General features: G+C 44.5%; 5 protein-coding genes across 19 annotated transcripts; 2 read left to right on the top strand and 3 right to left on the bottom strand.

Moving 5' to 3' along the window:
* Positions 1-2,822: 2,822 nt before the first annotated feature.
* On the bottom strand, positions 2,823-42,568 carry prr36b (proline rich 36b). Of its 12 annotated transcripts, XM_052518938.1 has the most exons (8): positions 42,102-42,568; positions 22,246-22,962; positions 21,832-21,919; positions 7,840-8,066; positions 6,842-7,641; positions 6,698-6,769; positions 3,841-6,553; positions 2,823-3,409 (listed from the first exon to the last, which is right to left on the bottom strand). In XM_052518938.1, the coding sequence occupies exons 2-8, from the start codon at positions 22,865-22,867 to the stop codon at positions 3,354-3,356; spliced, it is 4,578 nt and encodes a 1,525-aa protein (XP_052374898.1). In that variant the 5' UTR covers positions 22,868-22,962; positions 42,102-42,568; the 3' UTR covers positions 2,823-3,353. The 12 variants fall into 12 exon arrangements, with proteins under 12 accessions (XP_052374898.1, XP_052374894.1, XP_052374895.1 ...); XM_052518934.1 differs by having other exon boundaries at positions 3,841-6,481; positions 6,554-7,641; XM_052518935.1 differs by having other exon boundaries at positions 3,841-6,481; positions 6,626-7,641.
* A 5,640-nt stretch (positions 42,569-48,208) lies between these two features.
* On the bottom strand, positions 48,209-55,805 carry LOC118384643 (mucolipin-1-like). Its single transcript, XM_052518943.1, has 14 exons — positions 55,586-55,805; positions 55,328-55,489; positions 54,987-55,143; positions 53,869-53,950; positions 53,518-53,614; positions 52,854-52,965; positions 52,590-52,696; positions 50,722-50,871; positions 50,490-50,591; positions 50,227-50,349; positions 49,886-50,092; positions 48,541-49,653; positions 48,411-48,494; positions 48,209-48,364 (listed from the first exon to the last, which is right to left on the bottom strand). Exons 1-12 carry the CDS (start codon positions 55,673-55,675, stop codon positions 49,441-49,443), a joined length of 1,602 nt encoding a protein of 533 aa, XP_052374903.1. The 5' UTR covers positions 55,676-55,805; the 3' UTR covers positions 48,209-48,364; positions 48,411-48,494; positions 48,541-49,440.
* An 8,413-nt stretch (positions 55,806-64,218) lies between these two features.
* LOC118384639 (trafficking protein particle complex subunit 5-like) lies at positions 64,219-66,604 on the bottom strand. Of its 4 annotated transcripts, none has more exons than XM_052518941.1 (4): positions 66,458-66,583; positions 66,000-66,152; positions 65,443-65,730; positions 64,219-65,321 (listed from the first exon to the last, which is right to left on the bottom strand). In XM_052518941.1, the coding sequence occupies exons 3-4, from the start codon at positions 65,710-65,712 to the stop codon at positions 65,025-65,027; spliced, it is 567 nt and encodes a 188-aa protein (XP_052374901.1). In that variant the 5' UTR covers positions 65,713-65,730; positions 66,000-66,152; positions 66,458-66,583; the 3' UTR covers positions 64,219-65,024. The 4 variants fall into 4 exon arrangements, with proteins under 4 accessions (XP_052374901.1, XP_035627229.1, XP_035627230.1 ...); XM_035771336.2 differs by having other exon boundaries at positions 65,443-65,715; positions 66,458-66,582; XM_035771337.2 differs by lacking the exon at positions 66,000-66,152 and having other exon boundaries at positions 66,458-66,604.
* A 515-nt stretch (positions 66,605-67,119) lies between these two features.
* On the top strand, positions 67,120-73,158 carry LOC118384622 (N-acetylmuramoyl-L-alanine amidase-like). Its single transcript, XM_035771306.2, has 5 exons — positions 67,120-67,298; positions 69,349-70,194; positions 70,413-70,623; positions 72,360-72,654; positions 73,074-73,158. Exons 1-5 carry the CDS (start codon positions 67,187-67,189, stop codon positions 73,086-73,088), a joined length of 1,479 nt encoding a protein of 492 aa, XP_035627199.1. The 5' UTR covers positions 67,120-67,186; the 3' UTR covers positions 73,089-73,158.
* An 833-nt stretch (positions 73,159-73,991) lies between these two features.
* Positions 73,992-93,149, top strand: LOC118384185 (protein Wiz-like). Its single transcript, XM_052518942.1, is given in 18 exon segments — positions 73,992-74,226; positions 74,803-74,998; positions 75,124-75,307; positions 75,633-75,708; positions 75,928-76,076; positions 76,175-77,791; positions 79,155-79,607; positions 79,779-80,153; positions 83,486-83,605; positions 85,331-85,686; positions 85,689-85,836; positions 85,952-86,395; positions 86,534-87,025; positions 87,159-87,701; positions 87,916-88,130; positions 88,896-89,187; positions 89,280-89,445; positions 89,774-93,149. Coding segments are annotated over 17 exon segments (6,132 nt in total). The 5' UTR covers positions 73,992-74,226; positions 74,803-74,872; the 3' UTR covers positions 90,150-93,149.
* Positions 93,150-123,621: the final 30,472 nt, after the last annotated feature.

Raw genomic sequence — 123,621 nt, 5'->3', positions numbered from 1 at the left:
CCCTCGTCCTCCTCCTCGCTGGTTTCCATGGCCTCATAGATGGTGCATAGCCCAGAGGATGGGGAGAGCATGACTGCAGGTGGACTCCTCGACTGCTGCTGCTGTTGTTTCTGTTGCTGTCTGAGCTGTTGTTTGAGCTGTTGCTCCAACTCTAGCTGCCACTGCAGCACCTGCCGGCGGTGTCTGTGCTCCTGCTGCTGCTGCTGGAGTTGGAGCTGGAGGAGCTCCCGACGCTGCCTTTCCAGCTGCATCTGCTGCTCCTGCCTCAGACACTCCTCCTCCAGCCACTGCCTCTTCTGCCTCTCCTGCTCCTGCCGCTCTCTCAAGTGCTTCTGGTGCTGCTCCAGCCTGCGCAGCTGGCCGTTGGCTACAGCTGCAGACTGGAGGGACCTGGAGGTGGTGTCAGTGGGTCTCCTGTTGCACTTCTGCTCTGCGATGTAGTGGTCGTTCATTACGAGATGAAGAGGAAGCTGGATGCGGTCCTCCTCCCGTAGGCCCACGGGTGGCTCTCTCTGCTTCTGTTGTGACTGGTGGGACTCTTCGGTCTCCGATTCGTCACTCTTGGGACCTCCTGCTAGACAGTCAAGATAACTTTGGATGTGCGTTAGAGACGCATGCACCAAAAAGGAGGGGTAGGACAGTATCCAGGGCCAGAGGATTCAAGGAGAAGAATCAAAAGGAGTGGAGGGAAGACGTAAAGCAAAACGAAGGATGTGCTGAGGGATTGACGTCTTTACACAAAGGAATAAAGCAAACACAAACAGAAACCTGTCTCGATCAGTTGAAAAAGGACAAATAAATGAAGTGTTTGACCACAGTTTACTATTCTGTTATATATTGGCTCATCTAAGTGTTATAACAAACCTACCAGTCGTTGTATTCTGTTATTTTTGGGTATACATTTGTGGTGTGGAAGGACATATCAAATTCTTACTGATCAGACCGTCACATCGAATCTTTGTGGTCTGGCTTCAAATGTCCCCGAGGGTAATAGCGACTGAGTAGTGGAAAACGAGTACAGAGGATGGCATGCATCCTAGACTCATCCTAAATCATCCCTTAACTTATTGGAACATGCAATGACTCATTAACACGACATCTGTCTGATTGGAGTACTTGCCAACATCTAGGACCTAATCTAATACATATTACATAACCCATCTACTATATAGACTATCAGTACTAGAGTCAAATGAGGTCTAGAGTTTGCTCTCAAATCATTTGGGAAAAAGGTTATGAAGATGACATTGAGTTGAGGTTGAACTACAATTGTTAAATTGTGGAGACACTTCATGGATTTATCAACAACTACAGTACATGTCTATACATTTAATATAATAGGACATTTCAGACAGTTCCTGACATGGAACAGGACATTAGCTAAACAGATGTAACAGCAGTGGCCAATCACATCTTAAATGTAATCGCTTTCCCATGTGTGTCTGGTAACCCCGGAAACCCAGAACTAAAATCTCACGTAATTGCGTCAGAGTTTAGGTCATTTACATCAATTTGCAACCCATTCATACAATGTAATAAAGTGGTGCGCAACATTTTTGGTAATCATTTTGACTTAAGTCTTTGCCCCCAAGATGCTGGCCTGAAACTCAGAACTATATGTAGCCATAATAAGGGATAAAGATCACATGACTAGGAGCAATTAATCTCCCCTGCCTCTATGATCTGGCATTTAACCACCATTAATCCAAATGTGAATTGACACATTAAAAAATGTCCCAGGGAAATATCCCCACATAAAGGCTAGATTGTGATAACATGAGCATTAACATGACAGACCTGACAAGCCAGGGACTAGACAAAGAAAATGGGGAACTAGGGATTAACCATTTTACTTAAGAACTAAATCATAAACTACTCTGATGAAAAGGTTTTTGACCAACCATATGGTTTCTTCATATGTGTGGGGTCACCAACATACACCTGACTGCTTTGAAACGCATTCTATCCCACATCAAAAATCAACTCAGCCAATACAAGGATGCCCCTGGGACCTGCTCGGCTAATTACCAAAACGTGTACCTCAACACTGACCATGCCTTACTCAAGGGTAGCCATGGTGTCCCAACAGACACGTACAGTACTATACATGCAACAGAGCGTTCCCAAAGCAACATCATGAGACACCTGTATGTTCATGATGGGCCTGTGCAAAATGCCACATCTGGCTTTTTTTTTGTTTCGTTTAGGAAGAATATAATGGTGCAGAAGGTAGGAGAGGAGGAACAAGGGATGCTCTGATTTCAGTACCGACAAACATAGGGATCCAAGGGCTTTCCTTGTCTGGGTTGAGCAGGATGGAGTCGGATCTCTCATCCACTTCAGCTTCTTCTTAAGACACATTCAGGTGGGTGTGGGGTAATGCCATTATGTGTGTGTGTGTGTTGGGTGGAGCATTCAGGAGGATACAGGCAGGTTTGAGCTTCACATCGCAGACGAAGAGGATGTGAAACCTTCAGGACATACAGTAAAGGGACCCAGGAGGAGGAGTCTTCCCTGGTGTCTGTTTGGGGACTACCACCTACCAAGGACATTTACAAATGTGGTGTTGGTCTGCGTTGAATCCATGGAGGTCAGAGAGAAACATATACATGCTGGAAAACAGGGTATGGGACACCAGGTGGATTGCCTCCTAACCAAAATTCCATTGAGCATCAACACCATTCCACAGATAAAACGTCACTTCCTGGTGGGAAGTGATTCCCATGATGAGGACAGTGATGTCATTTAAATACATAAAACTGACCTAGACAACAATTGAGACATGCTACGCTAATGGGAAATAACAAGAAACAGGAACAACATGCCTCGCAATGATGTTTAATGGAATTTTGAAAAACCTACTTAGCATGAACCATTCATTTATGAACATCCCTAGTGTATAATGGTTTAATCAGATACAATTTCAATGTTAGTACATGCAAGTTGAAATATCCAATATCACTAAAAGCGTTTCAGTGAGAAAAGCGTTTTCAGTGAGCATCAATTCTAAATGCAGAGGAATGCAGGTTTTTTTTCCCACAAATAGTTGTTTGTTGGTTCTGAAGCACAAATGATCAACTAAGAGAGGCATGAAGCATGACCACTTAAAACAGATGCCTCAAAACACACTGTACATGACAACGTTACTTGCCACGATAATCTATGCAGGGAGAGAGGCAAACTTCCTGCAGCGCAAATTAAAACTAGACAAACTTCAAATCAATCACTCTCATACAGGCCTTAAGAAAACTGTAAGGGGAGGAAAGCCATGTTAAATATCTAGCCTTTATTAGATACGAAAATGGTGTTGAAAGCAAAATGACAAACTTGTAAAAAAAGAGAGTAGGATATCTCTACGGTGCAGGATCAAATGGAGCGTGTACACAGGGGAGGGAGGACCAGGTTCCAACTAAACAAGTACAAAAAAATAATAATTGACATTTGTTTGGTAAAAACAGTAGGATAAATACACATGTAGGTAGAGTCCATTCTCCTTTTACTCCTCCTTTTCTTTTAAGAGCTTTGTCCCAACGGACCAGTCAGTCAATACCCCCTCAGGGGTTACGCAGTGTTACTTAAAAAGAACATTCTAATAGAAAATGGTAGCTAGTAGCTATTGTACATAAAGTAGTGCCATACATTCATAACCATAATAGTAGTATGAAAGAGGGAGGCTTCACTGATCTACAGTCTTTTTTGTTCCCCTTGCCTTTTGTTTCCTACCATCATTTGTTTGTTTTTCTAAACCATCTAACCCACCTGGAGAGAAAAACTAAGAACAACAAGGGGGAGGGGTGCGAGGGAGAAGGTGCATTCCAGGGGTAGGGACTTATACGTTACCTGCCAGAAAGCTATCAGTCTTATCGCATATAGCAGAGTAGTAGGGTGGCTGGCCCTCGCTGGCCTCCCCGGCATGCTGGGGCCCCAGGCGGAGGGTGTCCTCCAGGGTGTTGACCTCCAGGTCGTCAGCATCCATCTTCCCCCCCAGCATGTAGTGGTGCTGGTCCCCAGGCTGGCCCAGGGGCAGCAGGTCTACAGGGCCTCCCAGCAGCTCCTCTGACTGGGCGGCCGCTGCAGGCAGGGTCAGCTCCTTGATGAGGGAGGGGTCCTTGGCCTCCTCGGGCAACTGGTCCTCGTTCTCCAGGGAGAAGATGCCGGGACTCTTACCGCAGCTCTCGGCAGTGGAGTGGGCGTTGGAGTTGGACATGGTGCAGTCAAAGCCGTAAGACGCCACTGAGTTGGCAGACTGGGGCGTGCCGCCACCCCCGTCCTCCTCTCCTTCTCCGGCTGGCACCTCCACCACCTCCTCTTTCAGGGCAGGCAGGATGCAGGCGGACGGTGGGCTGTCGAACTCAGCACTGTCATCCATGGTGACGGGGACATCTGGGTCGTTGATCTGCATCTCACCCTCCATGTCGCTGGCCTCGTCTCCCGAGGTGGAGGGGGAGGAGGGGGCAGAGGCGGGGGCAGTAGGAGGGCCTGCTCCCAGGACCTCGTCAGCAGGGAGCGTCTCAGCCTCCTCCTCCTCGTCACCTCGCTCCAGATGGATGCCCAAGTCCTGCTCCAGGTCAGGTTGCACATTGGATGGCACAGGAGTCTGCTGCTTGTCAGAGCGTGACTCCACCCCAGAGCTGCTGTCATAGTCACGGAGCTCCTCGGGAGTGCTGGTTTCACTGCTGCTGTGGACGGCCAGGGCCGTGCCACTCAGGGTGCTGGACTGAGACATGCCCACAGCATGGGGCCCTGGGGGAGCAGAGGCCTCCACTGGGGCAGAGCTCTCCATCTCCTCAGGGACAGACTGAGGCTCTGAGGGCTGCTCTGACCGGAGCATCAGAGAGGGGGCGCTGAGATCCAACCAGGCCTGGGCAGAGGACTGGGTGGGCATCTCAGGGCCGTCAGCCCCGTGGTCAGACAGGGGGCTGGAGGCGGTGTGGGGGGAGGAGAGGTGGGGCTGGGCCCAGGGGTCAGTGAAGGGGTTTGTCTGACCCCAGGCTGAGGAAGGTGGGATGGGTGAACGGCTAAGGTTATCCAAGCGGTCCTCCTCTGTGTAGTCGTCCTCGTCTGCGTTCCCACAGCTCTCCAGTCCACTCTCCATCACCCCTTCGCTGGGCATCTCCACATCTTCATCATCCTCCTCCTCCTCATCCTCCTGCTGACACACCTTCCGGTGGTCCACTGCCCGCTCTGAGCTCAAGTCCATATCATCAACATCAACTCGCTCCTCCTCGATGGCCAGGGTCTCCACATCGGGGGAGCACATGAAGGCCCCTTCTCCCTCTGAGCCCTTGAGGCTGGAGTCTACCAGGGCGTCGGAGCTCTGGGTACCCTGCAGCAGGCCCGTGTGCTGGGTGCTGCTCATCTCTGACGACCCCTGCAGGCGGCTGCTCATACTGCTCACATCCTCAGAGTCCATCCCTGACAAGATGTCATCCCCATGCCAACTGGTGGCGCCACCAAAGCCTGCAGGCTTTGCCTCCTCAGAGGGCTGAGAGCTACTCATGTCAAACAGAGATGACGGCTTGCACACTTTCCTATCCTCTTCCTCATCTTCATCTTCCTCCTCCTCGATGGCCAGGGTCTCCACATCGAGGGAGCACATGAAGGTCCCTTCTCCCTCTGAGCCCTTGAGGCTGGAGTCTACCAGGGCGTCGGAGCTCTGGGTACCCTGCACCAGGCCCGTGTGCTGGGTGCTGCTCATCTCTGACGACCCCTGCAGGCGGCTGCTCATACTGCTCACATCCTCAGAGTCCATCCCTGACAAGATGTCATCCCCATGCCAACTGGTGGCGCCACCAAAGCCTGCAGGCTTTGCCTCCTCAGAGGGCTGAGAGCTACTCATGTCAAATAGTGATGTCGGCTTGCACACTTTCCTATCCTCTTCCTCATCTTCCTCCTCGTTGGCCAGGGTCTCCACATCGAGGGAGCACATGAAGGTCCCTTCTCCCTCTGAGCCCTTGAGGCTGGAGTCTACCAGGGCGTCGGAGCTCTGGGTACCCTGCAGCAGGCCCGTGTGCTGGGTGCTGCTCATCTCTGACGACCCCTGCAGGCGGCTGCTCATACTGCTCACATCCTCAGAGTCCATCCCTGACAAGATGTCATCCCCATGCCAACTGGTGGCGCCACCAAAGCCTGCAGGCTTTGCCTCCTCAGAGGGCTGAGAGCTACTCATGTCAAATAGTGATGTCGGCTTGCCCACCGTCCTCTCTTCTTCCTCATTGTCATCATTGTCATCATCTTCGTTGATCTCCTCATCTGCCTTCTCCACTGCCTCCTCCTGGTCCTGAGAGGGAGAGACCAGGACCCCTGAGGTGAACTCATCCATGGGCTGAGACATTATGCTGAATGCAGGAGGGGCTGAAGAGGAGGGCATGAGGAGGTCCTCCTGCTGCTCATCTGGCTGGACCTTCACCTCCTCCTGGACCGGGCTCTGTGGAGACATGGCAGACTGGTTCTGGGCCCAGGAGTCTGGCTGAACCTTCACCTCCTCCTGGACAGGGCTCTGTGGAGACATGGCAGACTGGTTCTGGGCCCAGGAGTCTGGCTGGACCTTCACCTCCTCCTGGACCGGGCTCTGTGGAGACATGGCAGACTGGTTCTGGGCCCAGGAGTCAGGCTGGACCTTCACCTCCTCCTGGACAGGGCTCTGTGGAGACATGGCAGACTGGTTCTGGGCCCAGGAGTCTGGCTGAACCTTCACCTCCTCCTGGACAGGGCTCTGTGGAGACATGGCAGACTGGTTCTGGGCCCAGGTGTCTGGCTGGACCTTCACCTCCTCCTTGACCGGGCTCCGTGGAGACATGACAGACTGGTTCTGGGCCCAGGGGTCTGGCTGGACCTTCACCTCCTCCTGGACCGGGCTCTGTGGAGACATGGCAGACTGGTTCTGGGCCCAGGAGTCTGGCTGGAAAATCACCTCCTCCTGGACTGGACTCTGTGGAGCCATGGCAGACTGGCTCTGGGACCTGGGTTCTGGCTGGACGTGCATGTCCAGCAGAGCAGAGGCATTCTGGGGCTCCCTGACCGGGGACATGGGCCCGGTGGGGGAGCATGGAGGAGACATGACCGTGGTGCCCAGGAGAGACACTGTGTCTGCTGGCTCTTCCAGGTGGACCAGGTCCAGCTGAGCTGACAGCTGAGAGATAAAGGCCTCTGGGGCCTCCTTTGGCTGGCTGGCCTGAGGGGGCACCGTCTCCTTCTCCTCTGGGACTGCAGCCACCACTGCTTCTTCCGAGGTTGCCATGGAGACTACAGCAGCCAAGGAAGCTGCAGCTATGGCAGCAGCAACAGCGGCGTCCTGGGTCTCACCAGTTTCAGTCGCGGGCTCTGCCGCCGTTGTGGGTTTGGGGCCACGCTTTACTGCCATGGGAGTGTTGCTGCCCACAGTCTTCTTAGGGGTGGAAGCCTTCCCTGCTGGCTTGGTACTAGGGGTCTTGGGGCCAGCACTGACATCCTTTGAAGGCGTAGGCTTGCTTGGCGTCTTCTTGGTGTCTGCGGCCTTGCTGCTGGCAGCCGGCTTCTTGGGGGTGGAGTCTGGCTTGGATGCGGAGGCTGATTTGGGAGTCTCAGGTTTGGTGGTCTTGGCTGGTGAGGTACGAGTGAGAGGAGCAGCTGCAGGCTTCTTGGTGGCTGATTTGGTAACATCTAGAGGAAATGTATAACACAAGCAGACATTTGTGAAGAGGAAAAGGACAAGGGTTGGAAACTTAATTATGATGAACAAATGATCTAATATTTAATAAAGATATATTTTGAAACATTTAATAACATGTAATGCTAGTAATAAAAAGCTAAAACCTTTGTAATTTTTTAAATTGAACCAAAACTGATGTCCCCTCTTACCTTTCTTGATGGGAGTCTTTGAGGGCTGTGATGTCGGGGTCCGTCCAGCTGAGGGTGTTGTAGAGACGGCTTTGGCAGAGGCTGGTCTGGGAGTGGTGGAGGTGGAGGTGGTTTTAGCCGTGGGGGTGCCAGGCTTGGCTGTGGATGTGGAGCTCTTGGCTGTGCTGGCTGTGGCTGGCCTGGCTGCAGCAGAGGCAGGGCGAGATCCTGGAGCAGCAGTGGCAGGCCTGAGGGACAACAGGAGAGCGGTGGGGTCAGAATCACTGAGCACGGCTTTCAAACCAGGGGGGTCACCTACCAGACACCATGAATCAGTATTTCTGTAGAGGTGATAAAATGTCGAAATGGAGACGTGACTGCGAGGGCTATTTATATAAATACAAATAAAGTGACACTAAATTAACACCAATGTTTAAACAGACTCATTTGCATCGTCAAGCGAACGTTAGGTCCCTTGAGTTCCACATGCTGGTAACCCCTGGGCCATAAATCACAGAGCAAGAGGCCCTGTCGACTGTATTCACAAGTCATTCTGTTACGTCACTTCTACAGCCCTGCCAGACACTAGACTTCCTCAGGAACACAACACAGAGGTCATAAACCAAGTGACGACAGAGAAAACACAACAAGAACACGAGAGGACGAAGAGGAGTCAACTTCCATTCACTCCTCATCCCTTCAATGCCTGGAGTGGCTGGCCCCGACAGGGCACTAATACAGTAACTCACCCAGTCAACCCAGTCGTCACAACACCCTGAGGCATCTGAAGCAGTGCAGCCTGGGAGATAAGTCACACCACACATACAGAGTGGAGCGCACCCCCCCACCCCGCTACATCCATCCCACCTCTCCTGACATGAGGGTAATGTGCACTCTGGTCAAGTAGCTTCCACGTCAGGCCAGTGCAAAGTAGCCGACATGCAGTGACACAGTCGTGAGATCTCGTTAGCCTACGCTGCACTGCACCACCGCCTCTAAATAAAGAACAGAGTTAACATCGGCGGCGGGGAGAGGGAAGATCGCTGGGGTCATGTTCATCTTTAATTCACACGGAGCACTGAAATAACTTGTTCAAATCCCTGTTGGAACTATGGATGGAGCTAAAAGCATATTTTGTTGTAGAGCAAACGCTGCCAGTTTTTACATGGCAAGGAAACCCAGAGTGCCACGCACACCCTGTCAAGTGTAGGCCTGATGGAACACACTGCCTGTCTGGTAACATCTAGCCTTGACATGATGTCCACTGGACACTAGTAATGGATTACAGCCATGCACAGCATGAGTTGTCATACATAGGTAGAGAATGAAGAGCGGTGAAGAGGGAGGGAAGCAGCTGATGACCCTGTACAGTATGAGTTGTCATACATAGGTAGAGAATGAAGAGCGGTAAAGAGGGGGGGAAGCAGCTGATGACCCTGTACAGTATGAGTTGTCATACATAGGTAGAGAATGAAGAGCGGTGAAGAGGGAGGGAAGCAGCTGATGACCCTGTACAGTATGAGTTGTCATACATAGGTAGAGAATGAAGAGCGGTGAAGAGGGAGGGAAGCAGCTGATGACCCTGTACAGTATGAGTTGTCATACATAGGTAGAGAATGAAGAGCGGTGAAGAGGGAGGGAAGCAGCTGATGATCCTGTTGTACCAAAACAAGAGACTGCCTGTTATTACTCTAAAGATGAGAGGGATTACAAGCTCATGTTAATGATATTGTTTGGTGTGGTGACGTCTAGACTAAGGCTTCTTATGAAGCATTAACAGCCTAGGTCATGGTACAAAAAGGCCATTGTTTCTATCCAGAGTTGCATCACAAAAACTGTCCCTTTTCTCTATTAGTATGCGTGATATAACCTAGTCCAGGAGAAGAGCTTTTTAATTGGCTGACCCCTGATTAACTACGAGTGAGCAGAACGTGACATTCACTGTGGTTTCCTCAGGTCTGACAGGTATCAATCTGTCAGGTCTAGCCGTAAGTGAGGACACACTAAAAAGAAAAGTAACGTGGTAAAATTCTAAGTTTAGGAGATTTGTAAATGTGTGTGCTGCCTTGAAAAAATGGAATTAAAGATTAGAAAATAGTTACAGGACGAATTGAATAGGAAGGTAGAGAGAATGCAGGAGAGATGATGACAGAGTATTTATCTTAATCTGTGTGACGAAAGGAATATGGCTAATCCAAAATGACAAGATGACTCCGTTTAGGTAGGGAAGCAAGGAAGATTAGCGGGCCATCGTCAAAGGCTGTCGGAGAGGGGGAGCGAGAGAAAGTGCTCATCCAATTACACGACATTAACCTTCTATCACTGCCGCTTCTCAAATAGGTGCGGTCACTGTTGTAGGAGCCAGTGTGGCCGTTATAGAATAATGGGGCATGGCCGAACAATAATGAAAAGACAGACAGGATGTGGTACAAAATTATTACATGCTTCTCGGCAGTTAGGCACAATGAAACGGCTCGACTGAGGCATTACAGTGCAATGATGCTTGAATTGTGAAGCTTTAAACATTTTTTAAAAAGTTCTCTAATTAAGATCACTGTCACCCAAATGACTGAGGCAGTGCTGGTCATGTTAGACTCGTGAGTCTAATGGCTTGCAATTGCACACAATGAAGGAAAATTGCTGTGCATTGTTTCTCAAACTTGCCGAAGGCCTTGCCATTAGGAACATCATCACACAATGGGGGTTAAAGAAAATGTAGAGAAAAAGCCTAGAAATTCACTGAAGCTTAAAAAATGAGCGCATAGACAATTAAAGTAGCCTGAGGTTCATAAAATATAACATTTTAGTTTCATTACGCATTCTGGAACGATGTGGAGCGTTGCGGTGATTAACATAAAAAGGTTGTGTGCCTTCGCGTGGCAAATCAAAGTGGGGCTACGATTAAGTCAATGAGATGCATAAGCAAGGCTAGTGCCTCCCCTGCAGCAGAGCTAACAGCAGAGAGCCAGCTACCATGGGGACGGACCTCCTCCCGGGGAGACAGCTGGCATATTAGAGGTGATGCCATTTTAATTCAGCAGAAAGGCTGGGAGGGACACTTTACCCTGGTTAAAAGGAGGGGATTCTACCTCCAGGACATCCACACAGGGCTTCAGATATATGGGAACACCACAGGAATCTCACTCTAACCCAGGAACAAAAGGTATCAGTCTTTCGCTTGCAATTTCCCAGAGAAATTCACCAGGTAGTTCGTTTCCTTGGAGCTAGAGAGACCCTTATACTGCCGCAGCAGCACTCAAGAGGGGCTTTGAGCGAAAGGAGAAGACATTACACAGGGTGCCGCCTTAACCTGATGAACCAGTTATAGCTGGCTTCTTGGTTGGTTCTGCTTGAAGGAAATAACATTTAAAAATAAATAAGATATCAAAAAGGACAGTCAACCTACTGAAGATGGAGCTGAGGTGTCGAGGAACAGTCAAATGGTTTCCATCTCCTAGCAGTAGAGGGACAAAGAGGAAACCAGTGAGAGAACAAAGAGCAGGTAGAGCCTGGTGTGTGGGTGACGATGCAGGTCCCTGTATAACAGAATAGGGATGTATCAGTGTGGTGAAGCAGAGGCCTATAGAACCACTGCTGTCCAGAGAGCACTCTGCAACATCCATCACGTCTGCCACACTTCCAGAGCATGAGCTCACACCCCCGTTGCCACCAGATCCTTTAAGTGATTAGGTCTGCTGCTGTACCTCCCATAAAACCATGGCTATGGGGGACTGCGTAACAGAGTGGTCTGCCTGTCACACCCACAGCTCAGCAAGAGAGGAGATTTACAGCCTGCACAACTGGCCTGCTTCATATTGTACACAACTGGCACAGCTATATCACACGTACACGACTGGCACAGCTATATCACACTGTACACGACTGGCACAGCTATATCACACGTACACGACTGGCACAGCTATATCACAATGTACACAACTGGCACAGCTATATCACACGTACACGACTGGCACAGCTATATCACACGGTACACGACTGGCACAGCTATATCACACGTACACGACTGGCACAGCTATATCACACTGTACACGACGGGCACAGCTATATCACACGTACACGACTGGCACAGCTATATCACACGGTACACGACTGGCACAGCTATATCACACGTACACGACTGGCACAGCTATATCACAATGTACACGACTGGCACAGCTATATCACACGTACACGACTGGCACAGCTATATCACACGGTACACGACTGGCACAGCTATATCACACGTACACGACTGGCACAGCTATATCACAATGTACACGACTGGCACAGCTATATCACACGTGCACGACTGGCACAGCTATATCACACGTACACGACTGGCACAGCTATATCACACGTACACGACTGGCACAGCTATATCACACGTACACGACTGGCACAGCTATATCACAATGTACACGACTGGCACAGCTATATCACACGTACACGACTGGCACAGCTATATCACACGGTACACGACTGGCACAGCTATATCACACGTACACGACTGGCACAGCTATATCACACGTACACGACTGGCACAGCTATATCACACTGTACACGACGGGCACAGCTGTATCACACGTACACGACTGGCACAGCTATATCACACGGTACACGACTGGCACAGCTGTATCACACGGTACACGACGGGCACAGCTGTATCACACGTACACGACTGGCACAGCTATCTCACACTGTACACGACGGGCACAGCTGTATCACACGTACACGACGGGCACAGCTGTATCACACGTACACGACTGGCACAGCTATATCACACGGTACACGACTGGCACAGCTGTATCACACGGTACACGACGGGCACAGCTGTATCACACGTACACGACTGGCACAGCTATATCACACTGTACACGACGGGCACAGCTGTATCACACGTACACGACTGGCACAGCTATATCACACGTACACGACTGGCACAGCTGTATCACACGTACACGACTGGCACAGCTATATCACACTGTACACGACTGGCACAGCTGTATCACACGTACACGACTGGCACAGCTATATCACACGTACACGACTGGCACAGCTATATCACACTGTACACGACGGGCACAGCTATATCACACTGTACACGACGGGCACAGCTGTATCACACGTACACGACTGGCACAGCTATATCACACGGTACACGACTGGCACAGCTGTATCACACGGTACACGACGGGCACAGCTATATCACATGTACACGACTGGCACAGCTATATCACACTGTACACTACTGGCACAGCTATATCACACTGTACACTACTGGCACAGCTATATTACACTGTACACGACTGGCACAGCTATATCACACGTACACGACTGGCACAGCTATATCACACTGTACACGACGGGCACAGCTATATCACACGTACACGACTGACACAGCTATATCACACGGTACACGACTGGCACAGCTATATCACATGTACACTACTGGCACAGCTATATCACACTGTACACGACTGGCACAGCTATATCACACTGTACACGACTGGCACAGCTATATCACACTGTACACGACTGGCACAGCTATATCACACGGTACACGACTGGCACAGCTATATCACATGTACACTACTGGCACAGCTATATCACACTGTACACGACTGGCACAGCTATATCACATGTACACTACTGGCACAGCTATATCACACTGTACACGACTGGCACAGCTATATCACACGTACACGACTGGCACAGCTATATCACACGTACACGACTGGCACAGCTATATCACACGTACACGACTGGCACAGCTATATCACACTGTACACTACTGGCACAGCTATATCACACGTACACGACTGGCACAGCTATATCACACGTACACGACTGGCACAGCTATATCACAATGTACACGACTGGCACAGCTATATCACACGTACACGACTGGCACAGCTATATCACACGGTACACGACTGGCACAGCTATATCACACGTACACGACTGGCACAGCTATATCACAATGTACACGACTGGCACAGCTATATCACACGTACACGACTGGCACAGCTATATCACACGTACACGACTGGCACAGCTATATCACACGTACACGACTGGCACAGCTATATCACACTATACACTACTGGCACAGCTATATCACACTGTACACGACTGGCACAGCTATATCACACTGTACACGACTGGCACAGCTATATCACATGTACATGACTGGCACAGCTATATCACACTGTACACGACTGGCACAGCTATATCACACGTACACGACTGGCACAGCTATATCACACGTACACGACTGGCACAGCTATATCACACGTACACGACTGGCACAGCTATATCACAATGTACACGACTGGCACAGCTATATCACACGTACACGACTGGCACAGCTATATCACACGGTACACGACTGGCACAGCTATATCACACGTACACGACTGGCACAGCTATATCACACTGTACACGACGGGCACAGCTATATCACACGTACACGACTGGCACAGCTATATCACACGGTACACGACTGGCACAGCTATATCACATGTACACGACTGGCACAGCTATATCACACTGTACACTACTGGCACAGCTATATCACACTGTACACTACTGGCACAGCTATATTACACTGTACACGACTGGCACAGCTATATCACACGTACACGACTGGCACAGCTATATCACACTGTACACGACGGGCACAGCTATATCACACGTACACGACTGGCACAGCTATATCACACGGTACACGACTGGCACAGCTATATTACACTGTACACTACTGGCACAGCTATATTACACTGTACACTACTGGCACAGCTATATCACACTGTACACTACTGGCACAGCTATATCACACTGTACACGACTGGCACAGCTATATTACACTGTACACTACTGGCACAGCTATATTACACTGTACACTACTGGCACAGCTATATCACACTGTACACTACTGGCACAGCTATATCACACGTACACAACTGGCACAGCTATATCACACTGTACACGACTGGCACAGCTATATCACACTGTACACTACTGGCACAGCTATATCACACTGTACACTACTGGCACAGCTATATCACACGTACACGACTGGCACAGCTATATCACACTGTACACTACTGGCACAGCTATATCACACTGTACACTACTGGCACAGCTATATCACACTGTACACTACTGGCACAGCTATATCACACTGTACACGACTGGCACAGCTATATTACACTGTACACGACTGTCAGCCTACTGCTCTATTACTGTTCAGTACAGCAGGACAAGTGAGAGAGAACCACCACCCCTGTCCTCTTCTCCTAGCCTTTCATGGCTTCCTCCAAATTCATAGACCACCACTGACGCTCCTTACTCAATATAGGCCCAACAATGCGCTGTTTATCTTATTTCACCTTTATTTAACCAGGTAGGCCAGTTGAGAACAAGATCTCCTGCGTTGCATATAATCGATGCGGTGCGCATTCGTGAAAAAGGACTGTCGTTGCTCCAACGTGTACCTAACCATAAACGCCTTTCTTAAAATCAATAAACAGAAGTATATATTTTTAAACCTGCATATTTAGCTAAAAGAAATCCAGGTTAGCAGGAAATATTAACCTGGTGAAATTGTGTCACTTCTCTTGCGTTCATTGCACGTAGAGTCAGTGTATATGCAACAGTCTGGGCCACCTGGCTCATTGCGAATTAATTTGCCAGAATTTTATGTCATTATGACATAACATTGAAGGTTGTACAATGTAACAGGAATATTTAGACTTATGGATGCCACCCGTTAGATAAAATATGGAACGGTTCCGTATTTCACTGAAAGAATAAACGTTTTGTTTTCGAACTGATAGTTTCTGGATTCGACCATATTAATGACCAAAGGCTCGTATTTCTGTGTTATTATGTTATAACTAAGTCTATGATTGATAGAGCAGTCTGACTGAGCGATGGTAGGCACCAGCAGGCACGTAAGCGTTCATTCAAAAAGCACTTCCATGCGTTTTGCCAGCAGCTCTTCTTAATGCTTCAAGCATTGCGCTGTTTATGACTTCAAGCCTATCAACTCCCGAGATTAGGCGGGTGTAACCGATGTGAAATGGCTAGCTAGTTAGCGGGGTGTGCGCTAATAGCGTTTCAAACGTCACTCGCTCTCAGACTTGGAGTAGGTGTTGGGTGGCTGTTGGCGATGTGTTCCTGGTTCGAGCCCAGGTAGCGGCGAGGAGAGGGATGGAAGCTATACTGGCAATGTTAAAATGCCTATAAGAACATCCAATAGTCAAAGGTATATGAAATACAAATGGTACAGAGAGAAATAGTCCTATAATTCCTATAATAACTACAACCTAAAACTTCTTACCTGGGAATATTGAAGACTCGTGTTAAAAGGAGCCACCAGCTTTCATATGTTCTCATGTTCTGAGCAAGGAACTTAAACACTAGCTTTCTTACATGGCACATATTGCACTTTTACTTTCTTCTCCAACACTTTGTTTTTGCATTATTTAAACCAAATTGAACATGTTTCATTATTTATTTGAGGATAAATTGATTTTATTAAGTTAAAATAAGTGTTCATTCAGTATTGTTTTAATTGTCATTATTACAAATAAATAAAAATAAATGTAAAACAACCCGGCAGATTAATCGGTATTGGCTTTTTTGGCCCTCCAATAATCGGTATCGGCGTTGAAAAAGCATAATTGGTCGACCTCTATTAAATGCCATCAAATAACATTGTATTTGTCAGTGTACCGCAGGCATAAAAGGTGCAGTGAAATGCTTGTGCTAGCTTCCTCAACAACGCAGTACATTAATCAATAACAGAGTCATGTCAAAAACAACAACAGAAGTAATAAATAATACCAGAAAACAATGGGAAAAAAACAAAAAAACACTCAAATAAGACTTTTTTTTTTTGTTATTCGACTACATGCACACATACAACGTGCTGATTAACATATACAGCATCCCAGCAATACAGGCCTGCACAGCATATACACAACACCAGCATACGCATACAAGCAAACCCACACCCAATGAGCAATGACGGGCGCTGCATGATGTCATCTCAACTATGACTCAAAAACACGCCTTCACACATACCTTCCCCCACACCACCCACTGTGTCCAACACTACATAATGACTTTCCAGGATGCACTAAATCAGACCCAGAGGTTTCCTGTCACAAGCTGTAGATCTAACATTATACAGGCAATCAGTATCAAACAGCAGACACACACAGAGAGTACAAACAGCCCTACAACAGTGTTGGCTTGAGCAAATGTGTGCACACCTCATCACACAGCCAAATTGGTACTGCAAAAACAATGGCACACATCGCGGCCAAATAGTGTTCACACCTCTACCACACCCACCAACCAGGAAGTAGTGACAGGTATTAAGTGCTACTGTAAAAGGAGAGGTGGAATACTGAGAAATCGTGTGCTGCTGCAGGCTATTCATTTCACACACATATTTTCAGCTGCCACCGACAAAGTCTGAGGTTGAACTTCAGAATAAATCTGAGATGTGTCACCAGCAGACTGGATCTAGTGTTTGGAGGGGTCAGAGCAGTGAGACTAAAATAGAACAAAAGGCGTAACAGTTTCAGGACAAACAGAATACAGACCGGACTTGCTAAATGTCAACGGAACCAAAACAAAACAGCCATGATGCGTAGAGCTGGTACAATTATTGTATAATTGTGTAACCGATAATTATAAGCAATATCCAGGAACAAAATAATCATCATAATCATCTTAATAACGTCATTTTAGGTGAAGGGGGATTCAACTTCATATCCCAAGTACACAGGGAGTGTACAAAACATCAAGAACACCTTCCTTTTGCCCTCAGAACAGCTTCAATTCGTCGGGTATGGACTAGAAAGTGTGGAAAGCTTTCCACAGGGATGCTGGCCTATGTTGACACCAGTGCTTCCCACAGTCTTGCCCATTCACCCTCTGAATGGAACACACACACAATCCATGGCTCAATCATATCAACACTTAAGAATCCATCTTTAACCTGTCTCCTCCCTTTCATCTACCCAGATTGAAAGGGAGGAGACGGGTGACCTCAATAAGGGATCATAGCTTTCACCTGGACAGTGTCATCGAAAGGTGTTCCTAATGTTTTGTACCCTATAGTTGACCCAATAGCAGTTTGTTATTTTTTACATGAATTGGGTAAAGTTGGTAGCTTAATCATTTTACGAGCAAAACGGCATGGTTGGGAGAGAAGTTCTATATACAGGAGTCCTGTCTATATTCATAGCTTTTAGAATGGACACCATGTTAATGCCTTTGAGCATTTCCTTTATCCATTCATGATGAGAATTTGGAATCTTGTACATAGCATTGTTTAAAAATCTGAACATTCTGTGAATTGCTATTGGTCAACATTGTACATGGGGAGCTATTACAGCTGCCATGGAACACAGGGTTATGTGAATGCATCATAATATGCATAAACTTCAATGTCCAAACTTTTCAAATACATTGGGGCAAAAAAAGTATTTAGTCAGCCACCAATTGTGCAAGTTCTCCCACTTAAAAAGCTGAGAGAGGCCTGTAATTTTTTTAAATCATAGGTACACTTCAACTATGACAGACAAAATGAAAAAAATGAGAAAATCACATTGTAGGATTTTTAATTAATTTATTTGCAAATTATGGTGGAAAATAAGTATTTGGTCACCTACAAACAAGCGAGATTTCTGACTCTCACAGACCTGTAACTTCTTCTTTAAGAGGCTCCTCTGTCCTCCACTCGTTACTTGTATTAATGGCACCTGTTTGAACTTGTTATCAGTATAAAAGACACCTGTCCACAACCTCAAACAGTCACACTCCAAACTCCACTATGGCCAAGACCAAAGAGCTGTCAAAGGACACCAGAAACAAAATTGTAGACCTGCACCAGGCTGGGAAGACTGAATCTCCAATAGGTAAGCAGCTTGGTTTGAAGAAATCAACTGTGGGAGCAATTATTAGAAATGGAAGACATACAAGAGCACTGATAATCTCCCTTGATCTGGGGCTCCACGCAAGATCTCACCCGTGGGGTCAAAATGATCACAAGAAGGGTGAGCAAAAATCCCAGAACCACACGGGGGGGACCTAGTGAATGACCTGCAGAGAGCTGGGACCAAAGTAACAAAGCCTACCATCAGTAACACACTACAGAGAGCTGGGACCAAAGTAACAAAGCCTACCATCACTAACACACTACGCCGCCAGGGACTCAAATCCTGCAGTGCCAGACGTACTGGCTTAAGCAGGGGGACACAAGTCCAGGCCCGTCTGAAGTTTGCTAGAGAGCATTTGGATTATCCAGAATAAGATTGGGAGAATGTCATATGGTCAGATGAAACCAAAATATAACTTTTTGGTTAAAAAAAAGGACAAAGAATGCTGAGTTGCATCCAAAGAACACCATACCTACTGTGAAGCATGGGGGTGGAAACATCATGCTTTGGGGTTGTTTTTCTGCAAAGGGACCAGGACGACTGATCCGTGTAAAGGAAAGAATGAATGGGGCCATGTATCGTGAGATTTTGAGTGAAAACCTCCTTCCATCAACAAGGGCATTGAAGATGAAACGTGGCTGGGTCTTTCAGCATGACAATGATCCCAAACACACCGCCCGGGCAACAAAGGAGTGGCTTCGTAAGAAGCATTTCAAGGTCTTGGAGTGAACTAGCCAGTCTCCAGATCTCAACCCCATAGACAATCTTTGGAGGGAGTTGAAAGTCTGTGTTGCCCAGCAACAGCCCCAAAACATCACTGCTCTAGAGGAGATCTGCATGGAGAAATGGGCCAAAATACCAGCAACAGTGTGTGAAAACCTTGTGAAGACAGAAAACGTTTGACCTCTGTCATTGCCAACAAAGGGTATATAACAAAGTATTGAGATGAACTTTTGTTATTGACCAAATACTTATTTTCCACCATAATTTACAAATACATTTTCTCTCATTTTGTCTGTCATAGTTGAAGTGTACCTATGATGAAAATTACAGGCCTCTCTCATATTTTTAAGTGGGAGAACTTGCACAATTGGTGGCTGACTAAATACTTTTTTGCCCCACTGTATATGGCTCTGTTAAAAAACATTTGTGAGATGGGAGTGTCACCAAAGCTGTGTCATATTCATTAAGTATCTCGTAGGACATTTTCAAAAATGCATCACAAGCGCAAAACATTTGTTCTATAAAAATCACAATTAAGACAACCATGGCCATTTGCATGACATTTAGCCTACCCCTTATTCTATAATTGTCACAGCCATAATGTGATTCAGTCAAATTAGATTTAGGTCATTTGTAGCTGTAGGATCGCAAAAAAAAAAAAACTATATTTGCTTTCCAATCTTTTCTGTCTGATAAGAAAGAAAATCTCCCGAGAGTGAACTTGAATTAATTGAGGGATAAAATTAGTATTGTGTGTGTGAGAGAGAGAGGGAGAGTCAGTGGTCTCAGTGAGCAGGGAGACAGGCGGTGTCTGATATGCCAGAACGTATCCACTCATACGCTCATCTGATACAGACATGCATTAAAAAGAGGGAGCAGGAAGGGAATAGAGATACATCTAATTACAGCAGAGATTTATGACCCTGTCACAGTCTGTTACCCCTCCAGTGCAGGCTGGCTGGGTACACAACGCTCACTGCACCCATCAGCCTCCATCTCCCTCAGCCATATGTTGCACAACGCTCACTGCACCCATCAGCCTCCATCTCCCTCAGCCATATGTTGCACAACGCTCACTGCATCCATCAGCCGCCACGCTATCTCCCTCAGCCATATGTTGCACAACGCTCACTGCATCCATCAGCCGCCACGCTATCTCCCTCAGCCATATGTTGCACAACGCAAAATGAACAGTTGTGTTCCGTAATGTATGGATTAAAGTTCTCACTTACCTCATAGTTTAACTTCACCAGAGATTGTCACACTCGCAAAAAAATACTAAATCGCTATCTGTTGACTAGTATGTACTCACTAGATCCTGTCAGATCGTTGGAGGGGGAACTATGAAAAGTAAGGAACTATGTAAGAGATCACAGTTCCCTTGGTACACAAACAACACAGAAGGGGAAAGGGGAGGTTGGGCAGGGGGAGTGAGGGCCTATTCAAAGAACAGCCAAACACCTTAGGACATCCCTGGTCATCCTCCCCTCTTCACAGACAAAAGGCTTGTTGAGCCACCTCGCCGCAGCCCATGACTCTCTGGAGTTCCTCCCTGGGGTTAAGGTCGTCTCTGCTGGAACGCCACACAGCGTGACTCAGGTACTGTCTGGGCCTAATCTGACCTGATTCTACTCACTGCCAAACAGAGGTCCAAAACAGCCTGGTCTGTCTCCTGGAGTTGGTTATTATTTATTCTGAGGGGTGCAGACTAATCTCTGGATGCGATTTGCAAACCCAAAACAGCGCTGCGAGACCTGGCTCAGAGTGACTGCTGGCCTACTTCTGAGGACTTCTTAAAGCCCCTCTCTGTGTAGGGACATTGTGCCTGTTCCTCCAGAGTGTTTTAACCAGTCCCTTTCAGTCTGCAACATTCCCAAATGAAGCAACTGGCTTCTCAGTCGCAACTGGAGCATTACGCTGAATTTATTAAAACAATGATTTACTGCTGTTGTAGTTGCACATGTATTGGGGCAGCAGGTAGCCTAGTGGTTAGAGCGTTGGACTAGTAACCGAAAGGTTGCAAGATCGAATCCCTGAGCTGACATGGTAAAAATCTGTCTTTCTGCCCCTGAAAAAGGCAGTTAATCCACTATTACTAGGCCATCATTGAGAATTTGTTCTTATCTGACTTGCCTAGTTAAAAAAATAAATAAATAAGAAAACAGTGAATTGAAGTCAGCATCAAACAAAAGGCTGCCCAGCTAGGTAGACAGTCAATCAGCTTTTGCCTGAAGTGAGGACCAATTACATACAATTGCTTCCTATGTTATCTACACACTCACAGTCTCTCCCCTGGGAGGGGCTACGAGCTCTATGCCAATGGTTGGCCTACCTGGTTGTCTTGGAAACAGGAGACCTATCAGGCTTGGGAGCGGCGGCAGTGCTGGGCTTGGTGGTAGCTGCAGAGACAGGCCGGGGGGCTGAGGAGATGAGATATGGGAAGGTGAGGAAGAGAGGGAATGACAAAGAGATAGATATACAACATGAGTAAGATTTTTTCATTTGAAAGACGCAGCCAATGATTTATGTCATAACATTTATTTCCTGAGGAACCAGGCCAATGTGTTTCTATGTTTGTTCTGGATGTGCAGTATGCCAACCTTCCCAATACAAAACAGTACAATGTCATACTTTGCCTCCGGGAAAATTTACATTTGCTGTGTACAGAAGACAATTGGCAATTTATGACAAATGCAAGGCTTCACGTAGCTTTCAGTGACTGAAAATGACTGGTCCTAAATGTTACCTGTGGGCTTCTTAGCAGCGGTGGTGGTGGCTTTGACACCATTAGTTGGCGCGGCAGGTGTCTTCTTTGCTGCTGTTGCTGTGGTGGCCTTCACCCCATTGGTGGCAGCAGGAGCCGATGCAGGGCGGGTGGTGCCCGCTGGCTTCTTCTCACCAACCTTGGCGGTGGTCTTAGTGGTAGGGGCAACTGCTGTGCCTACGGGCCTCTTGGGCGTGGTCTTCTCTGGGGCTCCAGTGGTGGTCTTCTTGGCCACTCCGTTGGCATGTGGCTTGGAAACCCCATTGGTCAGTCGGCTCTGAGCGGTGTTGGGTCGAGACCCTGGTCCGGCCGTCGTCTTAATTGTGGTGGTGGTCCCAGGCTTTGTCTTAGCAGCGGGGGCCTTGGTCTTGGCTTTTGGGTCTGCTGCAGCCTTGCTGTTTCCCGTCTTGGTGGGGGCCACCTGGGCTGGCTCTGGATGAGGCTCACCCTGCCCCATCTCTCCCTGCTGGCCAACTCCCTCCGTCTGAGGTGCCGGCGCAGCCTGGTCAGGCTCCTCTCCCATCACAACTGGCTCGTTTACCGGATCGGCGTCCAGTGCTTCCATTGGCTCCATCGCTGCCGTGGCAACCCCATCCGGTTTCATCTCCCCTCAGTCCTGGCTGTCCGTCTCTGCAGAGGAGGGCTGGAGAGCTTGAGACTGAAGATGGTGACTGCTCTCAGGTGATGGTGGAGTCTGATCTGGCAAAGAGAAGAGAAGAGAATACAAGACATGCATGACACTGAGCCTTCATATCAGCAGACAGGCCACAGAGGGATCAGATAAAGGCTTTCCTACAGACAGATATACAGACAAACACTACATACGGCGCATGCAGAAATATTGTTTTGAAAGTAGAGCAAATGTGTTTAAGGTCAATGATCCTAACAAATTAGGAGCAGACAGAACAGGATGTGCCATTCTGCAGAGAGCTTCATTGCTAAACATCCGTAAAGAGTCAGTAGTCTGACAGGACAGGAGGCTTGGCTCCACGGTGAAGTAACACTGAGGTAGAGGAAGTGGCTTGGCCTGAGGAGCGTGGGAACAGGGGATACAGTCTGCAAAGCTTGGAACGACTGTGTGGAACGAGTGCGCTGCTCGGACTCTAGAAGGCCTCTCTACTTCCACTCAGCCCCTCTCTCCCCCATACCCAGATACTGCTGCTCCCCCTCCTTTCTAGTGGAGAGAGTCTATACTGTCAGCTTCCTGGAACCACTCCCCACACAGTCCCCCTTTCTCTCTGCTCTCATCCCTTACTCATCCTCTAAAACTAAATACGTTACTGTGCCTTCCTTCGTTCCCCTGCCAAACCTCCCATTTTCTCCAAGCCTTTTCCTCAACTTCCCCCACTCTTTCTACCTCTCTATTCTCTGTTTGCATTCGCACAGATGGTCTGAGCAGCTGAGCAAGGCCAGAGGGGAAGAGAGAGAGAGAGGGAGAAGGAGAGAGGAAAAGCCCTGGGGAGAAAATCCATACCACGCACGCACGCACACACACACACACACACACACACACACACACACACACACACACACACACACACACACACACACACACACACACACACACACACACACACACACACACACACACACACACACACACACACACACACACACACACAGGGCAATCAACTTAATTGAGTGACACAGCAGTCACATTTGGAGTGAGGTGTGTGTGTGTTGGATGCAAGTGAAAGCAACAGCAACCGTGTTTCACACATTTACATGTTAAGCTCAGTCCAACAGAGACGCTCTGTTCAAGAACCAGGTCCTCACACCATGCCGCTCTGCCAAAAACAGAGCTCTACACTAACATCAGACGCCTGCCCTGACTACAACCCTTCAAAAAGAAAAACAACAACAAAACCTAACTCCAGATTGACACCAGGGACTCTCACACGTCGATAGCCCTGACAACTCAACTAGAAAAAAATCAAGTCAAATCCAATCGGTGCCTTTCTCTCTCTACCTCCCCTTCCTGTGTTCTGAACGGTTCTATTCCTGCAGTTGCTGAACAGCCAGACAGCTTGACTGTGCTTTTCCCAGCTCTGCTCTGTTGTGGTGATAAATCTCCAGCCCTCAGCCAGAGGAACACTGCTCTGCTCTTTTTCCTCCAGTTGGGAAATTACACAGCTCTAGTCTAAGGCCCTCGCCCCGTCGACATCACCCTATGTAGTAAGGAACATACAACTACGCCCAATGATACATGTGTTGGCACTGGCAATATTTTGACTGACTTTGGACAACCCTGCAATGTTGTAGTTGTCTTTGTTGAAATATTGTTTGATTGTCTTTGCAGTCATATGCTTGATTAGAGATGGATAGCGTTAGGATTACCTGTGTAAAACATCTCAAGCTGATTCTCCACAGATGGTAGTGTGTTAGATATACTTTGTTCATTGGAGTGGGATATCAGAAGCTGTCGGCTGCTAAACGGCTAGAGGATGTGGGTTGCAGCCTAGATGGAAGATGACAAGGGTCAACCAGCTGCATCACAACCCCAAGGACGCTCGCCACCCCCCAAGAGGAGAGGAACAACTTCCTGTCCATGTTGTCTGGAGAACTCATTGTTATTTAGGGAAGCAATAAAGAGAGGAAGATGAGTCCAGACATATGTTGTTACTGTCATGTAGAGTTGCATGTTTTTATTTATACATTGTTAGCTTAGGTTCAGAAAGATAAATAAGTTAGCGTTTTTAAAATGTCCCTTGGACAGTGATGGTTTTGATATCTTCCCAAACAGCTGCTCCATCTTATCAAACTGCATCCCACATAACATTCTGTACAAGCCTCACCAATGAGCAACACAGATACAGGGAACAAAGAACACACACACAGGTCATGAAATATACACACACACACACACACACACACACACACACACACACACACACACACACACACACACACACACACACACACACACACACACACACACACACACACACACACACACACACACACACATACACATACACATACACAAGGGCAGGGGTTCACTGTCATGTCAGGGAGACACCAAACAATAGGATGACACACACACCTTTATCTCATTATTGTTAATCAATCATAGACAAGACGCTTAATGCACTTCAGCAGCTGACCATAGAACACCAGCTGGGCAAAGTATGATCATCCTCCAAGAGCCATATTCATGCCTCTGTGTGTCTCACAGACACCGCAGACACTTACAGGCCTATACTGTATATACTGATATCTGGCAGGCCTCCAACAGCACTGGGAGATCCCAGCTTTTCGGATTGCCTAGACACACAAGCTTGAGAGGAGTCCTCAAATGTATTATTTAATGAGGCAAGTCAGTTAAGGACAAATTCTTATTTACAATGACAGCCTACACTGGCCAAACCCGGATGACGCTGGGCCAATTGTGCGCCACCCTATGGGACTCCCAATCACAGTCGATAATCAGGTCATGAGTATATTCTAACGGTAATCGCCACTTTGACCTTTTAAAAAACTGTGCAGAGTCTCAGTGTGTACACCTATTAGAGGTCGACCGATTAATCGGAAGGTACTTTTGGACACCGATTTTAAAAATATTTTTAACACCTTTATTTAATCTTTATTTAACTAGGCAAGTCAGTTAAGAACACATTCTTATTTTCAATGACGGCCTCGGAACAGTGGGTTAACTGCCTCGTTCAGAGGCAGAACGACAGATTATTTACCTTGTCAGCTCAGGGATTCAATCTGGCAACCTTAACCAGGTGAAATTGTGTCACTTATATGCAACAGTTTGGGCCGCTTGATTTGCCAGAATGTTACGTAATTATGACATAACATTGAAGGATGTACAATAACGGGAATATTTAGACTTATGGATGCCACCCCTTAGATAAAATACGGAACGGTTCCGTATTTCACTGAAAGAATAAACGTCTTGTTTTCGATATGATAGTTTCCGGATTTGACCATATTAATGACCTAAGGCTCGTATTTCTGTGTGTTATCATGTTATAACTAAGTCTATGATTTGATAGAGCCGTCTGACTGAGCGATGGTAGGCACCAGCAGGCTCGTAAGCATTCATTCAAACAGCACTTTCGTGTGTTTGCCAGCAGCTGTTTATGACTTCAAGCCGATCAACTCCCGGAATTCGGCTGGTGTAACCGACGTGAAATGGCTTGCTAGTTAGCAGGGTGCGCGCTAATAGCGTTTCAAACACCACTCGCTCTGAGACTTGGAGTGGTTGTTCCCCAAAAGCCGCGGCTTTTGTGGAGAGATGGGTAACGATGCTTCGAGGGTGGCTGTTGTCGATGTGTTCCTAGTTCGAACCCAGGTAGCAGCGAGGAGAGGGATGGAAGCTATACTGTTACCCTGGCAATACTAAAGTGCCTATAAGAACATCCAATAGTCAAAGGTATATTAAATACAAATGGTATAGTGAGAAATAGTCCTATAATAACTACAACCTAAAACTTCTTACCTGGGAATATTGAACCACCAGCTTTCATATGTTCTCATGTTCTGAGCAAGGAACTTAAACATTAGCTTTCTTACATGGCACATAATGCACTTTTACTTTCTTCTCCAACACTTTGTTTTTGCATTATTTAAACCAAATAACATAAAATTGCCATTATTACAAATAAACAAAAGAAATCGGCAGATTAATCGGTAGCAGGTTTTTTTTTGGTCCTCCAATAATCGGTATCGGCGTTGAAAAATCATAATCGGTCGACCTCTAACACCTATACAAGCTTTTGCATGTGTATGGCTGTGTTTTGGGGCATTAGGTCAATTTGTTTGATAAAACACAAATCGACAAAAACCTATTGGCGTAAATGATACATGTTCAATTCCCAATGAATGTTCCCAGCAGGAGTGGGTGGGCTAAACGCTAACTTAATGTCGTCTCTCCTGGTGGCCTGTGTGTGCATGTCTAATCAGGGCCTCCCTTTGCCAGGAACAAGAGCCTGGCTACTGAAAATCACAGCGGTCAACGGCACTTATGAATAGCTAGCAATGGCAACCGCCACCACTTTCCTAGTACACTGCTGTGTGTACATACATTCTGTGTGCCTGCATGTCCCCCAGGGTCAGCTGTAAATAGCTGTCAATGGGAGGATTGTAGCGGAAGGAAGCCGGGGCAAGCGAACAGGAGATCAGTTTAGTGTGCTTCTCCTAACGCTCCCGTAACCTTCCCTTAATGCCTAGCGATAGAATTGATAACCGTGGCACCAGAGAGAGGATTCAAGAGTTAACGGTCGGGAGTCTGGTTTGAAGAGGCCTCTGAACCCATCAACACACATTCATCACCACATGCTGCCAACACTGGGATCCGGTGTCTTTACTCCTCGGCCAGTGTTAAGACGCCCTGGTGCCTGTGTTGACAGAACATCTCTCAGTTTAATGTTGAGACTGTGTGGCGTCTTCATCTAGAAACCACTGCTCTTATTCAACACTGCTGAGATAAGTTCCACAAGGTTTCTGTTAAGTGAACATTAATGTTTGAGGCACCACACACTGGCATAGGGCCAGAGGTAAACTCTAAAACAGAAACCCTGCAGCATTCCACTAGTCCTCTGAGGGAGGACAAGCATACACACCAGACATGGTGCGTTGAGGACCAGAAAACATGAAACATTTTGTTGAATGATGTAGCACTGAGTCTTACAAGCAAGTCTGGAGAATTTAGACTGTAGCAGGTGAAACCAGAATGGGTGGTACTACCAGTCTTACACAGACAAGATACACAAAGAATAAAAGGTTAGACCCATGGCAACAACTTCTTTTGGGGTTGGTGCAGATGGTTCTGATACAAAAGAAGAGAAGAGAAGGGAAACAGAGGAGTGCTAGAGGGCGCTACCGAGGGCCCAAAACAGAAACTAACAGCAACGCCTCCAAAAGCGAAAGTTCCCCCCCATTAATACGCTCCATCATGTATCATCTCAGAGGGAAATCTTGGCACTAAACCCTGAACAGCTGCTGTGCATTACTAATATCATCATTCATTTCAAAGTACAATTAATACATTGTGGAACATGACAAATCTGCAAGTGTGATTAAATGTCATTCAGGAACTTACAATAGATCACACCCAAAAACACATGCTTTCCAAGGCTTCAAGAGAATGCACGATCATCATCATCATCATCATCATCATTATAAAAGCATTATATTACACCATACTCATCATCATAGTCCCTTTCAGCGACTACTGCACACACCAGTTCATCTCTCCACTCAATTAGCTTTCCCTGCATGGTACCGTCCCCCTCTCTGCTTTAATAGAAACCATTATACACTTCTGTAGCCTTGGGGCAGCTATCTAAACAGAACCCAAGAGACTGAGGGACTGATTGTTGCTGTGCGCTGCCCAGCTAAGAAAGGGGAGCCAGGGTGGTACAAAAGACGCATGACACCGTCCCAGCTGAGTCAGTGCGCTGCCTTCATCACCCTGACACTAATCGCAGCTCGCACATTCCCAAACAGGCCCGGCCAAAGGTCAGGAAGCCGCCCCTGCCCCACACACAAACAAACCACTCCAAACAAAGTTGACTCCTCTTCACGGAATTCCTTCCCTGGACACGGTGGGAGACAAGAAGGGATTGTGAGGCCCTTCTCGGGCGGTGACGTCAGGACATGCCCGACAAATGAGGCTATGGACACTTAACTCCCCAGACAGGATCCAAATCAGCTGCTTTCTGCTCTATCTCCTGGGCTATAGCCTACAATGCACCATGGTTTCAACCTTATGATTTCCATTGACAACTCAATGGTCTTGGTAACAGACAATGGACCAAGTAAACTCAGTTCAGGAATATGATTTTCTCTTGTTCACTGGTCTGCTGCCTGTGTCAGTCAAGGCAACATCTTGTGTGACAGACACCTGAATCACAAAACCATGTGATGTGACAGACTGTAATCCCTGTGCTCTAAAGAAGTTCAGTAGGAGCCAAAAGCAGGTTTAGAGTCTGTACCGCCATGGCACGACTGGTAGAGACTTCAAGTGAGAGAAGGGTACTATCTACCAGAGGTCGACCGATTATGAGTTTTCACCGCCGATACCGATTATTGGAGGACCCCGAAAAAAAGCCGATACCGATTCATTTGTATTTATTTTTTTGTAATAATGACAATTACAACAATACTGAATGAACACTTATTTTAACTTAATAGAATACATCAATAAAATCAATTTAGCCTCAAATAAATAATGAAGCATGTTCAATTTGGTTTAAAAAATGCAAAAACAAAGTGTTGGAGAAGAAAGTAAAAGTGCAATATGTGCCATGTAAGAAAGCTAACGTTTAAGTTCCTTGCTCAGAACATGAGAACATATGAGTCTCAGAGCGAGTGATGTTTGAAATGCTATTAGCGCGCTAACTTGCTAACTAGCAAGCCATTTCACGTCGGTTACACCAGCCGAATTCCGGGAGATGATCGGCTTGAAGTCATAAACAGCTGCTAGCAAACACACGAAAGTGCTGTTTGAATGAATGCTTACGAGCCTGCTGGTGCCTACCATCGCTCAGTCAGACTGCTCTATCAAATCATAGACTTAGTTATAACATGATAACACACAGAAATATGAGCCTTAGGTCATTAATATGGTCAAATCCGGAAACTATCATCTCGAAAACAAGACGTTTATTCTTTCAGTGAAATACGGAACTATTCCGTATTGCAACAGCTGGCACCCATAAGTCTAAATATTGCTGTTACATCGCACAACCTTCAATGTTATGTCATAATTACTTAAAATTCTGGCAAATTAGGGGGCCCAAACTGTTGCATATACACTGACTCTGCATGCAATGAACGCAAGAGAAGTGACACAATTTCACCTGGTTAATATTGCCTGCTAACCTGGATTTCTTTTAGCTAAATATGCAGGTTTAAAAAATGTATACTTCTGTGTATTGATTGTAAGAAAGGCATTGATGTTTATGGTTAGGTACACATTGAAGCAACGATATGCACCGCATCGATTATATGCAACGCAGGACACGCTAGATAAACTAGTAATATCATCAACCATGTGTACCGTAATTTCCGGACTATAAGCCGCTACATTTTCCCACGTTTTGAACCTTGCGGTTTAATTTATGGATTTTTCCCGCTTTCACAGGATTCATGCCGCCAAAAAACCGAGCACCGTCACATAATGTGACGAAAATCGAGCGCGCTCAAACTTCCCATCATTCTGATTACGGTAGTCATTTTGTCACCCTCATCATGGCAAAGACACGGAGAAATGCATATGATGCAGCTTTCAAGTTGAAGGCTATCGATCTGGCTGTTGAAAAAGGAAATAGAGCTGTTGCACGGGAGCGAGTCGATGATAAGACGTTGGAAACAGCAGCGTGAGGAACTGACTCAGTGCAAAAAGACAACAAAAGCTTTCAGAGGGAAGAAAAGCAGATGGCCCGAACTAGAAAATGAGCTTGAAGACTGGGTCAACACACAGAGAGCAGACGGCCGAGGTGTTTCAACTGTGCAGATCCGACTGAAAGCCAAAACAATCGCCACCGCAATGAAGTTTGAGGATTTTAGAGGTGGACCAGCATGTTGTCTAAGATTTATGAGACGTAAAAGCCTGTCCATCAGGGTACGGACGAGTCTGTGTCAGCAGCTCCCTCCCGACTACGAGGAAAAAGTTTCAAACTTCTGCAAATTCAATGATGCAAAGATAGAGGAGCATTCCATCGGCCCGCACGACATCATAAATATGGATCAGGTTCCTCTGACGTTTTACCTGCCTCTCACTCGGTCCGTCAACAGGAAAGGCGAATCATCAGTCACGCTGAAAACAACTGGGCATGAAAAAAGGCACTTCACCTGTGTTCTGAGCTGCACGGCATCGGGAGAAAAGCTTCCACCGATGTTGATTTTTAAACGCATGACGATGCCAAAAGAAACATTCCAGAGAGGAATTGTTATGAAAGTCAACAAGAAAGGATGGATGACGGAAGGCCTAATGCATGAATGGCATACGGAGTGTTACGGCAAGCGACCGGGAGGATTCTTTCACAAGAACAAGGCATTGCTCGTGTTGGACAGCATGAGGGCCCACATAACAGATTCTGTGAAAGAAGCCATCAAGAGGACAAACTCAATTCCAGCTGTGATTCCTGGGGGCACAACAAAGTATTTGCAGCCACTCGACATCCGTGTAAATTGTGCATTTAAGATGGTGCTCCGTGTTCAGTGGGAGTCTTGGATGACAAGTGGGGAGAAATCCTTCACTAAAACGGGCCGCATGCGAAGAGCCACTTATGGTCAAGTCTGCCAGTGGGTCCTGACAGCGTGGTGCATTGTCAAAAAATCCACTATCATCAACGGGTTTCGAAAGGCTGGACTGCTGCGTGTTGTTGAGGGCAGTTCAGCTGGGAATTTGTCTCCGGATGAAAGTGACGAGAGCGGCAATGAAAACGATCCAACATTGGATTAAGCAATTCTGAGGCTATTCAACTCCGACACCGGAGGAGATGACTTCAGTGGTTTCAGTGCACAGGAAGAGGAAGATAGCAACCAATGACTTTCTTGGTAGGCTACTGTTTAATTTTAGTTACAAGCCGTGTTTCGTTAAAGCCTACTTATTTTTGTTACAAGCCGTGTTTCGTTTAAAGGCTGTGTAAAGTTCATTTGTTTCAATGTACCGGTAGGCACCTACGGCTTATAAACATGTGGTCCTTCTGTAGCTCAGTTGGTAGAGCATGGCGCATGTAACGCCAGGGTAGTGGGTTCGATTCCCGGGACCACCCATACGTAGAATGTATGCACACATGACTGTAAGTCGCTTTGGATAAAAGCGTCTGCTAAATGGCATATATTATTATATATTATGTGCGGCTTATTTATGTACAAAATACATGTTTGTTTTTTTATCAGTTGGTGCGGTTTATATTCAGGTGCGCTTAATAGTCCAGAAATTACGGTAGTTAACTAGTGATTATGATTGATTTATTGATTGTTTTTTTATAAGATAAGTGTAATGCTAGCTAGCAACTTACCTTGGCTTACTGCATTCGCGTAACAGGCAGGCTCCTCGTGGAGTGCAATGAGAGGCATGTGGTTAGAGAGTTGGACTAGTTAACTGTAAGGTTGCAAGATTGAATCCCTGAGCTGACAAGGTAAAAAATCTGTCGTTCTGCCCCTGAACAAGGCAGTTAACCCACCGTTCCTAGGCCGTCATTGAAAATAAGAATGCGTTCTTAACTGGCTTGCCTAGTTAAATAAAGAATAAATAAAAGGTGTAAAAAATATATATATTTTTTTTACATCGGCGTCCAAAAATACCGATTTCCGATTGTTATGAAAACTTGAAATCGGCCCTAATTACTTGGCCATTCCGATTAATCGGTCGACCTCTACTATCTACATCACATACCTTCGCTCCCGGACCCATCCGGTGAATATGCTGATCCCAAACACACACACACTACCCCCACTTTACCAGCATGCGTCACCCATCTCCCAGCCTCAGGAGACTCGGCCCCCTGGGGACAGAGAGATTAACACATGACAGAGCTTGTTAACCCTGAACAAAGAGATTTGCTAATCCTGTACGATCAGGCCGACTGTCCTCCAGCGCCGGGCCAGAGACTACCCACAGAGACAGAGAGCGCCCAGGACAGAGGCCTAGTGTGTCCCAGAAACCAAACAAAAAGACCTGGCTCCATCACAACAATGGAGAGACGGAGCCGACAACAAACAAGGTCCCAACAGCGCACAGTCTACCTACAGTAGACCACTGAGAGGAACAGCGGGGTGATGGTGATCTTGACCATGCCGATATTGATCGTGAGGGAGAAAGTGAGGATGTGGGCTACTCAGATTGTGAGAAGCGTCAGTGCATTAGAGAGGCAGACAGGGACCTGTTCTACTAATGGGGTCCCTTGCCTGGGGGTTACCCACCAGTGAGGCTGGTGTGGAGGGACTGAAGGAGAGGGTAATGTGTAACTTGAAGAGCAGGTCCTTCTCCATAATGGGCAATGTGCCCACTGACAGACTCCACTCAGGGGGTAAATGACATTAGGCCAGATAGAGCCAGCTGGTGGGTTGGATCGATAACACCAGACAGGATGGAGAGGAACAGGGCAGGCATCTGGACGGGACAGCAAATCATACCCTTGAGGCTCCAGCTCTCTAGCAGCCACTAACTACTGGAACTGACTCTGGCCATAAGAGGATTATGTCCTCCTCTTTGTAGCAGAGCAGGCACGTTCCAGATGGAATCTGATCCCTCGCAGGTTGTCAACACCACCAGGGCTAACCAGGGCTTATCATCAAAATAACAGCTAGGCTAACACCACATAAAACTCTACCTAGTCGTTACCCAGAAATTTACATGGTATTTGGGGCTTGGGTCAAAGGGCTTCTTAAATAGAAATTACAGGACAATAGCATTTCAAATGACTCAAAACACCTGACAAATCCCCCATTTCAACTCTCATAACTGTAGCCATATTTCTGTCATCGGGAACTTTAGGCACCCATGTCATGCCAGACTGGCTCATGGTGTAGACAGGCTGCCACAGCACTGACATAATGCTGAATGAATTGGGCAGAACAAAATGAAACACAACTGACAGTAAACAGGTGGAAACCATGGCAACACTTACAGTGCATTCGGAAAGTATTCAGACCCCTTTACTTCTTCCACATTTTGTTACGTTACAGCCTTATTCTAAAATTGATTAAATAGTCCCCCCCCCCTCATCAATCTACACACAATACCCCATAGTGACAAAACGAAAACAGTTTAAGAAATGTTTGCAAATTACAAATAAAAAACAGAAATACCTTATTTACACAAGTATTTAGACCCTCTGTTATAAGACTCGAAATTGAGCTCAGGAGCATCCTGTTTCCATTGATCATCCTTAAGATGTTTCTACAACTTTGAGTCCACCTGTGGTAAATGTAATTGACTGGACATGATTTGGAATGGCACACCTGTCTATATTAGGTCAGAGCAAAAACCAAGCAGGTCGAAGGAATTGTCCGTAGAGCTCCGAGACGGGATTGTGTTGAGGCACAGATTTGCAGAAGGGTACCAAAAAATGTCTGAAGCACAACAGTGGCCTCAATCATTCTTAAATAATTTCTTTCACTTACTTGCTGTGCTGTTTCATTGTTCATTTGTTCAGTCGTTTCATTCTCAACCAGGATTTCGATGGAACGGCGTTTGGGTCATTGCGTGTCGAAAAGGTAACACTATTTGACGTGTCAAATAAGCTTGTTGACCTATCAGGACCTGGATATGACTGCACGTCACATAATAATTTAACGGGTTCATTAATTGTTTACGTAGTTATTACACTATCACTCGTATTTCATATGTCACAACGATTCATCGATACATATGCTATGATGCTGGTAAAGTTGTCTCGCGCACCTACAGTGCTTGCATAAAAAAAGATAGCTAGCTCATGAATGCAAACAATGTTTTTACCCAAAAACATAGCAAAACGACAATCTGGTTCAGTAGCTATATAGTTAGCTAGCTGTATAGCTAGGTATCAGTCTACCCAGAGAATATTAGCGTCGTAGCTCTTATTGTGGGACTCTGAAATAACTGAATTGAGCCACATTCATTGTCAGCCTGTGTATTGAACACTATTCCCGAGGAAAAACAATACTGCGTGGATGTTTGAGTCTGATAACTCTGAGGGGGACGTTGGGAAAAAAATATCTTGGGTATTGAGTAGACTAATACCCCATTTCATTGATTCCCAATCCTGAGGTAAAGCTGTACAGTGCAATATGAATGTCAATACACACAATAGGCTGACTGGGGAGGTGATTTCTCACAGTCCTGCGATAAGAGACCATGCTAATATTTGCGTAAACTCTTCACAGTTGTGTTCTGTGGGTGTCACCGAATAGACGGATAACCCATTTCATTGATTCACATCCCAACTTTGTTTAACATTATGTAGTCTAAATATGGCATGATTCCCCCAATTGTAACCTTATGCATCACTTTCAAAAGAGGTACTTTTATTTTGAAGGCAAACTGCAAAATCCACTATTGTGCCTAATCATTATTGTGGCTTGCTTCACAATACATAACCTTTTCCGGTCAAGCCTCACTAGCCAGATGAAGCTAGCTGGCTGTTTGTAACCCTGTTGCCCAAAGCTAACATTAAGTAGCTGGCTAGCTATTTATTTTCATGAACTGAAGTTCAATTTGAATAGGTGAACAACAAGTGGCTACCTAGCGAATACTTACAAGGATTCCTAAATCATTGCTAAGAACAATGAAAATGACTGCAGTTTCTACTGGTCATTGTTTTCAGGCTGGTTGTATTGGTGCTAGGTACCAAGCTAAAGCTAGCTACCCCAGAAGTTGCGGTCGAACAAATAATGCTTTATTACCAACGCGGTATTGTAAACAATCGTTCATGGCCGGTATTTGCAGACTTTTTTGTACAGCTTTGACAGTGCTACTGATAGTAGTGGTGACGCTTGGCTTACACCTGCAAATTCAGAACACACAACCTTCTATAATAGAACTGTGTTATTTGACGTGTATCTTTTTTGATACGCAAAGACCCAAATGGCGTTCCATAGTATGTTGTGACGCTATTACTGTGCAACTCCGATAGGACAACATCTGAATAATAGCGCACTTGGTAGTATGTACTAGAGGTCGACCGATTAATCGGAATGGCCGATTAATTAGGGACGATTTCAAGTTTTCATAACAATCGGAAATCTGTATTTTTGGAGGCCGATTTTGCCGTTTTTTACATTATTTACAGAGGCAAGTCAGTTAAGAACACATTCTTATTTTCAATGACGGCCTAGGAACAGTGGGCTATCAAATCAAAATCAAAATGTATTTGTCACATACACATGGTTAGCAGATGTTAATGCGAGTGTAGAGAAATGCTTGTGCTTCTAGTTCCGACAATGCAGTGATAACCAACAAGTAATCTAACTAACAATTCCAAAACTACTGTCTTATACACAGTGTAAGGGGATAAAGAATATGTACATAAGGATATATGAATGAGTGATGGTACAGGGCAGCATACAGTAGATGGTATCGAGTACAGTATATACATATGAGATGAGTATGTAGACAAAGTAAACAAAGTGGCATAGTTAAAGTGGCTAGTGATACATGTATTACATAAGGATGCAGTCGATGATATAGAGTACAGTATATACGTATTATGCATATGAGATGAATAATGTAGGGTAAGTAACATTATATAAGGTAGCATTGTTTAAAGTGGCTAGTGATATATTTACATCATTTCCCATCAATTCCCATTATTAAAGTGGCTGGAGTTGGGTCACTGTCAATGACAGTGTGTTGGCAGCAGCCACTCAATGTTAGTGGTGGCTGTTTAACAGTCTGATGGCCTTGAGATAGAAGCTGTTTTTCAGTCTCTCGGTCCCAGCTTTGATGCACTTGTACTGACCTCGCATTCTGGATGATAGCGGGGTGAACAGGCAGTGGCTCGGGTGGTTGATGTCCTTGATGATCTTTATGGCCTTCCTGTAACATCGGGTGGTGTAAGTGTCCTGGAGGGCAGGTAGTTTGCCCCCGGAGTGTTGTGCAGACCTCACTACCCTCTGGAGAGCCTTACGGTTGAGGGCGGAGCAGTTGCCGTACCAGGCGGTGATACAGCCCGCCAGGATGCTCTCGATTGTGCATCTGTAGAAGGTTGTGAGTGCTTTTGGTGACAAGCCGAATTTCTTCAGCCTCCTGAGGTTGAAGAGGCGCTGCTGCGCCTTCTTCACGACGCTGTCAGTGTGAGTGGACCAATTCAGTTTGTCTGTGATGTGTATGCCGAGGAACTTAAAACTTGCTACCCTCTCCACTACTGTTCCATCGATGTGGATAGGGGGGTGTTCCCTCTGCTGTTTCCTGAAGTCCACAATCATCTCCTTAGTTTTGTTGACGTTGAGTGTGAGGTTATTTTCCTGGTTAACTGCCTTGTTCAGGGGCAGAACGACAGATTTTGACCTTGTCAGCTCAGGGATTCAATCTTGCAACCTTACGGTTAACTAGTCCAACACTCTAACCACCTGCCTCATGAGGAGCCTGCCTGTTACGCGAATGCAGTAAGAAGCCAAGGTAAGTTGCTAGCTAGCATTAAACTTATCTTGTAAAAAACAATCAATCAATCATAATCACTAGTTATAACTACACATGGTTGATGATATTACTAGTTTATCTAGCGTGTCCTGTGTTGCATATAATCGATGCGGTGCGCATTCACGAAAAAGGACTGTTGTTGCTCCAACGTGTACCTAACCAGAAACATCAAGGCCTTTCTTAAAATCAATACACAGAAGTATATATTTTTAAACCTGCATATTTAGCTAAAATAAATCCAGGTTAGCAGGCAATATTAACCAGGTGAAATTGTGTCACTTCTCTTGCGTTCATTGCATATAGAGTCAGAGTATATGCAACAGTTTGGGCCGCCTGGCTCTTTACGAACTAATTTGCCAGAATTTTACGTAATTATGACATAACATTGAAGGTTGTGCAATGTAACAGGAATATTTAGACTTATGGATGCCACCCGTTAGATAAAATATTTCTGTTTGTTATTATGTTATAATTAAGTCTATGATTTGATAGAGCAGTCTGACTGAGCGATGGTAGACACCACCAGCAGGCTCGTAAGCGTTCATTCAAACAGCACTTTTGTGTGTTTTGCCAGCAGCTCTTCGGAATGCTTGAAGCATTACGCTGTTTATGACTTCAAGCCTATCAACTCCCAAGATTAGGCAGGTGTAACCGATGTGAAATGGCTAGCTAGTTAGCGGGGGGCACGCTAATAGCGTTTCAAACGTCACTCACTCTGAGACTTGGAGTAGGTGTTCCCCTTGCTCTACACGGGTAACGCTGCTTCGAGGGTGGCTGTTGTCGATGTGTTCCTGGTTCGAGCCCAGGTAGGAGCGAGGAGAGGGATGGAAGCTATACTGTTACACTGGCAATACTAAAGTGCCTATAAGAACATCCAACAGTCAAAGGTATATGAAATACAAATGGTATAGAGAGAAATAGTCCTATAATTCCTATAATAACTACAACCTAAAACTTCTTACCTGGGAATATTGAAGACTCATGTTAAAAGGAACCACCAGCTTTGATATGTTCTCATGTTCTGAGCAAGGAACTTACACGTTAGCTTCCTTACATGGCACATATTGCACTTTTACTTTCTTCTCCAACACTTTGTTTTTGTATTATTTAAACCAAATTGAACATGTTTCATTATTTATTTGAGTCTAAATTGATTTTATTGATGTATTATATTAAGTTAAAATAAGTGTTCATTCAGTATTGTTGTAATAGTCATTATTACAAATAAAAAAATTTTTAAAGAATCTGACGATTTATCGGTATCGGCTTTGTTTTTGGGGTCCTCCAATAATCGGTATCGGCGTTGAAAAATCATAATCGGTCGACTTCTAGTATGTACCGGTGCTCAACCAGAGGGTGAAAGCCAACATCACGCTCGACAGAGAACTGTTAATTGTCAAAGGCAATGAATTGCATTATCCTGGCTTTAATGGATTTCGCCTTTGAGTTTACTCTTTCAAATGACTGCTCGATCCACACAGCATACATTGTGAGCTAGGTTGTTAGGAATTCTGTGTTGCACGTGTAGTGCAAAATGTTATGTGGCTTCATAATGTCATGTACCTAGGTTATATAGGTATGCACGTCAGCTTTGACATCCGTTTTGCACATCGGCGTTAAACTTTACATCGGGCCGATACCGATGTTGCCATTTTTATCTAATTAGATTTACTTATATATATCGTTCATCCCTACTAGAAACCAGCAAGCCTTTAGTTTCTGACAGCATTAAAGATCATTTCTATGTTGAGTAGACGTTAAGACCATATCGCAGCCAGTCAGCAACCACAGCAATCCAGGCAAAATTGTGAAAGTGGTGAGGGAGGCATAGCAACAGTGTTCTGAACCATGTCCATTATCCAGCCTCCCACTGGAAGAATTCAGAGCCTCAACACAGAAAATGAATTACTGCAGCTGCTGGCATATATACCCTCAAAACTGCGCAGCAACTGTCAGGACTGACAACTGTGATACCACTGAGGCAGCTATCTTGGCTGGACCAATGTCCGTAGCAGAATTATCAGGCCTTTATCTGGAAAGTACACATTACAGTAATGACGACCATGGCAAACAATGGAGTGACACTACAGAAACCACTACTACAGTCCCAGGTCTGTGGTTAAAATAATCTCACGACTGCAGGCCAGTTGCCAGCTCTGACTTTACTCATAAGCGATGGTGACAGAAAGTGCCAAAGGTCATACAGTTCAACCCACTGAGCAATAAAAGTAGTAGAGACAGCATCCAAGATGGCCGAGTCATGGACCGTCTATATCCGAGTTGCATCCAGTTTAATCTGACTTCTATATGGGGCCGTCTATGGGAATTGTCTTTCTGGGCCGGACATCAGATAAACTGCAGTACCGAAGCAAGACTGTAGGCGCAGTCGAAAGTGTGCTTCCAGACCAGAACCCTGGGCCTTGGTTCAGCCTGAGAGGGATCTGGTGAGTAGGGGACCAGTCCAGGGCAGGCAGAGGACACACCAATTTGAATATGTACAGTTTGGGGACGTCACTGAATCAACCTATTTAGCCTACTACACCTGAGGGCAAGCAGAGGCACAAATTACTGTAGGCATCTCCCTGACAGCCCATGGCATAGGTCAGAGGAAGGGCAGAGCAAAGAGAACTGTAGGTCATCAAATCACTCCAGAATGCTATGGTATGAATTCCGCATGGAATTGCATCTCTTCTGATTGTAGACATCTAAGCTCTTATTTGGCCAACTGTTTCGGAAGGCTTACTAAAACATGTGCATGGCATTAAAGGAGAGACTTAAAATAGGTGTGACAGACAATGTAATAACCAAAATGCCTGCGGAGACATGAGTGGAGGAGGAATCCATTTTCAGCCTATTGTGAAAGTGAAGTGGCAAGGGGAATTTGGTACCAAATGTCACAATGCTGGCACATTGGTTGTTTTGCTAAAACAAGATAAAGGATATTGAACCCGAAATCTGTCTTATCATTCGATTCATAGACATGACAGATACATTTTTTTAAATGTAACAAGCCAGCAGCACTTGGGTAAAACAGGATCTACATTTAATTTCAAATTAATGCATTATGCCCATGTCTGAGCGTGTCTCTATCCCACTGCCTCATTCACTTGCTTGCTTTGTGAGTCAGCCATCGCTCATTAATGCACCAGAGGGTTGACTAGCATGTTGGAGCCTCTCTAAGCCAGACAAGTGCTCGCAATCACCCTGAGATGCAATTTATTCCTGAGTGGCATCAATACCTCATGACAGATCATTGCAGAATATTGACCTACCCATGCCCACTACCCCACCCTATAAGGCTCATTGTCATCCGAACATCAGGGGCAGCGGTTAGGCCCGTGGGCCATCTATAATGATTAGTTCTAAATGTATATGGTAGCTGCACGTTGAGGGTTTTGGAGACTAACATTATTCACCATTGTTCTTTTGGAGAGAGGAGTGTGGTCTGGTTGCATAGCATTAACACAAGCAAAAAACAGCTCGGAGTTCATAGCCTGAAGCCACAATGTTTGCCTATATGATAGAGTTTGAACAAATTGTGTTTTGTTGCATTGAGATTACAGTACTTGTAATGTCTCACGTTCTAATAATCATAAGAATTGGGTGAGTCGTCAAAGACTTCTCAACCTAATAAAGAATAGCACTTAAGCCATTCTACAAAAGTAGCCGATGCTATGTTCTCTGACTAATGCAAAAGACTAACAGAATTAGCCTAAATTGCCCAACATTTCGCCTAGGGCAAAGAACGAAGCCGTTCTCACTAGAGACCACTTGGCCGCACAGAACAATAGGCGTCAGCCATGGAGGATGAGAGAAGAAAAGTTGATATAATGAAGTGAATACGACGAATTGCTTTTGAGAAGGCAAATCATCCAAATGAATACACACAGATCCCTACCTAAAAGGAAGGCTGTTATTTTAGCCAGTTCATTCGTCGGTTAGCTAAATAGCTGGTGATCAATTTCAGCCATCGCACAGGGCTGCCACCGCCCCATCACCCCCTCCCGATTGCAATCGAATTCCGAATCTAAAACATCCTCTTTATTGCTTGAGCAGCTCACTGGCAGAAGGAAAATGCAACGATTCACTTGCTCCTATTCTCGTTTTTGTGCGATCCAACATACTCGCGTGGATAGTTCAGTTAGCAAGTAACCTATTTAGTTAGCTAGCATTTCAACAAAGCTTATTTGTATGGCGCCGTTTCCAATTCAAGTTGACGTTTATGTCATGAATCTTGCCCTCGAGGCATAACTGAGCGATTTCCGCTAGGTGAGCCAGCTGCAAAGTCATAATTGGCTTTACATGAAACAATCACGAAAACAAAAGTGTGCTTTTTGGTCTTAATTTATGGTTGGGACATTAGAGTTATCAGTGTGGTTAAGGTTAGGTTTCAAATTAGATTGTTTGACTGTGGTTGTGCCAGCTAGTGACCACTCTGCAGACCTGCCTCCAGAACAAGATTTCATGACGAAAAACGCTAACCTACCTTTGCAATAGGAAATCGTGAATTGGACTTGCAATGTCGACAAAGACATTCACCCACTATCTATATGATTATTAACCCATTGTTAACACATTATTAACCCACTCTAACTATCAAAATCGTAATATAAAAATTGTATATTTTAAGAAACGAAAAACATTTGTTAAACCATCACATCGTAACTTGCATTTGATATTTTCTGTGATTTAAGTGTAAATGTAGGTACACAGCTAACTAGCATGCTAACGCTCAACCAGTCTCTAGACTTACCAACGCAGTGTTGCTAGCTATAGCTTGATCTCCAGCTACGCCCAGTGTTTGACAATATCCTCCGACTCCTTTCAGAATCCTCGAATACAAAGTGTAACAAATTGGAAAATGAGACCGAACGAGATGAAAAACAGGCCAAAGTACAGCAGCCAGATTACCAAGAAACTTCTGTCGACCGCCGATTTCAGAAGTGATGCACGTCCCTTCCAAAGAAAGGAAAAGCGATTTGCAGTCCACGCAGACAATCTCTACTGGCCGGGACGGATGGACAGGCGGAGAGGGTTTTACCACGGCATTGCGCGCGGGGGTGAAATTGAAAGGGATGAATAGCCAAGTAACTCGACTTTCTCCAGCTCACAACCAATCACTACCCCGGCTGAGATTTATTCAAATGAGGAATGATGTCATCTCTCAAGGCACCCTACTTTCTTTCTTCCCATCCTTCCCAAATTGCACCGGTTGTCTCCCCCTTCCCGTATCCCTCCACCAGTTTTCCCGCGTCCCCTCCCTCCATGCCGGCTCCACGCTCGTCCTGCACACACCTCCTGCAGTTTCTTTTCTTTTCAACGGTGCATTCTCTCCACACAATGGTGGCATGTTAGGATTCTCCGTTGCTTCTGGACCACTGGATCCTGAGATTTCATCCACAAAGGGTACCACAGCATAGTCTGTCATATTTTTATTTTCTTTAGGTCTACTGCCATTTTAGCATGAAACAAACATCTTTATTGGTTCTACAAGGACTAAAATTGTCCTGCTGCACATACATAATGAATATTGATTGACACCTTTTATCCATAAACACTATCTTCACAAAGATATTAATAACACTAGGTTTATTGCAGTGGCACATTCTTTATTGTAAGGACAAGATATCTAATCTGTTGCAGACAAGCCCCCACACAGACGAGACCAAACATGTTTGACCTGTCAAAGAAGAGGCTGCCACTAAAATCACCAGTGCATAAAGATACACAATTGTATGTCAGATTGTAACAGAGTCAGAGACATGGCGGAATCGAAGGAGACAGAAACAAGATGCAGAGGGAATAGAAACAGAGGAAGGTTGAAGGAGCTGCCGCTGTCTGTAGTGTTTTTCCTCCAGACACAATTGTCTCCCTTTACTGATTGTGGGCGTTTTTTCATAGGCTTTGTCTGTGTGTGCCGCTCCTGTCTTCACACCAGACTTCTGAGACAGTCTCGGTGGGCATGCTGCCTGTCCGTCTACACTGCTGTTGTTCAGCTCTCCCAGTGAAGCCAGAGTTGTCCACATGAGCCAGGCTTTTGTGCCAGGGTCTGCGCTGGCTAGGCAGCATTGTGCTTCACATTCTGTCCCCTTCAGCTCTCACCCTATGGAATTCATCATAACACACACACACACACACACACACACACACACACACACACACACACACACACACACACACACACACACACACACACACACACACACACACACACACACACACACACTTCCCCAGGATGTTTACCTCGGTGAACAGTTTGCTCAATGGTGCGCTGACCTGTGTGGTAGTGTTATGGTTACACTGTCACTAGGCAATGTAAAGTAGCCTTGTGCTGCTACGCCTTTGTTGATATGCTAAGATTGATATCGCTTGTTTTGTATTCTATCATGCAATAACCCCAACTCCTGACAGCTCTTCTCGCACTTCTCTCTCAAAATGATCAGCAAAGGTAAACCCTCTGGCCCACACCTACACAATTAGTTACACGGCCTTGACTAACATGACATTCAATAAACAGACACACACACACACAAACACAAACCAGTCAAACAGACCAAAGCAGACAGTAGAAATGTAGTGAAGGAAATGTATTGTGAGGGAAGCAGAGAAGTAGAAACATAGAAAAAACACTAAACAGAGGTACTCCACACACTCAAGAACTACCACACAAAGTAAAGAGAGGGAGAGAAAAAACAGAGAAAGGCAAGGAAAAGAGGGTGGGAGTCTGGGGGTCCTATACTAGGTTCGACCTGCCAGAGATGGACGTATTGGCTTGGTGAAACAGGCACAACAAAGAGAGGAAGTTTTTTCCCCACACAGGCTGTGGTGCGCTGCAGTGGAGACAGGAAGGGGCAGGGCAGTGTACTCGCCACCTAGTTCCCCTGTTATTTATCTCATTGTTGTTTCCCCTTGGCCAGCAGGCCAGCTGGGGCAACGCAGCACAAAAGAACTGGCGCACACTCAGCCAAGCCTCTGGATGTTGTTGTGCTAACTTTGACAAGGAATACACACTAACACCTGCGAACAGACACACACACAAGCTTGAATGCTGTAATACAGACTGTTCTCATATCAGTCAAATCACACAAAGGAGGAAGCAGGTATTGTGCAAAAAAAAAGAAGAAAGGGAGACACCCATCTTATCAGACATAGTCAATATCCTTGAAGGAAATTCACAGACACGTGTTTCTGGTCGAGAAATGGACTTAGAATATCTAGGACGTAAACATTACAACACGGCACACAGTACATGGTAGCCTGTTCATCATTACATGCTATTGACGTAGCACGCGCTCCAGCAGGTGTATCTCACTGATCATCCCTAAAGCCAAAACCTCATTTGGCCGCCTTTCCTTCCAGTTCTCTGCTGCCTGCGACTGGAACGAATTGCAAAAATCACTGAAGTTGGAGACTTTTATCTCCCTCACCAACTTTAAACATCTGCTATCTGAGCAGCTAACCGATCGCTGCAGCTGTACATAGTACATCGGTATATAGCCCACCCAATTTACCTACCTCATCCCCATACTGTTTTTATTTGATTTACTTTTCTGCTCTTTTGCACACCAGTATCTCTACCTGCACATGTTCATCTGATCATTTATCACTCCAGTGTTAATCTGCTAAATTGTAATTATTCACTCCTATGGCCACTTTATTGCCTACCTCCAAATGCCTTTTGCACACCATGTATATAGATTCTTTTTTTCTACTATGTTATTGACTTGTTTACTGTTTATTGTTTACTCCATGTGTAACTCTGTGTTGTTGTCTGTTTACACTGCTATGCTTTATCTTGGCCAGGTCGCAGTTGCAAATGAGAACTTGTTCTCAACTAGCCTACCTGGGTTAAATAAAGGCGAAATCAAATAAATACATGAAAATGCCTCTGAATACCATGTTCACAAGTTAGCACACGCCAGCAGTGCACCTGCTTCTGTTCTGTGTGAGCATGGGCTCCCAGGAGAACAGAACGTGCCAACACGGCATTACATTAACATGTTGCGTACCAACACACTTGAAGAACATGTAACAGAAAATCAGCACTGACTATATACTGACGACTACAGTCAATTATAACCTAATCTCACTGCGACATGCTGACTTAAACGTTTATGTTAAAACAAAATGTCATAATAGAACATTTCAGATAAACAAAAATTGCTGTATCATACAACTGTATTATGCACACAGCCTAGTAAAATCCACAACTCATGTTATCACCTAGTTTCACACTAAAATAGAGGAGGCCTCGTGTCTCATGCAGCTAGCATTAGAGGACTTTCTGTTTAATTGGTATTGTTACTCTGAAACCTGATGATGTCCAGGCAGGCCAGTTTCTGGTTGATGGGTTAGTGGGAGTGCTTCCCAGCCCTTTCTGGCTGCATCCTGCTGTTAATAATGCATGCTGCTACTAAGGGAATCAGACAGGGGCTCCTCTCCACTATACCACTCAGACGAAGCTACATAAGCACTGACTGTGCAGATCTCCGCACTGATCTTCCCTCCCCATCTTGACGTGTATTTTTTAATTATGTGCATTTATCTAGACTCACGTCAGCCATGTTATGTCCTTTCACCAGTGTCCTGGCGTGTAGTAAATGTTGGCCCCTTAAAAACAAGCTACTTTAAACTATTTACCTCTCATCCCCTTTGTTTCTGTTTTCTCTCCCTTCTTTATGGCCTAAGACAGCTATTGATTTCCTTTGACTGGCTGACTGGTAGAGGTTATGTAGAGTCAGACAAGAGGCTAGTTTCTCCCTCTAGTGGTGCCATCATACCACCACAGTCACAGGGGCACTGTACTGGGCAGGCAGTGGCATGAGAAGCGATGATGATCTGATCAAGTACAATTCACCATGAATCAATATACATAGAAAACGGTCTTAAAAGCAAGTTTGTCACATTACACTTCATAACAGGTCAAATCAAATTTTATTGGTCACATACACATGGTTAGCAGATGTTATTGGTCACATACACATGGTTAGCAGATGTTAATGTGAGTGTAGCAAAATGCTTGTGCTTCTAGTTCTGACAGTGCAGCAATATCTAACAAGTAATCCAACAATTTCACAACTATCTTATACACACAAGTGTAAAGGGATGAATAAGAATATGTACATATAAATATATGGATGAGCGATGGCCGTGCAGCTTAGGCAAGATGCAGTAGATGGTATAGAGTACAGTATATACATATGAGATGAGTAATGTAGGGTATGTAAAACATTATTAAAGTGTGTAAACATTATTAAAGTGGCATTGTTTAAAGTGACTAGTGATACATTTATTACATCCAATTATTAGAGATTTGAGTCTGTATTGTTGGCAACAGCCACTCAATATTAGTGATGGCTGTTTAACAGTCTGATGGCCTTGAGATTGAAAAAACAGCTTCTGTCTTTCGGTTCCAGCTTTGATGCACCTGTACTGACCTCGCTTTCTGGATGACAGCGGGGTAAACAGGCAGTGGCTCGGGTGGTTGTTGTCCTTGATGATCTTTTTGGCCATCCTGTGACATCGGGTGGTGTAGGTGTTCTGGAGGGCAGGTAGTTTGCCCCCGGTGATGTGTTGTGCAGACCTCACTACCCTCTGGAGAGCAATGTGGTTGAGGGCGGAGCGGTTGCCGTACCAGGCGGTGATACAGCCCGACAGGATGCTCTCGATTGTGCATCTGTAAAAGTTTGCGAGTGTTTTTGGTGACAAGCCAAATTTCTTCAGCTTCCTGAGGTTGAAGAGGTTCTATTGCGCCTTCACCACACTGTCTGTGTGGGTGGGCCATTTCAGCTTGTCCATGATGTGTACGCCGAGGAACTTAAAACTTTCCACCTTCTCCACTACTGTCCCATCGATGTGGATAGGGGGCTGCTCCCTTTGCTGGTTCCTGAAGTCCACACTCATCTCGTTTGTTTTGTTGCCGTTGAGTGTGAGGTTATTTTCCTGACACCACACTCCGAGGGCCCTCACCTTCTCGCTGTAGGCAGTCTCGTCATTGCTGGCGATCAAGCCTATCACTGTAGTGTCATCTGCAAACTTGATGATCGAGTTGGAGGCGTCATGGGTGAACAGGGAGTACAGGAGAGGGCTCAGAACGCACCCTTGTGGGGCCCCAGTGTTGAGGATCAGAGGGGTGGAGATGTTTCCTACCCGCACCACCTGGGGGCAGCCCGTCAAGTGCAGGACCCAGTTGCACAGGGCGGGGTCGAAACCCAGTGTCTCGAGCTTAATGACGAGTTTGGAGGGTACTATGGCCTTAAATGCTGAGCTGTAGTCGATGAACAGCATTCTTACATAGGTATTCCTCTTTTCCAGATGGGTTAGGGCAGTGTGCAGTGTGATTGCGTCACCTGTGGACCTATTGGGGCGGTAAGCAAATTGGAGTGGGTCTAGGGTATCAGGTAGGGTGGAGGTGATATGATCCTTGACTCATCTCTCAAAGCACTTCATGATGACAGAAGTGATTTAGCTCAGTTACCTTAGATTTCTTGGGAACAGGAACTATGGTGGCCCTCTTGAAGCATGTGGGCACAGCAGACTGGGATAGGGATTGATTGAATATGTCGAGCACTGAGGTCGAGCACTCAACCGGTATAATTAACAAAAGGAAATGGTTGTTCTGCCTCAGTGACCATGAAGAGGACTAAATGTAAAATGTCCTTGACGAGAGAGCAGAAAAACAGTAACATGGACCACATCACCAGAAAATAGGACTTCAGCTTGGTAGAAGTAAAAGAGCATGCTTTTCAATAGTTTTAATTGGAGGTGGTTTACTGGCAATAGACAGAAAGGAATGCAATGTACTGAATGAAAAGTGCATGAAACGAGAACGGCTCGAGAACGGCTTTTAAAAAAAGTAACAAAAAAATATGTACAAGCGAGACGCTCATCCAAAATGTAGACGTTGAGCAATTTGGCCATACTAAAATTATTAGTGATTATTAGTGACATGCAGCACAGTGGCGCAGCATGTCACGACTCATCGTATATGCATACCTGATCATTGTATATGCATACCTGATCATTCATTGTATATGCATACCTGATCATTGTATATGCATACCTGATCATTGTATATGCATACCTGATCATTGTATATGCATACCTGATCATTGTATATGCATACCTGATCATTGTATATGCATACCTGATCATTCATTGTATATGCATACCTGATCATTGTATATGCATACCTGATCATTGTATATGCATACCTGATCATTTCAAGCAAGATAAAATGTACTAAGTAAAAACATTCAAAGAATGGAGAAAAAATTTACATTTCTGGTCACCAACACATACTTGAATAAATATTTTTTGGAAAACATGTAATGGAAGAACAACTTCACCAGAAACAGTGCACTCTGGGTAGGCATCAATGATTTCTCTATTTGTCCAACTCTTCCCTTCCTTTTGATCGCTTACAAATCTTCATACATATTGATGACTAACTATGGCTGCAGGTCCTGTCCTTGAACATGTCGTCATCCCATCCAGAGGAGGAGAAGGGAATAAAGGACCAAAGAGTGAGTAGCCTTCCCTAAAAATACAGTACATAACGGTGTGCACGTTTAAGCCTGTCTGTTTGTGTGCGTCTCTGTCATAAACATAATTCAGAGGACAATCATAACGTTCAGGGCCCCCAGGCACAGTAAAGCACAATTAAACCATTGCCGTCCTTCAGTCATAGGGTCATAGGGTCATGCAGACCCAATTCAACAAAGGCTTATCAACAATATAAATCAAAACTGCAGCATAAATACAACTCATATTAAGTAAAACATTCAGATATACAGTATGTTGTGCAAAATCAGTTCTCTCTGAAAGGACAGCTAGCTATATTGCTGTATTACAGTCATGAATTAGCTAGCAGAATGTGCTAGCCATATGAATGTAACTTGTTAGCTATAAAAACCCAATGAATTGGCGTGTTAAATATTAATGTGCAATCTACAACAGTTAGTAACATACTGTACCAGTCTGAATTTAAATGCACCGACGTGGCACATCCTACAGAGGACAGTGTAGTCTAAGGTCATATCACCTAGAAGACATCCTCCCACTGGTGGATGTGAAATGGAGAATTGAACAATTTATGTCAATGGAATTGAGATTACAAAAACATCAAACCCTGAATCACACACACACACACACACACACACACACACACACACACACACACACCAGCAGAGGAATGAACAGGAGGATGCCTCTGGGCCACTGAACTTTCCAGAGCAAGGTGTATCAGTACACTCTGCTATGAAAGCATGCAGGTCTGTGATGTGCATCGGCTCCTGGGTTTGGGCCTGTAGAGAGACAGAGTGCTTTGATAAAACTACTGTAAAGAATCCTCTTCCATCCTACTTCCTGTACATTGCACCCTTTTTCCCCATATGGCACTCATCAACACTCAATCTTTTATTGTAGTGTCACTAAATCATCTGTCCTGCATTTCCCCATTCACTCATTCCACCTGCCAACCCTCATCCTCCCCTTCTATCAGTCCCCTCATCCTTCATTCCTCCCCTCCCACAGTACCAGGATGGCATCGTAGGCTCCAGTGATGAGAGCAATGAAGAGGGAGAGCACCATGTAGATGAAGAGGGAGATGAAGGTGTAGAGGTAGACCTGGCTGAACACCCACACCAGCGTGCCACTCTTCTGCATCTCAGCAAACGTCACAAACATATCGTCCCCGTTGATCAGAGAAAACAGGCACTCTGAGACCATGGACAGAGAGCGGAACTGCGGGGACAGAGAGGTTGAGTTGGTGTATTAGAACACATTTATTTTTCACAGTTTTAGCAATTTGTGATATTTTTATTATTCATTAAGAATACACAAATACATGTGTGTGCATCCTGTCCATGATCAAATACCTTGGTATGGTAAGGACCCAGCACGATCCAGCCACAGAAGCAATAACCCAGGTATATGGCAGCTACACAGAGGCAGAAGCGGATTACATGAGGGAAGGCAGCCCGCAGCGTCACAATCAGGATCTGAGAATGAGGAAAAGAGAAAATGTAAGACTGATTTACACATGGAAAAAGAAAAAGAGGCGGCAAGTGACGCAAAATCTCCTCAGAAAGCCATTCAACTTAAATGTCAATGTGTGCATTTTTTTGTGTGACTCACTCACATTGTACTTCTGGAAGTAACTAAGGTAGCGGAGGACTCCCACCCACACCAGCAGAGTGGAGGTACCGAGCAAAATCCCACACACATCATACAATGACATGTTCTGAAGGACAGAGTCAATTAAATAATTTGTATTAATAATTATATTATTTGCTGTCTAATTCTAACAGTGGGGTGACTGGTGGAGGCCTGGAAAGATATGAAACTAAAAGCAATGCATTGTTCTGTATTACCTTGGACTCTATGCCAATCTTGATGAAGCTGCCGGTGATGGTGAGCAGGTCACTGCTGATGAGCAGGATGAACCAGCCATTAATGAACTCCATCCTGTCTGCCCAGCACACACTGTGATTCAGTCTGTGTCTGAAGAACTGGACATACTCCTGTCAGAAACACACAGAGACGGGACAGACAGATGAACAGAATATACCAGCGGTTCCCAAACTAGGTCGCCTGATATGGCCTTGCTGTCCCCAGTCCACCTGGTCGTGCTACAGTTTCAACTGTTCTGCCTGTGGCTAAGGAACCTTGACCTGTTCACCGTACGTGTTACCTTGTTCCAGATCTGCTGTTTTCGACTCTCTCGCTCTACCACACCTGCTGTCTCTAACTCAGAATGATCAGCTATGAAAAGCCAACTGACATTTACTCCGGAGGTGCTGACCTGTTGCACAACCACTGTGATTATTATTATTTGACCCTGCTGGTCATCTATGAACATTTTAACAACTTGGCCATGTACTGTTATAATCTCCACCTGGCACAGCCAGAAGAGGACTGGCCAGCCCTCAGAGCCTGGTTCCCCTCTAGGTTTCTTCCTAGGTTCCGGCCTTTCTTGGGATTTTTTCAACCGTGCTTCTACAACGGCATTGCTTGCCGTTTGTGGTTTTAGGCTGGGTTTCTGTATAGCACTTTGTGACATTGGCTAATGTAAAAAGGGCTTCATAAATACATTTGATTGATTGATATGAAAATGGGGTCGCAAGTTGACCTACTCATTCCAGGGTTTTTCTTTATTTTTACTATTTTCTACATTGTATAATAATAATGACGACATCAAAACTATGAAATAACACATATGGAATCATGTAGTAACCAAAAATGTGTTTTTTTTAAGTGTTAGACAAATCAGAATATCTTTTATATTTGAAATTCTTCAAAGTAGCAAGCCTTTGCCTTGACAGTTTTGAACACTCTTGGCCTTCTCTCAAGCAGCTTCATTAGGTAGTCACCTGGAATGCATTTCAATGAACAGGTGTGCATTGTTAAAAGTTAATTTGTGGAATTTCTTTCCTTCTTAATGCGTTTGAGCCAATCAGTTGTGTGGTGACAAGGTAGGGTGGTACACAGAAGATAGCCCTATTTGGTAAAAGACCAAGTCCATATTATGGCAAGAACAGCTCAACTACACAAAGAGAAACAGTCTATCATTACTTTAAGACATGAAGGTCAGTCAATGCGGAAAACGTCAAGAACTTTGAAAGTTTCTTCAAGTGCAGTCGCATAAACCATCAAGCACTATGATGAAACTGGCTCTCATGATGAAAGCCACAGGAAAAGACAGAGTTATCCCTGCTGCAGATGATAAATTCATTTGAGTTAACTGCACCTCAAAAATCGCAGCCCAAATAAATGCTTCACAGAACTCAAGTAAGAGACATCTCTGAACATTTGATGTTGAGGTGACTCCGTGAAATCAGGCCTTCATGGTCGAATTGCTGCAAAGAAACCACTACTGAAGGACATGAAAAAGAAGAAGTGACTTGCTTGGGCCAATAAACAAGCAATGGTGGAAATATGTCCTTTGGTCTGAGGAGTACAAATTTGAGATTTTTGGTTCCAGCTGTGTCTTTGTGAGACGCAGAGTAGGTGAACGGATGATCTCCACATGTGTGGTTCCAACCGTGAAGCATGGAGGTGGTGGTGTGGGGGTGCTTTGCTGGGGACACTGTGATTAATTTAGAATTCAAGGCAAACTTAACCAGCATGACTCCATAGCATTCTGCAGCGATGTGCCATCCCATTGTTGCATTTATATTTTTATTCAAATAATTACAATGTAACAACGTTTTAGACTTTTGGGGCTCAGCCTTGGTCTTACATGTTGTAGGATGACTCCTCTAAGGCTGGAGCGACCACACAGCAGCAGGGACAGCAGACACACTATGGCCACCAGCAAGTCAAAAGCCTCCCGTGCATAGTTCTCCGCTATTGGAGGAAGAAGAGAGAAGGGGTGTTTGAATTAATTAAGCTAGGGAGTGAAGGGAAGGAAGAGGCAAACAGCTACTAAGGAACAGCAGGAAAGAAGTGAATCAATCTCAAGCTTTACCTCCCCATCAAAAATGTCAGTACCCCCCCATCCCACGCTCTCTCACCATTATCCCCCACACGTTGGGGTCTTTGCACTTCTTGATGGAGGCATGGTTGAGCAGGCTGATCTTCACTCTGCCGCTGTGAGCCTTGTTATCCAGGACAACCTGACAGCAACCACAATACACACACTAAACGTAGCTACAACACAAACCCTGGCTTTATAACAGCTAAGATACAGTGGGCTGTCTAAGATACAGTGGGCTGTATGGGGCAGCAGTGCTTCCCATAGGAATTTTTTCAGCAGAGGTGGCAAAGTTGGGCGAAGGGGTGTGGCGTACTAGTGGGCATGGCCAATGGCGTGGTTTTAGAGGCCCTCCTCTTGGCTGCGGAGACAATTTTGCTGTTTTAAAGCTAATTTCCTCCAATTCTACATATTTCGCCATGGTTTATGCTGTGTTCTTATGCCATCGGAGTGACTCAAATTATAACAAAATCAGGGGGAGCCACATGCCATGACTGCCTAGTTTCTTTTTGGTGATTGTTAGTTCTCAAAGATGATCTTATTTTTAAATATATTGCGCCGTTATATATATTCTACATACATGATATCTGTATTTACACGCTTATGTTGACACTTAAAACATGTGTGGCGGCCACAATTGAAATGCATACAGGGGAAACTGGGCTGTTCAGGGGAAATTGGTAGGTAATTTCACCATAATAGCAAAGGTGTAGCAGTCAGGAATCCCATTGTTGATGATGGTCTGGATGTTTATTGCCTTCAGCTGGAACTGAATGGTCACATTGATCAGCCTGGAGACCAAGAAGAAGAAGACGAGAGACAAGATCCAGTAAGAGGAATGCATGTAATCTCAATAGAGAAGTGATATTACCCAGTAATGTTCCATGTTGATATGTAATGCTGAAACAACTCGAGTTACATAAGCATTACCATAAGCAATATATTAACATAAGGACTGACAAAATTACAAAAATGGGATTCAAAACCCTATGAGAAATTGCATGCAAGAATAAAAGGGGGAGAGGGAGCCCATTGTGTGTCTCACTTGTGAAACTGGAGAATGAAGTTCTTGTAGTCACTGTAATCAGGAGGAGGGGGGTCTGGTAGTGAGTCTACACCAATGCAATCTGAAAAAGACAGAAGGATGGAATAAAAGCAAGTTGAGAGGGAGTAGGAACAAAAACAGAAATCCAGAAGATTTATTTCCAGAACCATATACACGGAGTATACCAAACATTAGGAACAACTTCCTAATATTGTGATGCACCCCCCCCCCCCCCCCACCAGCTGTGTCACGTTGGCTGGATGTCCTTTGGGTGGTGGACCATTCTTGATACACACGGTAAACTGTTGAGCATGAAAAACCCAGCAGCGTTGCAGTTCTTGACACAAACCGGTGTGCTTGGCATCTACTACCATACCCCGTTCAAAGGCACTTCAATCTTTTGTCTTGCCCATTCACCCTCTGAATGGTACACATACACAATCCATTTATCCTCCCCTTCATCTACACTGCTTGAAGTGGATTAAACAAGTAACATCAATAAGAGATCATAGCTTCACCTGGATTCCCCCAGTCAGTCTGTCATGGAAAGAGCTGGTCTTCCTAATATTTTCTACACCCAGTGTACATTTGACACTTGCAAGTATTCTGTTATTCACTTTTTTTCCAAAGCCAATGGAAAATACTTTCACAACTTCAACATTTTGAAATACTAGGTTATCTTAACTACTTCTGTTTAGTTGCCAACCTTGACTCAACCGCTTTTGATAACATTTCAAACAATGGTCCGTTGCCAAAACACATAAAAAACAGTGTGCTAACTAACTAGCTTTGTGAAATCAGCAGGTGAATCGAATAGAAGACGTCCATTTGGCCAGCTTTCTATTATTTTGCTGATGTTAGTGGAAATAGCACTTATATGGTTAATGCTTTTATGGACAGGATCTATTCTCAGCACTGAAAGTAGGGCACGGTTAGAGGGCAAATCTTGCCATATGTGGAGCTTTGACTCACTAACAGTTACTTCCTAACGGGCCAAAGACAATTGGCAGTGGATTTTAAAAAAACAAGACCGACAGATTGATATGAAATACCTGGAGGGGGAATTTGATAGATAAATTAATGAACAGGGGAAAAAAAGGAGAATGCGGCCAGGGTACCGGTGATAACTTCGGGGTCGATGTCAAAGGTGTCGTTGATGGGGTCGATGATGCCCCTCTTGTAGTACCGCTGGCACAGAGAGAGGGCACTCCCATTCACAGCCTCACCCCACACATATGCATACCGCCCTAGTGATGTCTGTGGTAGAGCCAGGAACTGAGGAAAAGAAAATAGAAAGGATGATGAATGGAATAGGTAACATACAGTTATACTAATAGCAAGACAAGGAAGACAAAATATTATTTAAAAACACAAGGCTTTACATAGAACACAATGAGAGGGTTGAGAAGTCACTCATCTGCAGGTCTCCATTTAGTGTTGCGTACTGAGATACTAGTACCTGATCTACAGCATAATAAATATGGCTATAGAGTTCACTCTGTGTGTGGATTGCCATTGAAGAGCCATCCCGGTAGTCTTTAAGGAAAAGGTGTTTGAAGGATGCTGTGTTCTCTTCCTTGAATGTCACCACCATCTGGTTACTCAAGCCAAACAGGACTAACTAGAGAAGGGAGTGACAGGGGATTAAAAGTTAAAACAATGAAAATCAACAGAAGCCCATCATGAATACCAATTCTTCAGTTCAGTAAAGGCTAACCTGTACAGTGACAATGAGGATCTTGAGCAACTGCAGAACCAGTTTAAAGGGCTTGCGGTCCTTGGCGTGGTACTTGTCACAGGGGCTCATGAAAAAGTACTTGAGCTTCCTCCGCAGTGCCTCCTCCTCCTGTTGCCTGAGCTCTGAGCCTACCAGACCGGTGACCCGGGGGTTCTTGCCACTGAGGTCATCGGACCTGTAGCTGCTCACAGGCGAGAACAGCTCACAGGCGAGAAGCAGCTCACTGCTGCTACTTACATACAACATAGGGAAGGCCTATTTGAAAAGAGCACTCATAAGCTTGATATTGCTGCTGAAAAAGAGGAAGTGGGAAAGCGATGTGGTATAATTTTACTATAATTATGTAATTCAAGCATGCATTGGATCAGTAGGTATGATACAGCCCATTCAATAAGAAAGTAGAGACCCCTTGACTTTTCCCACATTGTTTTGTTAGCCTTATTCTAAAATTGATTAAATTGTTTTTTCCCCCTCAATCTACCCAAAATAACCCATATTGACAAAGCAAACACATTTTGTAAATGTTTTATTTTTTTTAAAATCCCATTTACATAAGTATTCCTCTATTCCAATTTAAGAATGATGGAGGCTATGGTGGTGTTCTTGGGGACCTTCAATGCTGCAGAAATGTTTTGGTACCCTTCCCCAGATCTATGCCTCGACACAAACCTGTCACGAGCTGTATGGACGATTCCTTCAGCCTGATTGCTTGATTTTTGCTCTGACATGAACTGCCAACTGTGGGACCATATATATATACTGGTGTGTCAAATCAATTTCATTTACCACAGGTGGACTCCGATCAAGTTGGAGAAGCAGGTCAAGGATGACCAATGGAAACAGGATGCACCTGAGCTCAATTTAAGTCTCATAGCAAAGGGTTTGAATAGTTATATATATAAGGTATCCATTTTTTTATAAACTGAAATACCTGTATTGGTTAATCTGACTAGTCTCATCACTGATTTGGGGCTATTTATTTCGGCATTTTCAGGGTTTTCAGGGCCCCGGGCAGCCGAGCGGAAATGGAGGAAAACTCGCCTCCCTGCGGACATGGCATCCTTTCACTCCCTCCTCTCTACATTTTCCTCCTCCGTCTCTGCTGCTAAAGCCATTTTCTACCACTCTAAATTCCAAGCATCTGCCTCTAACCCTAGGAAGCTCTTTGCCACCTTCTCCTCCCTCCTGAATCCTCCCCCCCCCTCCTCCTCCCTCTCTGCAGATGACTTCGTCAACCATTTTGAAAAGAAGGTCGACGACATCCGATCCTCGTTTGCTGAGTCAAACGGCACCGCTGGTTCTGCTCACACTGCCCTACCCTGTGCTCTGACCTCTTTCTCCCCTCTCTCTCCAGATGAAATCTCGCGTCTTGTGACGGCCGGCCGCCCAACAACCTGCCCGCTTGACCCTATCCCCTCCTCTCTTCTTCAGACCATTTCCGGAGACCTTCTCCCTTACCTCACCTCGCTCATCAACTCATCCCTGACCGCTGGCTACGTCCCTTCCGTCTTCAAGAGAGCGAGAGTTGCACCCCTTCTGAAAAAACCTACACTCGATCCCTCCGATGTCAACAACTACAGACCAGTATCCCTTCTTTCTTTTCTCTCCAAAACTCTTGAACGTGCCGTCCTTGGCCAGCTCTCCCGCTATCTCTCTCTGAATGACCTTCTTGATCCAAATCAGTCAGGTTTCAAGACTAGTCATTCAACTGAGACTGCTCTTCTCTGTATCACGGAGGCGCTCCGCACTGCTAAAGCTAACTCTCTCTCCTCTGCTCTCATCCTTCTAGACCTATCGGCTGCCTTCGATACTGTGAACCATCAGATCCTCCTCTCCACCCTCTCCGAGTTGGGCATCTCCGGCGCGGCCCACGCTTGGATTGCGTCCTACCTGACAGGTCGCTCCTACCAGGTGGCGTGGCGAGAATCTGTCTCCTCACCACGCGCTCTCACCACTGGTGTCCCCCAGGGCTCTGTTCTAGGCCCTCTCCTATTCTCGCTATACACCAAGTCACTTGGCTGTCATAACCTCACATGGTCTCTCCTATCATTGCTATGCAGACGACACACAATTAATCTTCTCCTTTCCCCCTTCTGATGACCAGGTGGCGAATCGCATCTCTGCATGTCTGGCAGACATATCAGTGTGGATGACGGATCACCACCTCAAGCTGAACCTCGGCAAGACGGAGCTGCTCTTCCTCCCGGGAAGGACTGCCCGTTCCATGATCTCGCCATCACGGTTGACAACTCCATTGTGGCCTCCTCCCAGAGCGCTAAGAACCTTGGCGTGATCCTGGACAACACCCTGTCGTTCTCAACTAACAGCAAGGCGGTGGCCCGTTCCTGTAGGTTCATGCTCTACAACATCCGCAGAGTACGACCCTGCCTCACACAGGAAGCGGCGCAGGTCCTAATCCAGGCACTTGTCATCTCCCGTCTGGATTACTGCAACTCGCTGTTGGCTGGGCTCCCTACCTGTGCCATTAAACCCCTACAACTCATCCAGAACGCCGCAGCCCGTCTGGTGTTCAACCTTCCCAAGTTCTCTCACGTCACCCCGCTCCTCCGCTCTCTCCACTGGCTTCCAGTTGAAGCTCGCATCCGCTACAAGACCATGGTGCTTGCCTACGGAGCTGTGAGGGGAACGGCACCTCAGTACCTCCAGGCTCTGATCAGGCCCTACACCCAAACAAGGGCACTGCGTTCATCCACCTCTGGCCTGCTCGCCTCCCTACCACTGAGGAAGTACAGTTCCCGCTCAGCCCAGTCAAAACTGTTCGCTGCTCTGGCCCCCAATGGTGGAACAAACTCCCTCACGACGCCAGGACAGCGGAGTCAATCACCACCTTCCGGAGACACCTGAAACCCCACCTCTTTAAGGAATACCTAGGATAGGATAAGTAATCCTTCTCACCCCCCTTTAAGATTTAGATGCACTATTGTAAAGTGACTGTTCTACTGGATGTCATAAGGTGAATGCACCAATTTGTAAGTCGCTCTGGATAAGAGCGTCTGCTAAATGACTTAAATGTAAATGTAATGTAGTTGTCTAATGTTGGTTAGGCATGTTAACCTGTTTTCCTGAATCTCTATGATCAATTAAAAAAATTGAGTGTACTTTTAACAGAGCTGAGATATACCTCAAAGTGCATTCACCCAATTACTTCCAGCCTTACACCTATCAAGTTGTTTCAGATCTACACAAGTGCCTAGGGAGGAGGGGGTAGGGTTTTCTCTGGACAGGAAAGGGCCCAATTATACTGTAGGTGTGTTGTAACTTGTCAAATAATGACATTAACATACACTGAGCATGAAAAACATTAGGAACACCTGCTCTTTCCATGACAGACTGACCAGGTGAAAGTTATGATCCATTATTGATGTCACCTGTTAACTCTACTTCAAATCAGTGTAGATGGGCTACCCAGACCCCTCTTTTTACACTGCTGCTACTCTCTGTTTATAATCTATGCATAGTCACTTTAACTCTACCTGCATGTACATATTACCTTAACTAGCCCAAATAACCGGTGCCCCCGCACATTGACTCTGTACCGTTACCCCCTGTATATAGCAACGCTTGTTATTTTACTGCAGCTGTTTAACTATGTTACTTTTATTTTCAATTTACTTAACACTTATTTTTTCTTAACTTCTTAAAGCATTGTTGGTTAAGGGCTTGTAAGTAAGCATTTCACTCAAAGGCGTTCACTCAAAGGCGTTGTCTCCTCACCTACATCTCAAATCAAATTGTATTTGTCACATATGCCAAATACAGGTTAAAGAAGGATTTTTAAGCCTTGAGACATGGATTTTATTTGTGACATTCATGTGCAAGACAAAAGATTTAAGTGCCTTTGAACAGGGTATGGTAGTAGATGCCAGGTGCACTGGTTGAGTGTCAAGAACTGCAAAGCTGCTGGGTTTTTCCACGCTCAACAGTTTCCCGTGTGCATCAAAAAATGGTCCACCACCCAAAGGACATCCACTCACCTTGACACAACTGTGGGAAGCATTGGAGTCAAAATGTTCGAGCATCCCTGTAGAGTCCATGCCCAAACGAACTGGGACTGTTCTGAGGGCAGAAGCAGGTGCAACTGAATATGAGGATCATAATGTTCCTAATGTTTTGTACACTCAGTATATACTGCTAAGAATTAGAAAGTAGGGTGACTCTCCTAGCAGGTCTGGAACCCAGGTCTCCATTACCAATGACGAATGCCCTAACCACTGTCCCAATAATGATATCTCTTAGGCATGTGCTTAATGGGCCAGTATAGTTAGGCCAATAGGCCCTGTCCAGAAAAAACCCTAACCCCTCCTTCATCTAGCATTTATATAGATGAAACAACTTGATAGGCTTAAGCAATAGGGCGACTGCAATTTGAAGTAAATATCACCTTTGTTAAAAAGTACACAAGAAAAAAACTATTTTATTGATCATAGTGATTCAGGAATATCATTAAAACAGTTTAACATGCCCCACCAACATTAAATCTCTGTAAATTATCAGCCGATGTCCTGACAACTGATACAGAAATGTTCTTGCAACGTTCCCATGACACCCGTCTAGAACATTAACTTATGATCTGACAACATTTCAAAAAAATTTTTTTAACCTTTATTTAACCAGGCAAGTCAGTTAAGAACATATTCTTATTTTCAATGACGGCCTGGGAACAGTGGGTTAACTGCCTGTTCAGGGGCAGAACGACAGATTTGTACCTTGTCAGCTCGGGGGTTTGAACTCGCAACCTTCCTGTTACTAGTCCAACGCTCTAACCACTAGGCTACGCTGCCGCAACCATGTTCTGTGTATGTTTGGGGGGGAATAAAAATAAATAATAAAATAAAAATTGATGGAATATTCTCCTAACCTTCAAAAAACTGGACACAGTTATTTGTTTAACTAGGCAAGTCAGTTAAGAACACATTTTTATTTGACAATGACAGCCTACCCCGGCCAAACACTGACAACGCTGGGCCAATTGTGCACCGCCCTATGGGACTCCCGATCACCGCCGGTTGTGATACAGGCCGGGATCGAACCAAGGTCTGTAGTGACGCCTCTAGCCCTGAGATGCAGTGCCTTAGAATGCTGCGCCACTCGGGAGCCCAATGTTTATGGAACGTTTCAAGAACATTAATATCTCAAATTCTGGAGAGCATGGCAACCAAGTTATATTTGACATTAAGGGGGATGGTCTCTTGGAATCATTCCTTGCACATCACGGGAACATTCCTATGAAAAAGTTAGTTCATGAACTAAAGAGACTTAACTTCTCTAAAGTTGTGGGAACGTTTGTTTGCTGGGGCGGTCCAAGGCTCTGACAGAGCCCTGAAGCTCCTTCTAAAAGCAAATAGGACTTGCAAGGGACAGGGTTTTGGAGACATGGAACTTCATTTCCATATCAACAAAGAATTTTCCAAAAACAAAAAAGTTCAATTAATACATCTTTATAGGGTTCCCACTCTGCCATATTTCCATGTTAAAGTGCTTGTTTTCGACTGAGGTAAAGTTGGTTTTATATTCAGACAGCCGACGGACAGCCGGCGGACAGCCGGCGGACAGCCGGCGGAAGGTCAACAGAAGTACAGAAGTAAAAATCAATAACTAATTCACCAATTGTCACAGAATCATCAAACTAGGTATGATTTATTCTATAAATGTCTAGCATACTTTTACAACTTCTGTTTTTAGTAAAAATTCCAGTTTTGATTTGATATAGGGCATGTGGTCAAAGTTCTAACGAGTCTATTATACCCTATTAGAAGGGGCCTGGCATAAAATTCTGCATCTTCAGTCATATTAAATTAAATTACAGGAAGAAACTACAGGATGAAGGGGTCAGGCCTTACTAACAAAGAAGACAGGTGGATGGATCAAGAGGACCAAGACAACCAAGAGGATCAACATGGACAATCCACAGTGGAGATACTGTAAGGAAGACTAAGAGTGAACCATAACATACACTACCGTTACATTTTTGGGGGTCACTTAGACATTTCCTTGTTTTTGAAAGAAAAGCTCATTCACTTTTTTGTCCATTAAAATAACATCAAATTGATCAGAAATACAATGTAGACATTGTTAATGTTGTAAATTACTATTGTAGCTGGAAACGGCTGATTGTTAATGGAATATCTACATAGGCATACAGCAGCCAATTATCAGCAACCATCACTCCTGTGTTCCAATGGCACGTTGTGTTAGCTAATTGTTCATTAGAAAACGCTTTTGCAATTATGTTAGCACAGCTGAAAAATGTTGTCCTGGTTAAAGAAGCAACAAAACTGGCCTTCTTTAGACTAGTTTATCTGGAGCATCAGCATTTGTGGATTCGATTACAGGCTCAAAATTTCCAGAAACAAAGAACTTTCTTCTGAAACTCGTCAGTCTATTCTTGGTCTGAGAAATGAAGGCTATTCCATGTGAGAAATTGCCAAGAAACTAGAGATCTCATACAACGCTGTGTACTACTCCCTTCACAGAACAGTGCAAATTTGCCCTAACCAGAAAAGAAAGCGGAGTGGGAGGCTCAGGTGCAAAACTGAGCAAGAGGACAAGTACATTTGAGTGTCTAGTTTGAGAAACAGATGCCTCACAAGTCCTCAACTGGCAGCTTCATTAAATAGTACCCGCAAACAGTGAAGAGGCGACTCCAGGATGCTGGCCTTCTAGTTGCAAAAATCTTCTTTCCCAGTTTCATCAACAGTTTTAAATTCACGCTGTTCCTGATGCAAAAGGGGTTGTACCTAATAAAGTGACCACTGAATCTATAGACTTTCCAGAATGTGTTCTGGGAATTACCAGGGTATTAAACTGTTGAACAGTTGAATCTATTACCTCAGGAGATGGTGCCATTCAGCTTGTCTGGGGATGACAAAGAACGACTTCAACAAAGCCATAATAGAAAATAATTGAAGGGGCCTCTTTGCTGTTAAATTAGAGACGTATAAATAAATGACTGTTGTGTCTTGTAACTACTTTAAAATGTGGAACTGTTGCACTAAAAATACAAACATTGATTTGGCATACAATTTAAGATTGTAAACATTGTACAACTTTATGTAAACATTGTCTAACTTTATACAGAACAAATTGCACTTGAAATGAACATTTCTTTAAAGTTATTGCAAATAAATGCATATTTTCACTTTTCTGCGACAATCACTGAATTAGTTATTGATTTCTTCATATTTAAAATGCAATATTTGAGAATGTATGTATTTCTATCAAATCTGGAATTTCTACTCAAAGCAAAGGTTGTAAAAGTACACTAGACATTTACAGAATAAATCATACCTAGTTTGATGATTGTCAAAATCAGTGAAAACGTTATTGATTTATGTAGCGTTAGCTTAAACGGCATTTTATAGATGTTATGTATGCCAATTTTACCTCGGTTTGTTTACGGAATTCGGAGGCGACTACCTGTGCTAATTAGCTATCTGCGTCTCCCAACACCTGTGCGGGAACAAGGACGCCACAAACGTGTTGAAACTGAAAAATACTGCTGGTTGAAACTGTTAAAACAGTGTACAGTAAGTGTATATTTTGCATTTGTGAAATTATTTTCGTGATATGAAAGTAGAAAGCTTAATGTTTCCAGAACCGTATCGCAATTGAGGATCGATTCACGTTAAAATTGATTATTTGGCTGTCAGACTCAATTCTCCTCTGAAAATAACATTTAATGACGTTATATTCTTGGGCTATGTATGATACAGCAATGGAAGCATTATTGATATACAATTAGCCTATTATGATCATATTGCGATGCCGGGCACTCAGATGACATGCAGCCTTCTCATTTAACACTATACAACAAATACATTATCCTAATGAAAATAGTTGTTTTATACACCTTTCGGTTTACCAAACTCGGTCCTCGGGACCCCAAGGGGTGCAGCTGACTCAAATCATCAACTAAACATCAAGCTTTAATAATTTTGTAGTGTTAGGGCAAAAACCAAAACGTACACCCCTTGTGGTCCCGAGGACCGAGTTTGGTATATGCTGGTTAACTTAAAAAAATAGGTTTAGAGTGATACATTGAAGTACATGACCAACCTGTACCGTCTTGGATGCAGTTACAGTTCGATGATGCCATGGCGATGCTTTGCAGGACATTCATGAATTCCTACGAATAATACAATTTAAGAAATGATCTTTTAGGACTGTGTCAGAAAGCTAAACATTGAGGAAACAAATTACAAGAGAATAGGTACGCTGCGCTCTCCAGACAATCACAAAGCCGCAGCTTCCAATGTTCACATGACAATCACCATGTGACATGTCTGGAAAATGGTCATTGGTCTCAAAATATCAAATTCGTGATAGCGTTTGTCAACCCCCATTAGCCCCAACCATTGCATTGATAGTTAAATGTCACTAATTTCTTAAAGCTACACTCCGGCACACCCACCGTACGGAGCAAATGTACGTCACACTATGTCCAAAAACGTACAAGAAATTTAGAGAAAGCGTTTGCTTAATGACTAAAATGTAAATGTTAAGTACAAATTGTTGAACGTATCAAACGTTCAAACAAATTGAACACACCCCTGGATTCATCGATTTTCCTCATGATCACCGGATCTTTAGAATTACTCAGCAAGTCTTTTAATATCAGTTAATTGCTCAAATGCTTACACACGGTGATAAACGGTAAACGTATTTCAAACATGTCTAGATATAAACAAATAAAGGTGTAAAATAAAACTACACCTACAAACCCCTGAGTCATTACATTTTTGCCAACATAATGTTCTGTGGAAAGGACCACTGATAACTTTCACATTTTGAATAATAGCTTAAAATGTAATTTGTTTCGGGAACACAATGACAGTCTTTAATTTCACCACGTTGAACTCAGTTGGAGGGTAAACCATTGCACATATTGGTGTAATATACTGCAGTCCATATTTTCAATGTGTTGGTCCTTTGTGTGATTCAGAAATGTCTTGAGATATCAAAAACAAGAGATGATGTCCTATGCAGTCATAAGAGATGGTTTAAGATACACTGTCAGTGAGAATGTCAAAGTCATTAGATAAGGGTTGACTGACTGAGGAGATTCACAAGAAACATTGACCTTTATAAATGTCTCATATGAACTCTCCTTGGACCAAATAAATATAATAGCTCAGAATTGGGATTAACATTCTAATCATTCATTCATATTTACTCTCATGTGGTGATATAGACATCCTGTTTCACTTCTCAATATACTGTATATTCACAACTCAACTACTCCTATGCAGACTTGTCAACAGACAGACCACTCACCCACTCAGTCCATATCTCACATTACTGGCTCGTTCACACGGCAGAGCATATTGAGACCTAGTGAGAATGATGATCAACTTCATCATTCTCTTATTCTAGCATGTGTACACCAACACTCTCTCATCTATCTGCCATCCAGGGCCTTGTCTCTGGCTATCACAGCTTCATCAAACTTGATCATGAGCGTGGTGCCCTTGTGCCAGTGGGCTGTGACCTTGGCAGGGAAGCCACTGTGTGTGAGAATGGCCTCTACGATGCCAGCGGTGAATGCAGCACAGTTTAGTGTGCTGTTCTCCTTGGGCACAGAGATGTAAGCGTTGATCAGTGGCTCCTTCTCTATGATGTAGTAGGTCTTGTCGTCATCGTTGGCCTGCTCCAGCTTGTCTGCCTCCTTACCGAACATGGCTTTCCATACTGACACCTATATGAAGCAAATGGAATATTATAGACATGTACTTATGCATGGGCATAATGACAAGTGTTACACCTTATCAGACTGTTACATATGAACTTACCTACCTTGAGCCCATGCAAGCACATACCTTGACGAAGAGCAGTATGTTAAGCACCTTGGTCTCCCTCTTCCCATTCTTCTCCCTCAGCACCAGTACGTCCAGCATACTGGCGCCAACGCTCTGACCCAGGTCTGCCAAGCGTTGCTGGAGCTCGGACACAGAGTACACGCGGCTCTGGCAATACTGCACCATCTCAGAGAAGAGCAGTGCAAAGGCACTCACACTGACTTCAGTCTTGGGACGGGTTAGAGGCCGTTCCAGGATGTTTGACTTTCCTCTCGTGAACCGAGTGTCCATTTTCTGAAAGAGAATGATCTGTAAATAGAAGTAAAATAGCCTGAAGTGATAATATGCTAGCCCTCTCAATTCCAAATCAACCCCTCACCACTACCCTAGGCAGGCGAAGATCTGAGAGGATTAGCTATAGATAGATAACTGGCAACACTTTCAACTAGCCTAGAGGGCAGGATCTTCAACCACAATGTTTACATATCCTTCTTAACAAGTTAGTATTTTAGTAGGTTATTATTATTATTATTTTTTAGATCTTAACAAGTGCCTTAGGGCGGAAGTATGGCTCACACCTCTAGAATTCGTCACAGCTCGCTGTGTAGTCACGTGCCTCGCGCATAAATCAGGTGAAAGGAGTAAGGCCTATGGGGGTTGTTTTGGGATTCAGGTAGCCGCGCCTCAAGAGGGCCAGCTTCGGCGCATGCGCGGGCTGCGGAAATCTTTACCTGCAGTACATATGCAGAGATTAGTCAACGACGATTCCGTGAATTAGGAGGAGCTAACTGCATTGGAAAAACAACAGTGACTGATAGCGCAGATGAAAGGGGCAGATAAAGTATATTGGATGCTAGCATAACTAGCCAGCTAATGTAGCTGCTAGCTAGTGATAATTTAGCTAGCTAAAATTGGCACGCAAGCTAGCGAACTCACTCCACGACAAAACAGCCAAAAGTCATTCACACTGTAAACAAGCTAAACATATTTATTTAGTTAATTAATTATTCTTATATAAGGACCTAAAACCCCTTACCGTCTTTCAATGTTTTCAGCCTGCTGCCGTGTTGGTGACTTCCTGTTCTGGTCACGTGTCTTGTTCTAGTAAAGCACTGATCTATCATCAGCAGTGCATGTGCTCATTGACATTTAGCGGTTGCCACATGTGTAATCTAAATGACATGCCTTGAAAAAGTTTTTAAAAATGCAAGATGTCCTAATTTCAATTGCATGGTTTAAATAAATATTCCGGTAAAATTATGCATGTGAATTTCCTTTGAGTTCTTGCTGTGTATTTTCAGGGCCATTTGGAAAAGAAACAAGAACATGCTTGCCTTCTCATGCGTCACAGACCTTTCAATGATTAAATAGAGACTGTTACCTAAACACAACACACAATGTGATGCTGCTGTACAGTAGTTTTAAACAGAATATTGTTTAATATTGAGATATTATGAAACAACAGTCTATGCAAAGTACTTGAGGAGAAGGGGGAAAAATAAATTGCCGACCTAAAGGTTGTAATAGTGACAGTGGTTTAATGCAATAAGGTAAACATTTAAATTCAGAAAGACCTTGAGCCAGAAGGACAAACACACATGTCCACACACACTTACCTAACAGTTGCAAATTTCCCACACCATGTCCCTCAATAAATAGCTCAAATTCATCAGCACCGTATCTGTTTGTACAGTGGTTGCATAATTCACTTGATGCCTTTGCCTTCCTATAAATGTTTCAATGTAGGCGATGCCATGCATAATACATGTCAGGGGCACAGGGCGTCGAAGACTCAATGATTTCTCCAATGGAACCGCACTGGAAATGGTGTCTGACCCTTCTTGTGGTCTTGGTCAGTGCTCACACTGATACCAAAGGTAACTCAATCTGTTTGTGTTCACTTTTCTCCTATTTATTTAAAGGTCGTGACCAGTTAAACTCTTTTCGAGAGAGAGCAAGAAAGTTAGCATGGAAATGCATTACAGCTACTTAGAGGAAGACCCTTTCTTTCTAAAATGATCTGCCGAAATTGTTGCAACCCCTATTACTAGCCTGTTCAACCTCTCTTTCGACTCATCTGAGTTTCCCAAAGATTGGAAAGCAGCTGCGGTCATCCCCCTCTTCAAAGGGGACACTATTGACCCAAACTGCTACAGACCTATATCTATCCTACCCTGCCGTTCTAAGCTCTTCGAAAGCCAAGTCAACAAACAGATTACCGACCATTTCGAATCTCACCATACCTTCTCCGCTATGCAATCTGGTTTCAGAGCTGGTCATGGGTGCACCTCAGCCACGCTCAATATCCTAAACGATATCTTAAATGCCATCGATAAGAAACAATACTGTGCAGGTGTATTCATTGACCTGGCCAAGGATTTTGACTCTGTCAATCACCACATCCTCATCGGCAGACTCGATAGCCTTGGTTTCTCAAATGATTGCCTCGCCTGGTTCACCAACTACTTCTCTGATAGAGTTAATTGTGTCAAATCGGAGGGTCTGTTGTCCGGGCCTCTGGCAGTCTCTATGGGGGTGCCACAGGGTTCAATTCTTGGACCGACTCTCTTCTCTGTATACATCAATGATATCGCTCTTGCTGCTGGTGAGTCTCTGATCCACTTCTACACAGACGACACCATTCTGTATACTTCTGGCCCTTCTTTGGACACTGTGTTAACAGAGCTTCAATGCCATACAACTCTCCTTCGTGGCCTCCAATTGCTCTTAAATACAAGTAAAACTAAATGCATGTTCTTCAACCGATCGCTGCCTGCACCTGCCCGCCCATGCAACCTCACTACTCTGGACGGTTCTGACCTAGAATATGTAGACAACTACAAATACCTAGGTGTCTGGTTAGACTGTAAACTCTCCTTCCAGACTCACATCAAACATCTCCAATCCAAAGTTAAATCTAGAATTGGCTTCCTATTTCGCAACAAAGCATCCTTCACTCATGCTGCCAAACATACCCTTGTAAAACTGACCATCCTACCGATCCTCGACTTCGGCGATGTCATTTACAAAATAGCCTCCAATACCCTACTCAATAAATTGGATGTAGTCTATCACAGTGCCATCCGTTTTGTCACCAAAGCCCCATATACTACCCACCACTGCGACCTGGACACTATCGTTGGCTGGCCCTCGCTTCATATTCGTCGCCAAACCACTGGCTCCAGGTCATCTACAAGACCCTGCTAGGTAAAGTCCCCCCTTATCTCAGCTTGCTGGTCACCATAGCAGCACCCAACCGTAGCACGCGCTCCAGCAGGTATATCTCTCTGTTCACCCCCAAAACCAATTCTTCCTTTGGCCGCCTCTCCTTCCAGTTCTCTGCTGCCAATTACTGGAACGAACTACAAAAATCTCTGAAACTGGAAACACTTATCTCCCTCACTAGCTTTAAGCACCAGCTGTCAGAGCAGTTCACAGATTACTGCCCCTGTACATAGCCCATGTATAATTTAGCCCAAACAACTACCTCTCCCCCTACTGTATTTTTATTTTATTTTGCTCCTTTGCACCCCATTATATTTATCTCTACTTTGCACATTCTTCCACCGCAAATCTACCATTCCAGTGTTTTAATTGCTATATTGTATTTACTTCACCACCATGGTCTATTTATTGCCTTTACCTCCCTTATCTCACCTCATTTTCTCACATTGTATATAGACTTATTTTTCTACTGTATTATTGACTGTATGTTTGTTTTACTCCATGTGTTGTTGTATGTGTCGAACTGCTTTGCTTTATCTTGGCCAGGTCACAATTGTAAATGAGAACTTGTTCTCAACTTGCATACCTGGTTAAATAAAGGTGAAATAAATAAAGTTGCAAGAAAATGCTATTTTATGCAATATAGGGTGCATTACATGCTGAATATTATCAAATGCAAACGAGTGTGTTTTCTGATTTCAGTCACGTCCTCCCAGCATATGGACGACTTCATCAGAGTGTTGGAGCAGGTAGAAGACAGTAACCCTGGACTGGAGCCTGTAAATGTGTTGAGAGGCCTGCGCAGGGCAGCCGGTCTCAGAGATGAGTTCATGCAGCACTTCTTGGGCACTATCAGGGAGGACAGCACCTCAGAGGCACCAGTCATGGACTCCAATCTCTCAGATTTCATTGTCAGGGCTATGCGCCACAAGGTGACAGAGAGAGGTAGAGAGGAAGGGGTTGTCCTTACTGCTGATGGCACCACGGTTGCTATGAGCCCAGTCCTCCTGGGTATTGAAGTTGGGCTAGTGTCTAAGACGAGGTGTCAGGTCCGTGGCCTGTACCCCCTCACTTTGGCTAGGAACTTGGGTCTGTCCTTCCAGCGCTTCCACAGCTCTCTCCTCTCCCAACGCCTGGGCCCTGATGGCTGCTGGGATGACGTGACCTCGCCTCAGGTCTTCACCCTCTCCGACAAGCCCTCCCTCGCCACCGATGCCCTGGTTAACGGCGGTATGGATGGTGTGATTCTGGGGATTGAGGTCTCAGCTCAGTCCCAGCGTCTTCTCAAGTTGAGCAGCCTACTGAGGAGGTACTACTGTCATCGTCTTGAGGGGGAAGGACTGGATGCTGCTCCTCGTCTGATCAGCCACCTACGCAGGGAGAACTTCAGAGAACTGGCCAGCCCCCCCCTCCTGCAGAGGCAAGTGGTGAGATCCCTTGTCCTTCAGAGGAGACTGATCGACCACTCCACGATGTTGGCACAGGAAAAGGAAGAGCTGACAGCTGTGGTGAGGGAAGGAATAAAGGAGTTTGTCCACAGATACATGGGTAAGTAATCCCCACTGCAGAGGGAGACAGTGGAGATACAGAGGGTTACTCTAGTGCAGGGAAAGCTAAAAAGGACAGGTAAACATTTATTGGAATAATTTTGACTTTGATCCAAGAAAGCACAAATGGTAACAATAATTGAGACATGGTGTTATTGTTGAAAAAAGGAGTGGATAAACATGTTAACTCAATCTCTCTCTGGATTGCTCTACCTCTAGACTGTCCAGCTATTATCCCACGGTGTCAGTGGGGGGCTGCACCATACCGGGGCACCCCCACCCCCCTGTCACTCCCCCTCTCGTCCATGTACATCCACCACACCTACCAGCCTGGCCAGCCTTGTCTCACCTTTCAGCAGTGTTCTGCAGACATGAGGTCCATGCAACGCTTTCACCAGGATGACCGGGGCTGGGACGATATTGGATACAGGTATGTGTAGTACACAGGTCTTAGGATATAGTGCCTTCAGAAAGTATTCATGCCCCTTGACTTATTACACATTTAGTTGTGTTACAGCCTGAATTCAAAAGGAATGAAATAAATAAAACAATCTCACCCATCTACACACAATACCCCATAATGACAAAGTGAAAATGTTTTTATAGAAATGTTTGCAAATGTTTTAAAAATTAAATACAAATATATCTAATTTCAATAAGTATTCACACCCTTGAGTCAATACATGTTAGAATCACCTTTGGCAGTGATTACAACTGTGAGTCTTTCTGGGTAAGTCTCTAAGTGTAAGGACCGACTCCGGAGATGAGAAGCAGGTACAGGGATTCAACATTTAATCAGGAAACAGACAAAGACCAAGACAAGAACAGCGTCAGCACACGGGTACAAAACGACAAATGACAATTAATGCTGAAGCAGGGAACAGAGCAGGGAACCAGACAGATATAGGGGAGGTAATGACAGAGGTGATTGAGTCCAGGTTAGTCCAATAATCGCTTATGCACGTGACAGGGGGAAGACAGGTGTCGATAATGATGGTGGCAGGAGTGCATAATGCTGGGGAGCCTTGTGCCTTTGAGCGCCAGGGAGGGGGAGCAGGCGTGACACTAAGAGCTTTGCACATCTGGATTGTACAATATTTGCACTTTAAAACATTGTTTTTATCTTCAAGCTCTGTCAAGTTGGTTGTTGACCATTGCTAGACAGACATTTTAAAGTAATGACAGATTTTCAAGCCAATTTAACTCAAAACTGTAACTAGGTCACTCAGGACCATTCAGTGTCGTCTTGGTAAGCAACTTGAGTTTATATTTGGCCTTGTGTTTTAGGTTATTGTCCAGCTGAATGGTGAATTTGTCTCCCAGTGTCTCAGTAGTCTCTCAGGAGACTGAACCAGGTTTTCCTCTAGGATCTATTCCATTATTTTTCATCCTAAAAAAAATCCTCAGTCCTTGGCAATGACCAGCATACCCATAACATGATGCAGCCACCGACCATGCTTGAAAATATGAAGAGTGTTACTTAGTAATGTGTTGAGTTGGATTTGCCCCAAACATAACACTTTGTTTTCAGGACATAAAGTTTATTTTTTCCCACGTTTTTGGCAGCCTTATTGCAAACAGGATTGTCAGCGATTAGGTGAATGGATAAGGCGGAGTCAGGCGCAGGACACAGGTATGAGTAATAATAAGATAATTTACTCAAAAATTAAGCTCTGTTCCAACAAGGAAAAACACAAATATCCAGAGCACAAAATAACGAAACCAAATGACAATGACAATCACGTGTAACAGTATAACTTTAGACCGTCCCCTCGCCCATACCCGGGCGCGAACCAGGGACCCTCTGCACACATCAACAACAGTCACCCGCGAAGCATCGTTACCCATCGCTCCACAAAAGCCGCGGCCCTTGCAGAGCAAGGGGAACCACTACTTCAAGGTGTCTGAGCAAGTGACGTCACCGATTGAAACGCTATTTAGCGAGCACCGCTAACTAAGCTAGCCGTTTCACATCCGTTACATATGTAATGTGTCAAGTTTGAGTATACATGATGTGTGTGTGTGTGTGTGTGTGTGTCGCTCTCATAATTAGAGGTTAGAAATTAGCTGTCCAATTCTGGGAATTGTTGTTTACCAAGCAAAATGTCACTTGATGATGAATCACTCATGATGAATGACTCATCCCTTGCCGATGTTTGCCTCCAGCTTTGTGGCAGGCTCTGACGGGTACCTCTATGAGGGGCGTGGGTGGCACTGGCAAGGGGCCCACACTAAGGGCTACAACTCCAAGGGCTATGGGGTGTCATTCATCGGTGACTACACCTCCAGCTTGCCATCAGAGCAGACCATGGAGCTGGTGAGAGATCGTCTGGCATCCTGTGCTGTGGGAGGTGGGCGACTGGTCGGCAACTTCACCCTATATGGCCACAGACAGCTGGTTAAGACTTCCTGTCCTGGAGACGCCTTCTACTCAGAGATCACAGGCTGGGAGCACTTTGGGGTAAGAGAGTGTGTACAGATGTAGGATCTTAATTTGATCACCCTGTTGGAGGATAACTTTCCTGCAATGCAGGACATTTAAAACGTGGAGTGTATTTGAGGTTTAAAAATGCTTCTGAAGTTTGCAGTTTCCACTTTGAAATTTCAGACTTGATTTTTCATTGCAAAAAATGTATCAACCTCTAAAATAATTTATATGAATTATAATCCACATAATAATTCACATTTCCTGTTGCTGCTCGATTATTTTCCTGCTGTAGCAAACTGACTCAAATTAAGAGCCTACATCTGTGTGTACATGTATATGTGGGGGATATTAGGCAGTTATTAAAAATGAATAGGCCTATGTGTTTTTGTTATTTCATGTCTACTGGTCTTATCTCTCCACAAACTTCCTTTCATTCTTTCCATTTTCCCCAGGAGGTTCAAAACTGAAGATAATGTGAAAAGTGGAGTGATTAATCTTGACCAGTATCAGAGAATAAATATTTAATTTCTAAAATGGCTCCAGTGTTTGCCTTTTTTTAATCAACATATGTTATATATGACTTTCTGATAGTTGCTCTGATAGAGCTGATCTGAATAGGTCAGGAAATTATGTTGTCAGTTTTGCGTCAGCACCAATCAATCAATTGACAGCTTTTATTGCTTTTTCATTGCGTACACCTGGTCATCTTGGTGAGACACCCGCAGGGAGTTGTACAGCGGCACCTGGAGCAATTAGGATTAAGTGCCTTGTTCAAGGGCACAGCAACAGATTATTTCACCTTTCGGTGCTGGTATTTGAACCAGCAACCTCTTACTGGACCAACGCTCTAACCCTGCCCCTTTGGGCGTAATACACAATTTGATGCAGTTTGTGATGTGAGAAATTCTATAATTCAGTAAATGGGCTGAAAGCTAGGTCTTCATAAATCTACGTAGTCATAGGTTTAGTACATAATCTGATTGTTGGTCACAGGCAGCTCACTAGTGTCACCTACTGTAAAAAAAAAATAATAATAATAAATGTAAAAGACATGAACAAGGCTTTTCACATTTTAGTACACTATTTGTGATATTGTTCTGTTTATCAATGTTGAATCATAAATACTAAAAAATACTAGTGTGTAAAATCACACACACACATTTTACCATTGCACTTTTCCAGTGCAACGCAATCAACTTGAATTTGACCGCAGAGGTTGAATTTGAACGTTTGCTCCAAACTCTTTTCTGCTGTCTATCACTGCATCAAGCTATCCGTGGTCAAGCTATCTGCATTATACCGTATTGTCAGTGTAGTGGCGCATGCAAATTGGAACATGGATATGAGAGGGATAGCCTGACCTCAGTTCTAAATCGACGTCACTCACGTAGCCGTGGCGTGCCTGCAGGCAAATAACATGGAGTCGAGTGTGTGGTCTCTGCAAGCGGGTTCATGGAAAAAATGTAGCACCGATGTGACAAAAATATAGCAACACTCTACATGCATTCATGGACTGAGGATATTCGTAGCTTTGTTCTATATAAAGCATGGAGAACGGTGCGTAAAACAACTCCTTTCCTCAGACCACAAGCCAGGCCATTTTCCGTGAGTACTTAATAACGGGCGTTATAACATTATAAACATTTTTTGCACATATTTATATAATGCTTGCTACATCCATCCACAATGCCCTTGCAGGTAGATATCATTTTTTCCCATCTTGATGTGTTAGCTACTTACATTTGCGTTTATTTTTTAGCTAACAAGCGAGACAGGGCCTGAATAAAAGTATACTTTTGTACGTGGCCATTTGGGAAATCTGTTATATCCTCACAATATCACCAGACATTGTGAAAATGGGTCAGACATTCCCAAATTTGCAGTGGGCTGAACCTGTGACGCCACTGCGCGATGCTTGTTACCATCTCTTGCGTTTACGATTTGTCGAATTCATCAAGGTCTTGGTGTGATATTGTGGCTCATTGACAATGCAGCATTTGAAGCAGAAAGTCAAGTGGCCAACCCAGACCCCCAAATGAGCGGCATGATTTTCCAATGACTTTAAATTGGGTGTTTTGTGTGCATCAGAACACCTTTTCTGGAGTGCTGCTTATCTCTCTGTTATGACAGTATTACGGAAGTGTACCCCTTGTGTGTGTTGTTTTGTGTATATAAAAACAGTGGAAGAGAACACCACACAATGTAGACTGTAGTGGTCAGCAGTGGAACACCATACTGTGCTCTTGGGACCATGGAGCTAGAGGGGGATTCTCTTTCCCCCAGGGATTCCTTCACCTCAGTGAGCAGCTATGGGCCACCACCCTCATTCTCAGCACAGGACACCGTAACCCACAACTTCCTAAATCAGACCTTACAGGTAAAGAGAATCCTATCATGGTCGACCACCACATACATAAGTGAAAATCACAGACTTCAGAATCAATGTCAGTTGCATTCAGAATGCTGTCTCTTGCTGTGAGATTGTGTCAATATCATCAACAGGTTTCAGACGAGCTCATCTTCAGTGGGAGCCCATGGTCCAGTGGTGACAATGGGGACTTTGAGAGGACCGGAGGCCCCTTATCCCAGGTGGAATCAGGGAGGAGTGCACAGAGGAGCATCAGGTCCTCAGCCTTTCCCTCCTCCCTGACCTGGGACTCTGACTCTGAGAAAGAGACACTAGACGGTAGCTATCACCCTTGTTTATTACTGAGCTTTGTATGAACACAATATGAATCATACTATTTCATTTTTAAGTGTGTTCCGTTAATGTCGGTAGTGCATTAACGGAAATGTGATGCTATCAGTTAAACTTGTTGCTATCACACTCAGCTATATTTGTTGTCACTTCCAGAATGTTTGAATGTTCCTCCGTCTGCTTGTAGTCAGAACTGTCTCTCTTACTAGGAATAACTACTGTAAATCTTTGCCTGTGAATTTACCTGTGGGTGGCCGACATGTGAAGTGATGTTCCTGTTGTTGTCTGTTTTGTGGGTTGCGCTGTCTGTCAGAGGAGGAGCTACAGCATTTTTCTAACCCTCACGGTCTGGCCGCTCACAGCCCAGGATCCCTCTCCTCTGGACACAGGTGAGATGGAGGAATAGAAGGGCAACCAGCAGGAAGATAGTTATGTGTGATAGGACACGACACCACAAGGCAGACAGACAGTAAGCAGAGCGGTCAAATAAAGTGACAATCGGACACACTAACAGGTTAGGCGGACACATGGTCAGATAGACAGATAGGGACTCATTGCTCTTTCTGACCCACTCATACAACTGTCTCCCTCTGTATAATTTTGTCCAGACCTGAAAGTGAGGATGACCAAGCACCTGAACAACTACCGCACTTACCCACTGAGACAAACCTACTCAGCCCTGTGGAGGAGCGGGACCAAGACAAGCCTAACACACACAGAGAGGAGCCAAAGAAGGCCCAATCCAGTTCAAAAGAATGTAAGCATGATGGGGAGCAAGGGAAAACACTAAATAAAACAGTTTATTTTCTAAATAACTTATTTTCTAATATCCTTTTGTCTCTTGACCATCCACAGTGGTAGATGACAGTGTCTGGGATATATCGGAGAAAGCTGAAGTGTTTCAGTCCAAAGTGACATCAAAGGAGGGGTGCAAAATTGAGGAGGAGGGAGAGGAAGAGGAACCGACAGGGAAGGACAAGGAACCTGAGCGGGATGTGTACACCTTTCCTGGAGACTCAGACACAGAGAGCCCCCCACCAGCACCCTGGGCACACTGCACCTTCATCCAGCGTCGGAAGAAGAAAAGGGCCCTGCTCAGGCCCTTCTCTGGCCAGGGCTCCTGGGAACTCACATCAACAGGAGCTGGTAAGAAGGCAAGGGGTGCTTCCTCAAGAGCAAAGAGCTTGGTGCCAGTGAAGGTGAGTGGAGGGGCCTATGACTTTAAGGAGGACTTGGAAAAGGCAACAGAGGAACTGGAGAAGGTAGAAGAGGAAAAGGGTGGTGAAGAAGGAGGAGGAGAGGGAGAGCTTAGTGAAGAGATTTTCACCTGTGTGGAATGTAGCATTTACTTCAAGAAGCAGGTCTACCTGCAGGATCACATGCAAGAGCACAGTCCTAGCAGGCCGGGGACTGGCAGGAGGGAGCGCGGAGTGAAGGGCGCGCGATTTCGGTGCCTGGAGTGTGGATGGAACCTGTCAAACAGGCTGGCTCTGGCGGACCACAACAGACGACACCAGGAGTCTCGTCAAAAGATCCTGGAGGAGATTGGGAAGCTGAGTGACAGTGGGAAAGGAGAGACTACGCAAGGTGAACCGAGCAAGGTGACCAAACCTGCAAGCCCAGTCCTAGAACCATTTGTAGCTCTAGTCACGACTCCAGCTCCAGCTCCATTCACAGAGCCAGATCCAGTTCCAGTCCGGGCCCCAGTCAAAGCTAGAGCCAAAACTCCAGTCAAAGCAAAGGTCAAAGGCCCAGCCAATCGTCGCTATCTCTGCCTCAAGTGTGACTTCAGTACACGCACCTCACAGGCATTGGCCAACCACGCCAAGACCCACAACAGAAAACCTACTGGTCTGCAGCGAGCCTCTCCGCGCTTTCAGCCAAAGCTCACTCCTATGGAGCCGCCTGTGTCACCTGGATCTGCCTCTGGCCTGACCTCCATCTCTCTCACTTGTGATCAGTGTGCCTTCCAGGCCTCCAGTCAAACTGCCCTGAAGGAGCACCAACGCGTGGCTCACCCTGCGCAGACCTCCATCTGTGGGGAAGGGCCTGAAGAGATGAACCGTCCAGGGTCCAGAATTGATGCTTCCTCTCCACCATGTTCTGATACGCTTTCTAAGCCTGTCTCTCCACCAGAGGGCCAAAGCCAGTCAAAGGCCAGTAAGTCTTCTTCCTCTAGTTGGATCTCTGCTATGGAGGACAGTGACACACTGTCCCAACCATCAAACACTGCTACAGCTCCCCAGCGTAGAGAGTTAGCCTTTAAGACCATCAGGAACAAGAGGGCAAATCGGAGAGGGAAGGTGGGGACAGAACTCCTCTGGCCAAATCCCAGACTGGACAGTGGGCCACCTGAGACCGATGATGCACAAAGCCAGGGCCAGAGCCCTGACCTGGCAACCGATATGAACCAAAAAGAGACTGAATCACTTGTTGGATCCAAACCGCTCACCAGGGCTCGATCCCTCCGAGGTGAGACTAAGCTGCAGAACCTATCCCTTCACGCCTTCTCAAATACAGATGAAAGAAGCCAATACCTAAGACTTTCTTTAGAGTCTCACCTATTGCACTGCTCTCATGCTAATTCTAAAACAAACCTTTCAGCATTAATGGTCTGATATACTAGAGCAGTGGTTCCCAACTCCAGTCCTTGTGTACCCCCAACAGTACACTTTTTGTTGTTGTAGCCCCGAACAAAAAACACCTTGTAAGGGCCTGATGATTAATTGACATGTTGAATCAAGTGTGCTTGTCTGGGGCTCCAATACTGTTTGAGGTACTTGTGGACTGGAGTTGGGAACCACTGCACTAGAGAATGGCCACACTATATGTATATGCATAAGCAAAAAATATTATACTGTCCAGAATATTTTGATTTCCTGAGGCTACTCTGAATTCCAATTCAATATTTTCTCTTTTTATTTTAATCTTGGACATGCACAATTAGGTAACCTGTGACATTTGTCCTTCGATATTGAAATTATATTCACCTAGAATGCATATCTTATGCTTCATGCATGTGTACTTTTGGACAGTGTTATCAAATAACATCACAAGCCTGCAGATCAGTCACTGGGTTGGCCGTAACTGAAAATGCCCAGCAGTCCCTGCCTGGCCCATAACTGAACCTGGGTTGCCCGTTGCTTCCCCTCCATGCCCTGTGGAGGTGCCTGCCACGGCCATGCAGCTGAAACTCATTTTCTTAGCCAGCCTGCGGGGGGCAGCAGAGTGCCTGGGGCTGACTGAGGGCCAGCAGGCCCAGCTAAGACACACACTGTCCCCTGTCCTCAATGAGCCCAAACGCTTTGACCCCCAAACTCTCCTCTCTTACCTTGGCCATTGGGAGGGAGGCAAGGCGATGGGTGAGTGACAGGCTGAGTTGTGAAGTAGCCACCTGGCATGCAGTGATGCATGGCTCCCCTCACCAAATACAATATAGTCAGCCTTATCTTCCTTGCGTTCTCCCCTAATCAATATAAAGGCTCAGTTGCTAGGTGAGTAGATGTCTGTTTCTAATTTCACCTCATTGCATCTTATCACTGTGTTCTTCATGTTACGTCTGTTTGAATGGCCTCTGTAGTGTTTGTTCCATCGCTGTGTCTCTGTATATGATGCCTATTCTTGATGTGCCATTATAGCACGTAGTAAATTGATGTGATATAAAGTTAGCTCATCTGCTGTTGAAGATTGATTGAGGCAGTTACTGACACAGCAAAAATCCAGCGGCACATTGACTCTCCGGGACTGGGATTGAACACTTCTCTATTATAATACTGTGTACTAAATTACTGTCTCAGCTCAGCCTCATACTATATCCCTTTCCTTCCTGCGCTAGATGACTCCCTTCTAAAACAACAGAGCCTCACAGCCTCATGCTCTACAGAAAGGAAGCCCGTGAAGGAAGAGGAAGTGGACGGGGAGCCAAAGGTTGCTTTTGAAAAGAAGAGTAACAAGGTTTTTTCTGATGAAGATGATGATGACAACGATGATGAGGACAACGATGATCATGACGAAGAAGAGGAAGAGGAAAATATCCGGCGTTTCCTAGCGGAGGGCATATCAGCTGAGGATTATGAGGAGATTGATGAGGAGACGGGGACCCTGAAGAGCGTGGAGAGGAAATGCCCCTACTGCCCTGATCGCTTCCACAACGGCATTGGGCTGGCCAATCACGTCAGGGGCCACCTCAACCGAGTGGGCGTCAGCTACAATGTGCGCCACTTCATATCCCCCGAGGAGGTCAATGCCATTGAGAAGAAGTTCTCCTACCAGAAGAAGAAGAAAAAGGGTATCAGGAATATTTTTTATTACATGTCTGGTGTATAATGCAATTATATTTGTAATAAACTATAATGTAACAAAGGAACAAAGTAAAGTATCAGTCAGGGTAGAGGATGTGTACAACTTCCAAGTCAGCCTGTAAACTGCTAACGTTTTATGTGCCCTTCTCTCTCTTCAGTTGCCAACTTTGACCCGGATACGTTCAGTGTGATGCGCTGTGAGTTCTGCAATGCTGGCTTTGACACCCGGGCTGGCCTGTCCAGCCACGCCAGGGCACACCTGCGGGACTTTGGGATTACTAACTGGGAGGTGACTGTCTCGCCCATCCATATCCTCCGGGAGCTCTTCTCCAGCCGCCCAGACCTGGTCCTCCCCACAGCCCCCCCACGCAGCCCAGCCTCAGACGAGGAGGAGGAAGACCTGGAGACGGAGGAGGAAGAACCAGGGGGAGGGGAGGGGAGTGAAGAGGCAACAGGTGCTACAGTCTCCATCCTATTGCCATCGTCGCCTTCTCAGCCTTGGGAGAAAGACCACAGCGTTGGTGAGCCTGAAGGTGTGTGTGTACCTGGTGTGTATACTGTAGGATGCCTTTTTGAGCTGGCGTGGTGGTTTATGAATACAACACACTGTGGACTGACTGTGTTATAGGTTGTTGGTAGATTACATGATGGTTGATCAGCGTGAATAAGACTTCCAAAGAAATGTCTCAGTGCTAAATGTGGTAACTCAATGGTAACTACAGTGGCAATGCAATGCACAAGGGATATTGAGTGATGAAAACCATTCTGTGCAATAGTTTTGCAACTATTTTGTATTATGGAACTACTCTCCTGATGTAGGACTTTGTCTGTTGATGTTGTAACATCAGTCCCTAGTTGTGAGACTTGTGTGATGTAGCAGATTTCAAGTCTTTGATGAACTGCAGTATTTGGGACAAAGTGTTACTGTAAATCAAGCATATTAGAGGGAGAGACTCAGATGCCCATGGTTGATGTGGTGCTCAGTGCGTTTGTCCCAGCCTCTGCTCGATTGGTCACGCCTTAGTTTAGCGGTGCATGTGTATGGGGGGCAAAATGGCTGCTTCCACCTCCCTGCAGACACAAACAATAGCGGAAAAACTGTCTGGCTTTAGCTGCTGGGAGTCCGATGCACCACAGCTACTGACCGGTGAGTACCACGCACCGTGCCCTTTAAACATTAATCGGCTTCATTGTTACACGTCGCGTCGTAACCCGTATTGTTTGCTATATGTCAAAATTGTCTCTAGACACATTAGCCGTCAAAAAAAATAAATCATATGAGACCATTTAAAATCACTGTCGCGCACTAAAGGTGAGATAGACAAAGTCAAGGCATTGGCTAGAAATGTGTCATTCTTGTCGTTGTTCGAGTTGCTTGTATCACTGTAGCTACGCGCGCAGGAATGTGTTTTGCGACATTTGATGCGGACTGTCATTTTCTGTGTGATATATTTTGTGCGTCTCGGATGACGTTCACTATTTCCAATACTGCAGGATTTCTAAAATTACCTACAGTTCCCAAATCCTCGCCATTTTACTTTCCTTTGATTTCTTGAATGTGGTCGCTCTGGTGTCATTCTTTATGAATGCATTGCCTCATGCTTATAATACAGGAATAACGGACTACAAATCTGTAGTCATATCAAAACTTATTTAGATTTTAAAATACGTTTAAGTGTCACTTTATTAAGTGTCAGGTTACCTGATGTTACTGTAGGCCTACTACTGCTATATAATGACAACTAAAGTCCGGATTTTGTAACTTTGTTACTTTTAATAGTTTTATTAAACCATGGTATCATTTTGCTGCAGTGATCACATTTTTGATGCTGCAAATAAAGCGAGAAAAATAAAAGGTGTCATTTGCTCTGCGAGCACCCTGAGACGAGATCAACTGACAAGCGCAGAGCCGCCCACCAGACAAAAAGCATTGTCTACTCACGTCGCTTATGATTTACCGTTTTGTCGCAGAAAATGGTAGTTTTGTCCCTGAAATACACCATCGCAATGAAAGGCATGTGTCTGTTACGAAATGTACAACAGCAGGAAAACGAACAGTGTTTTGCCATTACAATAGGTCTACACACTTGGAAGAAGTGATTTATTAGACAGACTATGTCTGAAGCCCAATAGAGCGCTGCAAATTGCAGTTACTTTAATGAATATCGTATTATTATTATTATTATTATTATTAGCTACTCCATTGTAAAGATTTGATGTATTTTTTTGTTATTCATACAGAAACATAATTCATTGTATTATTTAAAAACTATTCAATTTGCTGATTTGGTTATTACAGCCACACCCATTGCTGACAGGTGTATAAAACCGAGCACACAGCCATGCAATCCCCCTACAAACATTGGCATTAGAATGGCCTTACTGAAGAGCGCAGTGACTTTCAATGTGGCACCGTCATAGGATGCCACCTTTCCAACCAGTCAGTTCGTCAAATTTCTGCCCTGCTAGAGCTGCCCCGGTCAACTGTAAGTGCTGTTATTGTGAAGTGGACACGTCTAGGAGCAACAACAGCTCAGCCGCGAAGTGGTAGGCCACACAAGCTCACAGAAATGGGCTGCCAAATGCTGAAGCGTGTAGCGCATAAAACATGTCTGTCCTCGGTTGCAACTCTCACTACCAGGTTCCATACTGCCGATGAAGCAATGTCAGCACAATAACTGTTCGTCGGGAGCTTCATGAAATGGGTTTCCATGGCCCAGCACACAAGCCTAAGATCACAATACAGTATAATGTCAATCATTGGCTGGAGTGGTGTAAAGCTCGCCGCCATTGGACTCGGGAGCAGTGTAAACGCGTTCTCTGGAGTGATGAAACACGCTTCACCATCTGGCAGTCCGACGGACGAATCTGGCTTTGGCGGATGCCAGGAGAACGCTACCTGCCCCAGTGCATAGTGCCAACTGTACAGTTTGGTGGAGGAGGAATAATGGTCTGGGGCTGTTTTTCATGGTTCGTGCTAGGCCCCTTAGTTCCAGTAAAGGTAAATCTTAACGCTACACCATACAATGACATTCTAGACGATTCTGTGCTTCCAACTTTGTGGCAACAGTTTGGGTAAGGACCTTTTCTGTTTCAGCATGACAATTTCACCTTTATTTACTCCCATGCACAAAGCGAGGTCCATACAGAAATGGTTTGTCGAGATCGGTGTCGGAAGAACTTGACTGGCGCCTGCACAGAGCCCTGACCTCAACTCCATCGAGTGTAACCGATCTGAAATTGGCTAGCTAGTTAGCTGGGTGCGTGCTAATAGCGTTTCAATCAGTGATGTCACTTGCTCTGAAACCTTGAAGTAGTTGTTCCCCTTGCTCTGCAAGGGCCGCGGCTTTTGTGGAACAATGGGTAACGATGCTTTGTGGGTGCCAGTTGTTGATGTGTGCAGAGGGTCCCTGGTTCGAGCCTAGATAGGGGCGAGGAGAGGGACGGAAGCTATACTGTTACACGAGCACCTTTGGGATGAATTGGAACACCGACTGTGAGCCAGGCCTAATTGCCCAACATCAGTGCCCGACCTCACAACTGCTCTTGTGGCTCAATGTAACCAAGTCCCCGCAGCAATGTTCCAACATCTCGTGGAAACCTTCCCAGAAGAGTGGAGGCTGTTATAGCTGTAAAGGGGGAACCAACTCCATATTAATGCCCATGATTTTGGAATGAGATGTTCGACGAGCAGGTGTCCACATACTTTTGGTCATGATGTGTATTTTCATGCATTACCAGTTACCAAAATGAATACTTATGTAATTTTCCTGGTGACATTAGGCTCCGTGTTTAATTCACATCCTCCCAGGTTAATGACTCTTTAATGAATGACTCATTAATTTTGTTGTGTAATGTGTTTCAGGCGGGGAGGAGGAAGAGCAGATGCCAGCACTGGACAGCTTGACCTCCAGCCCAGGGAGGAAGGGTCTCTTTTCCCTGGACCCAGAGAGCCCCTCCCCGAGTGATGAAGCTGACATCAAAGGTGAGACTGAACAACATGGGGCAAGAGGAGATGAGACATAAAGGTCCCCAGGGATCTGGAGGCTTTGTTAGGTGGCAGATAGACGTGGCTGAGGTTACCACAGCCCCTAGCTAAGAATTCTCAATTCCACGATATGTACATCACGTCACAATGGAGTTGAGTGGCGATTCGTTTTGTCGGAGTGTACCTACATCGAGTCGATATCAGACAATAAAAATTGCCATTCTTTAATGCGTACCTTGTACCTATGTTTGTCCTTTGTAAAGGCAATCTTATATTTGGGTGCTGAATTCCGTAGTTTATGATTAAAACTTAATTCTATATCCTTATTCGGACAGGATTCATTTTATTGGGGGAGGTTGGGTAATGTAATTATGTGCACAAACACAAAACACAATTTCTGTCATTTTAGTTCGGTCCGAATTTGCCATGCCAGTCAGTTTTACATGGCAGGAGAGTAACAATTCCAGCCAGAATAACCTAATGTTCCTCTGATAATGCTAGTCCTGTGCGTAACGACGTCCCTGTGTTTTTCGAGACATTACAAGAGTTGAACAAACTTTTGTTTATAGGCTACGTTTTGTGCCAATGAACTGAAAGTCGAACATCACCAAATGTGTCAGTTTAATTAAATGTGCAATAAAAAAATATTGTGTCTAGGCTTATTTCATTCAACTGTGGCTGTTGATGTAGGCAATAGATTCCCCACTGAGCTAAACCTTTTTGGAATTGGCAAGTTCACTTTCTCATCCATAGACGCATCTCAAGTGCAAGAGCACTGTTCAACAGCTCACATCAGCAGGATGGGAGGCCTTGTCATTAGGACAGTCTACCGTCAATCCCTAACATAATGATTATGATCACACTTCTGCAATTTAAACGCTTTGGGGACACCTTCACATTTGGCCGCCAAGCATGAGTTATCAGTGTGGCCTTTATCGGCTAGACATGGTGTTCACATATCTTCACGCTTAGAATAAAACCCTCCAGGCTTCCGTCATAAGAGTCAATTGAATGAAAACAAATGAAGAATTAAAGGCGGCAGTTTGTAAAAACTTATACCGTGCGAATTGTCCTCTGGAATAATTCAAATGCCGGTGTATTAATTACATAACCAGCGTCTCTGCTAATACTAGTCCCGTCTGAATAGGGCTATAATGTGACCTTTGTCAAATTGTGCTGCATAATTCACTGGTTTCCAATGGAGTATGAAGTTAGTAACTTCAAACATGCACTGCCACTCGATACTTAAAACATATATAATTTGAATGAACACTTACTGTGTACCTGTGCTTGTCCAGATTGTCATACAGCTGTCAGAGGGAGTTGTATCTGTAGTTCTTGATGAAAATTGCATTCTATGCATCTCCTGCCAAAACAAAAATAATCGTCCTTTAATGACGGGGCTGTTCCTTCTTCATTAGCAAACAACGGTGTAGGTCACTTAAAATGCTGTTTGTATCAAAAACTACAGGTTGCAGCAAACTCATTGCCACTCAACTCCATTATATCATGGAGTTGAGATTTCTCAGCTGCACAGCCTCCTGCTCTTTTTGTCACCGTCCGTTAATTGAAGTGCTATAAATGATGTAATAATACATACACCAGTGCTGAACTATGACTGAAAAAAATGTGCAAAGGGACCTTTTTCCATATTCTGTGTATTTTGCTGTGTGCTGGTCAGATGCATCTCTTCCCCTCTCACTGTTGTCCTCTCTATTATAGTGTCCAACCTGTTAAAGTGTGAGGTGTGCAGTGCCCCCTTCGAGACGAGGCGGGGCCTATCTAGTCACGCCCGTTCCCACCTGCGCCAGCTGGGCATCGGCATGTCGGAGAGTAGCGGGGCACCCATCGACCTCCTCTACCAGATCACCAAGGAGCGTGGTCTGGATGGGCACTTCCCCCTCCCCTCCCCCGCCCCCCCATTGCCAAGAAGCCCCTTCACGTCCTGCCAACCCCACGGAAAGAAGAGAGATATCAAGACACCGACATGGACGAGAAACCCATCCCTCTCTCTATCCCCTCCCCCGTGGCCTCCCCTCCCCCCTCACTCATCAGGGCCTGCTCCCCTTCTCCTGTGGTGAGGAAGGCCCCCATCTCCTCCCTGCTGCCTGTGTCCTCCCCCATGCGCTGTCAGGACCATAAGCCTGGAGTGGTGAAGAGAACCACCTCTAACCTCTCTGCCAAACCCTTCTGGGCTCCACAGGAGACTGATGCCCCACTCAACCTCAGTAAGTGTGTCAGTGCCCTCTCTCTGGTCCTTCAACCCCAACTGATTAATGCGGAGGTTGTAAAGGTGTCTGAAGTAAAACATTTCCTCATACCCCCTTTTCCTCATCTGTGCAGCATTGGAGGTAGACCCCAACAAGGACATAGTGTGCCAGCTGTGTGGCGCCTGGTTCGAGACACGGAAGGGCCTGTCCAGCCATGCCCGAGCCCACCTGCGTCACTTTGGGGTGGAGTACTCGGAGTCCAAAGGTTCCCCCATAGACCTCCTCAACCAGCTCATTCACACTGATGACTTCAAGCACAGAGCCAGCGCCCTGCAGCCTGAGGGGCCCCAGGGGCTCAGGGGCCTCACAGCCAGCCTCTCCTCCCCCAAACGCTCCCTCCTCACCACCTCCTCTACACCTCTCCTCTACAAGGTCACTACGATGGGGGGCGGATCTGGGTCCAAAGCTACCTCTTCCTCAGCTTCCTCAATGTTTGGCCCGCCCTCCAAACGTCCCAAGTCCTCCAAATTACAGGTCTTCCGTTTGAGTGGCGGGGAACTCACGCCCATCCCCCACAGTGAGTGTCTGTCATATGATGGAAACTAAACTCATTCTCCATTCAATGCAATACAGCATCAGTGACTTGTTGAGGCACAGTTTCTTGAGGTGCTTATTTTAAGTTGATCTTAATCTCTACTCTCCATCTCTCCTGCAGGTGAACCAGTGAAGGAGATCGGCTGTGAGTTCTGTGGGGAGTACTTTGAAAACCGTAAAGGCCTCTCCAGTCACGCGCGTTCCCACCTGCGCCAGATGGGCATCACAGAGTGGACAGTCAATGGTTCCCCCATAGACACCCTGCGAGAGCTGATCACACGTCGAGGTCTACCATGCGCCCTGCCCCTTAAGCCCCTAAAATCTCCCCCCCCATCCCCCGGACCCCCTCGCTCCCCCTTGTCCTCCCCTGCCTCGCCCAGCCTCCTGAGTCGCCTCCCTTTTGCCTTCGCCCACCCTCCCAGCCACCAGTCCACGGTGCGTAAGATGGGCTCAGCTCCACCGGCCTCCCCTAGCCTGATAGTCAAGCTGAAGCCTGAGCCTATGCAGCTGGAAGTCACCATGCCAGGAGCGGTGGGTGGAGCAGCGGGATACTCCTCTGAGCCACTGAATTGCAGCTGGAGCAGCTCTGACAATATGCTCCCTCTTAACTTGGGTGAGTCCAAGTTGAAAGACCATCTAGTAATTATTGAGGTAATATCCATACTGAAGTGATGCCTTGTTTTTATTCTCTACGGTCTCTTTTTCTATCTCTCTGTCTCCTCCCCCTCCCTCTGTTCCTCCCACAGTCACAGCCCATGAAGTAGAGCCCACTCGGGACATCCGCTGTGAGTTCTGTGGGGAGTACTTTGAGAACCGTAAAGGTCTCTCCAGCCACGCCCGTTCCCACCTGCGCCAGATGGGCATCACAGAGTGGACAGTCAACGGCTCCCCCATAGATACCCTGAGAGAACTCATGCACAAGAATGGGGGCACCTCGTCCCCAGCCCCGGGGCTGAAGAAGGAGACCAGCCAGGGGTCCAGCCCCACCTGGGAAGGCCTGGTGGGGGGCCTGGGTTACCAGTCGCCCAAGTTCTCCCGCAAATCCCCCCTCAACCTGCTGCACTCTGGCTCCCGGCTTCATAAGCACGGCCTGGGGGCGGTGGGCCTCTCCTCCACCCCTCCCGCCGGGAAGTTTTTTGCGGTGTCCCTGCTGGGTAAAAGACCCATGTCGGAGGAGGGCCATCCAGTTGAGAGGTCACCATCCCACCCCCAGTCCTTTTCGCCACTGCCACATGACCTCTCCATCAAAGGGAAGTCCTCTCCAGACAAGAATGCCGGAGGGCACCTGGGTAAGCCATGACCTTACTAAAGATCCTCAGAAGAGTTGCAGTCATCCTTTAACTTGCTGACTGTCTTTTAGTACAGACTCATTGCATTTAGCAGCGAATGACACACATGTTCTGGTATATACATTTAATTTTATGAAACATGAATCCGTCTCTAACTTAAGCCCGGCTCTGACTGACAACACCACTCCTTTGTCTTCTCTCACCCCCTCCCCAGATGCCAGCTGTGAGCTATGTGGGTTCTACTTTGAGAACCGCAAGGCGCTGGCTAGCCACGCGCGGGCCCACCTGCGGCAGTTTGGCGTGACAGAGTGGTGTGTGAACGGTTCGCCCATCGAGACGCTGAGTGCCTGGATGCGCAGCCGGCCCCACAAGGTGGTGGAGATGCACCGCAGCTACATGCAGGGCTCCAACCGCTCCACCTCCAAGAAGGTCAGGGAGGAATTGATTTATTTAGGAGTTTATCTAATGGTGATAGATGATAGTAAAAGGAAAAAGTTATATTTTTCCAATGTCAATGCGAAGGCAGAAATTATTTCTATTGACTTAGAGTGAACTGTGTGACATCGTGCACACAATGCACAATCAAGCTACAATATTGCTAAGTCGTTTTTTATTAGTGCCGACCCCGTCCATTTTAGTTGTGGGTTTCGGACCGCTATGAGGTCTGTCGGCACACTGTTAGGGCTGTTTAGAGCATTAACATGACAACCCATATCATTAAAGGTCAGGTGAATTGTTTACCATAATGCTTTAGCTCTCTCAAACTAACAACACCTGCCAGGAGATTGGCTTTTAAAGGTTAAAAGATGGAATTGGCCTCAGCCACCACCAGCCATTTTGTGATTTAAATGCCACACTCAGATCTGCTATCATGTAGCTCCAACACAAAGATTCTCATATCAGAATATTTCCCCTGTGGGGGACACATCAGGTTTAGGTATTGACTTAATAGTTGCTATAGTAACCAGAGAACTGGGTGACATAGATCCTTCATCTTCAGATTAATTATGTTCTAGAAAATAGACTTGTCTGTCCCTCCTGAATTAGCATTGTGTATTTGCTTCACTGTTACTCCCTCTGTGATGAGTTGACACACATAAAGACAAGAAGATTACTCTGTCATGTCCTTCTATTAGAGTACATTGAGACAGCTATTTTAATGAGAAGCACTCATCCCCCTCCTTTATGTTGCAGAAAAGCAGCCTGTCTCTCTCCCCATCATCCGACTCTGACCTCCTCCCCCCCATGCCCTCCCAGAAGCATTCCTCCTCCTCCCAGTGGGCGGCTCTGGGGCTGGCCCAGGCCAGACGGGTAGGCCGGGAGCTCACCCTGGCATCACCCCGGGCAGCAGAGGGTGATGCAGGTCTCACTCCCCCCTCCAGACCCAGCCACAGCAGTCACAGTCTCAGCCCCACCCGACTCTCCAACACAGTCCCTCCCCACACACAGGTGGCCCGCAGTGAGCTAAACGTGCGCCTGCCCAGAGGTGAGTGTGACACACAAACACACACAACTATTCGCCATACACACCTACCTGTCCATCTCATGCTCAGCCTGGTGTTCTCTCCTCATGTTCAGGCTTTGAGCGGCGACCTCTTAAACACCCCTCCCACTCAGAGGGAGGAGAGAGGGACAGTGGCACCCCCAAGCCCCCTCGCACCGGCACCATTCCTGCCCTGGTGCCCAAACCCCCTTCCACTCCCCTGGTCAAAGTGGTGGGAAAGATCTACTCCCTCAGGTGCCGGTGAGTTTCTCTGGGGAACTGCAGTACTGAACCCATCGACTAATCTCAAAGTATGCCATATTCCCAATATAGTGCACTTGTTTATAGCCCTGGTCAGAAGTTATGCTCTATTTTGGGAATAGGGAGGCACTTGAGATTTGGAAGTTGTGTGAATGAGTGCTTTTAGTCTGTCGGCCCAGGGGCCATAAAAAAACATTCACAATAATTATAATCTGTTGATTTATTAAAGCAACATTTTTTTAATTATCCATGTACCGTTCCTGTCTTCCTCCTGTGATTGTATGACGACTCTGTTTGAGTACAGTGTGCTCTCTGCTCTCTCCGCCAGGTTCTGTGAGGTGGAGTTCCAGGGTCCTCTCTCTGTGCAGGAGGACTGGATCCGCCACCTCCAGCAGCACATTCTCAACCTCAACTACAACAAGCCTGCTCCCTCTGCCACGGACCCCCCAGTCCAAGACCACAACCCAACCCCAACCTCAACCTCAGTCCCAGCCACTTCCTCCAGCTTCACCACAACTCCTGCCCCCACCTCAACCCTACCCTCCATCCACACCCACACCACAGCTCCTACTGTTCCCCCTCCTTGCAGCCCCTCTCCTCCCCCAATGGCTGAGTCTGCTCCAATTGTCACTGCCACTCCAATGGCAACAGCCTCAGCAGAGTCCACCCTCACCTCGATCCTGATCCCCACCCTGTCCTTGTAACCCCCAGGTCCATAACAATCCACACATTCTTCTAACCATCTTGTTCTGCCACGTCTTTGCCATGCCTTGTTTCCATCCACTTGTTCCTTCGGCCTCAACACTGGGGACCTCTTTAAACACTGGGGAAGTGTTTAAAGAGAAGCTTTCCCCCAACGAGCTCTCTCAACCCCCAGCCTCTCCTAGGAAGCGCTGCAGATGGTTACAAAGCCCCATTGCCATGGGAACCCAAGCTCTCCTGACCAGAGTGGGTGATTGCAACTGTCCAGGGCTTCGGGGTCTGCTGTGTCTTCTTTGTTTGGACTTTTTTGAGCTGAATGTTCAGTTTGTAACGTGGACAGTTACACTTCCTGCCGCTCAGTGGTTAACCGAGAGGTTAACTTAAAACCATATTGAACTTTGACTTATCTCCCTGCTCTAAACAGTGCTTTATAAAGACCTGAGAGGCTCCGCCCATTTATATTTGAAGCACTTAATTAAGAGGAGCACACTCATGGCTCCTGCTATACTCACCTCAACAACATTTTAAAAGGAGTTTAAATAATGTTTTTGTATTCATGCTTAGTCTATGGTACAGACTTAAAAAGCCCATTTACACATTCTTTTGATAAGGCCATTTTAACGTAGACAATGCCACAGAGCACTTACATAAGTGCCCCATTGATTAGGGCAGTGATGATGAGGAAAAGGCCCCTTTGAGAGAAAAGGAAGGACCCTGTAGAGGAAGCAGCACCTTGAAGGGACGTCCCATTCACCTTAGAGTTAGGCTGACAGGTGCAGTCACACAGTAACTCTTAATGTTTTCTGAATGTAGTTAAAGAGATAGTTCACCCAAATTACATATTGGTTTCCTTACCTTGCAAGCAGTCTATGGACAAGGTATCACAGCAATCCATGCGGTGGTTTAGATTCATTGGCACCGTTTCCAAATGTTGTGGCACAAATCCCATTTAAGTCATGGGTATAAGATATTAGCATTTGTCAAACATTGTGCCCAAATCATTCGAAAGTGTCTACAATTGATTGTAAAGCACAACAAAGTCACTTATAGATGATTGCTGATATCAGTCCCATGGGATTTGTGCCACAAATGCTAAAACATTAGCATTTGAAAACAGTGCCAGGGAAACTAAACCAACGCATGGATTGCTGTCATACCTTATCTATAGACTGTTTACAGGGTAAGGAAACCAATGTGTAATTTGGGTGAACTATCCCTTTTAATGCAGTTATTATTTGAGATGACTGTGCCATATTAAATTAGGCTGGTCATTATGTTATTCCATAGTTTGATGTCCCCAACACTGTTTAGCTAACGGCATTTAAGCTCTTGATGAAACTCCTCTATTCTTTAGATGAAAGGGTCTATAGAAGTATTGACGGTCACTATTTCAAGTTTCAATGTGGACACACAATGTTGCCATTTCTTTCTTGCCTTGTCAATGAAACCCAAAACCTTGGTTGTTATTTATTACACATTTGAATGTGGTGAACTAGGTTGTTTTTAGGCTCAATTAGAACATTGGAATGTTTGAAATTAGGCCAGTGACACTTTTATCTAAGTGCATAAGCTATGTGTGTTTGTTAGTTTGTGTGTGTGTTTTTTTTGCACAAGAGGTGCATGTGTATGTCTTTCTATGACTTAAATGCTAGACAGAGGTCAACAGTAGCTAACACACAGGACCTCTCTGTAGCTACAAATCTAGCTAATCATGGGATCTGGTCTATTTTTCAGTCTGATCAGGACTTGACTGCATCTGCCATTCTCCTAAGGATGTGCCAAAGAGTGTGTTTACTCCCTGGTCTCGCCTCTGTAAGCTGTTTACATGGGACCTGTTCATAGGGAGGAGCTCTGCACAGCTACGGAGCAACCAAGGCTCCTCATTGGACGAGGGACATGTATCGGTGTACATCTGGATCCAGTGACTCCCAGTATGTGAACCACAGAGTTGACTGACTGTTGCAGTGACATACATAAGCGGCCTTGGCTTCATGGAACTGTTACACTACTGCATTATTGCACCCAGTACACGGACGCCCACAGAGGTTGCTATCTGTCAGAGCTCTGTGAAGTATTGGTGCCCTTAAATCCAGACGCATTTACGTATGGCCTCTGGTGGAACAGCTTCTAAACTGGGGCGACGCTGTCACTCCAGCGTGTCTTCACATTGCTTCAGGTAAGTGTTTATATCGCCTGCAAAGTGACGCAATAACTGAAGAGTCCATACGGAAATTAACTTTTCAAGTTTGTTCCAGCATTAAACTGTCGAAAACATGACTGTTTGACCCTAACAATCTTTTATGGAATATAGATACGTATATATAACTACATGTACTTATGAAACTGTTGATGCTATTAGAGCTATTAACAGTTCTATTAACAGCTAGTTACAAAACAAATGGATCTTGATTCCTTTTATCGTGATTTAGTTTCATCCTTCTATGACATGTCTTTTTATTGCTCTGTGCATTTGTGTATTTGCAGTCCAGGAGGTGAAACCTTGATGAGTATTTTTATTTTCTTTGTTAGCTAGTTTCTCCAAGCTGAACATTGGTGCTCATGAGAATGGGATGGTGAGGATGGGGAGTGACTGAAGACGGGAGAAAATGAGTGATTGTTGTGTCCTAAGATCAGAGGACTCTAAATACTTCAGTCTTTAAAGGGGACCACTTTTGCACGTTCAGATTTTCCTCCACCAGTGAGTGTTCACATCGTGATAGGGTTAGCCTCTGGCAGGTTTGTGACTGTGTTACCGTGTAAGATGAGTTTCCGCTGGTGTTACAACTAAGTCCCCTTTAAGATTGCCTGTGTGTACCCCTCAGCTGGTATGACTGGCTGCAGAGGGTTGGTGTGTGTGTGAATGAGTGTGCGAGTGCCTGTGGAGAGCTAAGACCATGATCTGATGATGATAATACAAATATTAAAGAATTGTACTGTACACAAAGGGTTGAGGTTCATGTGAATCAGCTCCTGAACAAACATTAAATGTGATTTCAAACTCAGCCACTTTTGAATTGAGTTCTTAAATGCTTGATCATGTTAATTTAATGTCTGTCCTACAGAAATGCTTTAAAGGGAATGAATGTTGGATACCACTTTACTAACATGTATTGGGCCAGCAGGAGGAGCTAGAAGACAGGTTCTGTACTCCATAGTCATCCTGGAGAGGCTCTCTATGTTGAATATCAAGAAGTTGCTTTGACAATACAAGATCAACAAGTATTCTGTCCTGAGAACAGAAAGAACATCCAATACAGAAAAAAATATATACGATAGGTCAAGAAATAAAATGTTATGTATGATTTGTGACACATTTATCAGGCTTGACTACCCCAATTTATTATGCTGATATTCTGCCCAAATGTCATAATCAATCGGGGGGAAATTATATGGAAGTAACTATTTAAAGAGAACAAAACATTAGTGAACTAATTATTGCTTCCTGAAACCCAGGGCGCCACTTCCTAGATCAATTCCTATTAACCTACATTGTGACCCAATGTCTTCAAGTCAATGAGCTAATACAGCTAGCTAATCAATGAGGTGAGTAAATGAGTTTCAATAGAATGGCTGTACAATTGTTGTAAGCAATGATATTTGCTGTGACTGCAACTCCATCTTAATTGGACACGTTGAAAGTAGAAACCAAAAACCAGCATGGCTCAGGCTAAGACCCAAATGCAGACACAGGAGGTGGATAGTACAAGTCTCATAGTTTATTATAGTACAAGGGGCAGGCAAAAGGTCAGGCAGGATCAGGGTCAGGACAAGTAGAAAGGTCAGAACTGGGAAGTATAGGAAAAACAAAAACTAGAGCACAGGAAACACAGGAACATGCTGGTAGGACTTGACGGGATAAGACAAACTGGCAACAGACAAACAGGAAACAGGAGACAAAGGGCTGTGAGACAGAGGTTTAATCCTAGACACATGAAAAGTGGGATGTATACGGAGGGTGCGGGTCAACAGAAGACGAACAGCAGAGAGGCTAAGGATTTTAGAGATGCGGAAAAAAACGATGAAATGGGGGGAAAGTTTACAGGACACCACCCGGAGGGCCAGGTCCCGAGTGGAAAGCCATACCCTCTGCCCGAGCTGATAGCTGGGGAGCAGGGTTCCGGTGGTGATCCTGCTATGCCCTCAGACGAACCATCAAACAAGCAAAGCGTCAATACAGGATTAAGATTGAATCCTACTACACCGGCTCTGACGCTCGTCAAATGTGGCAGGGCTTGAAAACTATTACGGACTACAAAGGGAAACTCAGACGCGAGCTAACCAGTGACGCGAGCCTGCCAGATGAGCTAAATGCCTTTTATGCTCGCTTCGAGGCAAGCAACACTGAAGCATGGAGAGCACCAGCTGTTCTGGATGACTGTGTGATAATGCTCTCGGTAGCCGATGTGAGCAAGACCTTTAAACAGGTCAACATTCACAAAGCCACGGGGCCAGATGGATTATCAGGACGTGTACTCAAAGCATGCGCGGACCAACTGGCAAGTGTCTTCACTGACATTTTCAACCTCTCCCTGTCTGAGTCTGTAATACCTACATGTTTCAAACAGGCCATCATAGTCCCTGTGCCCAAGGAAGCGAAGGTAACCTGCCTAAATGATTCCCGCAACGTAGCACTCACGTCAGTAGCCAATGAAGTGCTTTGAAAGGCTGGTCATGGCTCACATCAACGGCATCCTCCCGGATACCCTAGACCCATTCCAATTCGCATACCACCCCAACAGATCCACAGATGACGCAATCAAAATCGCACTCCACACTGCCCTTTCACACCTGGACAAAAGGAACACCTATGTGAGAATGATGCCCATTGACTACAGCTCAGCGTTCAACACCATAGTGTCCATGAAGTTCATCAATAAGCTAAGGACCCTGGGACTAAACACCTCCCTCTGCAACTGGATCCTGGACTTCCTGATGGACTGTCCCCAGGTGGTAAGAGTAGGCAACAACACATCTGCCACGCTGATCCTCAACACTGGGGCCCCTCAGGGGTGTGTACTTAGTCCCATCCTGTACTCCCTGTTCACCCACGACTGTGTGGCCAAACACGACTCCAACACCATCATTAAGTTTGCTGACGACATAACAGTGGTAGGCCTGATCACCGACAACGATGAGACAGCGTATAGGGAGGAAGTCAGAGAACTTGCAGTGTAGTGCCAGGATAACAACCTCTCCTTTAATGTGTGCAAGTCAAAGGATCTGGTCGTGGACTACAGGAAAAGGACGGCCGAACAGGGCCCCATTAACATCAATGGGGCTGTAGTAGAGCGGGTCGGAGTTTCAAGTTCCTTGGTGTCCACATCCCCAATAAATTATCATGGTCCAAACACACCAAGACAGTCGTGAAGGGGGCACATCTAAACCTTTTCCCCTCAGGAGACTGAGAAGATTTGGCATGGGTCCCCATGGGTCCTTAAGTTCTACTGCTACACCATCAAGAGCATCCTGACCGGTTGCATCACCGCCTGGTGTGGCTACCTCTCGGCATCTGACCATAAGGCGTTATAAAGGGTAGTGCATACGGCTCAGTACATCACTGGGGCCAAGCTTCCTGCCATCTAGGACCTATATAATAGGCGGTGTCAGAGGAAAGCCCATAAAATTGTCAGAGACTCCAGTCACCCAAGTCAAAGACTGTTTTCTCTGCTACTGCACTGCAAGCGGTACTGGAGCTCCAAGTCTAGGACCAAAAGGATCCTTAACAGCTGCTACCCCCAAGCCATACGACTGCTGAACAATTAATCAAATGGCAGCCGGACTATTACATTGACCCCCCATGTGTTTTGCAAATTGTACACTGCTACTCACTGTTTATTGTCTATGCAATGTTACTTCACCCCTACCTACATGTACAAATTACTTCAACTAACCTGTACCCCCGCGCACTGACTCGGTACCGGTACCCCCTGTACATAGCCTCGTTATTGTTATGTTATTTTCTTACTTTTTATGATTTTTTTAAAACTTTAGTTTACTTGGTAAATATTTTCTTAACTCTTCTTGAACTGCACTGTTGGTTAAGGGTTTGTAAGTAAACATTTGCTATCTACACATGTTTCAGCACCACTTTCTATATAACAACAAGTCTACACTTCTTGTATTTGGCAAATGTGAGATACCAAGTTTGATTTTATTTACTATCAACTGCTGGGGTTACTGTGGAGAGAGGTGGAAAGTGGTGCTGAGAGTGGTGGACATAACAAACGTGTAGCTACTGTCCATGCTTGGTTACTATTGGCCATGTTTTGTGGTGTGTGAACAAGAACTTAAATCTCAACCCTCTGGTTTCCCTCCCAGTCTCTTAGATGGTTTGTTGGCATATGGTTTTCCGTGTTTATAATAACAACATCTTAATAGAGTTATTATTTTGTCAAGATACATTTAGTCATGAAAAACTAAACATTTAGTAAGGATTGAAAGCATTTTTATACATACTTGGTTTTTGTTTACATTAAATATTGCTTTGTTACTTCACTTGTGTCAACTTTCCTTTCAAATTTCTGTGTTGAGGGATGCGTTTCCCACCAGATGTAGTGTGAAACTCTGACAGATGGAACCCATGGGATGTGGACTGGAGATGTTTTAGAGGAAAATAAAAGGGTCACTAACCCTGCAATGAATAGAATGGGTTGAACCAAACAAAGAGGCAGCCAAAACAGCGAGGTGGTGTAACAACAACCAGGAATATTGTTCTACGTTCTGTGGAGACAGGATGGGTAAACAACAGGACTCATCCACCCGCACAAACAGATGATGACACTAAGGTCAGGGGCCGTCTTTTGTACTGTGGGAGATGCAGTACCAACCTGACCAATCAACCAATCTGATTGGGGGGCAATTCAATGTTACGGTGTTCTTTAAGGTTGCTATACTCCATATTTATTTATGAAAATTTCTGCATATTTGTAAACAAGGTAATTATCTAACATTTTGTAAATGTTGACATATTAATAAATATATTACAGGATGTAATTTGTCAGTTGACACATACTAGAGAAAACATTTGTATACATGATACATAAACAACACAATGAATCCTTCAACTTGTCAAATGCGTAAAAAGCCCATGTGACCAGATTTATTTTAGAGTAATTCCTGGATACGTTTCATATCCAGGATGGGTAAACAACAGGGCTATCCAGCCACCCGCACAAACCAATGGTGACTAAGGTCAGGAGCCTTGCTTTGAATTGTTGGAGATGCAGTACCAACCTGATCAATCAATCTGACTGACATGAAGTCACTGTATCTGTCAGACAGATTACTCTATATTTGACGCCACACCTTACTCATAAATATGTCTTCTATTGTATTTATCAAAAATTCATCATTTTTGTAAACAAGGAATTATATAACATTTTGTAAATGTTGAAATATACAGAAATATATTACAGGATGTAATTTGTGAATTGGCACATTCTAAAGATTTTTTTTGTATGCATGATACTACATAAACAACTAAATTAATTATTATTCATGCCAGATGTGTGAGAAGCCCATGTGATCAGACTAATTCCTGCATATGTTCCTTCGAGCGTCTCCCAGAAAATTACAAATGCATTCTGTGTTGCCTCAGAAGGCAGCATTCCCAGCTAGCACATTTGGTTCCTTGGAAGTAGTAGGAACGTATATTTTTGGATTCACATTGATTGTGGAAATGAAGCCATAAGTTCCCTGACCTGTAAATCGGAATGTTTTTTTAAATGTTCTGAGACCAGAAGTTACAATTTTGTCTGTTCTGGGAACGTTTCTTTAGGTTGCAGGGAGGTTCTGAGAATGTTTTACTCTGGCTCCTTGAAAATGTATGCTCTCACTACTGTAAGTCGCTTTGGATAAGTGCGTCTGCTAAATGTAACATTTTAACATTTAAAGTTTTCCTGAGAGGTTTTATTAACGCTCTTAAGAAAGGAAATGATAGGTTATTTGGAGTTTTTTTTTAAAAATAACACCGCTAGCTTATTTTGGATGAACTTTTCTGAATTCCAAGCACAGATAGGACACACAGAAATTCATTTCCTTATACATTCATTCAAACACATGTATTTTTTATTGTGAGACAGCATTGGTGAAATTCAAACCTATAATCTTCTGTTTTCTATCCATGGACTTAGTCCTCTGGGCCACTAGCATGGAGCTAGCATGTCATGTTGTTTTATGCATAAAAAGCTGTTCATTTTTGTCTATTTAAACAGACCCCATTTCAAATGAAACAAGCACTCCTTAAGATCAGGTGTGGCCAATTGCATTTCGCTACACCCGCAATAACATCTGCTAAATATGTGTACGTGACCAATTTAATTTGATTTGATTCAACCTTTTTATTTGATTTAACAAGAGTTTTGTTGATGCTGAGAATGGGATGTATATGTTTTTAAATAACATTCTTAGTATGTTCTCTGAATGTTACTAAAGTTGTCTTGTAGTTTTTATGGAAGGTTTTATTAACATTCTCGGAACAGTTTGAGAACATGACTTTAAATAGAACCATGAGGAAACCTGTAGGAAACGTTATGCTAAAGAATTGAAATTCCCACAGAATAATGTTGTTTTTTACATTCTATGAAACTATTTGAGAACATTCCCAATGGAAAACCAGTAAGAGAACATTCCTGGAACATTACCAAAATTGAAATAAAATGTTTGACATTTCTGGAAATGTTCTGTTAAAGTAATGAAAACATTTTTTTTGTCAAGTTCCTTAAATGTGCTGAGATTGTTCCTAAGCCAAGCAACTTTCATTTGCCATTACCCAAAGGTTCTGGTAAGGTTGTATGGAAAATAATGATAGGACAACCACACTCTCACCAAGCTCTAAGAAATGGTTCTCAGAACGTTATGTGCCAGCTGGGTTGTCCTCATGTGTACTTTCCCATTGACTGGACAGAACAAAGCAATGCTTGAATCAAGCCATGTGAATATAGCCCTATTATGTTTGAGGACATCTGAGATGTTTCAGCCTGTTTACTGTGAATGGAGGAACTGCAGAAAACTGATACCATCTCAAACTCTGATAAGAGATGTGAATTATTTGAAAGGCAGAACAAAATAAAAGACAATCTGCTGGGTACATTTGAAGCAGAAATTATAAAGGCCTAGCCTATGCCATGGCACGCGACTGCTACCTGATACCTACACAAGGTCTGCTTCTGATTCTACTTTGTCCCTTGTTAAAATAGCACACCCCATCAGCGAACTGAATGCACAGCAGATTGTCTGAGGTCGCTATCTGTTTGCACATGTCAGAGATAGTACACGCATAAATGTACACAATTAATTAAATATGGCCTATAATTCCCCCTTTAAGCTAACCATGTAAACTCAGAAAAAAAGAAACGTCCTCTCACTGTCAACTGTGTTAATTTTCAGCAAACTTAACATGGGTAAATATTTGTGTGAACATAACAAGATTCAACAACTCAGACATAAACTGAACAAGTTCCACAGACATGTGACTAACAGAAATGGAATAATGTGACCCGGTACAAAGGGGGGAACTAGATCTGCCAGTATCTAGTGTGGCCACCAGCTGCATGAAGTACTGCAGTGCATCTCCCCCATATGGACTGCACCAGATTTGCCAGTGCTTGCTGTGAGATGTTACCCCACTCTTCCACCAAGGCATCTGCAAGTTCCTGGATATTTCTGGGCGGAATGGCCCTAGCCCTCACCCTCTGGTCCAACAGGTCCCAGATGTGCTCCGGGCTCTTTGCTGGCCATGGCAGAACACTGACATTTCTGTCTTGCAGGAAATCACGCACAGAATGAACAGTATGGCTGGTGGCATTTTCATGCTGGAGGGTCATGTCAGGATCAGCCTGAAGGAAGGGTACCACATGAGGGAGGAGGATGTCCCTGTAACGCACAGCGTTGAGATTGCCAGCAATGACAACAAGCTCAGTCAGATGATGCTGTGACACACTGCCCCAGACCATGATGGACCCTCCACCTCCAAATCGATTCCACTCCAGAGTACAGGCCTCGGTGTAACGCTCATTCCTTCGATGATAAACACGAATCCGACCATCACCCCGGGTGAGAGAAAACCGCGACTCGTCAGAGAAAAGCACAACAGTGGGTTTGTGGCCATAGGCGACGTTGTTGCCAGTGATATCTGGTGAGGATCTGCCTTACAACAGGCCTACAAGTCCAACCTCTCTCAGCCTATTGCGGACAGTCTGAGCGCTGATAGAGGGATTGTGCATTCCTGGTGTAACTCAGGCAGTTGTTGTTGCCATCCTGTATCTGTCCCGCAGGTGTGATGTTCCGATGTACCGATTCTGTGCAGGTGTTGTTACACTTGGTCTGCCACTGCGAGGATTATCAGCAGTCCATCCTGTGTCCTTGTAGCGCTGTCTTAGGCGTCTCACAGTACGGACATTGCAATTTATTGCCCTGGCCACATCTGCAGTCCTCATGCCGCCCAAGGCACGTTCACGCAGATGAGCAGGGAGGGACCCTGGGCATCTTTCTTTTGATGTTTTTCAGAGTCAGTAGAAAGGCCTCTCCAGTGTCCTAAGTTTTCATAACTGTGACCTTAATTGCCTACCGTCTGTAAGCTGTTAGTGTCTTAACATCCATTCTACAGGTGCATGTTCATTAATTGTTTTTGGTTCATTGAACAAGCATGGAAAACATTGTTTAAACCCTTTACAATGAAGATCTGTGAAGTTATTTGGATTTTTACGAATTATCTTTGAAAGACAGGGTCCAGAAAAAGGGATGTTTCTTTTTTTGCTGAGTTTAGATAAAATAGATCTTACTATGTAGTTATTATATCCTCCTGAGTATCAAGACACAAGGCGAGACCCATATGCAGATACAGGAGGCAGATGGTTGGAGTCTTACAATGTTTAATAATCTAAAGGGGTAGGCAAGAGAATGGTCGTGGACAGGTAAAAAGGTCAAAAGCAGATCAGAGTCCAGGAGGTACAGAGTGGCAGACAGGCTCGTTCGTGGTCAAGGTAGGCAGAATGGTCAGGCAGGCGGGTACAAAGTCCAGAAACAGGCAAGGGTCAAAACCAGGAGGACTAGAAAAAGCTAAAGTAGTATGGGAAAAACATGCTGGTTGACTAAACATACAAGATGAACTGGCACAGAGAGACAGGAAACACAGGGATAAATACACTGGGGAAAATAAGTGACACCTGGAGGGGGTGGAGACAATCACAGGAAAAGGTCCCCCACTGCAAATGTGAGTTTTTTAAATATTTAATTTTTAAAAAAAGTACATAACACAAGTGTTTGGGGTGGGAAAAAAAACATTTACCAAGAAAGAAAAAAACAAAACTGTTGTTATTTATCTTTTATTGTATATATTGTTATTTATATTTTATTGTAAATGCAAAATTGTCTTCTGTCGTGGTCATTAGAACGTAAATATAAAAAAAACAACATTACAGTCAATGGCTATAGTAGGTGAAATACATAGTTGTAGCATCCAGGTGTCCACTACAGAGAACATTTCTTGATAAGCTCTTATTTAGCTCTTATTTAATGTGACAAAAATATAACAGAGTCCTGACAACTCATTGAACTATTCCTGAGATATTCACTTACTAGAAACAGTTTGAGTGTCAAACTCAAAAATTATAATTAATAATTATACACACTTAAAATGTCCATAAAATGTGACAATTTTGACTGCAGCCATTTTTTAAAGAACCATCAAGATACAGTTGTCAAGGTCACACCCCCACATATGTGATATAATTGAAAAGCCCAGAATTCCAGAGTCCTCTCAAAGGGACAACAGAATTTAATACAGTGGCTTGTATGGCCTCCGAGATACGGACCAAGAACTGATGTCCACTAGAGAAGACAAAAATGATTTGCTGGATCTGGGGTTGTATGATGGATGTCATGGGATAAGCTGGTCTCTGGTGACTTCTCTCTCTCACAAGCCATCAGACATTTGATACCAGACATGTTTTAATCCACAGTGATTTATTAGTTTCATGACTTGGCTGCAGGTGTATTTTCAGCTCTCTCTGCTATGACTGAAGATCCTCTGAGATAGCTGACAGATAGACCTCTTCTTTAAGGAATACTTTATCAAGTGTTTTTATATCGATATTGAGTTGTTTAAAAAAAATACTTGGATTGATTTTGTGAACATCTGCATCAATGAAATGTTTCTGAGTTATCTGAATCCAGATCTCAGACGAGTATACAGTTGTTTACTCGATCCCTTTTTATATGATGACTTACCTAGCTTTTGTGTAATCTTTCTTACAATATTATTGGAATGACTAATAATGACAGTAGATGAAGAAAGAGTACTGCTTCAATGAACCTCTGGCCAAACAGTTCTAAACTTAACTATTTTCCTCTGACTGGCTTTAGCCAGAGACTAGATATTTTGCTTAAAAATGGAAGTTAAGACATTGTAATAATACAAAATTATTAAACACAATTTATCTAGCTATTCAACAAGTTGTTTTGTGTTTTGTATTAACAATTCCAGCCATGGTCCCATTTTCTCGCACGCAACAGTTCAACCAAGGTTCAAGGGGATTATATGTCTATACTGATAATCCAAATGTTTCAATAAATGAATCAGTTTCAGGACACGCTTTGGGCCTTGGGACCTTCTTACCTTGATCCTCAGCCTCACAAAGACATTTGTTTCTAATCCGAAGAGCAAAGATTTTCCATGGTAATTTAAAACAACCAAGAGGAGTGAGAGAAAAACAGGAAACGCATGTGTTTTTGACCGGACATCACAGATCTTAGGACCCCTGGGGCACTGCTTGGGTTCCCAACTGGACCTATTGTTGAGTACCATGACCAGAGAGAGGCTGGCATACGGTACAAAGAAACACTAACAACATTGGTTCCACATCAATAGAGAAAAAAATGTATAGTGATGAATTTCACAAGATGTCAAATGTGTGATCTACAAAGAGACATAGTTTGGAATGAATTATTCTCAACTAATGTTGAGCTATACTTTATAATTACACCTGTCACTATAAACAAGAGACAACAGAACCAAATCCAGGCTGTTCTATAACTCTCTATATTCCTCTCTCTTCTGTAGTTGAGGTTTTCTCTTATGAATGTACAGCATACCTTAAAGATGATAATCATCCAAGGAACGTCTCAGTGGGATTCCTCAACATGGTACTTCATAAAGTAACGAGGACACAATGTTCTTGAGGTCAAAGTGTCTGGGAACACAGTCTCTCCCGTGCTGAGTCTACTGAACAATGCATTTCAGCACTAGAATAGGAATCTGACATGGAATGAAGTTCTGGACTGATGTTAGCTCTCCCTTCATGTCTGTGCTTTCTTACTATTCTCGCAGCTCTCAGCTTGTGAATTATTTATGTATAATGGACAAATATCCCTGTATTCCTGTCAGTACCTCTCCTCTTTCATCCTTTTCCCCACTATGAATATCAGACTGTTCCAGACAGCCTTCACACAGCACTCCTGCTGAATCAAGGAACATGGATGCATGTCGGAGGAGGCATGATGAATTGAATTCTCTTGGACGAGCAAATCAGACACCAACATAAACATTTTTACCTGAAGAGTGTTACACAGGTATATAAGGGGCCAGGTCAAGGTCATGTTATGTCTGTTGTGTCTGTTCATCAGGTTTTTATAAAAAATCATCAAAACAAATGCCGAGGACACCATCCACAATATGGCATGAATAGGGTCAAAAGTGTGGAGTGAACATATGCTTCTACAAGTAGACTTAGTATGATTGATGTTTCCTCCCTTGTATACTGAACAAAAATATCAACACAACATGCAACAATTTCAAAGATTTTACTGAGTTATAGTTCATATAAGGAAATCAGTCAACTGAAATAAATAAATTAGACCCTACTTGGGACCCTAATAAATTAGACCCTGATCTACGGATTTCACATGACTCGGGCGCAGCCATAGGTGAGACCAGCCAATCAGAATACATTTTTCCACACTAAAATACCTCTCAGTTTCATCAGCTGTCCGGGTGGCTGGACTCAGACAATCCTGCAGGCAAAGAAGCTGGATGTGGAGGTCCTGGGCTGTAGTGGTTACACTTGGTCTGCGGTTGTGAGGCCGGTTGGACGTACTGACAAATTCTCTAAAACGACGTTGGAGGCAGCTTATGGTAGAGAAATGAACATTGAATTATCTGGCAACAGCTCTGGTGGACATTCCTGCTGTCAACATGCCAATTGCACGCTCCCTCAAGACTTGAGACATCTGTGGCATTCTGTTGTGTGACAAAACTGCACATTTTAGAGTGTCCTTTTATTGTCCCCAGCACAAGGTGCTCCTGTATAATTATCAAGCTGTTTAATCAACTTCTTGATATGCCACAACCTTCAAGCGGATTGATTATCTTGGCAAAGGAGATATGCTCACTAACAAGGATATACAAAAATACGCTTTTTGTGCGAATGGAAAATGAATTCTCATGAAACATGCGACCAACACTTTACATGTTGCTTTTATATTTTTGTCCAATATATTATGTCAGCGTAAGATTTAAACTTGCACCAGTACACACCCTTGTGCCAATACCACAATTTTTCAAGAGAAAAAGTCATTTATTCACCATGTGTGTGTGCAGATGTGAAGGATGTCCGGAGAGTTGGTTTTAATTAAGCGATTAGAAGGCTGTGGAAAAGCATGAGGAATTTTCAGTCCTTCTCTTGGCAACGTTTTGGGAGAGAGTCCAAAAGAATTTCCCCGTTGCTCATATCGGCTAATGAAACCTAAGCATTTAATGATAATAGAATAAATATTGTGAAATTATTTTCAAGACGTTCACTTAGCATGATATTATGTATGGTTCATTGGTACAGCTTGGATAGGTTGAGATATTGTCACATATCAGCAACAAAGCATCAAACATGCTGTCTCTGGAAAATATGTCCAATGAAATACTCTGTAATAGCAATTTGCAGAGATGTGGTTGAAACCTCATCTTAGATGTAGAAACTCTGCTACTCAAAATCTCTACCAGTCCCCCTTGCCTTGCCACACTTATCTCAATAATCTGTTAACAGAGACCTACAGCGTAGCGTTGGCGTGAAGAAGTTCAGCCGTGAGCCAGTTTGGCAGTGGTTTCTCCAGAGGCCCAGTGAGAGCATTCAACAGACATGATTATGTGAGTGGGCTGTACGACAAGGCTTCTAAACAGAGAGAGTGTGAAGATGAAACCTTCAGGATCTGTTTGTCTCTTTGATGCGGTCCGCCTCCAGACAGTCCCAGAGGAGAAGGCCTGCTCTTTGTCACACGCTAAACCTCCACACTGTCAGGCTGTATGTGTTTCTCTCTCTCAGGATGTCTAGTTTTATTCTCCTCAGCATCTTCTCCAACTGAAGGTGTACTTGACATCTCTGGTGTGTTGTCTAATTGGACACACAAAACAAATATTTTTTGTGCCGTGCCTCCAACCTCTTTTCCTCTGCTTGAGACAAGACACCCATTCAGTCTGAAAGACATGCAAAATCAACACGTTTGCCTGGAGTTCAGGACAGCAAGTTCACTGGCAAGGTAACTCACCATTAAATGGGAACAGGCTGTCCACTCCCTGGGACATGGCACAAGGATGCAAGGCCTTGTCTTCAACTTTTCCCCCAAAACACCCAGCCAGGCACCAAGCGGAGGGAAGGTGAAGGGGATCTAATGTCGCAGTCATGACCTAGCTGCATCTCTCTCTCTCTCTCTCTCTCTCTCTCTCTCTCTCTCTCTCTCTCTCTCTCTCTCTCTCTCTCTCTCTCTCTCTCTCTCTCTCTCTCTCTCTCTCTCTCTCTCTTAGTTTGGCTCAGGAAGAAGTGTTTATGTTGGCCACAAGCTGGTCCTGTGACTTATGCTGAAAACACTACACTCTGTTTAGAGAAAAACACACTGAGGAGTTTTCTTGTCTCAAGAGAGCACATTTGTTTGGATAGGATAGTCTCGTGTCTAAACAAACCTGACAGAGAAATAGCATCCACCTCAGTAAATTGTCGTTCATCGCTTCTTTACTTTGTTAAATTTATCAGGTGATAGTATACATTATCTCCTGCTTTTGGGGTAGAGAGATCCTCTGACATTAGTGTAGGTATGAGAGCTTTCTATTCTGATGGAAATTAAAATAGATTTTGGAAAATGTTTTTGTTGGCCAAACATGATTGCGTAGCCCTTTAAATAAAAAAAAACAATGTTTCATGGAAAAGAACGTCCTAAAAAGTAACTGAACATTTGTTGAAGGAACCCATCAATTTCACATGAATTGCAGTTCACTGATTGTGAATTTTGCCTCAAAATATTGACCTCTTCTAGATAAAACCCTTTAGGGAAAGACAGTAGGAAGGGACTTCTGATTAGGATCAGCAACCAAGGGACTAATAGTGAAGCAAATTCTTTGTATTCCCACTTTCAAAATGAACTGGCCTCTTCCAAGATGCAGAGGGGTTTAAAACATCTGGTTGGGAGAGAAAACCCCGAAAGACCAGCTTTTTTTCTGGGGCCAAGTCTGTGATCACTCGAGCAGAACATTAGAGCAACACATTAATGTCTGAAATGTGGTTTTATGGTTCAGTAATTGTCACTTGTTCCGTTAAGCGCTGCAGAGTTCAGATCTCTTTCTCGTAACTCTGATTCATGCTCTTGGCTCTCTGTACAGGAGTCAGAGGAATCCCTCTTTGATAATCCTTTTCCATATATCAGACCAGAACCTTTGGAACAGAGGACTGGAAGCCTTCAAATCATTATGTTCTCTGCTCCATTGTTGTATAGTAGAGGAAATTAAGGCATACAGTGGGGCAAAAAAGTATTTAGTCAGCCACCAATTGTGCAAGTTCTCCCACTTAAAAAGATGAGAGCGGCCTGTAATTTTCATCATAGTTACACTTCAACTATGACAGACAAAATGAGGAAAAGAAATCCAGAAAATCACATTGTAGGATTTTTAATGAATTTATTTGCAAATTATGGTGGCAAATAAGTATTTGGTCACCTACAAACAAGCAAGATTTCTGGCTCTCACAGACCTGTAACTTCTTCTTTAAGAGGCTCCTCTGTCCTCTACTCGTTACCTGTATTAATGGCACCTGTTTGAACTTGTTATCAGTATAAAATACACCTGTCCACATCCTCAGACACCTGTCCACAACAGTCACACTCCAAACTCCACTATGGCCAAGACCAAAGAGCTGTCAAAGGACACCAGAAACAAAATTGTAGACCTGCACCAGGCTGGGAAGACTGAATCTGCAACAGGTAAGCAGCTTGGTTTGAAGAAATCAACTGTGGGAGCAATTATTAGGAAATGGAAGACATACAAGACCACTGATAATCTCCCTCGATCTGGGGCTTTACAAGAACGGTGAACAAAAATCCCAGAACCACACGGGGGGACCTAGTGAATGACCTGCAGAGAGCTGGGACCAAAGTAACAAAGCCTACCAACACTAACACACTACGCCGCCAGGGACTCAAATCCTGCAGTGCCAGACGTGTCCCCCTGCTTAAGCCAGTACATGTCCAGGCCCGTCTGAAGTTTGCTAGAGAGCATTTGGATGATCCAGAAAAAGATTGGGAGAATGTCATATGGTCAGATGAAACCAAAATATAATTTTACTGTACTGTAAATTACTGTAATTTTACTATAATTTTACTTTTACCTACTGTGAAGCATAGGGGTGGAAACATCATGCTTTGGGGCTGTTTTTCTGCAAAGGGACCAGGATGACTGATCCGTGTAAAGGAAAGAATGAATGGGGCCATGTATCGTGAGATTTTGAGTGAAAACCTCCTTTCATTAGCAAGGGCATTGAAGATGAAACGTGGCTGGGTCTTTCAGCATAAAAATGATCCCAAACACACCGCCCGGGCAACGAAGGAGTGGCTTCGTAAGAAGCATTTCAAGGTCCTGGAGTGGCCTAGCCAGTCTCCAGATCTCAACCCCATAGAAAATCTTTGGAGGGAGTTGAAAGTCCGTGTTGCCCAGCAACAGCCCCAAAACATCACTTCTCTAGAGGAGATCTGCATGGAGGAATGGGGCAAAATACCAGCAACAGTGTGTGAAAACCTTGTGAAGACTTACAGAAAACATTTGACCTCTGTCATTGCCAACAAAGGGTATATAACAAATTATTGAGATAAACTTTTGTTATTGACCAAATACTTATTTTCCACCATAATTTGCAAATAAATTCATTAAAAATCCTATAATGTGATTTTCTGGATTTTCTTTCTCATTTTGTCTGTCATAGTTGAAGTGTACCTATGATGAAAATTACAGGCCTCTCTCATCTTTTTAAGTGGGAGAACTTGCACAATTGGTGGCTGACTAAATACTTTTTTGCCCCACTGTATGTCATACTCAGAGTCATACATCTGGTCATACATATACATGGACTGTGTATGTATGGAAAGTGCTTTTGCTTCATCCATCACAGTTGGGATGGAGAGTTGGGTCAACAGAGGCTACTTTTTCATATCTCCTCTCTGCACATCAAACAATGAGTATAGAGTACATTAGCAGTACATCAAAATCAAATTAAATCCAATTTTATTAGTCACATGTGCCAAATACAACAGATGTAGACCTTACAGTGAAATGCTTACTTAAGAGCCCCTAAATGACAGCACAGTTTAAAAAAATATGGATAAGAATAGATATAAAAGTAACAAGTAATTAAAGAGGAGCAGTAAAAAATAACAATATATACAGGGGGGTGCCGGTACAGAGTCAATGTGCGGGGGCACCGGTTAGTTGAGGTAGTATGTACATGTAGGTAGAGTTAATTAAAGTAACTATGCACAGATGACAACAGAGACTGGCAGTGGTGTGGAGAGGGGAGGTGGGGGCAATGTGAATAGTCTGGGTAGCCATTTGACTAGATGTTCAGGAGTCTTATGGCTTAGGGGTAGAAGCTGTTTTAGAAGCCTCTTGGACCTAGACTTGGCGCTTCGGTACCGCTTGCCGTGTGGTAGCAGAGAGAACAGTCTATGACTAGGGTGGCTGGAGTCTTGACCATTTTCAGGGCCTTCCTCCGCCTAGTATAGAGGTCCTGGAAGGCAGGAAGCTTGGCCCGAGTGATGTACTGGGCCATTCGCACTACCCTCTGTAGTGCCTTGCGGTCGGAGACCGAACAGTTGCTATGCCAGGCAGTGATGCAATTTGTCAGGATGCTCTCGATGGTGCAGCTGTAGATCCTTTTGAGGATCTGAGGACTCATGCCAAATCTTTTCAGTCTACTGGGGGGGAATAGGTTTTGTCGTGTTTGCTTCACGACTGTCATGGTGTGCTTGGACCATGTTAGTTTGTTGGTGATGTGGACACCAATGAACTTGAAGCTCTCAACCTGCTCCACTGCAGCCCCGTTGATGAGAATGGGGTTGTGCTCGGTCCTCTTTTTCATGTAGTACACAATCATCTCCTTTGTCTTGATCACGTTGAGGGAGAGGTTGTTGTCCTGGCACCACACGGCCATGTCTCTGACCTCATCCCTATAGGCTGTCTTGTTGTTGTTGGTGATCAGGCCTACTACTGTTGTGTCATATGCAAATGTAATGATGGTGTTGGAGTCGTGCCTGGCCGTGCAGTCATGAGTGAACAGGGAGTACAGGGCGGGCTGAGCACGTACCCCTGAGGGATCCCTGTGTTGAGAACCAGTGTGACGGATGTGTTGTTACCTACCCTTACCACCTGGGTGTGGCCCGTCAGGAAGTTCAGGATCCAGTTGCGTTTAGTCCCAGGGTCCTTAGCTTATTGGTGAGCTTTGAGGGCACTACGGTGTTGAACGTTGAGCTGTAGTCAATGAATAGCATTCTCACATAGGTGTTCCTTTTGTCCAGTTTGGATATGGCAGTGTGGAGTTTAATAGAGACTGCATCATCTGTGGATCTTTTGGGGCGGTATGCAAATTGGAGTGGGTCTACGGTTTCTGGGATGATGGTGTTGATGTGAGCCATGACCAGCCTTTCAAAGCACTTCATAGCTACAGATGTGAGTGCTATGGGTCGGTAGTCATTTAGGCAGGTTACCTTAGTGATTTTGGGCACAGGGACTATTGTGGTCTGCTTAAAACATGTTGGTATTACAGACTCGGACAGGGAAAGGTTGAAAATGTCAGTGAAGACGTTTGCTAGTTGGTCAGCGCATGCTCGCAGTACACATCCTGGGAATCCGCCTGGCCCTGTGGCCTTGTGAATGTTGACCTGTCTAAAGGTCTTACTCACATCGGCTGCGGAGAGCGTGATCACACAGTCTTCCGGTACAGCTGGTGATCTCTTGCATGTTTCAGTGTTATTTGCTTCCAAGCGAGCATAGAAGTAGTTTAGCTCGTCCGGTAGGCTTGTGTCACTGGGCAGCTCTCGGCTGTGCTTCCCTTTGTAGTCTGTAATGGTTTGCAGGCCCCGCCACATCCGACGAGCGTCAGAGCTGGTGTAGTACAACTTGATCTTAGTCCTGCATTGACGCTTTGCCTGTTTGATGGTTCGTCGGAGGGCATAGTGGGATTTCGTATAAGCTTCCGGGTTAGAGTCCCACTCCTTGAAAGCGGCAGCTCTATTCTTTAGGTCAGTGCGGATGCTGTCTGAAATCCATGGTTTCTGGTTGGGTCACTGTGGGGACGACATCATCGATGCACTTATTGATGAAGCCAATGACAGATGTGGTGAACTCCTCAATGCCATTGGAGGAATCCCGGAACATATTCCACTCTGTGCTAGCAAAACAGTCCTGTAGCTTAGCATCTGCTTCATCTGACCACTTTTTTATTGATCTAGTCACTGGTGCATCCTGCTTTAATTTTTGCTTGTAAGCAGGAATCAGGAGGATAAAAGGAGGGTCAGATTTGCCAAATGGAGTGCGAGGGAGAGCTTTGTATGCATCTCTGTGTGTGGAGTATAGGTGGTCCAGAGTTATTTTCCCTATAATTTCTATCAACATTTAACATGTTGATAGAAATTAGGTAAAACTGATTTAAGATTTCCTGCATTAAAGTCCCCGGCTACGAGGAGCGCCGCCTCTGGGTGAGTGTTTTCTTGTTTGCTTATGGCGGAGTACAGCTCATTCAAAATGTCTTGTGTCCAGGCTCTGACTGTGGTGGTATGTTAACAGCTACAAAGAATAGAGATGAAAACTCTCTTGGTAGGTAATGTAGTCTGCAGCTTATCATGAGAAACTCTACCTCATGCGAGCAATGGCTCGGGTCTTCATTAGATATCGCCTCCCCTTGTCTTATCAGATGCCGCTGTTCTATCCTGCCGGTACATCGTATAACCAGCCAGCTGTATGTTGTCGTCATTCAGCCACGACTCCGTGAAGCATAAGATTGTACAGTTTTTAATGTGCCGTTGATAGTTTAACGTTCCCAATAACTCGTCCATTTTATTGTCCAAAGATTGCATGTTTGCGAGCAGAATTGAGAGGAATGGGGGTTTATTCGATCGCCTCCAACTCCTCAGAAGGCAGCCCGCCCTCCAGCCTCTCTGGGGTCGGGGGGTCTGGGGGTCGGGGCCTGTTCCCGAGGGAGCCGTCTATCCTCTGCCTCGGGCTCGTCAGAGCCGCGAAAGAAGAAAAAGGATTCTTCTAGACCGTGGTGAGTAATTGCAGTCCTGATGTCTAGAAGTTATTTTTGGTAATAAGAGACTGTTGCGGCAACATTATGTACAAAAATAGTAAAGAAATAAGTTTACAAAAGTAGTAAAAAAAATTGTTACAAAAAACACAGATAAACCAACAAAAAAACACAATCGGTTGGGGGCGTGTAAAACGTCTGCCTTCTGCTCTGGCGCCATTCTATTTATTATATATATATTCTTTATTTAACCTTTATTTAACTAGGCAAGTCAGCTCAGAACAAATGATTATTTACAACGACAGCCTAGGAACAGTGGGTTAACTGCCTTGTTCAGGGGCAGAACATGAAAGCATCATTTGTGAAATTGCTTTACAGCACAGAGCTCATGTCTTTTCTGACTGGAAATGAAAAGAAAATTAATGGACTAGACAGTGTTATGCTGGTCAAAATCCAGGAACTCAGTAGAGGGCTTAATACGGCCTGTTTGCTTCTCCTCTGCTTTATACTTTCACTATAAACGGCTCGATTCCACCATGGTGCAGATTATCAGTCTCTGTTGCCCTCTAAACCAAAGGCTATGCTAATAAACAAGTTAATACATACTTGCTCCATTTATGTTTCTATGTAATATAAATGTAATGAGTCCTCTCTACTAGCACTCGTGAACATGATCTCTGATTATTAGATGTGTAACCGTCTGAAAGCCTTTGATGGGAGTATCCCAATGAAATCCCATTTGAACTGGTAACATAAGACATATTTTTACAGTGGAGATTTCCACACATTTTTCTGTTTCTGCCCTTCTGTTTTTCTTCACACCCCCTGGTGGTAAATCTAGTGTGTGGGATATATTATTCTCTGAAACACAAAATTAAGGTTAAAAGCTTCTTTAATGTGTTTCCCATTGAAGACTTTGTGAACATCCATTTCTAACAGCAGGAATGGAGAGAGAAGGTTTTACACATAGAGATCCTAATTGTAATTCCTAATTATATGGTTCTACGTACATCCCTATAGTGTAACAATAGTGTAGTGTAATGTGATTTTAAGTGTATTGATGATTCATTTATATGTCGTTTAGAAACAATCATGTTTTCATTAAGAATATAAATCCACTCTAAGATCTGTTGAAAGGACAGGAAGAGAAAGAGACCCTAGTCTCAGGCCACAATAGATAGTCTGACTCACGTCACTCCTGATCAATTATTTTTACAGCATCATCAATCAACTGTTAGTTCAGCAGATTACCTCCTATGTTTATGTCGATCACAGTTCTACATATTGCTATACCTCCTTTCTTCTCTAGAGTCTAATTCCCTAACCCCTTTGCCTCATTTTGTGATCTTAAAGACGACATCAACCATAATATGTATCATTTATTTCATACATGCAATCTGATGGAAGTGTTGTTGACGGCGCCACAGGGCATCAGAGCTACAGATGTAGGATCTTAATTTGATCACCATGTTGCAGGAGAACCTTCCTGCAATGCAGGGACTTTTATAACTTATTTTAGGTTTAAAAAGGCTTCTGTAGTTTGTAATTTCCACTTTTAAATTTCAGATTAGATTTTCCCTTACGAAAAATGTATTAACCCGGACAAACATTTCCATTAATTATAATCCACATAATAATTCACATTTCCTGTTGCTGCAGGATTATTTTCCTGCTGTAGCAAACTGCAGCAAATTAAGATCCTACACCTGTCCTGTACATGTGTTATGTGGGATAATGATATTTGCAATGTCCCTTGTAGGGATGGCAGCCAATGCGCTCAGATGTCCCCATTGACAAGATGTTCAGAACGCCACCCAGCATGATGCCTATTCTGGGAAAGCCCTGAGACATGCCTTTTTCCTCCAGGTCTCGTCCCCATCCCGTTTTAATTGTTGTCTGGGACTCGTCCACACGGGACACCATCTTTTATTTATAGGCTGGGCTTCTTCCTGGCTGTGATGGGAATCAATTAGGTAGTTGAGCCCCATGGTAAACTGCAGTCTAATGAACTCCTATTGAGACATCATATAGTATCAGTGTTCCAGTTAGCTGCTGCTCTCATGAGTCCATGTCTCATTACCTCAACATGCATAATTGATAGTGTCGTATTTAGCAGCTACATTTAGCTGAATGCTGCATTTCAGTACTTATGAATAATATAATATATGCCATTTAGCAGACGCTTTTATCCAAAGCGACTTACAGTCATGTGTGCATACATTCTACGTATGGGTGGTCCCGGGGATCGAACCCACTACCCTGGCGTTACAAGCGCCATGCTCTACCAACTGAGCTACAGAGCTATGAACATTGCCTGTGAGCAAATTTAAATTGGGGCTGACTATGTTGTTGGCTGTAAGCACTTGTTTTGAGACATTTCACAACCCACTGGGCACAGACATTAGTTCAATGTCAAGTTGTGAAATTGTTTTGGGGTGGCAGGGTAGCCTAGTGGTTAGTGTGTTGGACTAGTAACTGAAAGGTTGCAAGTTCAAATCCCTGACCTGACAAGGTACAAATCTGGCGTTCTTCCCCTGAATAGGCAGTTAACCCACTGTTCCAAGGCTGTCATTGAAAATAAGAATTTGTTCTTAACTGACTTGCCTAGTAAAATAATAATAAAAAAGTTCTGATTTCCATTTGACTGAGTTGTCAACCACTGTGAATTCAACATGTAATCAACAAAATATGTCACTGTATCATTGGATTTAGGTGAAAATAAATTGGAAATGCCCTTATGTTGATGAGTTTTTGCAAATCCAATGAGTTTTCCACGTTGATTCAATGTCATCGAATAGAGTTTTGGGGTTGAAATAACGCGGAACAACATTGATTCAACCAGTTTTTGCCCAGTGGGTAGGCTCATCTCCAATCAATATTTCTGTGGTCACTCACAGTTCGGCATGATTCAGTTGGGACTGTTCTAATAGTAATGGTCTCTCTCGTCACAGTCCAATAAAACAATATAAACTAAATCACCAGGATTATGATTTGCTTATTTTCTCCCATTTGACTGAAAGAGCATGTTGGTTGATTTATGATAGATTTAATGATTCCACTAAATTCTCAACCTAACTCGCCTTTCCCTTTCCAGCCACCTTTGACCCTCATATTGCCTCACCACAAGTTTATTCTCATGCGCCTGATTTATTTAATCCCCCACAGGGAAATTCCTCTGCCTCGTTACATTCAAATGTATTGGAGTCATCAAGGCCCAAACAGGTTGCTGAAGATATTGAGCCAAACATGTATTCCATGAGCGTGATATTTATTTTACTGAGCCAAATGAGAAGAGTAGTCAGATTTCCACTGCTGCCAACACACTGACTCAACTCCAGCCGCTTTAATAATGGGAATTGGGCCTCCCGGGTGGCGCAGTGGCTAAGGGCGCTGTACTGCAGCACCAGTTGTGCCATCAGAGTCCCTGGGTTCGCGACCAGGCTCTGTCGTAACCGGCCGCGACCGGGAGGTCCGTGGGGTGACGCACAATTGGCCTAGTGTCGTCCAGGTTAGGGAGGGCTTGGTCGGTAGGGATATCCTTGTCTCATCGCGCACCAGTGACCTCTGTGGCGGGCCGGGCGCAGTGCGCGCAACCTTCGTCTCTCTACAAGATAGTAGCTACTACAATTGGATACCATGAAATTTGGGGAGAAAAAGGGCTAAAAAAAATGTTAATAAATAAATGATGGGAATTGATGGGAATTGATGTAAAATACATCACTATCCACTTTAAACAATGCTACTTAATATAATGTTTACATACCCTACATTATTCATATGTATACGTATATACTCTACTCTATATCATCTACTGCATCTTTATGTAATACATGTATCACGAGTCACTTTAAACTATGCCACTTTGTTTACATACTCACCTCATATGTATGTACTGTACTCGATACCATCTACTGCATCTTGCCTTTGCCGCTCTGTACCATCACTCATTCATATATCTTTATGTACATATTCTTTATCCCTTTATCCCTTGTGTGTATAAGGTAGTAGTTTTGGAATTGTTAGTTAGATTACTCATGGGTTATTACTGCATTGTCGGAACTAGAAGCACAAGCATTTCGCTACACTCGCATTAACATCTGCTAACCATGTGTATGTGACAAATAAATTTGATTTGATTTATTTAAAAACATTCTGACTACTGGTACGTCATATGTCGAGGTGTTTCCTGCTCTCACTGACTGACTTAGGTTATACATTTCATTTAATGTTGGATTAATGTAATTTGTTTGATTGACAGATCATGCCGTGTCGTCATCTTGTTCCAATGTGATATATTTGTGTGTGTTTAATAAAATGATTGAGAAACTGCAGTAACTGCAGTTCCCCCCATCTCCTGCAGAGGATAGTGGGGCCATTGAGGCAGCTGGCAGTCAAATGCAACTAAATAGAGTGAACTAAGAGAAGCATTTAGTTTAAAGTAATGATTAAATATAAAAAATAATTCAAAATAACTGAATATCTTCAAAATCAAGCCAGGAATGGCTCAGTATGCAATGTTTTGCCATGCACTGTATCCTTGGTTGAACCCAAATCTTTCCCTCAGGAAGGAATAAACGCGAGAATGTATGGAACTTCTGCTAATAACAGACTACGTAAACCTTATATTTATCATTCCCTAATGGACTACTGCTACATCACAGTGACACACAGCGGGTGCCTTGGTTGAGACTTTAAACAGGACAGTACAGTTTTAAACACAGAGCATAAAAATAAAACCAGTACAGGGGGTGATAAAATCTTCGTAAGAGTGCAGTATTTTGGGGTGTTTACTCTATGTGAACACAGAAACATTCCGCACAGATATGTAACACCCAGTCCCTCTACTCTATTACCGTAGCGGAGTCTATTCAGAGAATTGCGTAGCCATTATTCCACCCTATATACAGTATATCACAAAAGTGAGTACATCCCTCACATTTTTGTAAATATTTACTTTTCTAGTGACAACACTGAAGAAATGACACTTTGCTACAATGTAAAGTAGTGAGTGTACAGCTTGTATAACAGTGCACATTTGCTGTCCCCTCAAAACAACTCAACACACAGCCATTAATGTCTAAACCACTGGCAACAAAAGTGAGTACACCCCTAGGTGAAAATGTCCAAATTGGGCCCAAAGTGTCAATATTTTGTGTGGCCACCATCATTTTCCAGCACTGCCTTAACCCTCTTGGGCATGGAGTTCACCAGAGCTTCACAGGTTGCCACTGGAGTCCTCTTCCACTCCTCCATGACGACATCACGGAGCTAGTGGATGTTTGAGACCTTGCACTCCTCCACCTTCCGTTTGAGGATGCCCCACAGATGCTCAATAGGGTTTAGGTCTGGAGACATGCTTGGCCAGTCCATCGCCTTTACCCTCAGCTTCATTAGCAAGGCAGTGGTCGTCTTGGAGGTGTGTTTGGGGTCTTTATCATGTTGGAATACTGCCCTGCGGCCCAGTCTCCGAAGGGAGGGGATCATGCTCTGCTTCAGTATGTCACAGTACATGTTGGCATTCATGGTTCCCTCAATGAACTGTAGCTCCCCAGTGCCGGCAGCACTCATGCAGCCCCAGACCATGACACTCCCACCACCATGCTGGACTTTAGGCAAGACACACTTGTCTTTGTACTCCTCACCTGGTTGCCGCCACACACGCTTGACACCATCTGAACCAAATAGGTTTATCTTGGTCTCATCAGACCACAGGACATGGTTCCAGTAATCTATGTCCTTAGTCTGCTTGTCTTCAGCAAACTGTTTGCGGGCTTTCTTGTGCATCATCTTTAGAAGAGGCTTCCTTCTGGGACGACAGCCATGCAGACCAATTTGATGCAGTGTACGGCGTATGGTCTGAGCACTGACAGGCTGACCCCACACCCCTTCAACCTCTGCAGCAATGCTGGCAGCACTCATACGTCTATTTCCCAAAGACAACCTCTGGATATGAAGCTGAGCACGTGCACTCAACTTCTTTGGTCGACCGTGGCGAGGCCTGTTCTGAGTGGAACCTGTCTAGTTAAACCGCTGTATGGTCTTGGCCACCGTGCTGCAGCTCAGTTTCAGGGTCTTGGCAATCTTCTTATAGCCCAGGCCATCTTTATGTAGAGCAACATTTCTTTTTTTCAGATCCTCAGAGAGTTCTTTGCCATGTTGAACTTCCAGTGACCAGTCAGTATGAGGGAGTGGGAGAGCGTTGACACCAAATTTAACACACCTGCTCCCCATTCACACCTGAGACCTTGTAACACTAAAGAGTCACATGACACCGGGGAGGGAAAATGGCTAATTGGGCCCAATTTGGACATTTTCACTTAGGGGTGTACTCACTTTTGTTGCCAGCGGTTTAGACATTAATGGCTGTGTGTTGAGTTATTTTGAGGGGACAGCAAATTTACACTGTTATACAAGCTGTACATTCACTACTTTACATTGTAGCAAAGTGTCATTTCTTCAGTGTTGTCACATGAAAAGATATACTCAAATATTTACAAAAATATGAGGGGTGTACTCACTTTTGTGATATTCTGTAGATACTGTAGGTATCTTGATGCATGGTTAAATATAAACTCCCACATTGAAATAGAGGAATGCCAAAAAACGAACTCAGTGGTTCTGAAGTAAGAAGTAATGTGAAAACTGAATCGCTACCTGCCAGCTCATTCACCCAGAGAGATAGAAGATAGTGTTCTGTCACTCACTGTTTTGTGCATAAGACCTTTAGCCTGGTCTATTGGCTAACTACTGACAGACAGTTTTAATTTAGGTGCAGTCATTGGCAGTTGATGGATCTGAGGAGAGGAAAATCGGTTGTACGTGAGAGATAGAGAACAACACGTGTGGACAGAATAGCCAGCCCAACTTTAAAGACCATTCAATCAAACCCCTGTGATTAGTTTTATTTAGATTTTCTGTCACCCTGTGAGCATTTTTCCATTGAGTATTTAATTCCTCTTAATTTTGTCATTGTTTTCACATGAATTCTCTTGAATCTTCAGTTACAAAATGACCCAGATGTCGGCCAATGCGTGGTTGTTGATGAATGAAGTCCATATAAGGTTGCGCCGGAAAAGTATGATTCTAAATGTCTCTGTTCGTCAGTCCACCCCCGACTCAGAACACTGTGTGGGATGCAGTGTTAGCCTTCTGCTCTCTTTTTTTCCTTCATGTGCCGTTGCACAGAAGTCCGTCCTGAATGACACTACCCAGCTGTGTGGATTAGTAGGGCGTCTCTGACCGCTCCCTGACCACAAAAGGACAAGCGGAACACATAGTGAATGAGAGTGGCTGATCACTGCAGATTTAGAGGCAGATTTGAGTGTTATCTGTGGTCTGTTTTGGTCTATACTCATATCAGGAGATCCTAAGATATGAATATACTGTATGTAATGACTCCCGTGGAGGATAGTAAGAACAGTGTGGGATTTCCCATGCCCCCTTTCACTTAAGACTTATCTCCATCCAGGACTAACACACACACACACACACACACACACACACACACACACACACACGCACGCACGCACGCACGCACGCACGCACGCACGCACGCACGCACGCACGCACGCACACACACACACACACACACACACACACACACACACACACACACACACACACACACACACACACACACACACACACACACACACACACACACACCCAGGAGCATTGGAGGTCACTATGAACCCATCAATCTCCAGAAAGGCTAGAATGATGCATTGCACCACCAAATCCCGATGGCGTCCAAACCTTCCTAATGTTGCCCATCTTTATGTCAGACTTTGTAGACACTATGTACTGTATAGATATTGTGTATTATTTCCTTCCTCTGTGCAAACATTAGTCTGTCTATTTGCTTTCCCACAAACATTTTTTGTTCATTTTTTGTTTCTTTTAGAAGGTGTATCTATTTCAAAGCTATGATTCAATTGGTTTCAGTGCTACTGTATGCCTGAGGTAACGGACTAAAGATTAATTATTGGCCGTTTTCACTATGACCCAGTAGTAGCCTCTGAACTCCAGATGAGCACATACTCCACTGAATAATTTGACAGGGTGATCTGGTATCATGCAATACTGAGTGAAAAGCTTTATGATGCCCTGCTATTTACAAGGGACTTGGACAGCCAATCGTTGAGCTCCTGAACAGGCAGATGGAAGCCTACCGCTCATAAATCCAAAAGTATTGAAAACATGAAGTCATTGGGAAATATTGCTTTTAACATGTCCTCCTCAATAGAAGTCTTTCAAATGGAAAATTCTCGTAAAGAATTTGATTTAAATAATACAAAGGGCTTCTTGTGCTTCATAAATTCATTCAATAACAATAATGTAAGTGTCAAAATGATTTATTTATTTGGAATTGAGATTTCAGATTGAGATTTCAGATTTTCATGACATAATAGTTGGTAGGGTGACTTTTTAACAGGTTAGAACAAAACTTTCTTCGTGGTTTCTTTGAAGTTGCAACTTTCACTCCCAGCCATATCCTCCATAAACTCCACTTCTACACAGACTCCCCATTCCAGGATCAGCAGGTGCACCATTCAGAACGTGCCCAGCTTTAACGTGCACAGCTTCTCGGCTGAAAACGACTATGTTTTGGGACTTCAAATGGCAACAACTGATACATTCACATTCTAGTAACTAGTCAAAACAATTTACCATCATGTTTTGTTGTACCAGAAATGTGCTCCCCGTTAATAACATTACTCTCTCTGTTCTCTTTACTCAAAATAAGGAATAAAACATGTTTCCATTTAGTATTTAGCCTTTATCCAGTGCCACTCGAGGCGCAGCTCGAGCTGTTGAGTGAAGTGTAGCCTAATGCACAGACCCCTGCTCTGTTTATCTCCATCTTTACCTCTGAACAAGGCTCCCAGGATCAGTCCTGTTATTGCTTCTGAGTGATCAAGTTACTTAGGTGAGAGGAGAACAATGGAATGAGGAGATAAAGTAGGCAGTTATGTGTATACTGTATCTTAAGTGCATGTTGTCTTCATATGTCTATTGTTTCACACTCTTATCCATTTCCCATAAGGCCTTATGCTTACTAATGGGGTCACTGGGTTTTGCAGGGTGAAGTCACATGTTAATTCATAAAGCTATGCAGGAGGGAGAGATGAGAATCATGATGGTTGAATGGTCAACGGTTTGCATGTCTTTTCAACATAATCATCGATACTGTTTTTTCCATGATTGGTTTGAACCCATTAAAGACCAATTATACATATTAGCTGGCTTTTGGTTTCAGTGGAAGTGCATGTGTCACTGTTTAAAACTATGTAACACTAACCAGAACTCAGCAATTTGCACATTGGATTTTGTGACCTAAAATCAAAACTATTTGTTTTTGATAACAGATCTAATGGACTGACACCTGTGCTCTATTGTGAGTGTGCCTGTTTGTTGAAATCAGGGGATCTGGAAGGACAGATGTGGGTCTGGTCCAGAAGCTTAGAGAACAGTCAGTCTGGCCAAAGGGGATGGGCTGCAGAACAGAGCACTAATAAAATGATTCCACACCTCAGACTTTTGGCTGAGAAAAAGGATCTAAATCCTGCAGGAAATAGTTTGGTATTTGACTTTGTTTAGTTTACTTGATGTCATAATGATGGATGAAATCTATGGGGTCCACTTCCTCAGCAGTGTCTTCCATTAGTTACAGTATATGATGTTTGTGTTGTCAGTTGGACTGTGATTTAAGGATTCATTAAGAAGTGTACTCTTTCATCAGGTTGCACTCCTATTATATGCCCTGCAAACAAAAATTGTTGTGAGGACGTCTCCGGAACCTCACGAAATGGTCACCTAAAGTCGTCAGGACGTTGTTTCATGGGCCTGTGGAGGTTTTGTCTAGTACCTGATTTGTTGCGGGGACGTCCCCAAAGATAATTTTAGAATGTTCTCAGGACGTTGTGTCATGGTTGTGTGTAGGTTTTTGTATAGTATCAGGTTTGTTCCAGAGACGTTCCCAAGAATGTTAATAAGACCCTCTTAGATCGCTCTGTCATGGTTTTTGTCTAGTTCCCGGCTCGTTCCGTGGATGTCACTTGATGGTCGCAAAGAAAAGTTCTCCCCCCAATAAAAAAACATTCCAACCAGGGCACACACACACTAGTTTCATTACACATCACCCCTTGTTACTGTTGTCAAGCCCATCAAGGCCCTGCTGGTGAACCACTGATCCATTCACAGCTTTCTGTCTGTTGGTAATGTTAGGGACATGCCCCCACACACACTTTGCTTTTAACATACATATTTGACACACATGATTGTTATTGTTCATTTATACACAAACTATTATTTAACATGTCATAACCTAGGATTTGAACTCACAACCTCTACAGTCACAGCATTCTGATCTTCCTGCTACGCCACCATGTCTGTTTAAATTACTATTATTTAACATGTCATAACCTAGGATTTGAACTCACAACCTCTACGGTCACAGCGTTCTGATCTTCCTGCTACGCCACCATGTCTGTTTCAATTACTGACTTCACCTGTATTCCTGCATGTTGCACTTCATAGTACATCTCAGTTAAAAACACACTCAAGAAAGCCTATTACATTTATCATAGTGATTCAGGAGTAACATTAAAACAAAATCATATGCCTCACCAATACTAAACAACTATACAGAAACTCCCAAATTGCTGAAATAAGTCAATTCAATCAATGACGAGAGAATAGTCAGATTAACTGATAACTAAAATAGCAGTGCAGATAGTACTCTCCTGCTAAGTGCAGAGATGTATTATTAGTAATGAATATAATAATAATAATAATATATGCCATTTAGCAGACGCTTTTATCCAAAGCGACTTACAGTCATGTGTGCATACATTCTACGTATGGCTGGTCCCGGGAATCGAACCCACTACCCTGGCGTTATGTAAGGGACTTCTGGGAATACTCCAGACATTGTGGTGCTTTGTTGAAAAGTCAGCACGAAGTGATCATGTTAAATGTAATTATTTTGTCATTGATTAAAGCTTTTTCACACTATTTTAATTGAACATTATACCACTTACCTTAAAACCCCCATACTATTTCCTTACTTTATTTATAATGGTTTGGGACACCTGGAACCATCACATGATATCCTGAAGACTAGTAAAATGAAAGTCCCTATAATGTCCTAAAAAGGTCCTGACATGGTCCTCAATGATAACCTGGTAACTTACAGGGAACTAAAGAAATATTCCCCATGGACCATCATGTGATGTCCCCTTGACCATAATGAAATGTCCCATGGATAACGTCCTATCAGACCCAAATAGGAAACTTTTCGTAACATTCCCTAATGGACATCAAAATACCGTATTATAACGTTATACTGCAACCACACGGGGATCTGTACTGAATGTCGTCTCAGGGTCCAGAGGTTAATGTCATGTTTTAATGTTCCTAGAACATTCTCAGAACGTCAGAGGGAGGATGTCTCCCCAAAACTCTTAAACGACATAATGGGAACGGTGCATAATGTCTTTGTTTGCTGGGTACTCTCTGGTCACAAGACAGACTGAAGTCTAGAGACACAGGGTGAATAACTCCAAACACTTAAGCCAAGAGACTGTCAAAGAAACCAGTGTCTCACTTCACATCCAGAAACCTTTTCAACTCTCCTGTCAAGTTGTTGGCCGGCTTGCCCATCATCTCATATGTACAGTATTTATTCTGGTGCAGCTTCGAACGCTGCACATGGGCCTATTCTTCCAATTCTTCATCTGCAGCAATGCCGACAACAGAGCATCATGATAACATGCCCTATGATGATGTTGCAGATTGAAGCATTAGTTACCTCACCCAAGTGGTACAGGGATAATGAGCTCATCATCATACTCTGATTGTCTCTCAGCCGTTAGGTGATTTACTGCATCGCCGCTAAATGCCAAGGCATCTGGAGGCATGGCCAGTT

The sequence above is a fragment of the Oncorhynchus keta genome, chromosome 5, assembly GCF_023373465.1.
Source record: "Oncorhynchus keta strain PuntledgeMale-10-30-2019 chromosome 5, Oket_V2, whole genome shotgun sequence".
Lineage (NCBI taxonomy): Eukaryota > Metazoa > Chordata > Actinopteri > Salmoniformes > Salmonidae > Oncorhynchus > Oncorhynchus keta.
The sequence above is the reverse complement of the archived record's forward strand: the minus strand, read 5'-3'. Positions and strand labels throughout refer to the sequence as shown.

Coding starts and splice junctions, on each gene's coding strand:
- prr36b (XM_052518930.1), bottom strand. CDS start 22,867: ATGAAACCGGATGGGGTTGCCACGGCAGCGATGGAGCCAATGGAAGCA. Junction 21,920..22,245: donor CGCTGCTAAGAAGCCCACAG/GTAACATTTAGG, acceptor TCATCTCCTCAG/CCCCCCGGCCTGTCTCTGCA. Junction 8,067..21,831: donor CCTGTTTCCAAGACAACCAG/GTAGGCCAACCA, acceptor GTTGTCCCTCAG/GCCTGCCACTGCTGCTCCAG.
- LOC118384643 (XM_052518943.1), bottom strand. CDS start 55,675: ATGAGCCCCTGTGACAAGTACCACGCCAAGGACCGCAAGCCCTTTAAA. Junction 53,951..54,986: donor CGACCCCGAAGTTATCACCG/GTACCCTGGCCG, acceptor TGTCTTTTTCAG/ATTGCATTGGTGTAGACTCA. Junction 49,654..49,885: donor GAGCCTACGATGCCATCCTG/GTACTGTGGGAG, acceptor GTCTCTCTACAG/GCCCAAACCCAGGAGCCGAT.
- LOC118384639 (XM_035771337.2), bottom strand. CDS start 65,712: ATGGACACTCGGTTCACGAGAGGAAAGTCAAACATCCTGGAACGGCCT. Junction 65,322..65,442: donor ACATACTGCTCTTCGTCAAG/GTATGTGCTTGC, acceptor TGCTTCATATAG/GTGTCAGTATGGAAAGCCAT.
- LOC118384622 (XM_035771306.2), top strand. CDS start 67,187: ATGTCAGGGGCACAGGGCGTCGAAGACTCAATGATTTCTCCAATGGAA. Junction 67,299..69,348: donor TGCTCACACTGATACCAAAG/GTAACTCAATCT, acceptor TTCTGATTTCAG/TCACGTCCTCCCAGCATATG. Junction 70,195..70,412: donor GTTTGTCCACAGATACATGG/GTAAGTAATCCC, acceptor CTCTACCTCTAG/ACTGTCCAGCTATTATCCCA.